The 144,179-nt window shown below is 39.9% G+C and overlaps 1 protein-coding gene across 1 annotated transcript; it reads right to left on the reverse strand.

Annotated features, from left to right (window-relative positions):
- Positions 1 to 5,852: 5,852 nt before the first annotated feature.
- On the reverse strand, positions 5,853 to 109,528 carry Sdc2 (syndecan 2). The gene is made up of 5 exons (XM_047554954.1): positions 108,935 to 109,528; positions 22,675 to 22,786; positions 14,286 to 14,419; positions 8,556 to 8,691; positions 5,853 to 7,103 (listed from the first exon to the last, which is right to left on the reverse strand). Exons 1-5 carry the CDS (start codon positions 108,992 to 108,994, stop codon positions 6,940 to 6,942), a joined length of 606 nt encoding a protein of 201 aa, XP_047410910.1. The 5' UTR covers positions 108,995 to 109,528; the 3' UTR covers positions 5,853 to 6,939.
- Positions 109,529 to 144,179: the final 34,651 nt, after the last annotated feature.

A 144,179-nucleotide genomic window follows, 5' to 3' on the forward strand; every position in this document is an offset into this window, starting at 1 on the left:
CTACCACCCTCGATCAGCCTGTTCTCAACATTGTAATCAAAGCCAACCCTGTGAAGTAGTGGTTCTTCAAGTTGGGTCTCTGGATCAGCAGCAGCAGTTGTACCTGAGAAATTTGTTGAAAATGCAGGTTCCACCACCTGCAGAATTAAAACCTCCAGGGGTGGGCCCCCAAATCTGTTTTAACTAGTCCTCCGGGTGCTTTTCATACCTGCTGCGGTTTGAAAACCCATTTTAAGCCTAAGTTGAATCACACCACTCCTTGCCTCAAAATCCTGCAATGGCTTTCAGAAGTCATTGCAATGGTTACAAGGCCAGGGATTCATAATTTGGCCTCTGGATACTTCACTGAATACCCACTACTCTACTCTCTGGTGCATTTGCCACTCACCACACTCAAGGTTTTGACTTTCACTACTCCTTCTGCCTGGAATGTTCCCCAGATCCCTAAATCCCCAAGCTCCCCACCCCCACCCACCATGGCACAATGCCTGGCCAGCTCGGACTCCATTCAAGTGTCCCTTTCTTGCTTAATTATGCTACGTAATTGTTTTTTGTCTGTCTGTCTCTTCCTGGGGTCTAAAATCAACTCTGGCAAATAATCAGTGCCCAGGAAGCATTTGCAGATGAATGAATACACCATTTTTTACTGAGGATCTACCAGATGCCAGATACCATCACCCACCTTGCCTCATTGAATTCCCACAAACCAATATGGTACATATTTACTTTTCACCCAAGAAAATGAGCTAAGTGAAAAAAGATGGGCAAACACTTGAAAAATAAAGGACTAAGATATGGAGTTATTAGGGGAAAAAAAAAAACTTTGCATGATCCTCAAGTTCTGGGTCTGATAGAACCAAATCATCTCTATTTTTTACCATCTTCACACTTTTTCCCTATCATTGGTCTCACAGAGGAAACACAAGCTTATGCTGGTAATTACGTAAGCAAATTTAATTAAGGAGGCAGAGAAAAAAAAAATTCTTACTTTCAGTGACCCCTGGACAAAGTTACAAGTAGAAGGAATTACTTGCTGCTTTGTTTGCTGATATGTTCCCACTGTAAACACAGATAATAAAGACATTTCCTGACTAAAAATCTCACTTCTCTGCCCAAATACTCTGTTCTATTTTAAAATCAGTTCTTAATTTGTTATTAATGACCGGAAGTGGCTACCCTTACTAATTTACTTACCCTTATTAATTTGCTCAACAATGTGTTCTCTATTATGCATTACAGTGATTCCCCCCACCCCACCCTTTGAAATGAAAGATCCTGGTCTTTCCTAAGCATCTGTCAAAATGGCAAATGACTGCTAGAGAGTGAGTCTGGAGATGGTTCTTCTAAAAAGATAGTCAGATGTTGCTAGAAGGCAGTCCCAAGGCCATCTTCCTCCTCTATCTTACCTCTCCAAATAATCTCATTTAGTCCCATGGCTTTTAATACCATCTACAGGCTGTTCACTCCTGTGACATCTGTTGGAGGTCCAGGAAGGAAAACAGAACTCATGCTGGGTAATGCAGTAGAGAATTTAGTACTGCAGTCAGTTTCAAAGATGTTGGAAAAGCTGTAAGGGCAAACTGGGGTAGGTGAGGATACCCAGAGAATGGCAACATCAGGAAGCTGCTACCCTCCCGAGAGCTAGAGAGACAGTGGGAAAGTGGGGTTATGAGAGTTTAGGAGTATTGGGAACTGGAACCATGGAGGAAGGCCTGCCTCGTGGACATTCAAACCACAGAAAAAAAATATATTTGTGCTAGAGATGCTGCACACAGCCCAGAGAAGTGAAATGTACTCTGGCTTTTCCCTGCTTCCTGAAAGTTTGATCTTCCATTAGCCAAATTTTCCCAGGGGCTCGATGGCAAGGAAGCCTGGAAAATATAGTTTTCTTGGGTCAGACTTGAACACTCCACTCGCTTCCTCTGTCTCCTGCCCCATCCCCTCAATCCATACAGAGCAGTGCTGAAATAAATGGAACAAATGATGGACAGTACCCCTTAATTTACATCTCCAACTCTGACCTCTTCTCTGAACTCAACCTTCCATTTTTGTTTACCTTGCACCTCCACCTGAGTGTCTAATAGTCTTAACGTAGCCTAGAAAGAACTCTTGATCACCATCAGCCAGCTCTCCTTGGAGAATATGGATTCTCACTACTCAGCCACGAATATGGATATCATCTTTGATTCCTTTCTTTGCTTGCTCCCTACTCCCACCAACCTTTCAGCAAGAACTTTTGGTTCCACCTCTCCAAACAGGTCCTCTCCATCTCCATGTTGACCACCTTAGGCCAGGCCACCAACTTTCCTCCCTTAGGTGTCTATAATTACCTCCAAACTGGCCTTGCCACTCCCCCTCACTGCATTCTCTTATAAAGCATGTACAGGAACTGCTCCTGTAGATCCTGAGGCAAGTGTGAGCAGCAGGGACTGTAAGTCACTGAAGGGAGTGACATAAACCAATTTAGATCTTAATGAGAATGTTCAACTTTCTGGTGGGGAATGAAATACAGGGTAACCAAAATGGAAGAAAGAAGGTCGATTAGGTGATTTTACTTCTCAATCCACTTCTTCCACCTCTTCTGTCACTGTCCCCTCCCTCCCAGCCATTGGTCTACTCCCTGTTCCTCTAACATGCCAAACTTGTTCCCTCCTTAGGGCTTTCCCATCGCCTGGAAGACTTGTCCTGATGTTAGTACAAATGGCCCCACAGCACTCAGGTCTGAGACCATTCCAGACCAGGCCATGGTGGTCTGGATGGCTGTTCTCATCTCTCTCCTTATGGGCACAAAGCAGGATTGCACTTTTTTATGCCCTGGACCTTTGGTGGGGCCATATAACTTGCTTTGGTCAATGAAATTGAGGCGGAAGTGACAAATCACTACTGGAGAAAAGCTTTAAGATTTACTGTGTGTGTCCACTCTTCCTTTTGCCTCAGGAACTTGAAGTGTTTCAGATAAGGGCTACTCCAAAGGGCAAAGCCCTGGAGCAAGGATGACAATCACCCAGAGCACACCTCTCCACCAGTCCATGGATGCATAGCTCGAAGGAGAATGAAATCTTTGCTGTCTGAGATTGTTACCACAGCATACCTCGCCCATCCAGACTGTCAGTCCTTCAGTCTCGTTCCTCAGCCTATATTATGTCCATTGTGGAAATTACAACCAACTGATAATGTCCACTTGTTAGTCTCATTTATTGATTTTATTTCCACTATATATCCTCCTCAGGAAAAGTCCAGGAAAGTTCCTTGTGAGCAGGGTCTGACTACATAGTTCATCACTATACCCTCAACTTCTTCAATGTGTCCTATATAGTCAGTAGGCAAATTCTGTTGGTTGGACTATAGAAACATTTGTTACTTGAGCCCTATTTTTACAACAAAACTGGAACGAATGTACCTTGTGCTCAGCATATCTGAAGCACCAAAGTCTAAAGCTTCACTATTATTTGTGGGCTGGACTGGTGGCTAGGGTTACACCCTTCCAGCTAATTCATAGGAAACCAAGTTGCTCCCAAGGCTGCCAGAGTTCCTTGGTCAGAAAGGGTTCTGCTAAAGACCATATATAGCAGATAAAAGAAATGGAACCTTATAATCCTGAGTAAAGTTACCCAGGGTTAGGAGACAGTGGGACAAAATTCATTTTCATACTGTTCTACAACTAAAAGGCACATAGATCTTCTGTCCCTCTTACAGGTTTCTATGCTGGCTGAACCTAATACCCCAGAAATGGCCATGTATCACATTTCACTACTGGCATAAAATATTAGTGCTTTTTAAAAGAGCCTTAGTGATCACTCAATGCAGACCACTCCATTTATTATCTGGCTTGATTCACTTAGATTGGGATCCTACTCCTGACTTAGGACTTAGAACCTCATGGTGGAGATGGTGTTGCTTAAAGTCATCGACTTTTTAAACCAAATGTTTTAAAACATACTTTTTCTACTACCCCATTATGTAACTGTAATAATTGTATAAGAAAAACCTTATAAAATTAACCCTGCAATATTTTTAAATTTTATAATTTTGCTCCTCACTTAAAAATGTTCCTTGAAGTTTCAAAATGTCTAAGATTTTGAATAAGCTTCTAAAAACTATGGAATTATTGTTCTTGTTCTTAAAGGAATCAATACCCTTTGTAGAAATACTAGTTTCTTTAGGACCATCTGAGTGAGGTAATTACATTCTACTCATTTAGCTTTTAGACCATATATTAAATTAGACTGTTTCCCAACAAACAGACATTTCATCTAATCTGTAAAACAAATACATTACCAAATATCAATTCACTAAACATTCGATGTAAAACTATTGACTTTTAACATTAATAGATGGCAATTCCATAATCTTGTTCTACCTAAAGTCAATGATATTAATCAGATTTTAATCCTAAAGTTCATTTACTACACACGTGAAGCTAAAATTCTGGGGGGAAAAAGACCTTCTCTCCCTCACTCACCCACCTATTCCCTACATGCTAAAAATGGACAGTTGAAATATAAGTCTCTCAAACACAAAGTCATATTCACACAAGGGAATAATTTGCATGTGGTTAAGGAAACAGGAATTTTTCACACTGGTTTTAATATTTATATTTTACCAAAATTTTCCTGAACTCAATAATGATTGCTAATGCTTTTTATAGTATTATTTTCTGCATCCAAAAAATTAGAGAAAAAAAAAAAAACTAAGCAGAAAACAGTACAGTTGAAGAAAACTGGATGTCAGTCTATACGATTTACTTTCGCCATGACAGACTTTATTTTGGCACTTTAACAAATATTTTGCTTTACAGCAGTGACAAAATATTTGCCAGAAAATTTCTTTTCCTGGCACGGATATTCCAAGCAAGTTTTCTGTGAATAGAATTTCACTGTTTTGCACATTTAGAGGTATACCCACTACATCCTTAATCTCTGTGATTGAGGGACACTGCGTGGTTTTAGAAGGGCCTATCATTTCCTTTTATTAACCATTCTAAGCAAAGTGAACTGAGTCTGGAAGTGATGGGGCAGGAATTTGAGAATTAAGGCCATTAAGATTTAAGCAAACACTGTTCTAAGTGTTGCTTTAAATTTTTTTAAAAGTAGTTCTGTAGCAATTCCAGGGAATGTTCTTGAAATGAAGCATTCGAACTCTATTAAATTATATGTTGGAAAAAGATGACTGTTTTTGCTGTCTTCTTCCCACTTCCGCAGCTCACAGTTTAAAACAAAATGAATGATAAAATAGGAAAAGGAAATGTTCAATATGGTAAGTACCCAGTCAGAGCACCCTCAGACCTTCACATCCTCGGGGGTCACGCCATCAACTTCAATCCTGAGCAGCAGGGTCCTCACTGTAACGCACAAAGCCTCTCTGCCCTTCCCTCCTTCCATATTAAGTGACCTGTAGTGTTCCCATACTGGCTCTTCCATTAAGTTTCAGGAAAACAGTTTCAAAGGTAAGTCAATCTATAGGACTAAACCTGAGATACCTACTTCCAGAAAGCCCCCTTTGGTTCTTTGGAATTTACTGTTTTAAAAGTTATCTTCAAAAGCAGGCATCTGTCTCAATACTGCCATCAGCTATCCTCTAAAGATCGCAAACTCCGAAATTCGCTGGCAGCCTTCCAATATCAGTACCCAGACACACACGGGAGGATACATTCAGATTTCCTCTGGCCAATTCAGAAGTAAATTTGGTAATAAATAGCTCATTGACAGGCTCTTTGGTCTTGATTTACAGACACTGTGGAAACACTTAGAAATCAAACCCATGTCATCCTTGAGAGCAGATAGTCGTTAGCAAAGGGGGGATGTACATTTGATCGAAAATGTACAAAATTTATAACAGTGACATTTTCAATATTAGGCCACATGATTTATTCAGTAGTTTTATGTTCCCAAATTACAATTTATGTCTATTCATAAGACTACAAAAGTTACCATTAGAATTGTCTGTGCTTATAAAATACCAACTTTTTTAAACTGTTATATATATTCATTAACACCAGTCTGCAACGAGTTACATAGAATCATAGGCACTTCAAAGGCTTAAAAAGATGTTTACAACTTAAATGCATTTTTAAGAACAAAAACTTTTTTTTTTCCTTTAAATCCCTCCTCGTACCTTCAAATTGCAAGAAATTAACAAATACAGTGGCCAAAGGAATTTGCAGCAACTTTTCAAAATACTGTAAGCATCTTTGGATTTGCTGAGCTTGTCAGTAACTCACATCAAATCCTCCCAAAAGAAGATCTGATTAGACAGATAGGACTAAACAGTTTTGTAGTAATAATCCAATTTTACACATTAATTTGCTGTTGCAAATCTGCCTGAAGCTACAGGTAATGAAAAATAAAGCAAGTGTAAAATGGATAGTCTGACATTTAAAGATTTACACAAAGTGGAGGTTAAAGTTTACATTATTTTGAAAATCACATGTACACTAAATTACCATTATCTGAATCATTCGAAGACAAATTGCACCATGACAGCTACAAAAGGGTTAGGGTTTGGTTTGTAAGGGGACAAGAGGGGAGGGCAGAGAAGAGGGGACGACAGATAAATTAACAAAAGTAAGACCAACTTGGTAAGGTTCATCTGAGACATGCTGACACAAACGACACGGCTTTTATCTTTGAACCATAGGTTTAAAACAATCATTTCGCGTTTGCACATAAAAGTTTAAACCAATTCCGTGAACATCCAGGGTTTTCATCACATAATATTTTGCCACTGCTATTCACAGAACACTGCAGATGTTAAATTTTAATTTTACGTTGTTCTAAAGAAATACATGAAAAGTTTTAAATACAATGGGATTTTATCATTAAAGTGCCAGAATGGCTCTTCAATGAAAAAAACAAAAAACAAAGATCTTCATTATTCTATGCAAAAGCTTTATTTTGAAAAGTTCAGTGATCTCATAAATAGAGACACTAAGTGTGAGTTTTATGCGTAAAACTCCTTAGTAGGTGCCTTCTGATAAGCAGCACTGGATGGTTTGCGTTCCCCAAGGTCATAGCTCCCTTCGTCCTTCTTTCTCATGCGGTACACCAACAGCAGGATAAGGAAAATCGCAAAGAGAAAGCCAATAACTCCACCAGCGATGACAGCTGAAAGCCACCAAAAGGGAGATTATATTTAGATGAGATTCAAGGGTTGCAGAAATTAGCTTTGTCAAACCCAATCTATTTACATTTTTGTAAAAGGCTCAATTTGAAAACCCATTAAAAAAAAAAAAAACTTGGATTCAATAAAAGTAATTATGCAAATCTACTATTCCTTAAGAAGGCACAATACTTTCTTTGATTAGTATTAATAACACCCAAAAACCTCAGTAAGAAAAATCTGGTTGTGACCTCAACTAATTCCATACTTTCAAATGCCTCTGTCTTTTCAATACTTATATTTTATATTCTAATCTTCTAATTGCTTTTCAAAGAAAACACAAAACATGACATAATTGACTTAACATTTTTTAAGAGTAAATATGAAGAAAAGCATGCCAATTTCTTTCTAGTCTTGAATGTAAGACTATTCTTTAAAGGATTAGCTGTGCTTAAATCCTGCAAATCTTCATCTTTAAAACAAATGTTAGCCGAGTGCTGTGGAGCACACCTGTAATCCCAGCTACTCAGGAGGCTGAGGCAGGAGGATCACAAGTTCAAGACCAGTCTCAGTAATTTAGCAAAATAAAAAATAAAGGGGGTGGGGGTTGAGGTTGTAGTTCAGTGGTGGAGTACCCCTGGGTTCAATTGCCAGTAATGGGAAAAAAAGAAAAAAGAAAAGAAAAAGAAAGAAAGAAAAGAAAAGAAAAACAAATGTTAGAATAGGTTGAGTCTCTTATTGGAAATTCTTGAGTCTGGAAGTGTTTTGGTGTGCAAATTTTTTTTGGATTTTGCAATATTTGCATACATAGGAGATATCATGAGGATGGGATCCAAGTCTAAACATGGAATGCATTTATGTTTCATTGATACCTTATATACATAGCTTAAAGGAAATTTTATACAATATTTTAAATAATTTTATGCATGGAACAAAGTTCACGATGTGTGCCTAGATTTTGACTGAAGCCCATCATATGAGGTCAGGTGGTATCATGTTGGTATTCAAAAGCTTTTGGATCTTGGAGCATCTCAGATTTCAGATTCCCAGATTAGGGATGTTCAAACTGTATTTCCATCAGGTAAATTATAATCAGAGAACATAATTAAACCATTTGTCAACCATCCTCTCTGCAAAGACCATTTCCTTCTCCTAAGTTTGTTTTGAAATCAGGGATGGCCTGGAGCAAGGCTGACTGAACTTCAAACCCTGACACCCCCAATTCTAAACTGTTCTGGTCCTATTTAGACCTTTACTCTTCCAGGCTACTTCCCACCCTTGGCCTCTACCCAATTACCAGTTGGGTTGAGGGAGCTGGCAGAAAACAAAGTGTGTGCCTAGCCTCTTGCTTCTCACTGGAATGCAGAGGAAGCAAGCTTTTCTTCATCTCTGAATACTACTTAGAAAAAAGAGCCCTATTTAAGCAACCTCCAGTCTGACCCATACACACCACTCACCTGCTAGGACTTCTGTCCGTTTAAACAGATTGTCTGAGTGCTTCTCAGTGTACACATTTGTATTCTCTTCAGCAGGGTTCATTTTCCTTTCTGAGTCAGAGCTACGATCTTCTTCCTTATCAATTTCTTCAGGTGACTGGTATGGGAAAAATTAAAACATTACTGTTAATAAACAAGTAAATATGTGTGTATACTTACACATGTGATATGTATATACATATGTCTGCACATATGTATATGCTTATTTATAAGTGAATATACATACTAAATATAAATATATATAACATATAATGTGTATTTTTTATATATATTATATATTTTCTTATTTATTTATTTTAGTGTTGGGGATTGAATCTTGACCCCTGGGGCTCTTAACCACTAAGCTACATTCCCAGTCCTCTTTTTAAGTTTAAAAGTTTTGAGGTAGGGTCTTACTAAGTTGTTAAGGGCTCACTAAATTGCTAAGACTGGCCTTGACTGGCCTCTGTAGTTGCTGGGATGACAGGCATGCACTATCATGCTGGCATTGTCAATTTTTTAAAAAAACAATGTTCCAGGAACCAGGGATATAGCTCAGTGTACAGTGCTTACCTAGCACACACATGGCCCTAGGTTTAACCCCCAACACTGCAAAAAAAATTTTTTAAAGTGTTAAAAGTGGTGGAAAGATGGAATAATGGATGAGTATATTGCAATATTCCTTTTTGTTCCAGTTTAGGAAATAATTGGCACTACCATTTTGTATGATGTTTGTTTCAATGGGTGAGGTCCATGATGGACCATGTAATTCATGGTTTTGCAGAGTTCATAATAATGCTAATACTATAGTACACAGACATTTTGTAAGAGTTCTACTTTTTCACCACTCTTTGACTTTAGGTCACCATCTTCCTTCTGCTGCCCTAGTTCTACTTACTCCGCCATCTCTTTGCTATCCAGGACACTGTGATGACAGCTCCTTTTCAGGCATTCCCTTGTGTCTGACTGTATTCTCTCTGCTCCATGTGGGGAGAAGCCTCCAGACTTACTCAGCAATGCTTCCCTCTACTTAGTCAAGTATTTCAGCGAACCCTGGACTAGGACTTCAGAAGACCTAGGTTCTCCACGTAGTTCCTATGGGACTGACCAAGTCATGCCACTTTTCTCAGTTTCCCCATCTAATGAAGGACATTCCAAGGTCCCTAGATACTCCACAGTGCTAAAGAGTAAATCTATGGTAATTACCCTCACTACTTCATTTCCATTCAGCAATATTTCTGCCTTGCCAGAAGACTACAGGACACTGACCCTGGGCTGTGACACCATCAACCCTACTTGTCAAGTCTAGAAAGAAATGTACCACGGGACCAGATCAGCCCACTTTTCTATTTCCATGAATGATAACATATTTGGCGGGGAGAGGACATACCATTTTAATACATTTCATATGGTGTCTTCCTATATCATGGTGCAGTCAATTTGCCTCTTACCAATCTCTCAAATTAAGTTTTTCCCTTGGATTCTCATTTCTGCAGTTTCATTCAGGTCTTCAACACCTCACATCCCAAGTTCCTACAACATCCTGAGAACTGTATGTGTTGGGTAGCTTCTAGTTTCCCCCCAGCCTACCACTTACTACCCAGAAGAAAAATTCTGAAGGCCATTTCCACCACCTCTTATTTAGTCAAACTGATTCTTAACATCTGTGCTCTGGCTTATGCAATTCTCCTATTCTCAATCCAGATTTGTCCCCTCTTTTCTTCTGATCATTCACCTTTCTAAAACCAGAGAGCACTTTACATTCTATGGAATGTAGGTACAGAAATTCCTGTGCTGGCCTTCTAACACTGAACACCGTCACTGGCCACCTCAGGAGACTTCACACAGATTATACTGAAATAAGAAAATCTGAATTACTTGAAAATCATTAGAAAAAAAAAAAGACCCTACAACTACATATTCTGCTTTAATTGATCTGGGATTAGGGAGGTGGCACTGATTATTATGGTTGTTTATTTAAAGCTACCCAGATGATTCTATGGTTTGAGAGCCCCCAGTATGAGAAGGTCAGTTCAAATAAGTTATCTATTCTCTGTTGGGCTGAGTTCTCATTGGTCTACACTATTGTTGGTCCACACTATTGTCAACTCTATTGGGCTATAAAGATAATAAGTCTTTTTTTGCTCTTTAATTCTTCCTGAAAACTTCAACAGTCTTCATTAGGACTCCATGGTCCAACATGCAAGTGCCTGGTCAAACAATGAGTGCGTCTTCAAAGCTGGGTTCATTCAAAATGGCAGCCTGCTGCTTAAGTCTAGCAGGTTAAAAAAATGTAAGAAGAAATGACATGACCTCCTTGGGCTGCTTTAGACCTTCATTTCTAGGAAGGACCACAAGTTAGACAAGGTGAATCAACTGAATTCTAGGGTGTGCAAGATGAGTGGATCCCGGTCTCAGTCATCAGAACACACTAGGCTTCTGCTGAAGATGGTATGTAATGAAGTGTGATAGAGGGACTGTCTTTCCATTTCAAGCTACAAGAAATCCTGTACTGCCCAAATCTCAACCAGCCATGACTTACAAACTACAGACGTTATATAGAATATATCATTTCACTGTTGTACATGTACTCAGATTTCATTGTTTTCTACGTTATCATCATAGAAAATCTGAGACCTTCATGACCATGGTAAAGCTGAAGAGAGCAGCTCATTGGCAGTATTTTCCCAGAGTTTTCTCCATTTTCTTCTCATGGAAAGCCCATCACTAACTGGTTGCCTGACAGAAGAAGAGATAACTCAACAGAGAGAGAACAGATTATCTGAGTTCTAATCAAGGAAGCTTCTCACTGCCCATGAGCACGGCTTTGCTATTAGAGGTTAGGAAAGGGAAGAGAAAATGCAAGTGACAAGACACTTAGGTCCATTTCTTTGCCTACCAGAGTCTCTCCCTAGACAAAACCTAATAGCTACTGCAACATTAGACACCAAGTTTAACTTCTCCACATCATCTTTACCCTATGATCATGCCAAAACACATGGCTTCACCTCAGGTTTCTTGAGTTCCTAAAGTAATGTAAGAGTTGACTTGTCCAGTTCCCTTTGACTCAGCTTCTGCTTCGATAAGAGTCAAAACAAAAAACCAACCACACAAATCAAAAAAACATTCTAGGGATCTAAGGGTGTGGGGACAGAAGGTGTCCACAGAATTGGGAGTCACACCTACACTTACAGGAATCGTCCGTCAGTGCACAAGCCTAAAGGTATTTAGGAACATTTATTTTTAAATTGAAAAGTTCTATTGTATAGAAACACAGGCTAAGAAGCCGCCATTCTACAGTATTCAGCTACTCCAAAAGACCTTAACTCTTGAATCTCTATGTGCAAAATGAAATTATGAAAATGTAGCATCAATGATTAAATTAAGCCAATTAAAGATCTGTCACATCCAAGTCTGACTGTTTGGATGTCATGGGAATGGCATGGAGTAAAAGATTACAAGGGATGCTCAGGATAAACAAGTGACTGTTCTTTTCAATTTTTAGGCACATAAATTTACCACCAACTAGATAGAATATCTATAACAGTGACATTAATGCCACTGTGAGACCCATTCAAAAGCAAAATCCACACTAATGGCATCCTAGAGGCAATGTTTAATTCAGCTGTACCATATAACTACAAAATGGAAAATTAAATCATCATTATTATTGTTATTCTTGATCAATATTATCACTACCAGTACCTAAGCCATGTTTGACACATAATGAATAGATCTCCCATGAATGGAATTAATTTTTGTTACTACACTGAATGTGAATAATAGAAGGAATATAAAGATATTAAAATGTCCTCATATCTTTCATTTCTAAACTCATTTGCCAAATGTCTATATTCTTTGTCTCAATGTGAAACAATTACTTCCTTAAGACAATTTTCAGAAGCTTAAATCAATTTTCAACCCACTGCTGTCAAAAGGTCAGAAATCTATGTCGAATTTTGTTTTGCTTAGGTTAGAAGTCTTCTTCATGGAAGGCTAAAACTGACATGGGAGAGTTTCTTGCTTCAAGTAGTGAGTCTTCATGGTTGCTGACTTGAGAAGATTCAGCCTTGAGAAGAGGTCAAATAAAAGTGTGGTAAAGGCCAGATGCAACTTTCCGCAGCTGTCCTGGATACCTGTGCCACAGACCATGAGATGCTCAGTCACCCCAGCCTCCCTGCACCTGCTACTTTTCATTTCTCTCCCTTGCCCTGCTTCCATTTGTTCAACTTAGACACCAATGGAGCAGCTTCCACACTCGAGTCAGAACCTACTAGGTATGTTTGCCTCAGTCCTTAAGGAGCTTTTCCTTACCTTCCCATAGTCTGGCTTGCAACGTCAGTCTTCTAGAAATAAGAACTGACCTTTCTAAGTCTACTGACAGTAGGCTCATCTGGAGAGGGCTGACCTCCCAACTCTTCTACACCTGCCAAACCCACCCAGCTGTGCCATCCCTCATACTATGCATTAGGATGGTGGAGGAAGAGGAGGAAATACAAAGGTAAGGATAGGAAAAGTCCAGCGATGTTCCTACCTGCAGAGGGGTGCTTTCTACTGCAGAGAAGGCACATCACTACCTTCATGAACAGCCTTCCATATCTTGTCTTCTGTGAAGCTTGGTAACATCAACAGATGGGTGAACTCCAAAGGAGGACACTCGTGTTCCTAAGTTTTCACAAGTAGCATGCTACCCGACTAAAGTGCCTGCAGAGTCTACCACTGCAGTCACTGTGAGTGCTCATTTGGTGGACTGGCTTGGTCTCTTCTGCTCCACCAAATTCAATTAATGTTTAGAGAAGTGCATGCTATGGGGACTCACACTTCATCTTCTTAATGATCCAAGAAATTTGACTGGATCCAGGATTTGAAACCTAGGCCTTCTCCAGACTTTGATATGCATTTTTCAACTTAAATAGCTTTCCTATTAGTGGATGGTCAATTAATTGTGATATAAGGTTAAGAAGGCCCCAAATCATGAACTCAGTTTTCATTAGCTACTTTGCTCTTTCTAAGGTCAACAATCTCATTTTTAATAAGTCAGAGGTACCCACACTCATCATGATCACTGGAAGAGTCCCAAGTTTACATACCATCAATGGCGGGCCTGAGGAGACTTAAAGAATGACTCACTGAGACTTGTACCATCTTAAGACATGACCCAGAGTCTCATTTAATAACCTGCTTTAGCATATGTAAAGTTACTAGTAAGTCTAGCTCAGAACATTTTCTATGAAATTAAAAATTCTTGTCTTAAGTCAGATAAATAAGATTTTACTTCTTAACTGGACTTAAGATGTTCCTTAAGAAATAGAGCCATGTAAAAATAAGAGATGCCCTCAGAAACTTAGACCCTGTCTCAAAATAAAAAGGACTGGGGATGTAGCTCAGTGGTAAGGTGCCTCTGGGTTAAATCCCTAGTACCAAAATCAAAACCAAAACAAAAAAACAAACAAACAAAAAACCCTAAAAACCCAAAACAGATGAAACAAAATAAAAACATTTGTATGTAAGAGCGGCCTGGATGTTAAAAGTAACACGTGAATGGATGCCAAAATGATCCTGAAGTGTAAGAAAGAGCCACTTACAATAATAGAGTGAAAAGACTGTTTGTCCCTATCTAATCATAAGTGGGGCTCTTAAAAGGACTGTTTCATACAATGAATCGAGAAGAGCATTTACAGTAACACGAATGTGATGCAAAGCTAAACACACCTTTGTCTGCGCGGGCATCTTTTTCTGCATCTTTGTTGTCGTGGTTTCCACTTTGGGAGCAGTGCTCGTGAACGGCATCTTTGGAAGAGGTCGAGATGTCGTCAGCTCTGGACTCTCTACGTCCTCATCACCTCCTAGAAGATAAGCAAATGTGAGCTGAGCACGTGAGTGACGACAGAGATGAGTGCACCGTCAGGCACATCACCCAACATCGGCACTAGCAGAGGCGAGTTCTTTCAAAACACTGATCCTTAAGAATTTAGCACAAACCCTCCGGGTCTAGACTGTGGAGAAGTGATTTCAAAGGGGATCTATGGGTAGCCTGGAATTTTTTTTTTCTATATTATCATCCTGAAAACTCTTGAGTAGCTCTTTTTCCTGCTCTCCTGCTCAGTAAGGTTTCTTCCCCTCCTCTACGTGAAAACATGATCCTTTCCTCATATTTAAAAACATGCAAAATAGAAAAAGGAAGGAAGGAAGGGAGGAAAGAAAGGGAAGGGAAGGAAAAGGAAGAGGAAGAAGAAAAGGAAAAGGAAAGAAAAGAAAAAGAAAGCCAGTCAGTCTCCCACAGACGCCACCTCATCCCCGTGACCCCGCTTGCTCCTTCTTCTTACAGCACTTTCTCAGTGGTGGTGTGGACACTCAACAGTCCATCTGCACCATCTCCTCCACTCTACTTGGCTCCTCCCAGTTGGATTTTCCCTATCATCACACTGTTTATGCTTTTGGTTAAGGTCACTCATGTCCTCTGTGTTGCCATATCCAATGGCATTTTTCTGAGTGGTCCTTATCAAATTTTGTTGCAATTATTTGGAAAAGTGTCTCCCAAAGGTCCATGTATTAAAGGCTTGGTTCCCAGCTCATGGTGCTATTGGGAACTAGTAGAAAACTGAAGAGGTGGGGCCAAATGGAAGTCCAGTGATTGGGGGAATGCCCTTGAAGGGGATATTGGGAACCCTAGACCCTTCGTATCTCTTTTGCTTCTTAGCCACCACAAGGTGAGCAGCTTCCTCTGCCGTGTTCTCCCACCATGATATACTGGTTTACCACAGGCCCCAGAGCAATGAGGCAACTAAGACCTTCAAAACTATAAGCCAAAATAAACCTTTCCTCTTTAATTGATTACCTCAAATATTTTGTTATAGCACCAGAAAGCTGACTAACATGCACCTAGCACGACTGGACAATGTCAACTGCCATCTCCTTGACATACCCTGTTTTTTAGGGTGTCTATGACTTGTTGGCTTTCCCCTATTTCTCTATCCAAAGTTTCCTTTGCAGGCTTACTTCCTCTGCCAGAATACCAAATGTCAAGAGTTCCTTGAGGTTAAACAGTAGGCCTCTTCCTAGTCTTTACTTTCTCTCTCACCTATACCTATGGCTTTGATTCATCATCTAAATATGGATGATACTTAACTTTTATATCACTGGTTTTACCGCCCCTCTCAAACTCAGACACAAACATCCAATGGCCCATTAGATCTTTTAAGTGACTCAAAAGATACCACAGACTTCTAACATGTCCAAAACAGAGCTCACCATCTCTTCTGTCACCCCTAAAGCCCAATCTTCTCCTCATGTTGCCCACAGTGACTAGGACCCCCATCTCTACATACCAGAACTGTGATGTCTTCTTTCTTACTTCCATATGGAATCTGTCACCTAGTCCTTTCCACTTTACCTTCTTAATGTCTCTCTACTCTGATACCTTTTCTACAGTTCCAGAATACCACCCTAATCCAAGCCACTGTGAGCTTCTCAGGAACCCCTACATCTGCCTTTTCCAACAGGCTAGGCTGCCTATCAGTTGGCTGAAGTTCACAGTTCACAAAATGGCTGTGACCTCCCTTTCCCACCCCACTGCGCCTGAGATAAAGGCTCTGATCCAGCCTACCCTCTCAGCCTCTCAAGCATCACTGTCCCTGTTGTCCCCTGTGTTCCATCCACAATGCCTCTCCTTACCCTTCTGCCAGAAGTTCTCACCTAGTTAACTTCTAATTCACCCCCAGGCCCCAGAGAGGACATTCCTTCCATATGGGGTCAGTGTTCTTTGTTAAATCATGTTTAGCACTTTCTTTATTACCCTGATTGTATTTCTAAAAATTTGCAATTATACGTTTATTTGTGTAACTATTGATTAAAGTCTCCCCCATCAGACTGGAAAGTTCATTAGGCCAAGGGGTTGCATCTGTTTTGCTCCCTGAGTGTCTAGTAGTGTTGGGGGTATTACAGACTCTGATCTGGTCACTACCATCAAAGGAAACTTTGTTTTGCCTTCTTTGTTTTTTTTTTGCTTTTCACCCAGAACAGCATTTTTGAAAATTTCTGACCTTCAAATATAATATTGTTCTTAAGTTAATCATTTGTCAAATTTGTAACAACTCAAACTCTGTAACTTGCACTAACTAACCTGCTTCCTCAGATGAGAATGAATGATGAATACCTCTGAGTTACTCAAACCAAAGAATATGAGTTAATATTCTCCACAGTCATGCCCATGTAATAAGCAGCCCTGAAAGCAGGAGGTAACAGGCTGGCAATTGTGCAGAGGTTATCACTCTCAATGTCTCAATTACCTCCTTTACCATCAGAGCATACACACTCATTATAGAGAAGAACTCACACGGTGTGTTGGAATAAATACATCAAAACAATGTATTAAAACAAACCAACCTACTACTGGGTCTAGAATATTTTAGCTCTGTAATCTTGATCAAGTAATATTTGTGTCTTAATTTCTTTACCTATAAAATGGGGATAATAATAACTTACTTTCAGAGGTGCCTATACAATCATATGTCACTTAACAACAGGGTTCTGAGGAAACATCATTAAGTTATTTCATCCCAGTGCTAATGTCATGGAGTATGCTTATGTAAACCTAGATGGTATCACCTACTACGCATCTGGGTTATATGGTGTGTGTGTGTGTGTGTGTGTGTGTGTGTGTGTATGCGTAACATGCTTCATATATATATATATATATATATATAAATATAAATATATATTTGATATAACCTATTGTTCCTAGGGCTACAATCAACAAAACAACATAAAGTAAAATCAAAATCAACACAAGAGAAAATGATGGAATCAAGAGAGGCACTAAACAGAAGATGTATGAGGCTGCCTTTGGCATAACAGTAGACTACCGTAAACATTTTTCTTTTATAGATAGAAGCACCCTTTAAAATAATGATAAAGAGTAGAGTACAGTCAATACAGAAGCCAGTAACACAGCTGTTCATTATCCTTGTGGAGTACCACAAACTGTAAACAATTATACATTCCATATTTTTACACAACTGCCAGCACAGTAGGTTTGTTTACGCCAGCATCGCTACAGACATGTGAGTAGCGCATGGTGGCATCTACAATGCCACCAGGCAACAGGATTTTTTTAGCTCCTTCTAATTTTATGGGACCATCAGTATATATATATGCAGTCCATCACTGACCAAAATGTCATTCTGGGGTGCAAGAGTATATATTAATCACAGCTATGATACACATTGGGAAGCAGCCTGTACATACAAAGTGTTATTGAAAAATAAGTCATTAATAATGATAGTTCCGGAAATACACTGCACTTTTATATCAGCCTACCTGATTATTCATCAAAGTTTTACATCTAATACGATGGATTTCCTACTGCAATGAATCATTTTCTTACAAAGAATAGAATTTGATGAGAAATGAAAAGTTTCAATTAAAGGGCTTTCAAGACCCCCGTGTTTCATAAGAGTTCCAAATATGAGTCCCCAAAAGTAGGAGTGGGGAGAAGCTGTGTGAGAGAAGAGATCTGCAAAGCAGAGAATCCCCCCAAGCCCGTACTTCTGAAGTTAGAGACAGTGAGGAACCGCCTCAGCTATAGTATTCATTATCTTCAATGAAAAGACTAACTCTCTTGACCAAACAGAAACCAGGGAGCCCCTTTGATGACCTCCCTGATTTTTAGTTCTTGCTATTCTCTCAGTGTGGAATACCCCACCCCAGAGTCTTTTTCCACCTGACAAACTCCTGCCTATATTACCTCACCCAGCAATGATATCAGCTCCTCCCTCAAGTTCTCTGTGACCTCTCCATTATGGAGTTCTATCAATATGTTCCCACTCTTCACTGTATCTCCTCCTCCTCTTTTTAAATATTTTTTTTCTACTATGATATGGTCTGAATGTTTATGCCCTCTCAAAATGCACATATTGAAACCTAATCTCCAAAATGCAATAGTATTAAGAGGCTGGGCCTTAAGGAGGTAATGAAGTCATGAGGGCTCTCTCTGTCCTCGTGAATGGGATTAGCACCTTATTAAAGAAACCCAGGGAAGTTGGTTTTCCTCTCATACTATTTGAGATTGCAGTAAGAAGGCATCATCTATGAAGGAAAGCAAGCCTTCACAAATTCCAAACTCGGTAGCGCTTGATCTTTACTTCCTGGTTTCCTTAACTGCAACCCCAAAATTTATGATATTTATCAATTACTCCATCTAAAGTATTTTGTTATAGCTATCTAAATGGACTAAGACAACTTATAAAAAAATTTTTAAAAATAATATATTTTTCACAGATGAACTACACACGGGAATAGAGAGAATTTATCCACCCAGCAGAGAAAGTTTTGTTAAATTTTACATTCTGGAGTGTTCCTAGAATGGCTCCTGTTCCCTCATGTTGTAGATGGTTAATAAATGCTCGCTGGATGAATGAATGAATGAATAGCCTCTGTGTCTTCTTATCTTCTAATGAGTTTTCCCACTTGGACATGAGAGCTCCACTCACCAAGAACTCTAAGACTTTCAGCATGTTCCTGTTTTATAGTGTCCTGTTCTTGCTTCATAGTTATAAGATCTTATCTCTTTGAAGTTAACAAGTTTTTTTTTTTTTTTTTTTCCTGTAAATTCTCTTTGTTCTGTTGTTTTCTTTCCTCTCCCAATTTGGGGTTTGGGAGAAATCTCCATCTTTCATGTTACAAGTTTTTCATAAATGCCCGGGAGCTTTTCATATTTGCACTCAGAAAATCTGCCTGGAAGTTCTGATAATATAGGAGAGGTCTGTCAGTATGTCAGCAATACCAGTTAAGAGCTATGTGTTCCCAACGATGCCATCTTTGAGTTGTTTCTTTTGAGTTGGTTCAATTTCCTAAAAAGGAACCTCCCAGTCCCCTACCCAAGAGGTAAAGGACAGATAGCCAGTGTTCTGGGAACTGACTGGGAGAAGACCACTGGGAATATCTCAGCATTAAACAACTCTTCATCAAAGAACTTATTACTAATTTAAATAACATCTGTCCAGTCCAAAGACTCTATGTTTTATTCCAAACAACACCCCTCCAGTTTTCCTCCAAGGTTGGAGATCATTTTTGCTGCGTGGTAGAGGAAAGAAATCAAGGGAACTACTTGCTTCTTTAAGAGATCCTCAAAAGAATGCCCCAAATTTATTACCACTTTCACTTTCCATTTAGTGCCACTGATTCTGGACCCCCAGGGGATTCTGCTGCACTGACTGGGTTGCATCTTGGCTCTATCCACTGCTGACTAACTCAGCCTTCTCATGTCTTCCTAGACTGTTCCTATCAGTCCATCTGCTTCCCAGGTTTCAAAACCTTGTGGCTTTTGTCTCCTTTACTATCTTATTTGTCCTTTATGTCTAATTCCTTTATTATTAGTTTGCCTGGGTCCTGGAAGGTATTTGTACTCAATCTGTTATGTTTAACCAAAAGTCTATTATTTAATTCTGAAATTTTTGTCAGATAACACTTTCCTACATTATGTCACCTATCACATGGTGTTACAAATATTTTTTTTTTTCTCATTCAACATTTCTCTCATTAGATTCTTGGTTGGTCTCTTGGGGATGGGAACCAAGTCCTTCCCATCTGTGTTCCAAGAATACAGAACCATGTATGGTACACAGTAAATAATATTTGAAGGTGCTTGTGTTTGCTAATGCCTATCCTGAGTCTAGTACATAATGTGAACCCATCTCCTTGTCTGAGAAGTACGCTCTGGGCCATTAGACATTCTCTTCCAAGTCATTTGCTTTTCCACCAGATAGCCTGATAGGATTTCAGCCAGATGGTACATTGGCCAAAAGCTGGGGGGACCCCAGTATTTCCAGCTGGGACTGGGCATCAGGAAGGCAATGCTTCTTAATTCTAGAATAGGATTTTACAACACAAGGAAGCAGTATGGCAAAGGACTGGAACAGAATATTCTCTAGCCCCACTCCCCAGTCCTTGTCCCTCAGCTCCATTACTTTCTGACAGCATGACTTGAGGCAGGTTCCTTAATCTCTCTATACCTCCAGTTTTCACCTCATGTGAAAAATGGAAATGATAATAGACTCTATCTTTACAGGGATGTTATAAGGATTGAAGTGCCTCACCCCACAGCAAATGCTTCACAAGGGTTAGTTATGACTAACAGTATCCACAGCACAGTCCAAGGTGGTTTCCAAGGTCAAGAATGGTGCTCTTTTCTCACAGCAATGATCTGCCTAAAGGTAGAACTGTAGCTGAGGCAACTTGGGCCACATTCATCCATCTGATCTATCTTGATCTATCTGATTAGTGGGTTCAGGCTATCAAATGACCCACTCCAACTGCCTGTCACCTGGGTGAGGGTGGAGTGAAGATGAGCAGGAATGTGCACCTGTTTTCTCTAAACTTAATCTTGGTAGGAGTCAGCAAAATGACTTGGACAACCTCTACCCATCCCTAACAACTGTTGTATCCCAAGATCTGTGAAATGGGGGCAAAAGAGTGTCCATATTTATTATATCCTGAGACATTTTGAAAATGACAGTTATAGAACACTTTTGAGAGAGAGACACACACACACATGCACAGAAAAAAGAGGTGCCATGAGTGAAAGATATTAATAGAGCTGTGGACTATGGAGAACAACTCTTTTCACACTCATTCTGCGTGTGTGATATATATCACTCTTCCAAGAATAACTGGGACTATTTTTGCATTTGGATTGCAAGGTAAGCGCACTGTTATTAGGTCAGTCACACCTCTCTTGTCTTTCTCAGACTTGCTATTTTCCAATTTAAAACACTCTTATATGGACAGATCTTTACTAAAGACACAATTGATTTGAATTTGTTTTGGGTCATTCTGAAGCCTAGATCAATTTGATCATCTCACATCTATATTCAGCATAACTTTTAACATCTGTTGAATGGACAATAAACCCTAAGCAAGAAAGGTATGGCTAAGACTTTTCTTACCTGTTGCTGGCCACAAATTTCTAACTTGTCCACTAAATATAAGATCTTTTTCTCCGTTTCCTGGGGGACATTCCTGAACCATTTACCAGATAAGGTAGATTAGAAAGATGGTAGGTTCCTTTATTCCTCCTTGGACCTATGTCCTCTACAATGTGACTGTAGCTCCTTCCATCAAGAGACAGAGTTGGGCTGGGAGTATAGCTTGGTGGTAAAGCATTTGCCTAGCATGCAAGAGAACCTAAGTTCAGTCCACAGTGCTGCTCCCACCCCCCAAAAAAGTGGAGTCTGAGCTAGCCCTCTGACTTGCTTTGTCCAATGAAATGTGGTATAAGAAACACAGTGCCAAGTTCTAAGCCTAGCTTGCAAGGGGCTCTGTATATGTCTATATGCTGCCTTGGTTGGGACCTCTGCCTCCTCCCTGTGAACAAATGACTGGATTCCTGTAGGATGACAGATTGAGTGAACCAGAGCCAAGTCTGCTCAGCTGCCCCAGAGATATGACGGAGCCCAGTCCAGATCAGCCAAGCTGATCCAAGTGAGGGAACAACCCTAACTTGCCCACCGGCTGAGCAATAAGGTAAATGAATGCTAGTTGCCCTCTTCCACTGAGTGTTGGGGTGGTATGTCACACAGCATCATGGAGAAGATAGATAACTAATATACCAAGGAAGCTGAGGAGATCACCCTACCCTTGTTTTACTTGGTTGCTCGTTTTTCCTCCTACTTTTAAGCAATACACTAGGAAAAAAAAAAAAAAAAGATACAACTTCTTGGTCTCATCTATAATCTTTAACATGGGGCAGGCAGTTTTATGAGACTTGGGCTTGAGGGATTTCTTTAAGGTTGGTTTCCATGACATCACCTTGAAAAGTCTTAATAAATTTTAAACTTATGTGTCAACTCCTTTAATCCCCACAATAGCTCTATGTGGTAAAGATGATTATGACTTTCTATTTTATAGACGAGGAAACTGAGGCTCAGCGTAGTTAAATAAATCCCCAAGCTCTCACAGTGTTAAGTGGTGGAGAGCTGAAACTCACACACATACACTTCACGTGCACAGACCATGCCCTGAACTGCCCTGCACGCTGCCTGTCTAGCACAGTGAAATGTGTGTGTGCTCATGCACAGAGAAAGGCCTCCAGCAGCAGCCTTACCCGAGCCAGATGCAGAAGCATAGTCGTCATCATCAATAGGATACACTCCTGAAGCTTCTTCAATGGAGCTGTTGTCAAGATACATGTCTTTATCAGATGTCAGCTCTGCTCTCTGAGAAAGGAAAGACAAGGGATTCAGGATGGGGAGAGATTTTAAAATGTGCTTATTTATCTTACTGTTTGAATTTACGCAGTCGTGACTAGTCCTCCCCCTCCTCTGGTCTTCTGAATCCACATGCCTAGCCATCTCTTTACTCAGGACACTCTGGCAATCTGTATTAAATCTAATATCCCCACGGGAAGCCAGTGTAGCCTAACCAGGTAGAACGAAGACAGTGCAGAGACCCCAGCACCTACCATGGGCTCATTTTGTTCCATTCCATTAAACTTGTCTGAATTTTGGTCATCCCAATGCTAGTTATAAGCTGTCTCAAGCATTTCTTTTGGTCACAAATGGGCTGCCTTTACTGCAAACACTACGAAAACACCAAAGTCACTTAAGTCTTTCTTGGGTTGTACTTAAAGGTATTATAGTGCTTAGGATAAATAATCACCTAGGGATTCACGAAGGCACACCAAATGCTTACAGGCCTGGCCATGCCCAGCTTTATCACTACAGATGAGAGCTCCCCAGCCACCCGGGCAATCCAGAGCTTTCTGCCGCAGTTCAGATCCACGATGACGCCAGGCAGGGCCCCATGTGGAGCAGGGGGCCTGTGAGGCTCATCTGCCAAGGGCAAGATCTCACCATGAGCCCACTTCCAGGGCTTACTGGCTTAGCAGAGCCTTAATGACAAACACAGATAAACCCACAAGAGCACTTTTTAAAATATATATTACTGGCACTTGGTAATAGCAAACTACAGGCTTAATACACAGAGGGATCAGTCACAAAGTATACCAGTTCTACAGCTTCTGAGCTCTTCAATAAGAGTTGAGTATTAAAATTCAACCTAATCCTGCCAAACGAGTCACTTACATGAACTGGAGACACGTCAGAGGTAGAATATTTTTTAAAAAAAGCTTTCAGTAAATTGATATTTTACCACCAGTATCTCGGACTGGCAACTTCTAAGCAAAGTTTGTATTTGGAATAGTCAACACTCATAATTATTCTATTTTTAAAGATGGAACTGAATGTTTGTTCCTAACAGGAATTATAAAAAATGTTCCTTTACAATGTTGACTTTCATTGGATTTCTCCTTAAAATAAAATGTTTTTTAGCAGTCACTACAGACAGGACCTCCTTGGAGGGCAGACAGGCCCAGTCTCTCTAACAGCACTGCTTTATTCTCTCAAGTTTCAGTGCTGGCTAGAGAGGCCTAAGTATTTTAAATCCGAGCTACATTCCCTGCAGGCCTGGGTGCCAACTGACAAAAAAGTGTGGCAATCATTTTGTTTGAGTATCACACTGGCAGATTCTGAGGGCTGAAACCTTAGGGATTGATGTTCCAGTGGCCTGGCTTGCAGGCTTTGAAGTGACCACCCTGAGCCAAGAGTGTGCTGGAACTTTTCTGCCAAAGCCGTCAGAGCTTAACCCTGCAATCTGAGGCTGTCCTACACGACACGGTTTCCGAGGCTATCACCCTTCCAGGCTGCAATTCCTAAAACTTGTGAAATGAACAGGGAGTCCTGCCTTCCACAGCTCTACACACAGCCAACGTGACCCCTATTAGACACACAGCTCCCTTGAGGGAGTCAGCCCTCTGCATCTGTGGGTTCTGCATCCATGGATTCAAACAACTGTGGACTGAAAATATATTTTAAAACATGGTCTGTACTGAGCATGTACAAAGGTTTTTTTCTCTTGTCATTCCCTACGCAATATGGCATCACAACTAATTACACAGCATTTTTACTGTATTAGGTATTAGAAGTAATCTGGAGATGATTTAAAGTATACAGGAAGGTGTGTATAGCTTACATGAAAATACTATGCTGTTTTACATAAGGAACTTGAGCGTCTATGGATTTTGATGTCCTAGGCAGGTACTAGACCAGACCGTCTGTGGATTCTGAGTTCTGATGAACCTCATTTGTTTTTAACCTCCCGGCTCCCCATCAAATCAGAGAGCCTGGCATACAGTAGGTGCTCAGTAAACACTGCTTGACTTGAGCCAGTACTCCCACCTAAAAACCACTCTCATTCTTACCTGTATTAAACCTTATCCTTTTAACTTCATTTGGGGACACTCTTATTCTGTCAAACCCTGTCTACTTTTTTTTTTTGCGGTGCTGGGGATTGAACCCAGGGCCTTGTGCTTGCAAGGCAGGCACTCTACCAACTGAGCTATATCCCCAGCTCCCCTGTCTACTTTTCAAATCAGGTTCTGACTTCTCCAGCCCTTTGTTGTAGACATACATTCTCACATTATTTCTAATTACTGCATATGTATTTGTCTTGCCCCTTTGGAGAACCATTTGTTGATGCAGGCCTTGAATCCCCCGTGAGATTGTTCTCTGTCCCTCTCCAAGTGCATGGGTACTCAATAAATATTTGTCAACTGAGATTACTTAAACTAAATTGACTTAAGTAACCTTTGACTCAGGTTTCAGAGTTAACACATGTCCCAAGACCTCCAGAATTCTTACTGTTAAAATCTCTTGGTCTGAAGGCTAAAAGATCATTTGCCCCCAACTTCCCATAACTTGCACTACCATCTACTTTTGTAACCCAGAGTCTTAAAAGTGAGAAAAAGATTCTCTTTACATTTTAGAAACTGGTTTCACATTCCTTAAAATTGAATGGCTCTCATGTTCTTCTTGGCTCTGTCGAAGAAATTTGATGTGGCAAAGCTTAACACTGAGATACTTAATCCCCATGTGTAAATTGAATTTCTATTCATTAGATGATCTAGTTGTTGGGACTAGCACATGTGTCACCTAATAGCCAGATGGGCTAAAACCTTCTCCCAGAAAATTTGATCACCTCACACTTCACTCACACCAGGCAACCTGACAGGCCAACTGGCTTCTTAAGACATAACCATGAGGACTGTATTACTGCAAGACTTGGGGTGGAGACCAGAATGAGTCTGAGAAGCAAGTTGTCCTCAGCCACTTGGGGCATGCAGGGCTCCAGGGTGGTCCCAGGACTGATGGTTTGCTTACTATATTTGAGGGCAGCCAAAAGTATTCATTTTTCTCTGGTGTGAATGATTTTGACACCAAACTGCAAAAAGTTCTCTCCCACTCTGATTTCAGGGACATCAAGAACATAGGGAGAATTAGAAATATCCTTCTGTAGAGTCCAATTGAATTGTAAGCAGGGCTCTTTTCACTTTGTAGCATATGCTCCAGAAATTATCTCTATTCTCACCACCTCTCCAAAAAAAAAAAAAAAGTTTTCAAGAAACAAGTCAAATTCCTTAATAAGACTCCACACTCTTGTGTTGGTAAGGATTTCACTGTTCCCTGCTTGGAAAGGGAAATAAATTATGCAGCAACATTCCTTTGAGACAGTAAGACGTGCATCTCTTGAAGGCTATAAAAAGAGAGACTTAAAAATATTGATTTTTACACCTGGTCAAATGTGGTCAGTCTTGCTGCACGGAAAACCCCAGGATGGTATATATTCTGCACATCCTCACTTGCATAATGGGACAGAGCAAGTAGATGGAAGCAACTGGAAAGAAATGCACAGAGGCACATAGCTGCAGCCTGACTGTAGGATTTCGTAATGAGGTCATTTAATTTGGGACTGACCGTGGCCGTGAGGTGGTGCCAATAGTGTTGGCTAACAGTGTTCAGAATACAGGCTGGAAGAAAAACAAAGCTGGTCCTTCAGACCTCTCCCCCTAGGCTGATGCAAGTATGAATACAGGAGACCAAGGGTTAGCCATGGATAGGATGGAGTACCACGAGGAGGAAAACCTGCTACGGACAGAGAGAGAAATTCGCTTCATGCCATGTTCCCCCAGGAAAACCAAAGCACCACAATGCCTCCAGGAGACTGAACTTCTGGAGAAGAATGCTCATCTGCTGCTCTTTTCATAACCCACAATGACTAGAAAAAAGGCAAGACACAGATTTGTATCTTTTTAAAAATATTTTTTAATCATAGATGGTCTTTTATTAATTTATTTTTATGTGGTGTTGAGGATCGAACCCAGTACCTCTCACATTCTAGGCAAGTGCTCTACCACTGAGCTACAGCCCCAGCCCCTGGATTTGTCTCTTAACTCCATCCCTCCTCCTCTGGTCCCGTGATTTCAGCAACCTCATCGCATTGGGCCTGGACCATTCCTAAGGCACCTGAGTTGGCCACAGACCAAGTCTTTTTGTCTTTACAGCCATTCTTTGCAGAGGGACCATTCTTAAGCTCAAATGTAATCACACCACCTCCCCTGAGAAACACTCTGTCTTGGTTCCCTGTCACTAGGATGACATAAAACCTCCCTGGCCTGTAAGGAAGCTCTCTTGCCACATGGACTCACCTGCATTTCTAGTGTCAGCTGCTCCTACTTCCTCCACCCAAACCCAGGGCTCCAAGACAAAAAGCTCCATGAAGCAGCCTGGTGACATAGATTTCTTTCATGTAAATCCCAAAGGAAAAATAAACTCCTTTATGGATGAAAAATTGGTGAAAGCCAACAGTGAGCTCCGTTTCCATACCTTATGATAAAAATGAGATTTGAACAAAATAATTGAGCTCAATATAGTGTCTGTGATAAAAATGAAAAGAGAAACTCTTGAGTCAATGCACACTTGGCATAACCGTGCACTTTCTCAGTAAAGACAATTTGTGGGATAGCAACTGAACAAATCTGTTAGATTTTTCTCATGTACATAAAGCCTACATTGAACAAAATACATGTTTTGAATCACCAGCGTGAAAATCTGTTATTTAGAAATTGGTGGCCTTCCCTGAAGGATACAGTGCCTTACCTACTTCTAAATGTCCTTCAAATGCTTTGAAACTAGGGCAACCCATACAGTGGAACAAAAAATTAAAGCTCAAAGCAGTTTACTTTATCATTTAAACTGGGTTAACTACACATCAGAAGGTAGAACCAGTCCCTACCATCAGAAAATTAATCTTCCAACATAAAAATAAAATGTCCATATGGCTTAGTGATACATTTCTGTATCTCATTAGACAAAACAAACACCTAGATGATAACCCTTAATTTTATGATAAAGAAATGTCTAGTCCTGATTTAGGCTCAAATGTATATTAACTTTTATGGTGATTACAAGGTGCCAACAGGCTATAACTTCAGCTTATCTTACCATGGTTGACTTAGTAGACTATTTTGTTCCTGGCTAACATACATTGTAAAGGGAATAATAATCAGCTAAAATTCTCTCTCTCACACAAAGCCAATCAGAGATGACTTACTTGTCCTGAAGCTGAACTTGTCAATTTTGGTTTAGGTATAGCCCAAAGGAACACATACTTTTAGAGTCTGACTGGACTTACAGGCATCAAGATCCTCTATTATTTTGAAACTGAATAAAGAGAACACCATGGTGACAAAGTAGCTCAAAATCACCTGATCCAGTTGGTGGTCAAAGTGGAGGCCAAAGCTCTTGACACCTAATTCTAGTTTTTTTCTGCTGTACCACAATATCCTACAACATGAATGACATCAGACCATTCAGCCTCAGGTTCAAAAGGATTAGTTGCAGCTCACTGTTAAGTGTTTATTATGTGCTGGGCATTTGTGCTAAGTGTTTTATAAGCATTGGCTCACCTAATCCTCTCAACAACCTCCAATGCAGACCAAGGAGCTGAGCCTGCCTAAAGTCATGCAGTTCAGAGCATGGAGGTGACCTCAGAGTGTGTGTCACTGAGTGTTAACATGTTGTGTTTACCTCCTGCCTCCTTTTCTCATGATTCACACATAATCATAATAAAGGCCCTGAGAACAACTACAATAATGAGACATGCTGAACTCTGCTTAATGTGGCAGCATTTTCAAGTCTTGGTCGTAGAAATTCTCTGCACCAGAACATGTATTTAACATCTTTCAGAACTAGCATTCTTGGCATCACAGATGGGAAAAAAAAAATTCATTAAGAGTCTAAAGTTCCAGCTCAACAGCCTTTTCTCTCCCTAACATCCTGTAAATTCCCTACACAGAGGATGCCTGGAGCCATGGGCATGGACTGCAGTTAGTTAATTTTTAGTAACACCTTTATCTGTAACAAACAGGTGCCCCATCCAAGCTGCAAATATAACAGAAGGAAAGAACTCTATGCTTATTATTAGAAAAAGATAACATTTTCCCTGAAAATGTTAGATATGACTGAAGTATAGGCACATAAGTGTTGTATTTACAAAAACTTTTTTAAGGGTTTGTATATATTCAAATCATCCATGGGGTGATAGGTGGTAGGTGAGGTCCCATGTGAAATAAAATTCTTAAATCCCCATTAAAAAACTCTTAAGAACAGTCTTTAGTTCAGAACTGCTTCAAATATCTTTAATAGTCCTTAGTTAATTACATAGAAAGCTAATAAAAAGTCTCTTTAAGAAACTCTTCAAAATACCTTGTACAAAGTGGGGAATGACTTTAAAATATTTATTCATGCACATTAGGAAAATAAACTCAATTCTGGAAAAGAAAAAAAAGAGCAGGTTATATAAAGGTAGAATCCTGTTTGAGTGTGAAGTAAGAGGTTCAAAGATGAACAAACTGGTCATAAAAATGTCACATTCTAGGCAATTCTGGAAAAAAAATTCCCCTAGTTCTATGAAGGTTTTGAACAAACCAAAGCTTGGGAGATGACAGAATTTCTAACAGCATTTATTTATAGTCCTTTGAGTCTGAACTATTCATTTGGAACTTACCACTGACGCTGGATTTTCCTGTTGGAAGTCTCACACAGAGAGGGAAGTCTTATCTCACCGCTTAGAATGAGTACTCCTTAAAGAAGTCCAAGCAGCAGGGCCAGTTCTGATGTCCTCTCAGTCCCCTCTACTGCCTATCAACATACTCCAGGTACCAGCACGTGGAAAAGGATCAGCAGACAGCAGAAGTCAGATATTTCTGAAGGACTGATGTTGAATAGAATCATATTCCCTTACCTGATGTCTCTACCAAAGGGCCAGCTAGAATTCAACCTTGCACTGTGAGACGCATGGCCAGGGAAGGTTAAGTGTGACCTTGGAAGAAATTCCAATACATTAAAGAAGGCCTGCAACAAGACTGGGTCTTGGGAGAACATGGAATCAGCTGAAAAGTGTTACAAAAAGTAACACTGAGTTAGTGTACAGTATTAACTGTGGATATTTTCCTCTGTTTAAAAAGAATTGTATTTGGTTCAAAGTTCTTAGACTTCCTAAACCAACAAAGTTCAAGTAATATCTTTCTTTAATAAGATGCTCATTGCAATAATCAGCACTTTAACCCCTCTCAATACCCCCCTTAAAAAATCTTGCTAGAGGATTATATGGCTCATCTAAAAATGATGTGAAATAATCAATATCGTTTGCAGAAAAGGTGCCTCACTCTATGTATGCGGCTAAATCTGGTGCTACAGGCAAAACTATTTTTCTTTCTACAGTGTTTATTGATTCTACAGAACAGTACCTGGTTCAATAAATGAGTTGTTGATTGTATTTAAAATAGCATCTCAGATTTGGTGAGCCACAAAGACCTTGTATGCTTATTTAACTGATGAACCCTTCCCCTGGTCCCAAGTATTATGACACAAACAGAATAGGATGCCTGTCTCCCACTGTCACTTCCTAATCCAGAATGTGGTAACTATAAACAGCCCTGATCACACACATTCTCTGAGAATATGCTCATCTGCCAACAGTCATATCAGTCTTCAAACCTTGTGATTCAAATCCCTCCGTTTTTACAAGCCACCATCTCATGATAAAGAACCCTTAACTGAAGAAACCAAGCGGAAAGAATCGAAACTGTGCCCAAATTCTTGACATATCTCATACTTGGGAACCTAGAATAATTAAAGACAACCAATTAAAAGCAAAATATCCCAACTGGAGAGAATTTTCACTTGATGCCCCTTTGTAACTTCTAGATTGTGAAAACACTGCATTACAAAATTCAATTAATACTTTAAAAAAAGAAAGCCTTCATGAAATTAATTGGTTTATTGCTCCTATTAAACAAAAAAAGTCTTCCTTCTCAGCAACAAGCAAAAAAGGTGAGCAGGGGGAAAAACAAAAACATAAGCAGAATGCACTGGCAATCCACACCTCTGCTTGTGGTAATGGGTTCAGATTCCTGATCCAGAGAGGGAAGGGAAGTAACTTTTGGGTTGCATTAAGTTTGCTGGCAACAAAAACAGGGATCTACCAGGCATGTATATTAGAACGACGCCTGAGACTTTGAGTGGGATTACGCTGAATATGCATGACACACAAAAGGAAAATGTTCATTACTTACAGATGTGCTCCACACGGTGCTTTCTTCCTTTTTTGGAATATCAAACAGGGGGAAGCAAGAATTTGCAGCTATGTTATTATAAGCATTGCTGCCTCTCCCCCTCCCAACTTAGAATATTCCTGTATTTATTTTGCTATCCATATGACCACAGTTTAGACTAGAGTAAAAATAGAAGCCGTGTGAGCCCAACCTGAAAAGTTCCAAGGGCTGGAGAGGGTCAGGATTAATAAATTCTAACTCAAGTAATGAGATGCTGTTTCCTGGTGGAGTTTGGCAGGAGAGGGGGGAAAAAGATATTTGGAATTTATTTCTTATTCAAAAGTGTTTTGTAAAAACTACCATCAGAGAACAGACTCCAAGTCAGGCACAGGAAGCCAACAGGCTCTGGTTTAGATTTAATAATTCACTCTAAGGGTTTTCAACTGCTACAATTCTAGGCCCTACGTATATTCTTCACCCTACTAGAGGGTTGACAGAATGCCACAGAAAGCCTATGGGACAGGAAAATGGGAACAACCTTGATTCCTATGGGCAGACCACACCTTTCCAGGCTACAACCAATGCTGGGGAAGAAGCAGGGTTCTGGGGCTTGCAGCAGTGATGGATGGATTGCCAACTGAGCTATTCTAGAGAGCTGAGCTAGAACTGAATCTGAATTCCAATAGGAATACGCAACACCCCACTGCTGGCCCATAGAAAGATGTCTGGACTATTTTTAAAAGATGCCAACTTACAGAAAGGGCACAGACCCTTTGGAAAGCACCTCAGCAATGTGTTTTAAGCAGCTATGAAAATGTTTACGCCATTGGAACAGATATTTCCTCTTTCAGGAATTACCCTAAGTAAATATTTTAAAAAGAAGAAAAGCTGGAGTGTTTACTACTATACTGCAGCAAAATCACTGAGATAACCCAAATACCAACTATGGGGGTGACATGTTAGTATACATAACACATTAATTTCCTCAGCATAGCCATTAAAAATCATATACCATAGATAATAAGGAAAAATGTTTATGACCACATTATATTTAAGAATCATGTGGTAAAAATATTTTCTAATATCACAACTAAATTAAAATTTTACATACATCTGGCCAAACACTGAAAGGGGAATGAAGAAAGAAAGGTAACTGGTTAGGGTGGGAGGGTTCATGGTGATTTCTCTAATTGGTATTACTGTTGTATCTTTGCTATAGATACATTTCAATCACACACACACACACACACACACACACACACACACACACACATACACACACACTGAAAGCACTTGACAAAGTTTGAGTCAGTCACAAATGACTATGGATCAGCTTCCAGATGTTGACAATACAAATGAACTTCTGAAAATGAATTTAATACTTATTTACCCCTTAATATGTTCAAGCATAGACGTGCATATACACACATAGATTATATATATATAGAGACATATATACATGTTGTATATTATATTATATATACTAAAGATAGCATCATAGAAGTATATAAGTATCTAGGTGGTAAATATTTACTAAAAAAAAAAAAAAAAGCTTTGCACTTGAGAAGAGTGCCATAGAATCACAGAATAGTACTTGGATCTCTCTTGATCATTTCAAGAGGCTAAGGTTACAAAGGCAAAAGTCCTGATAAAATGGATATTTGATGACAAGATTCCAAGTTCTAAAGCTTCCTGGTCTAATTATCCATCTCACTAAGCCGCTCCTTGCTCCTAGGTTACTTGGAGCAGAGGACACCACTCCGTTGAGGTGAGCCTGCTCAGTTTCAGGAACAAGTTCCCTGCCAGCTTAGCCCCAGTGAGCAGAGACCAGGGACTGCCCCTGAGCACTGTACCCTGACACACACCTGCAGGGCTGACCTGCAGATGTTCTGCACTGCTTCTGGCTTTCAGCATCCCTTCTATTGCACAGACTCTATCTACTTGCAGTGGAAGCCACTCCTGCTGATTCCAAGAGAGCCCTTAAGTTGACTGTGACTACAGATCTAGGAGGACCATTTGCCTGAACCAGGAGGACAGTTCAAATGAACAAGATGACATTTGCATCAGGTTTCGCATAACTAGAAGACTGAAAGTATGTTAACGCTTTCAAAAAAAAATTTAAAAAACAACCTAAAATTAAAACCTAAAAAACTACAAAGCAACAGAAGGGATAAATATACAGGTGATGAACTTTGATTTCAAAGCTAGAGTTAAAAAAAAAAATAGTTCTGAATGGTGACAGTTAATAACTAGTGCCAAGTCACCGTGGCGGCTGCACTGTGTGCCCAAAGGATTATTCACATTCCTGACAATCTAGTGGAAAAACCCCCTGTTTTCTGCCCAAGATTCATAGCCCCAACCCTTATATTTCTTTTTGTTTATAAAGGAACTGTTCTTGACCAAACTTCTTAACCACGTAAAATAAACAAGGGTCCAGAAGCTTTTAAAGAAATGGTTTTCTTGATAGAGGAACCAGGAAGAGATTTAAAGCTATTAGAGTCTATTATGAAATCCATCACAGACCTGCATGAAATTCCCCAGGAAATGGAGTCTCCCCCAGCTGTACCATGATGCCTCAGGCAGGCCTGAGTTCCCAGCCAGATGAACCCACTTCAAGTGGAGGATATCTATAGCAACATGGGCTGGGTCATCTCAAGGCAAACACATTTTGGAAAGCGGTCCTGTTGGTGTAATAAAGTGTTGTATGTGAGTACTTTATCTGAAGATAACATTTATGGTCTTGTCAAAGAGGAGGACAGGAAAACTGTGGACAGTAATATTTTTTTGAAACTGTGGCAGTAATTTTTTTTATATAAACAATGAAAGCTATCAGCTGTGCAAACTGATGTATGGAAAAGCCTTCAAAAATTCAAAATGTAACCTAATTCATTCCAGGGCCACCTTGCGTCTTTCTTCACCATTGGAATCTATGTATGAATCATAAGACTCTCATTCATAGGACATGAAGGTTGTAGAAGATGAAGGGAAAAAGAATTGCAAAACAACATGCTCAATTTAAAAAAAATATTTAAGAAGCACTTTTGAGAAAGTGTTAAAAGAAAAAGCACATTTCATTGTTTGCTCTCAAAGAAGGCTGACTTAACACTAATTCACTTGTGATAATTGAAAGTCTCCATTGGAACACGTATTCATAAGCACCATTTCATAACAGAGAAACATTTCATTTTCTAAAAACAATGGGGAAACTTTTTTTTTAAAAGCAAATTATTATGAATCAAAAAGCAGATCATCTCCAGAAATATTTTTTTCCCCAAATAAGTTTAGTCCAAAAGAAGTTTATGAACTGATTCCACCAGTTTTGTAGTGAGCCACACCAAAGGTCTCTGCAGGTATTCAGTACTTGGTGCTGAATAAAACTAATGATACACAACTCAACAACATTTTCTAAAAACTCCCATCTTCCAGGATTTACAGCCTTCCCTAAGAGACAACCCTTTCCACAAATGCACTTGCATTTTGGAATGAAAGCCATCTGGTCTACCTGTTACATCTTAATTTCCCAGAGAGCACAGAGAGTTACTGAGGATTAAACTCTAGGAGTCAGTCCACATTACCAGTCTCTGTCACATGCCTTGTGAGGACGGGTCTAGTTTCTAAAAGATTTAACTGCTACAGGCACACTTGACTTCACAGTGTCTCGGCTCAGAGTGGAGTTTATTAATCGGTACAGATCAGCATGAAGCCTGGGACTAGGGAGGTCGGGTGCTCATGTGTAAGATATCAAATGAAGACATGTCCACTACCCATTGGCCTCAGGGTAACAGCTGAGGACACGGAGGCTGGGAGCAATCTGTTACTATTATTATCCCTAACATGACTGCACTTACCTGGCTCTGGCCAGGGCTGGGGAACAAAGACATCTGTCTGATTGTTCCTTCCTGCAGCTTAACCTTGGGGTCCACATACAGAAAACTGACGTGCTTCTGGCCCCTCCTGCTTTGGAGGCTGAAGGTTGCAGCTGAATGTCTGCAGCTGCCAGGGCAACCTCTCCGGCATGCATGCCAGCAACTCCTCACCTAAGCGCCTCTCCCCTGCCTTGCTGCCCTGGCCCACTGGTGATGGCCGCAATCCTCTCCAGTGGTCACATTGCAGGGCAGCCCCCATGGAAACCCATTTGGAACTGCTCAAGCTCATACCAAAGAATGATGTTTTTAATACAGATTGTTCTTTTTAAATCCTTTACAAAAGCAGCTGTAATCAATCGTGCTGGGGGGCTCTGTAAAAAGCTGCCATTCGGAAAGCCTTAATATTGATTCTTTCCCCTTTCATAGCTTTTAAGAAAACAATCCCATGCTAAGAAACTGTAATCAATTTTCCTAGACTTTGCTAACATGAAACAGTATCTAAATTAAAATGTGTTTTTTAGAATTACATAAGAACCATAGAGGACATAAGAAACCCATCTGTTATTCCGCTTTTCAAATCCAAGGGACAAAAATGTGTGTGTGTGTGTGTGTGTGTGTGTGTGTGTAGTCAGTTCAGCATATTCAATGATTATTAAATACTGATTAAACCTCAGCAACTCTTGTAAGAGTTGTTTAGCAGGTGACACTGGCTTAAAGAATGACAGGAAATCTGTCTTCATTTGAGATTTAGCATTTCCAATTCTTAATTTGCAAGATAATATACTATTTTCTCCGGGCCTATTCTTAGAGAAAACTATCAATTCTAAGCCTGTGTTTATAGACATTTATGACTCCAAGTGGTCACATCCTGACTGAACTCCAAATACCAGAATATGCAAAGTCTTTTCACAGGAATTATAGCAGATATATTGTTCTGTCAGGTTCTCCTTTTCACACCAGGCCTCTTAAAAATGAAAGCATTTCAAAAGGCAAAAAGTCAATATTTAAAGCTGCAATGTGCAGACAGAGCAATTTGGCATTTTCACTTAAAAATCATATTAAAAACCCTCAACAATGTCAACAGCCAATTTCCAGATTAGACACTATGGCAAAGCACAATTTAATGTAATGTTTGTTATCAGTATTTCTGTTTCGAAGGAAAAAAAATGGAAGACTTTATTAAAATGCCATACATAAAATGAACACAGAAATGAAATCAAAGTTAACTGACAGCCCATAATACTTTCCGTCAGCGTGGTATGTACCACGTGAACAAAATTAGATCTGACCAAATCCAGAGTTGGCAAGAGAAAAAAAAAAAAAGAAAGAAAACTGCTATTTGCTTTGCTCCCAAATAACAGTAATTTCAATTTCAAGGGAGTGAGCTACAATTTCTGTGGCAAATATCTGATATTCATTCAGGTTTCACATTCCTGGTATGCAACAACCACAGGAGTTTACTGACGGATGGGTGTACAATTTGCAAATTTTTTAGTTGAGAAGTTTAACTCTCTCTCCACACCTACCTCATCCCCCAAATTAGAGAAAGCCTTTGACTTTTTTTTTTTTTTTTTTTTTAACCAAACCAAATTAGCAAGAGCTCAGAGTTCTGTAAAACTCTTTAACACTAGTGATCAAGGGCCTCAACTGTTGTCAAGCCATACCTCCTGGGGTAGTCACACAGGGGGAATTTCACAGCTTCACTGGCTCCTGGCAGCCTTTTTTTTATCCCCAGCAAGTCATTTTAAGCAACATTTTTTTCCAGCAAACAAATCTCTGGGCTTCATCTCTTCTATTGTAAAATTGTTGTGGTACAAAAGAGCTAAAGCATTAAAGAAAAACCAGAATCAGCCTGGTCAACTAATTTCAATCCCATCCCTCTACTGGAATGCTTTTATTTGAATCAGGGCTGTCCAGTGAAAGTCATGTTTCTACATCGGTGTTGTCCAAAATGGTAGTCCACAGATGGCTAAGGAGCGGTTGAAATGTAGCTAGTACGACTGAGGCACTAGATCTTTCATTTTGTTTACTTTTAATTGTTCAAATAGTCACGTGTGACTAGTGGCTACTGAACGATGCATTTCTAGAGAGATTTCTTAAACTGTAGTTCAAAGCCTGAATACATCAAAGCCGTCTACTCCTGCTGGGCTAAGCCTCTCCTGGTTAAGATACTCTCTGCTTAAATAACTGCACATTAGCAGAAGTCAGTGCCTAACAATCTAATTGCCTTCTCCATCACAACTTCCCCTTGGCACTACATTCCTGGAAGAAAAATTAAGGAGTTTATGGAACTTGGTCATTTAGTGGCTATGTATTCATCAATGGGTATATGCTGAAACGTTCTATTATTTGTTTAAAAATAAAAGTAAGTTTTGTGAATGGGTAGACAACAGTGTGGTACAGAGAATGGAATATTATTCAGTGACAAAAGGAAAGGAGTAGGAAGCCACCAAGAGACATGGAGGAAGAATGACTGTATCTTGATAAACCAAGGAAGTCAATCTGAACAGGCTACTCTATGATTCCTAGTTTAGGGCATTTTGAAAAAGGCGAACTCTTAGAGACACTGAAGAGATCAGTAATTGCCAGGGGTTTAAGAAAAAAGAGTGAGGATAAATAAGTGAAGCACGGAAGATTCCAGAGCACTGAAACTTTTCTATAGAATACTATCGAGGTGGACACATGGCATTATGAATTTGTAAAACCCCATAGAACCCTACAACACAAAGTATGAACCTTAAATTACAGACCGTAGCCTAGAACATATTAATATTGGTTCATTAATTGCAACAAAGGTACCACCCTAATACAAGATGTATTTGTATGCAGTGATACAGAAAAGGAGGGGTTCTATGGAACATTTTATAGCACCTGCTCAATTATTCTGTCAATATAAAGCTGCACAAAATTGTCTATTAATTATCATGAACCTAAATCCCTAGAGAGCTCCTTAGGCCCACCCACATATTCTACCCTGAGAAATGGTCCCTTCTACCCTGACAATAGATTTTAGGCAAAGCAGCACAGAAGAGATGGTTCCTGGTTGCTAAGAGTGTGTACCCTGTTGCCTCATCTTGGTGGCACTATACACAATTAGCATCAGCAAATAAATGACACACGCCCAGACTTCCATTTACAGTTGTGATGGGTGAGATGCACGCACCATCATTCATTCATTCTTGCCTGTGCTGCTACATCACACGGAAGAAGGCCACAGACAGCAAAGTGCAGACTGCTCTTGGAAAATGGCCCACTTGTCTATGTTTTAAATAACGGGTTGCACCACTGTCCCCTCCACTCAGCCATCACAATTGCTGGGATGTTCTCTTATGCATCACTAAACCGCAGGGAATAAAAGCACTATTAGATACTGTTTAAAAAAAAAACAAAAAAAAACCTAGAAAAAAATATTCTCTGGGGCAACTGGGAAATCTGAACATGGGCTGGATATGAGAAAATATGATGGCATTACTAACTTTATTAGGTGAGACTGTATTTGTCCTTAATTATAGGGAATGGATGCCCAAGTCTTCAGGGGTGAAACACCCTTATAACCACATTAACAACTTTTTTTTTGGGGGGGGGGCAGGGTCTTGCTCTGCTCCCCAAGATGACCTTGGGCTTGTGATCCTTCTACCTCAGTCTCCTTAGTAGCAGGTGTACAATGTTGCACTCAGCTCAACATTAACTGTACAACCATAAACTAAGAAAAATCAAGGAAACATGGAAAAATTCTACTGATGATTGCATTTAGGTGATGGATACAGTCCTATTTGAGAATTTTTCATTAAAAGTGGGAAGTGGGGGAGAATTCTAATTTAAAAATAATTTCAGGTGACGACAAAGCTGATCATAAGGCAAACAGCTCAACCCTGATGGGACCAAAAAGCACTATTTCCATACCAGGCAGAAGAGTGAGCTGAACTTGCAAAATTGTTGTGACACAAAAGACCGAAAGCATTGAAGAGAAACCGGAAGAAGAGTAAGTGGAACTTCACTAAAATCGATGCCAGCCGGTGTTTAATTAGGCTGAAACAAATGGGGCCCACGGAAGACTGCATGGCATGCGTGGGAGGCCATCAGATAATGGTCTAGAATGAAAGGTGGCTATGAACTTGACAAACTACAGCACTAAAGGGAAAGGGTTTCTCTGAAGACAGACAGGGGGACGCTATGGTTTGGATACATATTCATGGGCTACAGGGTTGGTCCCCAGTGTGGTGACGTGACACAAGAAGTGATGGAACCTTTAAGAAAAGGGGCTTACTGGGAGATTCTTAGGTTACTGGGGGAGCTGCCCTCCAAAAGTTTTACAGTAGCTTTTGTGGAACCCCTGAGTTCCTGAGTAGAGCAAGGTCTTTATAAGAGCAAGCACGACCCCTGGATTGCTCTCCAGCTTTCTGTTTGGAGAAAGATCACCCTACACTCCTTTCCCAGACCAGAAACATTCCATCACCACCACGAGGTTCTCACCAGAGACAAACTGCTGCTGGCACTATGCTTTTGAACTGCCACAACCATGAATTAAAGAAATCTTTTTATTTATAAAGTCAGCCTGCCTCAGGTATTTCACTATAGTAACAAAACAGACTAACAGAAAAACACATGGTAACAAAAGCATCTGCAAAAAGTGAGAAAATAAATCCAATTGAGGTAAGGTACCTCTTTATCAGAAATATATGTGGAACAAACACTCGGGACCCTTTCAATGAACAAACAAGAATCTGACGCACAGAACAGGAACAATTTGTCTATGTGTGGTGTATACATGAAACTTGTACATATGTTCAAAGACTGAAGAAAGGAAATTGGAGGCAAAAATTACAGGCTGTGAGTGGCTTAGATATTAACACCAAGAAAAGAAATCTGTGCCTCCCTGACCAAGTAAGGGGAAGTTATTAAACACTTGTGTCAAAAGAACAGAAATCAAGAGCTGAGGGTATAGCTCAGTGCTCAGTGATTGAGGGTGTGCTTGGTGTGCTTAAGGCTCTGGCTTCCGTTGCCAGTACAAAAAAAAAAAAAAAAGAAAAGAAAAATTTAAAAAAGAAAAAAGAAAAAGAAAGGAAAAGAAAGGGAGAATAGTGGAATTCAGAATTTCACTCCTAACTCCACCCTCAACCATTTAATTTAATTCAGAAAGAAAATGATGATAGCATCAATATCTAAATTATTCAAGTATTAAATATTAACATATTAAAAGGACAATTTGAAAATTCAATCTGTACACTTAGGATTTATTTTTCTGCTGTTATACTTCAATAAAAAGCGATTAAAACAACAAACATACTGAGTAACGTCAGTCTTAGAAAACAAAACCCTTTTCCCTGGTCCGAAAGCATTCTCTTTAACACAGGTGTGCAATGACATATATTTACCACACATGGATCTGGTGGTGCCTTTTCAAACATACCTGTATATTTAAGCAAAGAGACATCAATAGCCACTCAGGAAATATTTAGAAGACTTTGCAAATCCCCAGAGTTTCCATAAAGGAGCAAGGCTTAGATTTCTAGTTGTTTAGAATGTGCATGTAATGCAGTATAATTTCCATAGTTATTGGGTTTCCCAAGAAACACAGCACAAAATAAGAAGGGAGGTGTTAAATGTCTCTCTCACAGAACAGTGACACTGGACTGGAGCCTCAAAACCTTCAGTAGAAAGCTGTCAGATGACAGGCGAGATTCTGTCACAAGAGAATAAGATCCTACAGACAGGACAGACAACAGACCTAGCCTGGGTACTTTTCAGCTGGTGGATTTTGCACCTGGGAACCACAGATAATCCACTCTTATCTGGCTATTGCTTGGGGGAAAGAGCAGTTGCTTTTGCAGGACATCTTTACGAGGCAATTTTGGTTTAAATTTGGAACAGTCAAATGTAGCTCTAGATAAAGTCCTGATAGGACAGCTGCTGCTGCAAACACCTGAATTTGGAAAAAAACCACAGGTAGGCATTCTTGCTGCTAATAAAGCAGAGGGCTTTCTGTGACAGGATCTCCTTTCTCAAGTCTCCTAGTGGCTCTGCCATTAATTAACCAGAGTCTTCCTGGTGGCTCTCCTCTCAAGATCTAGGCTGTGTCCAACCTTGCCAACTCCCCCTGTTTTAGACAGCTTTTTTGCTGCTGTGACTAAAGGACCCAACCAGAACAATGTAGAGGAGAAAAATTTAATTGGGGACAAGTTTCAAGGGTCTCAATCCATACATAGGAGGCACCATTCCTTGGGGTTTGAGGTGAGGCAGAACATCATGGTGGAAGAGTGTGCCAAGGGAAGCAGCGAGAGAGAGACTCTGCTCTCCAGATACAAAATATATACCCCATAGCCACACCCCAATTAACCACTTCCTCCAGCCACATCCCATCAATTAATCCCATTAGGGATTAATTAACTGATTATATTAAGGCTATGACCCAATCATTTCTTCTCTAAACCTTTCTTCATTGTCTTATACATGAGCTTTTGGGGGACACCTCATATCCAAACCATAACTAGGTAATCAGAGGCCAGAGACCAGAGACCTGCTAGGCTAAAGATGTTTTCCACTCAGTATTCACATAGGCCAAGAGTTAATTTGTTTATGCACTGAGCACCTACTATGTGCCGCTGGAAAAATGAGGATGTAGGATATGCCAGAAGGGGTAACTAAAGTAAGAATGGGAAAGGATACGTGGTGGACAATTGTTTCCTCCACTTGAAATGACTGGGATTCCTGTAGCCTTTTCAGTCACTTGCCCAAAGTTAGGGAACACAGCAGTTGAGAGGTGCAGAGAAAAAAAAAAAAAAAAAATCCAAGCTGAAGTCAATTCACCTGGACTCAAACTCTGACACTGAGTTTTTCTAAACGAGAAAATAATACCAATCCCCCAGATTTCGTGTGAAGGTTAAAAGAGATGAAATGTGTGAAAGTTAATGTAAGTCGCAAAAGAAAAACAACACAATTATTTGTATTTGTGAGGATGCATTTGCTCTTATGCAGGTAAGCCCTCTGTTAAGAAAGTGACTGTTCCTTGAATTCAAGCCACCTGAGGGGAGTCATCCAGACTTTTCAGTTTTTCATAAATAAGCAGAGTGGTCACCATGACGACCTGACATGAATAAAACAAAACTAACTAAAGAAGCTGATCAGAACTGAAAGTAAAGGAGAAAGGCTCTGGGGTCGAACTCAAACCCGACCCCACCTTCAGATAAACTGAATGAGGGAGGAGTTCCTTGAGGCTGGAAAATGTCCAATTAATGTTGTTAATGGCTTATTGGAGTTGACCATTTGGCTGTGAACACAGAAGACAAAGCAGCAATCCTAAAGAAATGGACCACAGTGTGTGCACAGGCGAGGAATCTTCCAGCAACTGTGACATGGTTTCTGGGTGCCAAGTTCTGGGTTGAGGCTCAGATATCAACAATTACATGACATGAGCAGAAGAAATCTCTGCTGTTTTTAGCAAATTAGCACCTTGACTAAGAGGAAATATCTATTTGTCCCAGGGAAGCACAAAACACTCAATTGACTTGAAAACTCAAGGCAACTTGGGGGACTCAGTCACCTCTCCCCTCCCAGCATCTGAGGTGCCCGCAGAACCCTATGATGGGGGTTCCAATATGACACAGAACACCTCCACAAAAGACATGAGGCAGGGAGCATTGTCACTGGCTGGCCTCAGTGATCCCCACAGGTGGCCAGAGCTGTTTCAAAACCCAGAAAATATTTTCATGAAATGAAAGATTTTAGGTATTAACCACCTTCCCCTTTAATACACACCACTATTTTCCACCAGGGGCTTTGGAGTCAAACACCATTAAGAAAAAGATTTTTTCTGCAGCACCTCCCATGGGGTCACCTTTCACTGTCCTAGGAAAAGTAGTAATAACATAAAACGAGGCCACCAAGGCGGACTTGGAAACTGAGAAGGGTGGCCTCCACCACCAGGAGACTGCCTGAGCCAGCACGGAGTCCCTTTAATAGAAGGATAAACAAACCCCAATTTACCTTCCTAACAACCCTCCCCTACTGTGAAAGCCAACCCTTCAATTTACTTGTCCTCAGCCAAGACCTTTCCAGAAGGAAAAGGCTACCTGTGCAGTAATAATAACCGCCCCAGTGACTTAACAGAGCCAAGATCCAAAGGTGCTAATGATAATATTAACTCTCCCTCTGAGTTCCAAAAGCCACCAAAATGACAAAGATGGAGCTTTGTGACATTGGAAGTGTTTAAGGTACTGCTTTCAGGAGTTTTTATTACTTGTGACAGTTTTAGTTGGTGACAGCAAGGTTTTCTTCCATTCAACACCAATTTGTTGTCCGGTCCCAGGCTAGCAAGCCAACAAGATGGGGTGCCCACCAACGAACAAATAATTAGAAAGCAATGAAGTGTGTTCTTCGCTAGTAGACTAGGCACATTCCTGGGAAAACGGTCAACCAAGCTCCAAAACCACAAACACAGTACTGGTGGAATCGTATGACATCGCCATTTTAAAAGTCAGAAATGTCAGCATTTGTGTTATGATTTAGTGTGTACGGAAATTTTCATTTGTATTGCTTTATTTTCACTGCAAGCTTAATGCAGAGCACTAGTATAGAAACAGTTCACCATGGCCCTGCCCCTTCCATCCTTAACTTCATCCCAACTCCCCAAACACACAAACTTGATTCCATCCCAGGGCTTTACCCCAGCTCTTCCCCTGGCTGCAACTCTCCCCTCAAGCCTCTTAAGTGGTCAGTGCCTTCTTAATGCATAGGACACAAACGTGACCCCCCTCAATGAGGCCTCTCCTGACCATCTTACCCATCACTCTATCCCAGGCGTAATTGAACAGAAACACAATTAGAGCCACATAGGTAATTTTTAAAAAATCAGTATTAATTTTACAGACTATTAGGTTCATTGTGACGTACATGTACATGCATATGACATCATTAGAACAACCTCACTCCCCAGTACCACCCTGTCCCTGCCTCTTCCTCCTCTAAGCTCCACTTCCTCCATCCTACTGGTCTCCTTTCTATCTCTTTATTTCTCTTTTTCCTCTCTAGCTTCTACATATGAGAGAAAATTCTTGACTTACAGTCTGGTTTATTTTGCTTAAGTCTCTAGTACCATCCGTTTTCCTGCAAATGACATAATTTCATTCTTCATTATGGTTCTATGAAACTCCATTGTGTGTATATAACACATTCTCTTTATCCATTCAGCTGCTGACAGACAACTAGGCTGCTTCCATAACTTGGCTACTGTGAATCGTGTCACAATAAACATGGGAATGTAGGTATCTCTGAAGTATGCTGACTTTATTTCTTTTGGATAAATACCAAGGAGTGGTACAGTTAGATCATACGGTAACACCGTTTTTAGTTTTTAGGACCCTCCATATTGATTTCCACAACAGCTGTACTAATTTATATTCCCATCAACGGTGTGTAAGAGTTCATTTTCATTTTGCATCCTTGCCAGCAATATTATTTGTATTTTTGATGACTGCCACTCTGATCAGAGATAGAATCTCAGTGTAGTTTTGATGTGCAGTTCCTTGATGGGTTGAGATGCTGAACATTTTTTCACATAACTGTTGGTGACTTGTATTTCTTTGGAGATGTGTCTATTTAATTCACTTGCCCAAAACAGCTGTTTTTTTTTTTTGTGTGTGTTCAGTTTCTTGTATTCTTTACTTTTTCTAGATACTAATCCTGTTTCAGAAGAGTAGCCAGCAAGACTTTCTCTTGCTCTGTAAGTTTTCTCTTCATGTGTTAGTTGTTTGCTGTGCAGAACCTATTTAATTTGATTCCATCTCATTTACTAATTCTTGGCATTATTTCCTGAGCCTACTGAGGAGCCCTATTGAGGAAGTCACTTACTACACATATGTTGGATTATTAATCCTTGGTTTTTTTCTAACAGTTGCAAACTTTCTGGTCTTATTCCTAGGTCTTTGATCCATTTGGAGTTGACTTTTGTGCAGACAGAGAGAGAGGGATCTAGTTTCATTTTTCTACATAGGGATATCCAATTTACCAGCACCACTTGTTAAAGAAGCTATCTTTTCTCCCAGGTTAAGTTTTGGCACCTTTGTCCAGAATTAGATGAGGGTAGCTATGTGGGTTTGTGTTTGTCTTCCATTCTGTTCCATTGGTCTATATGTCTATTGTTTATGCCGGTATGGAGTTGTTACTGTTGCTACTGCTCTGTGGTGTAGTTTGAAGTTGGGTATTGTGATGTCTCCCACTTTACTTTTTTTGCTTAGAACTGCTTTTTCAGTAATGGGTCTTTGGTTCTTCCATATGAATTTTTGGATTGTTTTTTCTAATCCTGAGAATATCACTGGTATTTTGATGGGGTCTGCACTGAATCTGTAGATCACTTTTGGTAGTACGGCTATTTTAACAATATGAATTCTGCCGATCCATGAACATGAGAGGCCTTTCCATTTTCTGGGGTCTTCTTTGATTTCTTTTTTCAGCGTTCTATAATTTTCCTTGTGGTAAAATACAAATGGCAAAGTTCACCATTTTAATCAATTTTAAGTGCACGGTTCAGTGGCATTAAGGCCATTTACCCGCTGTGCAACCACTACCACTTTTTTTAATCTCTTAGACCGTTTTTGTCATCTTAAACTGAACTCTGACCCATTAAACAATCCATATTACTTTTCCCCAGTCCCTGGCATCCATCATTCTATTTTCTGCCTCTTATGAATTTGACTATTCCAGTTACCTTATATAAATACAATGATACAATATCTCTTCTTTCCTTTTGTGTCTAATTTATTTCACTTAGCAGCCATTTTTAACACAGATTAAGTTTCTCTTATTCAAAATGCTGGGGTCAGAAGTGTTTAGAATTTTTTGTGGATTTTGGAATATCTGCATATACATAATAACACAGCTAACCTGGGGTGGGACCCAAATCTAAAACAAAATTCATTTATGTCTTAAATGCACCTTAAATACATAGCCTGGAGGTCATTTTATACAATATTTTTAATAACTTTGGGCATGACACTAAGTTTCATGATGTGGAATTTTCCACTTATGGTATCATAACCAGATTTTGGAGTATTTCAAATTTTTGGATTAGGAATGCACAATGTATAACATATTCTATTTAATCCAATATATAAAATTTTACTTTAAATGTAACCACTGTAAAAAGTAATGAGTTATTTTATATTCTCTTTTCATACTAAGTCTTTGAATTGCAGTATGTATTTTATACTTATTGCATTCTGCAATGTGGCCTGGCCACATTTCAAGTGCTCAATGAACACATGTGGCCAGTGGGCTACCACAGTGAACAGCATAGGTCTGACATGGTACTGTTTTATTTCTTCCTTTTCCTTTCTCTACCTGAAATTGTTTTCTTCTTTACAAATCTGCTTACTTTTTGATCTCAGCATAATACAAATTCTCAAGGGCAGGACCTGTCTCTGTTTTATTATTTATAATCATATAAATATTTCTAGACAAATATTTTAAAGCAAATACTTTGGGAAATGGAAAGATCTATCTCCAAAATACCACAGTGATCCTGTACTATCTGGAAAGAAATATCACTGGAGACATTAGTAATCTTTCCCCTTGTACAGGAAGACCAAGTGGAAGTTTGGGGTAGCAGTTAAAAGCTTGTATCAGAAATACTTTGCCACCTACTAGCTGTGGGATGTCTCTGAAGCTCAGGATCCTCAACTATAAAATAGGGTTGACAGTAATAGTGGCTACCTCATAGAGCTGCCAGAAATATCAATTAACATTCATAAAGCACTTTGAAGAGTGCCTGGCACTTAGTAAGTGCCCTACACAGTTACTGGATTAATAGACCACACTATGTTCTCCTGTTGCCCTTTCTGGAGCAACTTTGTACAGTTCCAAGTGACTCTTCCCTTTGCATGGTCCATCTGTACAAGGGTGTTGAGATTCCAACTCCTGTGAGGGCACACTTGCTCACACACACCCCTGCTCACAGAACTCAGCCCCACTGCCTCCAGGAGCCATCTAAACTCCTCAGCAGGGTGAACTTGAAGCAGAAGGCAAAGTGGGTGGCCTCTGAGAAGACACTCAGCTTCCCAAGCAGGTCTTCATCCATAAAATGGGATAACAGTACAAACCACTGTCTGGGTTGCTAAAAAATTAAATGAGTTAATACATGTCAGGCTCGTTTTATGATACCCACCATATGGTAAGCACTCAATAAATATCATCTAGTGTTACTACAAGGCTCTCCTCAACTGGACTCCAACTTTTATAGCTTCATTTTAATTCATTAAGTAATTTTTTTTAAGTGCCAACTATGCACTAGGCACTGTGTCTGCATGGCTCTTGCTCTTTCAGGAGCTCATAGTCAGGTCAAGAGACAAGTCAGTTACAATCCAAGAGAAGATGCTCTGTAATACCCAAGAACCCCACAGCAAGGGAACCTAACTTAGTTTCAGGCATGGCTGGGGGTTGCATTTAGGAAAGAGTTTCAGGGAGGAAAAGTGTATTTGAGCTGAAAGTGTACAAAGAAGGAAGGCCAAGTACCCTTCTTGTCCAAGCACCAACCACAGAACTTCTCACCCTTCCCCAAAACCCAGTGACTTCTCATCACTTTTCATACCTCTGGCTTGCATTGGTCTGATTTACGTCTGCCTACCCCCAAATAGTTGGAGAGTTCCCCAATCACCCATTTCCCTACCACAAAGCAGGAAGGGGGAAAAAAAGCTTTTAAATGAATCCACTTTTCCCCTGGTTTCTCTTAGTAGTAAAGATCCCCATTTTCAAAATGGTGGCTTAGACCTGTACGTAATAACCAGCTCCTGCATGGCCTTCAGCAGACCCAAGCTCCTTTATAGTATCTTATCAGTTCACATTCCACAGACCTGCAGATACAGGAAAGGATGGCACTACTAATCCTGTCTCTGGTATTTATTTCTCCCTACCATCCAAGCACTCCAAGCAAAAGCTTCACCTCCGGATTTTCCCTTTAGCAGGTGACTGCCTCTCTGACCCATATACATCACCCTCTCCACCAGCTACCCTGCCTATCTAGCTAGCACAGACAGAACTTTGGGGCTCCAACACTAGGCTTCAATATGACTTTAGTGACTAGAAAATCATTTAGCATCTCTGCATGGTTATATCTTAAAGGCCCATATTGAAGAACAATTTCATTCAAACAATTTCCCCCTTTTGCTCAAGCCAACTATTTGTGTTGGTCGACAATTTTATTCATTATAGTTCACATTTCACTTTCAACCCCCTTTGAGATGAGTTTTTTCACCACCAGATGTGCCAAGAGTGATTAAGAACCTCTGAGGGACAGAGGAACAACTTGCAAGCTTTGCCAGAGACAGAGGGTTTACCTGGCCCACAGCTTATAAAACTTTTTAACACAAAGCAACAAAAATCGAGACAATTTTTTAAGTTTATTGACATTAAAACATAAGGACAAGCTTTACTGCCATATACTTGGTATAGAGCCAGTAATTAAGTCTCTCTAAGTAAGTGTGAGAAAAAAACATGGACCATCTAGTGTATGGCAGACCTGGGTTCAAATGATAGCAAAGCCACACTTGTGGCACACACCTGTAAATCCCAGTGGCTTGGGAGGCTGAGACAGGAGGATTGCGAGTTCAAAGCCAGCCTTGGCAATGGCGGGGTGCTAAGCAACTCAGTGCAACCCTGTCTCTAAATAAAATACAAAATAGGGCTGAGGATGTGGCTCAGTGGTTGAGTGCCCTGAGTTCAATCCCTGCTACCCACTCCCACCCCCGCAAAATATGATAGCAGCATTTCATACAAGCTCTCTCTTCTAAAAAGTGTGAATAATATCACTATCCTGTATAGTGGTTATAAAGGCCACCTGTACCTAGGGTGGCTAACAGTGCCTAGCACCTAACAGTTACTCTATTGATGTCATTTCTACTCCACTTCTCCGAATATGGGTAATGAGGCTTTAATGGTACAAGTAAGTTCAAAAAATTAATCTATGACAACTAAATTGTTCTTATGAATTTTTACTCAGATTAAAGGTGGCAGAACATGCCAATATTTAAAACTTTTATAATAAGATGTCACTTTCTCTTCAAATTGCAATTGTGAGTTCAGAATTCTTCCCTATCTTTTTGCTACCAGAATTCTTAAAGTTGGGTTTTGGTTGCATTTGAATAGAAACTATCAGAAATCAATTCATGAAAGTTTACTAATAAATTATCACAACGAACTTTAGAAAATAGAGATATACTTGAACACACCCACACACACAAATACACTCCTCCCTAAATATAAATGCTTAAAATGAGAGTAAAAAAATAAAAAGAGGACCCAGGCTTCTCAAATATCATTCAGAAAGATTAATAATAAAAAACCCCACCAATCTCAAAAAACATATATTTGGGGTATATATACTTAATAGTTACATTTTACACAAAACTAGTAATTACAATAGTTTGAACTTCTTTAGATATGTAAAATATGCCCCATTAACATCTATGGTGGTTCACATTTCATTATTTTCCCCAACTTCGACTGAGTACAATGTTTGAAAAGCCTCGCACAATATTACTTACCATTCTAATGAATTAGTTGCAGTGTTTGCTTCCAGAGCTATCATACCATTAATGGTTTTATAGCTCCATAGCATTAAGATGAATTAAACACTCATAAATAATCAAGAAATATTTAAAGGCTGTGAGAAGTTTAAGTATTTAAGTTCATAAATTTACCAAAGTCAACTTCAGGGTTCTTATATGAAATGCATTTTGAAGTTACAAATTTCCTACTTTTTTTTTAAGAGACACATCTAAGAAGCCCAGAATAAAGTCAGCCAACAAGCATGCTCATGCAAAATCACCAGACAGTTCAGTGAGCCAGGCGATGCATACCAGGCAGGGGTCATCACCACCAAGTTTACAGGCGGGAAGAGGATTGCAAGTAGGTCCTGCCCACGATCACACAGCTGAGAGGAAGTGTGCGTGGCAGAGGAGGAAGACTGGAGCCCACTCTTCTGGGAGCATGTGCCCACTGCATTTTTCAAGAACAGGATGAATCTCCTGTGGGGTACCAATGTCAGCTGTTGGAGTTGCAGAACTCCAACTTCAGGACTTCCTGGTCACTGACCACTGCCTGTCCCTGGGTCCCTCATTTCCCACCCCCAAGGGGAAACACCATTACATTGAAAGTGTATTCACAATGGAATATTATTCAGCCATAAAGAAGAATAATATTATGGCATTTGCAGATAAATGGATGGAATCAGAGAATATCATGCTAAGTGAGATAAGTCAATCCCAAAAAACCAAAGGCTGGATGTTTTCCCTGATAAGTGGATGATGATATATAATAGCGGTGGGGGTGAGAGAAGAATGGAGGAACTTTAGATTATGTAGAGGGAAATGAGAGGGAGGGGGGTGTGAAAAATGGTGGAGTGAGACAGACACTATTACCCTATGTACATGTATGATTACATGAATGGTATGAATCTACATGGTGTACAATCATAGAAATGAAATCATGTACCCCATTTGTGTACAATGAATCAAAATGCAGTCTGTAAAAATTTTTTTAAAAAAAGAAAATGTATTCAATCTGTTCACTGCAGTTAACTATGTTGGCTTTCTAATCAGACATTCTAGAGTTTCTGGAGGGAAAGCAGTTCTTCTCAGCCTAAGTGTGAGCGACGCATGACTGGTGTTAGGGAACACCGAGACTTAGCTACAAAACAACAGGCTCAGCACAACAGTTACTGAAACAACTGCTGCAGGGTCCCAGATTTTCAATTCTCTGTCCTCTAACCTTGTCTCTGCCCTAATCCAAGACCATATATACATATAGTATTAGGATTTATGGATGTTTAACACTTCTTATCCAAAGCCCTATTAAGCTAAGGCTCAACCTGAATTCATTGCTACAGCACAGGGAAACAAAGAAGATTCTTTTCAGTATGTGATCCTGTAAGACCTGTAGATACCTTCTAAATCAAAAATGAAGTCAGATTCAGGATGGTTTCAGGGACCACCTCTGATAAAACTTTCACCTCTAGAAAAAAAAAAAAAATTCTGAGGCATTTGGCAAATATGGAGTGTCTCATTCAGACTAAACCCAGAGACGTTCCCTTTCTAAAACAAGCCTCAGAAACAACAGCTTAGTGTATTCACTTATTTTCATTTGAAGATAATTAACTACTGTACTTGATATACTTCATGCCTTTAATTCACATACTGCAATTTTCCCCCCAAATGACTTTCCTTTCCTCGGTGTACAATTTTTTTTCAAGAAAAACACTTGTGGCAGAAAGGGATATCCCGCTGCTGACTTATCAGTTTATGGAGCAGAGTGAAGAAGGTACAGAGACCGACCACACACAACAGTGGAATATGTAGTTTTCTGAACCAGGCCGAAGTCCAGCTCCCCAAACAATGGGGCATGGAGCTCTGCTTTGGCACAGCCAGGGCAGAGTCCATCACTTCCCTATGACAGGTAGTAAAACTTGGAGGGCGAACCACAGAAAAATACCTGGAATCTCAAGGCATTTCCTTGGAAAGTTTTATTTTAGGTCAGATACTGAAAGTCCAGGGCATATAAGGAAATATCTTAGGTCCATTCACCAATCACAGAGCTCTCTTCACACTTCACTTCAGAAACCCTCACAAAAGAAGTTCCATTAAATTAGCGGTCCTTTACCTCTCTGTGTGAGGCTGCGCCACATGCAACCAACACAGCGCTATGCTCAGGGGGCTGCAGTCTAGACAAGCAAAATGCTTGCAAAAAATCTTTTAGGTACTGATTACCTTCTAAAAAAAAGTTCCAAATGCCCTAGTGAAATTGCAATCACCTTCAGACATCTCCTTGCAAAGTTAAATGGACTAAAACGCCTCTGATAGCTTCTTCCCAGGAGCAGAACCTCTGTGCCCACAGCCACGACACCTCCCTGACCCTCCCCCACCACTGAAGGTACAGGTGGTGCACACATCCATTTTGATTCAGACAAAGAAATGGCCTCTATCATTTAACAATAAAACTCAAATGTAACCTTCTCACCAATACAACTAGGGACATCTGTCTTTTTCCAAGGGTGTAATTACCAAGCCACCAAAATACAAGACTATGCCTGAGCCTGGGAACAGAAGGAATAACCAAGATGTGGGCACAGTCTGGCAAAAGTGCCTCCAGAATCTAGGCCTGTAGCTTGGTAATTGGCAGTTAACTGGCTGTAGGGCCTGTTGGTCTGTAATGACAGAGGGTAGCTATCAGAGGCTCAGAGCTAAATATGGCAAATGCCCTCACCCAACATGTAGGGAGGACACAGAAGTATAACCCTCAATTCAACAGTGCCTTTATGGACAAAGGGCCTGTCTGCTGGCACAGAGCAGGAGTCAACATGTACTTAAGTTCACAACACAATTTTAGCACTGTTGCACACCAAAGCTAATGCAAAGAGCTAAACAGCTGATGGCTTCCAAGTCAGCTTTCCATGACTGTAACACACGCCTCAGATAAATCAACTTAAAAAGAGGAGAGGATTATTTTGGCTCTCACTTTGGGAAGTTTCAGTCCATGATCAGTTAACCCCATTATCTTTGGGCCTGTGGAGAGGAAGCATATCACAGGAGGGTGCACATGATGGAGCAAGCCACTCACCTCAGGGTGTCCAGGAAGTAAAGAAAGCAGAAGATGAAGAGCCAGGGTTCCAATATCCCCTTCAAGGCCACGCTCCCATGACCTAACTTGTTCCCACTAGGGCCCACTTCCTAGTTCCATTATCTTCCATGAAGCCCAAGCTGGAGACCAAAATGTAACACTTGGACCTTTGGGAGACATTTCAGATCCACACTCTAGCAGTCTCCTTATGAATGAGATCTTTTAACCAAAATGTATTAAGTATGGTTTCTGTACCTCCACCCCAGCTTTGAGAGCTATCCATAAGAGAGGTTCTCAAATGGGGTTCCTGGGCTAGCAGCATCAGCCTCAACTGGACACTTACTTAGGAATATAAATTCTTAGCTCCTATTTCAAACACACTGAATCAAAAACTAGGGATTGGTCTTGAGGCATCCTAAAATTAAAGGATCACTAGCTTAGAGGTCTGAGAAAAAAGACATAAAAGTGGAATAGTGCAATCTACCTAAAGAAAATAGGGGGACATGGAGAACACTCAGCTTCAGCAGCAAAGGGCAGGAGGGGATATTTAAAAAATAAAGATGAGGTGCGGGAGCGGGGATCTCATGAAAATCAAAGGGAGATCAGTTGAGGAAAGGGCCAGAGGTTGGGAGGAGAGAGGGAGGGGAAAGTTCTGGGTCGTGATATGGGCCCAATGATATTGTTACACTGTGTTGATATACAACTATGAAACAACAAATCCCATCATTATGTGCAACTATAAGGTACCCAAAAAAAAACGTGGAAAGAAAAAAAAAAAGAAGAAGAATTAGAAATGGAAGGTGGACAGATGTCAGGAAATTCAAGGTAACTCAGGCCAGCCTAGAAGATCCAGACTAGAAATTAGAAATTCTTAAAACGTTTTGGAGGAGATCCTTAGAAGAGTGTGTTAGAAGAGCTAGGGAAACTAGATGGAAAGCTCTCAGGAAAGTCGACCTGGAGCACATGGTGGAACACAGACAAGGGAGAGGGTTTTAAGGCTTTAGGACTGTAACCTGCGACACGTCTAGGCACCAGAGACACTGCCCTGATGTCTTTCACAGGGACATTCACAGAAAAGGCAAACTGACAGAGCTGCAGTCGGTGTCTGGATAACAACAGGTATCAAGGGACAATGTAGGTCAGGTGGTCGGGACAGTAACTGGAGAGAAAGGAGCACAGAGCCACACAAACAAGCAAATTTAGGGTTACGCGTGTGTGAGAATGTGTTAGAAGCCACCGAAGAAGTGAGGTGATATTGCCACAGGGAAATATTGAGGAAAAAATAAAGAGAAGAGAGCATCACTGTGAACATGTCACCTCTCATAGTCACTAATGTTTCACCAAATGAAATGTAACCTCCACAGGAGAATCATCCAACTCTCCAAACTGGATATGGAATTTAGGTTTATCCTGTAGATACTGATGCGGAAATGTGATAACTTATGCACCAAAGCCTTGCTTCAGAACAAACTTACTTTTATTTTAGTTTTTTCTGGATGGATGGAAGGTAAAAATTAACAGCTGTAACTGTCTCATCAGAATTACTGATTCTGGCAGGTATGACATAGTTTTGATCTCGTTGTCTCATTGATTAGAAGGAATGTGTTAAGAATGAGGAGTCTACAGAAGAGGAGAAAATGCAAAAGGACCCAGGTATTCCAGTGGTGTGGAGCCTCTCCCTGTGCTGACACTCCTAGATTGACCATGACCCTTGGGGAGTGCCATTCATGCCAGCTCTCTGCTGTTCTCACTCCCAAGCTGATCACAGCCTACAGAAATCCTGCCACAGGCAAATAGGGGAGACAGGCCTGAAAAAGATGCCACCTCTTTCCATTGTAAGTCATTAAAAGGTGTGCACAGAAATAGACCCACATACATATAGTCAACTGATTTTGAAAAAGAGGCCAAGGCAATATGATAGAGAAAAAAGTCCTTTCAAGAAATGGTGCCGGGGCTGGGGAGATAGCTCAGTCAGTAGAGTGCTTGCCTTGCATGCACCAGGTCCTGGGTTCAATCCCCAGCACCACAAAAAAAAAAAAAGGAAAAAAAAGAAATGGTGCCAAGTCACTGGACTTCTACATGCAAAAACATGAAACAGAAGCCTCTAAATGCAGGCCTTAAATCCTTTATAAAAATTAACTCAAGATGGATCATGGACTTGCATGCAAAAGGCAAAGCTATAAAACTTTTAGAAGATGAAAGTAAGAGAAAATCGAAATGTACAGCAATGACTTCCGATATACGACACCAAAAGTGTGATTCTGGAAATAATTGATAAGCTAGACTTCATTAAAATTAAAAACTACTCTATAAAAGACAGTGTCAAGAAAATGAGGAGATATGACAGACTAAGGGAAAAAAGTTGCAAAAGTCAGAGCTCTTAAAGGACTGTAATCCAAAGGCTGTGTAGCAAGGGCCCTGTCCTGCTACCTGATGGGCTCACCCACCCCTCTGGTGCTAACTGGTATTTATCGGCCTCCACCTCATCTGTTCTCCCTTTCCCAACCTCTGAGCTTTCTTCTCAGATAGATTCTTTCACTACTGGAACCCAAATATTTCTCACAATGATGCACCTCCAATTGAGGGAAGTAACAGGGGAATAGGTTTGGTAAGGAAGAAATTTGTTTTTTCAAAATGGTAAGGACATCTTCATTAAATTTATCAAGGGATATCACACTGTTGGGCCATCTAACAACCATGAAATAAACAACAGCAGTATCAAGTGGCCTGTGCGTGAGAGCTATCTGTAGGATGAACTCAGTCAAGGCCTCCCCACACACCCTGTACAATAGGGCTGCAGTGAGTTCCCCCTCCCCGGGGCCCTTTGGGAATCCAATGCTTATTTATACAAAGGTTCCAAACTGCATAGGCCCCAGGGATGTTGCTACATTAGGAAAGGCACTCTGGTTGCTTGTTTTTCCTTTCACCAGCTCTGTCTTTCAGGAGTACAGTCTTCATGTCTTCTCTGTGTAATTAGTCATACGTACAATTTTGTACCTAGACAAAAATCCCCCAAGCTAGAGCCAAACCATACTGGGCACACTTACATGGACAACAAAACATACTGCAAGCTGGAGGTAAGAAATGCTCCTCTGCTGACTGGCTGTGTTTTTCTGCCAATGTGTAGGACCACTTTGGTTCAGCCTGAAAAGACAATTTCTCCTTCTTTAGATCAATGGGCTGCTCTCCTGGCATGTAGAGATAGTTTTAAGGGATCCATGAATCTCACAATACACACACACACACACACACACACACACACACACACAATTATATACACGTGTGTGTGTGTGTATATATATATATATATATGTATGTATACATATATGTGTGTTTGTATATATATAATTTTATTTTTTTTTAAATCCAGGGTATATACATAGCTTTCCTCATATTCCCAAAAGGGGTTTATGATTCAAAAGTCACATAAATATTTCTATACTAAGTTCTACTGGGAAAATTCAGAAAAACTCTTCTCTTTCTCTTAAAAGTCAAGCCCTAAAATCACATTAATAGTAAAACCACACAGCCTTAGAAACATAAAATCCATCCCTTCCTAACCAAACATTTATTATGCATTTTATTATGCTCCACCAACTATCATAAAGGATTAATATAAGATGATTTAATAAAATAATTCAGTTACCCACCTCATATGGAACAATTAACTCAGAACTTAATGAAACACTTTCTATTTAAAAAGCTGTGAAGTAGATATGATTATCCATGTTTTACAAAACAGACTTTACATAGTTAAAAGAATTTTTTTTTCTCAAGGTCATAGATCTACAAACCTGGTCTTCTGATGGGAAAACTCACAGCAACGTTCTATAAAATACTGGTTTTTAAAGATGCCATTGGAAGATAGAGTCAGACATTAGATTACATGGGAAGAGGGGGCAGGTGGCAGGAGGTGGGAACTTGGGGGTGCTGTGGACACAGGTTTGTTAGGGAGGTTATGAGGAAGTTCTAAATTAGATTGTGATGATGATTGTACAATTCCAAATATACTGCAATCCATTGAATTATATACTTTAGATGGATGAATCTTATGTTGTATTAATTACATCTCCATACAGCTGTTAAAAAAACCAATTGAACATTGGGGGATAATGAACTTTTGTTATTTTGTTGAAAATATTGAAAGAATATATGAATATCAACTCAAAAACTAACTTTTAGTCTAGATGTTTTGTCTCTCCAAGTATTTATGGTATGTTTCACATTAGGAATGGCCAGTGGTACCTGGAAGACAAAAGTCAGATTACTATTCCTGGATTGATTCTGACTTGGTTGGAATTCTGCTGAAGAACTCTTGGGCTTCATTTAGTTCCCTGTCTACAGAGTGGGGATTATAATACTTTCCTATATGTTACAACTCAAAGAGGTACAAAGAAAATCAAGATAAAAACTTAAAACTCAGGTTTAGTGAATAAAATCATTACTGGTCATTCCATTTAGTCCCAAAATGGAGGGAGGAAAAACTGACTGGAGGCCAAATCTGGAATGTGGCTACCTAAACAGCATGCTGTAGACTCATCATGAGAAGTACTCGTGAACAAAGCAAATCAAACTTCTTTAAATCATGGTTTCATTCTTCTTCTATCTTCAGAAATCTTTAATGGCTTCCTGTGACTTATTTTATTAAACCCCAATAACTCTGCCTGGCCCCACAATCCAACCTCATTCCCCACCTTTTACCAACTGATGTCCTCCATAAGGTGGGTCACTCCCTCACTGTCCCACATTCCGTTCCATCTCCAGTGTGTGGAAATTCTCTGGCACTCCTTCCTTTCTCCCTCTGGCTAACTCTTCCAAGTTCCACCTCCAGTTTCCCCTCCTTTTTGGCCTTTCAGCCTTGACTTTCCTCTCTCATATTATCATATCTGCCTAGTCCCTGTTGATCCTTGTGTCCAATATGGCAACCTCAGTTCCACCATGACTTCTTGTGGAGATTCTACCTGGACAAGCCCCCAAACGAGAACTGATCCTAAGTGGATTACTTAGTCATTAAGTTACTATGGAGAGATTTACTTTCTCATTCAAGTAAGTTAAGCAAAACAGTTAAAAAATGAGCTAGTTTCATCAGGTGTCATCTGTGAAATAATCTGGAAATTATATGTGACTTTTAAGATGATGTCTAACATAAGGGATGTTCACTGAAGTGCCTTACTAATGTAAGCCACTTAGTTCACTGTCACACAGTCACAATGAAAAGAACTGGGCCTCCAACATTTGATTCATTAAAATGTTTTCAAAGTGGATACTGATTTGGATGAACTTTTTAAAAATCACATTTATTCATTCAATAAAGTATTTCTTAGTACTTACTAGATGTCAGGAATTTAGTCACAAAACCCTAAGCCATGATTGGCAGGTGAGGCTCAGAAACTCTTCATTGTTATCTTAAACGTGCAAGGATTTCCTCCATACATGTCAAAGTGTAACTGAGGACAACCACCAACTAACCCGCCTACGCAGGTAATATACCTGTCATTGAAGGTCTGTTGGCTGCTTACCATGAACCCACCGACAGCCACTTCCTCTGCTTAAGCATCCATACTCGTTGCCCCAATCTTGAACAGAATCACAAATCCCTTTCTTCTTTTCCAAGAACCAAGGCAAATCCAGTTCCTTTCTCCTCACCCCATCTCCACCCACCAGAAAAGCATGTCCGAACCCTAGCAAACTATCTTTAAATGACACAGAGCTCTGCCATACACTTGTAATCTTCTCAACTACCAAGAATAGAATGGCTTCTTCTCTCAAACAGGTTCATGCAATTAGAGCCACTCTAACTACTCATGTGGGCCAATTACAGGCTTTCTTCACAAAGTACACTGAATGGAGACATGGTTTTAGCACACCCTAACATCAGTCCTCAGGAGCAGCTCAATGTCCTTGTGCTCCTCCTGTACTTATGTACTTTCTTCAAAAACACCCTCAGCTTGGCATTCTAGGCCCTTCCTGCTGTGCAGCAGATTTATGATGTTCTTGGGCCTAGGACAAGCCATCGAAGAAAAAAAAAATATTGCTCAGCAAGAAATAGCACCATTCTTATATAAAGACACATGGCAAAATATTTAATCAATAAAATTCTAAAATCGGGGCTGGGGATACAGCTCAGTTGGTAGAGTGCTCGCCTAGCATGCATAAAGCCCTGGGTTCAATCCCCAGCACCAACAAAAACAAAACAAAAATCCTGAAATTATATGGTGGGGTCAAAGAAGCAAAGAGACGGAATCATTTCCACGTTCGTTTTCTTTTTCTTAAACATAATAAAATATCTTATTAAAAGCTCAGATGTAGATAATGAAGGTTGGGAAATAGGCAATAACAGTACAAAAAACAATCCAAACCATAAACATTCTAGTCAAGCCAGTATCTTGAATAGATCAGTGAATCACATGTGAATACATGTATGTGCATAGTATTCTGAGTATTTACTCCAAACAAACCATATTTTAATGTCAGGCTTAGAAGAAGTTGAGAGGTGTGGCTTTCAGTAAATTTAACAATTTATTAAAATTCAGGCTGGAAACAGACTCTGAACCTAAGAAAAAAATTTACATTATCTCAAATCTTCCCTGCAGCAGGCAAAGAAGTTTTTAAATATGTGGATTTGTACACGTGCTTCAACTTGCAGGGTCAATAAAAGGAGTTTGAAAGATGAACAAAGGAAAGACACCAGAGTAGAAAATACTATATTTGAAAAGTAGGTTTTATCTGGAGTAATTGAGAAGGGGCTCCATTTTCGAAAATCTTTCAAAATCATGATGTATCACACACTGAATGGAAAAAATTTAAATCTAGCTCAGCTTATTATTCCACCAATGACATATAGTTTGCGTTTAAATGCCTGTCTACTTCCCCTTGATGGGTAATTATTATCTATGCATTTCTACCGGGTAGCTTCCAGCAGCTACTGGAATCATTCTTGTTGCTCCGTAAACATGATCAAATGCTGAGAGAAATAAAGAAGACAACAGAGTTATAGCACTTCACACTCTTGTCTCTCACTCAATAACTATTGGTTAATTGATTAGAGTAGGAACTAAACAAAACAAAGGATTCCTAATTTGCCCAAATCTAGCCAACTGCCATACCAGCTAACTGAATGTCACAGGCTCCCATAATCCTAATAGTCCAAGAAAGGAGACAAAACAAAGTCTGCAGAGCTGATCAGCTTTGCATCATTCATTCAACTGTCCGTCCAAATATGTGGGTACCTCTCATGTGTCAGGTGAAAATACAATGAATGGAAAATTGGAGAAAGACCCTATTAAACCAGAGCTTGGTTTAATGAGACAATCAAGTGACACAAAAATAAACTGCAGAAAAAAAAAAAGTGCTTACAAGAAGAGGGGAGTGGGATAGTGAGTCGGCAGGTAGGGTGGGTCAGAAAGACCATGACTTTGACTGGAAGGATAATTTGGCCTTATCGGGAAGAAGAATGGGAAGGAAGAGGAGCAAGAGAAGGGAAGGGTTCTGTGCAGAAATAGTGTAGCTTATGCAAAGGTTCCTAGAGGGAGGAAGCTGGGCCCACAGGGAAGAGGTAAAGCATCCTGTGCCATGAGGGCAGTGGGTCATGGGTAAGAGGACAGAGCAGGCAGTAGCCCTGTCTGAGGGTTTGTCCTTATCTTAATCTAAAAAAGAAGAAACAAACAAACAGACAAACAAACAAACAAAGGTTTCTCTGGCATAGAAGAAAATGGACTGGATCCCAGATCAGAAATCCTGAACCTGAGTCCCAAGTACCAGGCCAGCCCCGGGCAGTGGCATCCCTGGGCTGATCTCTGTCCCACCAGGGGAGCAGTACATGGTGACAGGACCTATCTCAGACGTGGATGTGAGGAATGAACTTAATACAGGAGTGAAATTGTTTTGTGAAAATAAAGTGTTCAGCAAAGAAACAGCATTGTAAGATTAGAGGTTGTTTTTTTTTTTTTAAACTAAAAGCTGAAACATAAACCATGACCTGCTTAAAACCTTTTTACCTTTTAAAAATCAAAGACAAATTAAGAAACATGCCAAAAGATATAACAGTTTTAAAAGTATATCCTAATACTCTAGCCCTTGACAATCACTGAAGGAAATGATATTCACAAAACTCAGGACTTTATTGAAGTTCTGTAGTTAACCTGTATTAGAACTTTACAGGAGCAGGATGTAAAATTATTTATACATATATATGTATATTTCAGTGCACCAGAATCTTACATTTCAAGTAATATTTATGGAAACTTTCCTAGAAAAAAATATCCCTGGCATAAATCCAAAGTTGCATGTTATTAATCAATTACCTTATTATAAAGAGAGTTTAGAGCCAAACCAGACAGAGAAAGAATCTTTGAATAAAATTAAATATAAATAAGTTGAAGTACAAGTGGATTTCAGGGTCTGAGGCAGTATCCTGAAGTCAAGTTATTAAAGCATAAAGAAAAGAATAACACTTGTGGTTTTTAAAGATAGATTCATGGTTGTATACGTAGAATGCAACCTCATGGGTAGAATACATATTTATGGATCAGATAGCAAAAGTGAATAACTATAATTAAAAATTCCTGAAATTAGTACCAACAGAAATACTGGTTTATTGGGGTTGAATCTATTTCAAAAGTTACACTTCACAAACAGATTTCTCCTTCAATACTTATTAAATGAAACATTTTTTGCCTTCCAGTAGTTTTTCCCTCAATGTAAAGGAACATTTTGTAAAATAAGGGTGTCAGATTTTTGCACCATTTTTAAAATTCGAAACTTGCAGTACATATAACCCCATGCCTTAGGGCTTTCTTTTCATGGGTCTGATTATAAAACAGCTATTCAAGAATTCCTGAAATACCTACAATTCTTCTTCATTCAATATCAGAAAACTCTTAGAAGCTTAATAAATTGGAAGAACATTGCTCTCTTAACAAGATGGTTCCAGACACCAGAAGAATTTCATCATTCAGAATGCACTAACAGGGGTCCCCTCCATGTGAAAAGTTAACTAAGTACACCGAACAACTGCACGCCTCTAAAGAATAAGGCTACCAAGAAACTGAATCAAGCCTTCAAAATTGCATAAAACTATATTAATGATATGCTATAAATCAGTGACCGAGACTTACAAACTCCTTTGTCCCCTTTAGTCTTGAAGCAGAGAAGATAGTGGAACTATTAAAATTTTTTGTTGAAGCAAAATTTAGGACTGTAGCACAATACTGAATCAGACTAAAAACTCTTAAATATGGGACACACCGAATGTATTGAACTGATCAATTTTTTTTTCTTAAAAAGGCAAAGTGCAAACTCATTTTATGTGAAAACACTGCAGTGTGATATACTTCCTTTCCTTTATATGTTGGACAGAATTCAATCAAATGCATGGTAACAACATGGCACCATTTACTTCTCTCAATTTTGTGACCCACACTTGTCAAGATCAATAATCTGGCACAGAATTCAAGAAATTTAATATATCAAAAGAAAGGAGAGAAAGAAATTCCTCAGGGCCTCTGGATGGAATATGATCCCAAGATACAGCTCACAGTAAAGACAAGTTATGCTTCTATAGTAGTTGCTAGAATTCTTGTTTCATTCCTTATTTCACCTGGAGGCTGAGATGCTAACTTGAACAAAATTTGGGTAAAGCAGGGATTCTGGTGAAGCCTAGGGAGAGAAGAGCAAGATTAAATCAGAGGCAGCCAATATACATCAATGTGCCCCTGCTTCTGGTGCAGAACAACAGGATTTGTTATTTTGCCCAAATCAGGAGACAGTCAAGCCAGTTACCAGAGAGGAGCTGGGACTAGCACCTCTCCCTGCTAATCAAGTCCCTGACTTCTGGGGACATATACCCTGCCCCCAAGAGAAAACAGGCTGATCTTGTTTAAGAAAAAGGAAGGAGGAAGAGAAAATTGGAAGATAGAGCTATCAGAAAACACATTCCAAGAAAACGGAAATGGACACAAGAGAACTTGGCAGCCCCATTGAGAAGGGTTGGAAGCAGGGGGAAGTGGAGAAGTTCCAGAATACCGAGACCTGCCCAGCACACCAAGCTAGTGAGATCTCCTTGGTGTATCTCCAGAATTCAGAAAATGACCTGCCTGCTCTCTCAGAAGATTAAACTCAATCACCTGACAAGTTCACCAGAATTCAAATTAACTGCCTTGAAATTACCTTGTACCTGGTGATGAGTGGTTTAGAGCAAAGCCTTGCAGCTACATAGATGGGTGATTCCTGGTTCCTCCAGCTCTGCAACAAAGCAAGTTACTGCACTGCAGTGTGTCTGTGGTTTCCTTGCCCGTAAACTGCAGCTAATAACAGTGCACCTGCCTCGTGAGATCACCATGAGCATCTGAGGTCTTGAGAGACACAGAATTCTAAGAGGTGCTTGGCACACAGTAGACATGCAATACAGAAGTTTAGTTACTGATCATTATTCCTGGAGGAAGGGGTCTGCTTTATGCTGTCCTATTGAAGAAGAGTTGGGCTTTGACCAGGGTAAATTACAACCATGGGCAGATTGTTTCTCAAGTCCATTTAGTAGTGAGAAGTGAACCACCTTCTTGAGGCTTGGAGGAGGAATGTGATGCAACTCACACCAAGTGTGTATGTCTGCACTTAAGCCACTTGCCTAGGTCATCAGAGAAATTCTCCCCAAGGACATGGTGCTTGAGCCAGTCAGAGCTCCCCAGGGAGAGCCACCTACTATTCTGGCAGCCAGCTTCTCTGACTTACATGAACATGCTAACCAATGGCTGAGCAGGAAGCAAGTTCCAATTCCTCCTCAAGTCTATGATGAGTTCTAGAAACCTGCAGACCCCACCAGAGCCAGAGAGATGATCACATAGACTGTGAGAAGAAACCAGAGCCAATAATACTAACCCTAGAGGAAAGACCAGGGCACCCAGTAGTGGGAATCAATTTGGCTTTTGTCATCTCAGGAGTGGAATCTACCCAGAAGGCTCCTAGGGGCTCCTGATACTGATAAAAAACAATCACAGAAGGGCATGAACTATCCATAAACTGTACCAGTTTTCTAAGACTCACTGAAGTAGCCTTCAAATAGAACACTTTCATTTTCTAATACAATGTGTGTAGAGAATAGAGGCTGGGTCTTGCTTTGGGCTATCTTACTGAGTTACCTCTCCAGGGTTCTGAGGATTCGTGTGTTGGTGGGAACCAGCCCAATCAATGGACATGCGATACATGCTGCTGGAGAGTATTGAAATTTCTGTTTCATGAGCATCTTTGACAAGTATAGAGTCAACAATGGTGGTAATACTGTCCACCATTAAGTTTCCCAATGGAATGGCTGCTTTTGGGAATGACTGAGCGTTCTCTGTCAAGTGCCTGGATTAGAAATAACGTTCTCAAAAATCTTAGAGACTAGACAACCACCTGTTTTATTCTAACATTTTGATTTTAATGTTTGCATTTTACATTACACGTACTTATAATTATGAGATCTTTGACAAACTTTATGAGTTTCTATTTGCAGATAAGCAGAGACATCCCCAGCCAGCCTGTGCCATGTCTGTTTATCTAGAAGTATTACATACTACCACAGGACCCAAAAATGCCAAGTGGAAGATTTCACACCTAGGAGAGGAAGCAGTCCCCAAAGTAAGCTGAATTTCATGTTCAGCACTCAGAACTGAGGAATTTGAAAGGTCAGCTCACATGGGGTGCACTACAGTACGACCATTTCTAGGCCAACTGAAATAAGGAAATCATTTTTGTTTTAAGAATGATCAGAAGAGAAACAGATATGAAGACTTTTAAAACCACCATTTTCTTGATGGTAGGTACCCTAACAACCCTCAAGAAAGAGAAATGAAGGGCCAATTAACAAACATCCCCCAAATTACTGGCTCCCATTAGCCTATTTCACGAAGGGCAATGGAGCAGTTCTACCCACCAGCTGTACTGCTTTCCCAAGTTGATTTTGCTAGGAATAAACTTTTCCCTGGCCCAGCAGCTCAGAGGCCACTTATTTCTGAAAAAGCTGTTCCACTGACAGTAGTCTCATCACAGTTCTCAGAGAAAAAGAAGTCAGGCCCATTTTCAGGGTTATCTGCATGAAAAGGCTCTTCACCCTTAACGTGTCCCATAGCTTGTAGGAAAGTTTAAAGCCACCAGGCTACTCAGGGGGGTTATCACTCAAGAGTAGGAAACAAAAGCGGGGGAAAATCTACTGTTTTTTCTAAGCTAAGACCTGTGGCTAGGGGAAAATGTAAAGGAAGAAAAATAGGAGGAGACTTGAGAAATATTAAAACATACACATTTGTATTTTTAAATACACTTCCGTTTCCTTAAGAAACAAGGTATTTCAATTCAAGAGGATCCTGTTGAACACAGTTTTTAGATTCTATACTCAGACTACTCAAGAAATGTTTCTGACAAATACAATTGCCACACAAGAGATAAAAGGTACATGGACACATTTGAGTTCAATTTGCTGCACACACTGGTAAGAGGGAATTTTACACAATACAATATTATGTCTCAAAAACCCATTGAATATGACACCTATTCCACTTGTACACTGTTTGCTAGGATGCGCCAGGAAGTTCTGTTTCACACACAGAATTGGGGTCAAAGCGTTGTTTTATTGCCGCGATCCTACTTAGCATCAAAATTCACATCAAGTCAGTGAAATGCACAACCCTCAGTTCTGCAAATTCCTTGTTTCATATGCATTGCAAAGGAGATTCTCAATATTAAAAATGAAAGCTTAAACAGTAGGCTCAGACCAGGAATTCACCGATCCATTTCCAGTCATAGCTATTTCCAGTACCTCCTGACCCTTCACTAAGATTCATGCCACTTCAACAGAGAAAGAGGCACTACAGTAATGAGGTAAAATATAGGTTAAAAACAAGTTTAAAAAGTGGCATCTGCTCACTGCAGTCTGAAGATTGCCTGCAGATGAGAAGAACCCCTCTGTCAAGATAAATCATATGGCATGTCTACAGCTTAAATGCATCTGTGATGCTTAGAACTTTCTTTTTCCTAGACACTTTCTGTTTAGGGAGACACAAATAGAGGATATTTCAAATACCTTTACTATGTATTGTTGTTATTATTGGAAGTCATAAACATCTACAAAAGTTGCTTCAAATAGTTAAAAAAAAATCCAACCAAGATCTGGTCATACCAAGTCAGCTCAGTATGAAGACAAGGATAGTACCCTTTAAATACAGCCCCACATTTCTGTGTAGGAGCCACCCAGATCTCCTATATCAACAGGCAAAACCACCTGCTACCTGGGCAGAATGGGACCTGGTTTATTACCATCTGGAGCCCTTATGAAGAGTTCAGAGTAGCTTCAAGATTAAAGACTATAATGAGGCACATGAATACAGGTCCTGTTGGCCTGGCACATAAAGTCACCTAACAATTCCTGGTGGCTTCTTCCATAAATAACCCGGTGGAGAGCGTTGGTGGGGAGGTGGTCCCCAAGTTTATGGATGAGCCTGAGTCATAATTAGACCTTCTAGATCCATACACACAGCCTGTGACTCACACTGTAAGCAGAGCTGCAGAAGTCTCTTATAATGAGCCAGGGCTTTACATGCATAACCAAGGCATGAGATGCAAGCAGACCTTTCAACAGGAGGCAAGCAGCACCACGGAAATGTTGTCAACTTAAACCTTTAAGAACACAATCAATCATATATTGAAAATAGCCTACATCTTTCCCCCCAACTCAGATATGAGACCATTCAAGTGACACAAAAAGGTTTTGCAAATCAATAGGCCATTTAGAAATGGCCTGGTTTTCATTCTGGCACTGTGGCTTTTTAAAAATTGTCACACCCAATACAGCAGCCTACAGGCTGCGTGGAAAGTGCCAGTTCACAAACGCTGTGCTCATTGTGAAGGCTACCATCAGCAGAGGGAATTCACAGCACGGTGCTCTACAGGGTCCATTAATCAATATACGGAAATCCCAACAAAAGGCTTATTTAGCTCCTCTTCCTAAAAGCATTTTTAATTCCACAAAGGAATCAGAAGCCAGAGACGGTAGCATGGTTAGAGGGCTAACCATTCTGACGAATCTTTAATGAAACACTTGAGAAATCCATTCACACATGGCCCCGTTTCACACACGCCTTTTTTTCCTTTTTCCTCAGCTCCAAACTTGATAGTAATTCGCCTCCTTGCTGTTAAAATAGCCCTCTCTTTGAACTTAAGCAGAGATCATGAAATGGCTCCATGAGGAACAGAAAAATTCGCACATTCTACAGAAGGCTTTCCAGTCCCCCTTCCTCTGTTACTAAGGGTGATGTGCCCACCCACACAGAAACAGGCGGAGGGTCTCAGGTAGGAGAATCTGTGGTTCCTCCATGACTACCCCACCCCACCCCACTAACAGGAATTTGCTCTGGGTTTTCAAAAAGGAAGGAGGGAGAAAGCCAGCTATCACACACAAACTACATTATCTTACCCTAAAGCCGAATCTCAAGGAGTTGGTTCTCTGTTCTTAATTTTTTTTTTTTTTTTTTTGGGTGTTGGGGATCGAACTCACAGCCTTGTGCTTGTAAGGCACTCTACCGACTGAGCTATCTCCCCAGCCCAGTTCTCTAGTCTTCACATTCATTCAAGGGTTCATGGGTCCCAGGTCAAATCCTTCAACTAGACCAATCTCTGATCTTAGGCAGTTCTGGATATCTGAGGGACCATGGTCAGACTCTTGGAGGAGTAAATTCAAAAGTTTATCTATCTTTCTAAAACTTTTTAAATGGAAATTTTCTCTGCAATTTCTTAGCCAGTTACAGAAGAACAAACTTTCCCCGCCACTCCCAGCTGTCCATAAGTTTTTCTGAGAAAAAGATCACTTTTGGTTTCTGACTGCCACCCTTTACTGTGTGAATCACCTGTTAGAATTACTCAGCAGCCCCAGAACCGATCTCCCAGCTAGAGCTCTAGTCTTACCACTTTAAATCCAAAGATCTTATTCAAAACTATAAGGACTGTCAAAATATAGGCCCTGAAAACTTATCAGCATATCCTCACTGATTCCATAAAGCAATGGCTCCATCGCCCCAGGTTCAGCTGGAGGCCTGTTAGAAATGCAGATGCCCAGACCACGTGGTAATACCATAGAATATTCCAACTGACAGAATTTCAGGGTAGGGTGAAACTCAGGAATCTGAATGATTGACAAGACCACTGGATAGCCCTAATACACTCAGTCTGAGGACACTGCTCTGACCAACCTTTCACTGAAACCTGGTTAGAATCCTGTTGTCCACCCTTGCTCCTAATATTTTCTACATGCTCCTTCTCACCTTGGACTTTGTTTGATTTCTCACCTCTACAACAAAACAGTCTCTTTCATGAGGAGACTGATGCATTTTGAAAAGTCTACATCAAAGTCCTTCATTTCCCAATACTGATCTATTCTGAAGTCTCTTATGGCTTATTTTTCTGACTCCTGACATCACAATTACTTTACTGGAGGCGGCAAAGTGGAGAGGTGATTAAAATTGCCAGTTCTGAAGACCAGCGCAAGATCTACAGAATTAGAAAGGGGAGGGAAATGTAAATATGGCAACATTTTAAAAACAGAGTTTACATAAAACAGAACGCTCAAAAGCCACCAGTCTTATTTACTTTTTTATTTTTATTTTTTTAATAATTTATTTATTTTGATTGATTATACACAATGGGGTAAAACGTATTCTCTGGTTGTTCATGAAGTAGAGTCACACCATTTGTGTAATCATACATGTACATAGGGAAATGATGTTTGTCTCAATCTGTTATTTTTCTTTCCCCCAACCCCTCCCACCCCTCATTCCTCTATACAATCCATCCTTCCTCCATTCTTGCCTCCCTCCCACCCCCCCATTATGTATCCTCATTCGCTTATCAGAGAGATCATTCATCCTTTGTTTTTGGGATTGGCTTATTTACTTTTATAATTTCGACTTTGCAAAAATCTTCTAAAACATTTCTAGACCCACATGCTAGGCAGAGAGGGGTCAAAATCTTAAAACCCCTTCTCTCAGCTAATGCTCTTCAAGAGCTACAGGAGCAAAGCGAGTCAGATGGAGACAACTGGTCCAGCTTAGCCCAACAATATAGAGACAACACAAGGAGTCAGCTCACTGAGCTCTGGAAGGGCCCTCGCCTCTGCGTCTCTTCACAGCAAGCAGACTTCCCACAGTGCCTATACAACATCGTTATGTGGTAGGCCCATAAAAAGTAGGGCATCCTTTAAACAGTACATGATAACCTGTATAAAAAATATACAATTATGTTTCTTAATTATGCACAAACCAGGTGACAATTATACCAATACAAGGTTTCCTGCAAAATCCACGTGCCTTTAAAATCTGCTGTGGCCTCATCTCTTATGAGCAGGTATGACCCTATCTAAACCCATTCATTGAGCGAAAAGAGAAAAATCAAAGGGGTGGGAGAAGAACCACAAATTTCCCAGGAATGTGCCACCGTGCTAAGTGCTGCAGGCACCTCAGGATAAAAGAGAAACGGCCACTACTGCCCTTGAGGAGCTCACCACAATGTTGTAGGGAGGAATATAATAAAGACAAATAGCTACAGTGGAAGGCAGTGTGTGATAAGGGCCGGAAGAGAAATTCGAGGTACTACTGAAATGTAGGAAGAGAAAGGGAAATTACTAGGATAAATAGAGACATCACTGAGGGGGCAGCACTACAGCTTGTTCTTGGGGGGTAAGCTTAAGCTTTTCGGTGGAGATTAGAACAGAGAAGACAGCAAGAAGGATGGGTAAGAGCTAAGGAGCACAGACAGAAAATAGCCTTGCCTACAAATGTATGAGCTGGCAACTGAGGCAGAACTGACAAAAGGATGGGAGTCCTCAGCCTCTCTCAGGTACACCTGGAGGATGGTGATAATTCGGAATCAGTAAGTGCACCTGGCCAATCAGCCCCAAGGCACCTACCTAGGTTCTTCCTTTCCTAACAAGGAATAGTGTGCACAACCTCAAATTAAGCCCAGATAAAAAGGACCTTGGGGAAAAAAATTCTTTCTGAAATATGTTGGGAAAGAAGCAGCTTACAGAAGCAATCTCAGAGCTAGAACAATGGACAAAGTCCAAAGATCTGGGTTTGGGTCTCACTTTCTCCTGCCAGCTACCACACCTTCAGTACATTACTCACACTTCTGTTTCGTCGTATGCAAGATACAAACAATAATTTTGCACCCTGTAAAACCATTAGTTGATCCAACAAGATGGACTGAATGGAAGGACACAGGCCCATGATGGGACTGTTGGGTCACTAGGTGGATCAACCTTAAAAAGACCCAACATCTAGCCTCTCCATTTACTTACACTGACACATCTCCTTCACAGAAAAGCAACTCAAACTGGCTTAAACTGAAACTTAGAACACAAAAATTCCTAAATGATATCAGATTTAAAAAAAAATATTTTTATTAGTTGTTGATGAACCTTTACTTATGTATTTGTATGCGGTGCTGAGAAACAAACCCAGTGCTTCACACATGCCCAGCAAGTGCACCACCAACAAGCCACAATCCCAGCCCGATATTAGATTTTTAAACATTTATCTTGTTCAGATTGTATGATGTTCCCTTAACAAATATGAAGAAATTACTATGGTCCTTACTAATGTTCTTCATTACCAACTTGGCTTTCCCTAATAGCTAGCAAGTGTGATCAGTTGCATCCAGTTGCATACCTACTATATAATTATCTAGTTAAATACATACACATGTAAAGCAGAATTTGAACAGACCAAATTCATGTTCCTACAGAAAGAAATGCAAGATATATATATACCTGTACCTTCCCATGAACTCACACCATTTGCCATAAAAATGTTTGAAGCTCTAAGTAAACATATTAACCTGTAAACCTACACTAAAAGATCCTATACAAGGACTAATTAAAATAAGTCTTCCTTTGATCCCATGCAGCCCTCAAGTCTTCCAAACTGTTCACATATTAAACTAGTATACTTACCATTCAAAAAGTCAAATAATTTTTTCCATCCAACGACTGAGCATGTCAGATTATGCAGCTATTTCTCAAATTTTTACCTCTTGAATCTGGCAGTTCTTTCTCCCCACGACCCCTTCCACTTCTAAATGTTCCCCCTATAACTGAGGCAGCAATAAAACTTACCATCCAAGCTAGGGTACTTTTTTTAGAGTGATGGAAGGAACTATTAATTAAGCCAGGGAAACATAGATGAAAAATTGGATACATGGGCACCCTACTTACAACTATTATTTTAGACAGAAGGAAAAGTCACTGAGGAAGAGAAAGAAAAACTCACATTTAACACACCAGTCCTGAAATCCCACCCGGGAACCATGTCTAAGGAAGAGGAGACTCTTGTCTCCTTAATGGAAGCTGCCCCAATAGTTTCATGTCCCGGTCAATATGTACTGGGATGACGCCCAACTGAGAATTCTTTAGGACCACTGGAAAGAGCTCAAGGGCTCCTTCGTTCTCTGCTGTAAACAGTAGACTATCCTTCACAGCTAAAGAGGCATTAATAACCTTCAATTAAATAGGCATTAGCCATGTCAGTTTCCAACTCCAGAGCCACACCCTCATCCAAAACATTCATTAAGTATGGTTTACTGTGCTGGCTGCTACAAAGGTCAAGGTGCACAGCCTACATCCTCTTTAAATTCACAATCCAAGATGGAAAATGACCTGGGTTATAAAATGAGAGCTATTTACACACCTCAAATAAAGGATTTAGAAGTGCTGGCCACAGAGGAAGAACAGAAATGGACCTGGGGAAAGGGTAAAAGGGAAACTGGTTAAAGGAGAAACTGGTTCAAATGATCCAAAGGCACTGGCTTTGGGATACAGCGATGAAGCAGCACTGCATATTGGGAGGGGAAGGAGGGAAGAAGTGAACATTAGAGAGAGAACCAACCACTTCTGGTCCTTTTTAACAGGTTCAAGTCCACCTGCACTGAGGACCAAAGTACCCTTAACCACGAACTGCCCTGGTGCCCCCCATTCCAGCAGCATCATGCTCTTACCCATCACTGACCTCCAAACCCTCTCAGGACCGGGGGCTCTGATGGCAATCACTATAGTACAACTAGAACCAAAAAGGTGATGTTCAATCAACACCTTATTTCTTTAATTGTGGTAAAATGCACACGAGACTGAATGCATCATTTAACGATGTTAAGGTTAGTGCAGCAGCATTAAGTACTGCTTAACCACACTGCTGTGCAACCATCACCATGTCCGTCTCCTGAGCCATTTTATCTTGTAACACAATCTCTGCACCCATGAAACACTACCTCCCCATGCCCCTTCCTCAGCCCCTGGAGGCCACCATTTTGCTTTCCCTGTCTCTCAAGTTGACTACTCTCAGTATCTCTTGTAGATGGAAACATACCGTATTTGTCATTTGGGGTCTGGCTTCCTTTGCTTAGCATAACGTCCTCAAGGTTCACCTGTATTGTAGCATACATCAGGATCCCCCAAGCCCTGCCTTTTTAAGGCTGAAATATGTTCCACTCTATGTATATACCACATTATGTTTATCTATAATAAATACCCCTTTTCAAACAATGAAGTAATTAAACTTCAGAGACTGGGATGCAGTCTCCTCCAATCTGAGAGAATTTCAAGTCTCTGTATTGAGCTTGAAAATTTGAAATTGCATAGAGATAAAACTGGGGAAAAAATCTGGTAAGAAAATGCTTCCACAAGGCTCTCTTCTACTTCCTGCCACTCAAGGAAAAGGCATGACTCTACAGCCTACGTGGCCTGCTGAACCAAGACTCTTCTGGTAAACTGCCTTGCTTTTACCAGCTTATACTTTAATGCTTCTGTGTCCATGCTGAAGTAAAACCTATTCCACGAAGGCTGAGAGGATAGCCTCTTCTTTTGGAAAGAGAAAGTCACTATGGAAATAAACACTGCTAAATCTTTTTAAGTCCTGACTTCCATAAGCCACAGAAGTTTGATAAAGAAGTGTGCATGGGGACAAAGGGGTGGCTCTACATAGCCACTGTCTCACCAGAATGATGGTGAGTCCAATGCAGGATGACCCCAGCTAAAGTCACCATGGCCTCCTCATAGTTTTCAAGGAACTTGAAAACAGGGCCATTCTGATAGAGGAAATATGGGAACTTTCTTTTTCCTTTCTTTCCCCTTCTTGGGATTCTGAACAGACCCCAGAAAGGCACAATCACAAACGAGTTTCACGATGAACACTACCTTTTCTTCCTACTCCTCGGAACTTCTTACAGGGGTGATCTAATCATGTCAATAAGGCGAAATATAATGACTTGCTTTAAAAATATTTCCTCTATCAGAATGGTCCTGTTTTCCCACCCAAGCTAGTTGGGCAGACTGATTCTGTTTGTTTCTAGCATGTGAAGTCCTAAGGGGAGAATAGGGTTATATTATACGTTACTCCAGAAATAACACCTTAGAAAACTGGAAAGCCCAGGCACAGCAGTGCTCAAAGACTACAAACACTGAAAATGTTATGCCACACAAGCAACCAATGAATGAAATAAACATGAGTAGAGAGCACTGTGGTGAACACCTAATTAAATTCAAGTCATATTGCTTTTAAACCACTAAGTGGTCAGGAAATCAGACCAGGCAATTTAAAGGAAGTAGGGGTCATTTCTTACCTTGCCTTGATTCCCTGTGACATACTCCTAGGCAGGCATCTATTATACTTAATATATGTTGATTTATAAATTGGTATTAGCAGTAATGCAAGTTGTTGTTGCTCTTCTTTCCTTAATTTTTGAAAGCACAAATTTAACCAGATAATGACTCACTGTATCATGAATGCACACATACTTAATACTTTACCATGTGTGCAGCCCTACAGAGCACAAAATCAGTTGCGATCAGTAAGAAAAAATAAGTGCTCAAAAATGTTTGAAGAAAATACTTTTATATCATCTCATCCACACTCAGATGTGTTTCATCTTTGAAAACATGGGAGATAAAAGATCTTCCTTTAATGTCATTCCTACAGGAACTCCAGCATTTCATGTAGCATAGACCCATTAAATTATATGCTCAGAACTGGTTAATGCGAGATAATGCCAGGTCCTGTTTTGTCCTCTTAAATGTTAAAGAAAAATCAGAAAATGACTACAACATAAATGTGATATTTTAGCCAAAGTTCATATTTTGCTTTCTTGAGACACACTAACAAATCATTTCCAAACATACATAAGTTAAAGGTATACATCCTAATGCTGTTCAGGCATCAGTTCAACCAAAGACGGCACCCTGTGACTGCCTCTTGTAAGATCTTCACATTGATGACAAAAACTGGATGGTGATCAGACTCACTGAGACCCATGTCCACAGGGAATGCTGCTCAGGGGCTGGCAGGGCAGGCTATATGGGGACAGTATAGACCCAGGTAGTTGTTTGCTCTGTGCTTGGAGTAAATCAGTTTCTTTAAAAATTGCTCTTCACACTGCAAAGATTTGACTGAATTCTTAACGCTGCATACGCAGCTCAGCAGTTAAGCTCTTTCTGAAATACAAGAGCATGGGTAGCTGAAGAAGTTGCCATAGAAACTACCCCTCCTTCAACTTTCAGCAATTAACAAACTACCATTTCATACACCATAGAATTTGAGGCAGGTAACCTTGTTTTTTTAAACACAATTTGAAGGTCCTTAAACAATGGGGGAAAAAATACCTTTATTTGCTTTAGGGAGATTTAACACTGGACTCTGAAAAGCTTCAGTCAATTCAGCCTAAGCAAAAAAAAAAAAAAAATTTTCCCCAAATGTAACATTTAGAATAAAACATGTTTTAACTTTAGGCTCTTTGATTTGAAATGTTTAATAAACAGTTTTTTAAAAGTATATTCATATGTTTAATACATTTTCAAATGCATTTTGTTACTGTGTTATAGAACAGATTTTCAGGAATAGAAGCCCAACATGTAAAACTTTACATGTAACAGTCTACAGGAAATAAGAGTTTGTGTTATAGCCATGCCTCAAGACTAAACGTTCAGGAACCAATTAGGCCTGAAGTCAGGGGTCACTTGTAAATAAAAAGATTTTAAAGACAAAGCTGACAGATATTTTTATACTTTAGAGCTTAAGGAATGGGGAAAAAATCTTTTTTATTTTATCCTTTATCCTTTCTCCTTAAAAATCAATGGCACCTAAACAAAATGCAGGGTTCATTAAAATAGCATTTGAAAACAATACCCAAAATATCCCAAAGTAAAAATCTTTCAGAAGGAAAGTTATTAATTTATTTTAACATTTCTGTATACCTAAAGGTACTGATATCCATGGAGTCTTTTGGATATGCTGATAACATCTTGTTACTGCCTGATTAGCCATTTCCCCAGATGGAGGCCCATGCTACCCCTAAAGAATACTGCATGCATTTGTTCCTTAAATATTGTTTCTAGAGTTTTCTGAGAACTCTGTGACAGCACTCAGATTCCTGGACTCTGAGATTCTACAAACAGGCTGAGGATCCCAGAGCATCTCATGAAGCTCTTATGCAGACAAGAGTTCAAATTCTACAGCTCAGGAGGCTGAGACAGGAGCGTCACAAGTTCAAAGACAGCCTCAGCAATTTAGAAAGGCCTTAAGCAACTTAGTGAGAATTTGTCTCAAGATAAAAAATAAAAAGGTCTGAGGATGTAGCTCAGTGGTTAAGCATCTTGGGTTCAATCCCTGGTTCAAAAAAAAAAAAAAAAAAAAATTCAAGGGTTTTGACAGTGAGTTTTAAAAAAATTTTCTCCAAAAAAAAAAAATAATGAGAGCTACCAAAAACCTTAGGTTTCTTTTCGTATACCATTTACAAATTCTTTTGGAAAGCAGAAGACAACATTCTTATTGCAATACAATCTTTTTTGCTCCCTAAAATGGATCAAAATGTCGTTAGAATCAGTAGGGTTCTACCACTCAGTATAGCCCTGCAAAGGTACTGACAATGCACCAAACTAAGGAGGTATTCTGTCTGACATGTGATAGACTGTGCCTTCATTATTTTATAAAGAGAAAGAAATAGATTGATGGCTGGTCGATTAGTTATTTTCCTCAATTTTGCCACTGTCAGTTTGGACTATCTACTGAAGATGCTGATATAAAATCTCCTCAGTGAGGGACCCCAGGTCCGAGAGCTTTCTAAACAACAATGCACGGATATCTGCCAGGTATCCAGTATTCCCACCAACATCAGACTGTGGGAAAGAGCCCGGGTGATCAATCCTCAGTCAGCTCCTGCAGGCTGCAATTTCCTCCTACCCAGTCAATCTCTCCATTTCTCAACCCACGATGACAGAGTACTATACGAGCTCCTCAGAGCCAGGACTGTGCCTGTCTTGTTCAATGCCATGTCCCTAGCACATCCAGGCCTCAAATATGATGATGACCACATCTAGTAGGTTCTGAAGAAATCTTCCCACACTACACCCATGCAACCTTGACTTAGGAGGAGTCATGTCATTAACAACCTTCACTTGATTATTCCCCTCCTTTGCTGCAGTTGACCTCTTCTGGGGCGGGGCAGCAGGGGTTAGAGAAGAAACAAAAGGAAGAAAAAGAAAAGCTGAGATAAACTACTCTTTTCAAATTTCTCACCCATAAATTAAATTCCTTGAGGAGCAAGTCTGTGTCATCTGATTACTTCAGTATTCCCCATGGACATTTTAATCAATGTTTGTGGGTTGACAAACACAAATCACTCCTCTTTGGTTTCTCCCCCTTCCACATCATGCCTTTGAGCTGCATGAAAAAGCCATTTCTACGTTTCATAAAACTGCCTAATGTAAACCTTAACTGGTATGACTATCCTTTTATATTGTCTCTCAAGTCTGGAGCCCAAAACTCATTCACAGCATCCTCCAAGGCAGACTCTCTGCTCTGTTCAGTCAAAGTCAGATTATTAGGGTTGTGAATTATGTAAGGAAGACAAGACTTTTCCAGGTTTTGAACTGAGGTGGAATGGCATCTGAATACAAAACTGTTAACTTTCACCTACTTCCAGGCCCGACACTCAACCTAAAATTTACTCCCTACATTTACCATGTGATTTCCCAAATCCAAGTTGATACATATCTCAAACCCTGAAATCACAGAAAACCCTCTTGGGTTGGCAGAATCTCCTTCAGGCTTTTTTTTTAAAGTCACTCAAAACAGGGCCTTAGTACATACCTAGGAACCTCTCTTGTTCCTTTTGGCATTTGTAACACCAAACTACGCTGCTTTGGGGGTGAAAGTTTTCAAACTGTAACTGGGACAGATATCTGTAGGATTGCTTTATAAAAATATAAGGTGCCCAGTTCAATTTGAATTTCAGATTCAGTATGTCCCAAATAGTACATGAGGTGTACTTTAAAAATATTTATATTGATATCTCCTGTGCTCATCCACCATGGGCCACCATAGGATATTGCTTAAAATAAGTGATTTAGAAAAAAAAAAATCACCTTAGGAAATATGAACTCAGAAAAGGGAGGACCCAAGCATGGCACATAGCCTGAGCTCCGGGCCCCCTGCTAGTCACACCACGTCCCTGGTAGCTTACAGATCCTCTAGAAGATGCTACCAACCTAAAACTGTCAAAGAGAGGAAAGGCACAGCCCGACACACTCAACCAACAGTGTGCTCAGGAGCCAGACCCAGGCTGTCTGAATTCACAGTTCCTGTCTCCTGCAGAAGTGGCAGAGGCTTGACTGGAAAAGTGTCAGGCTGCTGCTAGGTACTCATGCATGCGTCTTAGGGGAGCCAAAAGTTAAGATCATCATTCCTCCTTCCTGTTCCCCAACATTTCTGCAAAAGAATGACTGGAATTCAAAGTCAACTAAGAGAAAAAAAATATTTTACTCATGTTCCAGGCAGAAGGTTTCTTTCTTTCTACTTAAAGAAAAAGTCCAACAAGAAACCCTCAAAAAGCTAAGACATGAGGGCATCTGGTAACACTCACACTCCCTGGTGCCCCAAGAACTTAGTTAGATGATTACTGCTTTATAAAAGTACAACTGGCAAAACAGGGTAAGTCCCATATATACCTGCTGGCCCCCTATGCAATGACAATCCATGGTGGCTCTTAATAATAATGGTGATGAGACTAGTTCACATTCATTTATTGATTGCTCTTACTTCCATGTTCCAGATGTTATCCTTAAAACTGTGTATTTATTAATTTATTTAATCTGCACAACATCCCTAACAGATGGGTACTATCATCCCTCACTTTCCAGATGAAAGGCAAGGAAAGATTAAGGAACTTCTCTAAGGACACACAGCTACAAATGACAGGTAATGCTAGTCTAGACATACATCTGGAGGTAATGGTAAAAAAGTCAATCTAATGTCACAGCCCTAGCACACTAAATGGTCCTGAACTGTTAAACAGAGTTTAATAGTTCAGACAAGGAACTGAGATGAGACTCCATGTTCCTGTGTTGTGCATCTCAGCTGGCACACACATGAACCTATATAAGGGTGAACCAAGCCATGATTATATTAGAATCAGTGAATCATTATGGGGTTGAAAGAGAGTTTAAAGGTTACCAGAACTAAATTATAAAACCATGCCAGCTAACCATGGCTTTGTAGTATTCTTAAAGGACTTAAATAGTTAATGGTTAATAAATCTAAGGGTGAGAAGAGTGTTGGTTCATCATGAGAGTTAAAACTTTAATCAACTTTTTCTCCTTTTCTTACTTTTTTATCTCTTGAGTTTAAAAGTGAGGCAACTGCCAGCATACAGGTTTTATACATTGTGTACATTCTTGGTTTATGTAAATAAAACATTTTACAGAGATTTGATTGTTTTTACATACCCTGGACTATCTGCAGTTTCATAACCTGAAATCGAACCTGATTTTTTTAAGACAACTGTTTAATCTTTGGGTTGTCCCTAAGAGAGATAATTTACTACATTTCTCCATAAAATATGGCAACGAGATGAATTTTGGGGGGAGATGTGCCCTATAAAAGGATTTTATGGTCCTTAATATCCTGGAAGAATGGCATAATGGGGGTATCTCATATAAAAGAAAAGTAATATTAGACCAGTTTCTGAAGTGCTCAGATTGTTTGCCATAACATCACTCACTCCCTGTGAGACCTTGAACAAGCTGCTTTACCTCTCCAGGTCTCAATGTGCAAACGCCACTGTGCTTCATTAGTCAAATGGGAGAGTTGGAAAGGATCACAGATTTCCAACTGCAAGGCCCTAGCCCAGCTGTGCTACATTCTGAAGCCTCTCGGCCCTCAGGGCAGCTGGGCAGAGTCCACAACGGAGGCCCCAGATCCCTCACCTCCAGATGAAAGCAGTGCACTGTAAGATCCTTTCCAATGTGTGCCACGATTTCAAAATGGTAAGGAGGCATCGGAGTAGGTGACCTTTTAGCACTAACTTACTGTCGCTCTATGATTGAGTCCTCCTGAGATAGTACCCACTGCCAACTACTACAAGGTTTTATCATCTGCAAAGGAGAACATGGTGCTTTATAAGCACTAAGCACTCAAAACTTTGTTCCAATAGCTCAAGTTGCAATGGCATCCTATAAGAAACCAACAATACTTTAACAGTTAAATTTTGTTTTTACTAATACTCTACCAACTGAAATTTTTAATTACATATTTTTATTATCTATGCTCAGAATTTCATGACAAGCTGTAAGATCCCAAAATGTTACGTAAATAAAAAAAGTAAGCTATACAGTAGTTTGAATAACAAAATATATTCTGATATTTATAAGTAATCACAACATGTTGACCTAGCTATGAATCATTCTAAAATTCTGCTGAAGTATAATTTCCTTTCACCTAATCCCCAGCTCTTCCATCACCACCATTTAGACAAAACACACTTCAGAGAATTAAAATGTTAACAGTCAATGAAATAAAACTTTTTTAGAAGTTAGAGAAATTAGGGTGTAAACATCTTTAATGTGTACAGCATTTATCTCAAAGCAAAGCAAAAACCAACAAAGGGCAGAAAAAGAGTCCTTTTTTTTTTTTTTTTTTTTTAATAAATCTGGTTTAAACGAATAGGTTAGAAAGTTCTGGGCATCTCCTTAACAGAAATATGTAAGTGAGTGGGAGGATGGAATCAGAAGAGGAAAACTATAATGATGAAGGAACTAGATAGGTTGGTGTATGAGGGACAAGTTAAAAACAGAACCTCCATCACTTAGCAAAGCAGGCACAAGGGATTTTAACTCTACACACACGGGACACAGGAAAGAAAAAAGAACGAAAAGAATTATTCAGCAAATCCAGGGGTCATAAGGAAGGGAAAAGAGAAGAAGACATTTAAGGGAGAAAAATGCGAAGAAGACTTCTGAGACAAGCTAACCCACGGAAGAAGGGTTCTAAGTCACTGTACCCACAGGCCTTCTGCTCACAGGTTATTTCTCATACCCTGAATCAGCCTTGACAATGAGCGCTGAGCAAGGCACCTGGGGAAGGAAATGCCCAGGATACTTACATAATTAGAAATGGATTCGCCTTTGGTGTTTTATGTTTGTTAGATTCTTAACCCTGACAGTCACCAGGGTCACTTGTTCTCATGGAATTTTGAAATGTAAGAATAGTTACCAGTGAGGGCTTATTTGTTTTTAATCATTCTTCCTTAGTTTATACTTAGCACATTAACAGGAAATTTTAAAGACATGGAATATTATAAATAAGAACACAAAAATCACCTATAAGTCAAGCACCAGAGGTAATTACCGACAATATCTTGAGGTATTTTCTTCCATTTGTTTTTTAACATGCTACTAATTATTGAGTGGGAAAGAAACATATCTGAAATGATGTCCTTTCCCACTTAGTTTTTGCCTCTTGAATTTAAAACAACTTGCTGCATATGTGTTTTATGCATTGAGTGTGATCTGTGGCAGTATTTTCAAAGCCCATTGGGAGAAACAAATGGATGTTCTTGGCTGGAGGTGACTGGCCTGGGGCATCCACTGTGGGCACAGGCCAGTTCTTTGAGGGACATCAGAATATCCAACACTTCCCAGCTGGGAAACTGGTATTCAGGCACCAATCAGTCGGGAGACTCTTGCAGTATCTGTTCTACAACAGCATTGATGAAGACCCTAGTGATGGAGAATAAAGAACAATAAAACAATCGTAGTGGTATTTATGATATGGCAGCATTGCCCCGATTGCTACAGAGGGTGCATTTAAACACTCCAGAGGCAGAAATAATGAAGCTCAGACCTGTCCCTGAGTATGGTCTTTCTCCCTATTACCCATCAGCGTGGGACTCCTTGGCTCAATTCAGGATAGAAATCACAGAGGCAAAGTACAGCTCTTTTTGATGTTGCCTGCTCATTTTGGTGTCACCGGCTCTCAGTGTTGCCATCTCATCTGAAGTTTCTTTTGCTCCATTTGAGACAGAAATCACATAGAGGCAAGCAATACCATCCGAATGAGGTGTTATTGGCACTTGTGCTGGAGCACAAGAGGGGCAGCACAGAGGGTGGAGGGTTCCTGGACTGCTCACTAAGGATCCAAGAAGTAAAGCTTACATAGACACTAAAGGGTGGGCTAGTACAGGCTCACCATCAGCAGTTAAAATCTTGGGATTTCTTTACACATTTCACCAGTTCTTTGCTCTCAGCACCAGGGTTTGCACTTGACACTAGGATCTGCACATGCACACTGTGTCTGTATGTGCTAGGCTCCCAAAAGATGAGAGAGGAGCTCATCACTGCGAACCCAGGAAGGTCATATACCAGTCAAGTTCAGGCCTATTGCTCATCTATGGGGTACTGTAAAGCTTGGGGGAGGAGTCAGCAGTTCCTGAACCTGGTCATTGGTGGAATCAATTCTTCAAAAGCAGTTTGTTAGGCAGGAAACCTTGGTGGGGGAAATCACCACCCTCCATATAAGAGGTAAACAGGGCCTCCCCTTTTCCCTTGTGGGAAAGTCCATACTAGTATTTATGGAGCACCTACCAAGGGTCAGGCACCATGCTACCTGCTGAAATAAATCTTAGAGGAACTGATCAGCAACAAATTAGGAGAAGGAAGAATATCATTCTGACTTCCAAAAACAGAACCAAGTATTGGGAATGGGGATCACCCAGACATCAAGAAAAGATTATTGTGTGAAGCCACCTCCTCCCCAGGAAACACTTGCCAATTTTTTGAAGGCCAATGGCCAGGGCCCCTGCCTCCCTCAGGATGGAGCTTCCCTTGCACCAGAAAGTGAATCACTGTCCTCGTTTCACAAATGGCTCATCAGACAGAGTGAAATCAGAGCCTGGCCACTGCTATATGGGTGGCCAATACCGAATCCAGTTTGTGATTCCCTGTCTTGACCCTTCATGCCTGTTATCTATGAGGTACACCAAGTATTTATGAAGAGCCTTAGAAGTTCTCAAAAAGGAAAGGGAAAGACCTTCTCCTGCTTTTTACTCACCATTTAATTCCTTCCCCCTTCAACAGGGGTGTCCAGAGCACAATCAACATTGGCACTCTTGGAATCTAGAAATATCTAACTTTATTTTCCCTAACTGGTTTAAAACATCTGGTCTACCTTTAAAGGAATGAAGAGAAGAAATTTCTGTGACTACAACGTATTTGGTCATGCCTTTTACCTGTAATATGCTATAGGATAAGAAACAAACACTGCTATACAGGATTGAGTGATTTCATAACTGCTTGAAAGAAACCAGATTTGTATAACAAGCATGTAAGAACAACAAATATATATACAACATATAACAACACACACACACACACACACACACACACACACATATATTTTTTTCCCCCCAGAAGGAAAATTCCTCAGAGTTGCGAATCCAGTTTGCCAGTAAGGTCCAGTCTTAGACAAGTCCTCCAACACTTCCAAACACCCAATTTCTGGTTTATCGGAGTTCCATTAACCTGCTTAGAAGGTGACCAGTTTGAAAGAAGTTTTTGTCAGAGAATTTTATAGCAGAAGACAAAGACTGGAGAAATTGAGCCTGATTTCTGGTCCCCATGGAAAGAACCTTCTCCCTGTCCCCTAAGCAGATCACAATCAATGGTAGTCGAAAAAAGGTAGTCAAAAAAGGACAGAAGGACAGGATGGGTACAGCCTCACTCCAATGAGAAAGGGACTCTGATCAGGAACTTGTCCACAGACCTACGCATACCCCATTCCTGTGCTATAGAAAACAAGGTCCACAAGAGTGACTGAACACAGGAGAGAAGCTGGCTGTTACAGGAAGCATGGAAAGAAGCCCAGCAAACCTCAGGAGGGTGGTTTCCAAGGTGCAGATAGAAGCTTTTCTAGGATGACCAGGATCAAGCCATCTCCTGCCCAAAGTGATATCACACACTGGCCAGAAGCTCACCGTTGCTTGCTTCTAAACCAGTCAAAGATAAAACAGAGAATATCATGGGGAGGGAGAATAGGCAGCTGTGAACATTACAGAACACTTGGACAGAGGCTGAAATCACAACTGGGATTTGCATAGAGGAGGGAGGGACAGCAGGAGTTCCCATCATCTCCCTGGACTGAGCCGGAGTGCAGAATGCAATTTTATATTAATGTGACCCAATTCCTCCAATATCCTCAAAGCTCCTAGGGAAATCCAGGTTACTTGTTAAATAAGGGCCAACATCACCACTCAGATTCTGGTTCTATAGAAGTCTGTAAATGATAAGTCCTCAAATCTCACATCTTTCCAGGATTGAGCAAGAAACCACAGAAAAATAAGAACTACCCACTGAAGTGCACAAATGACACTATGTTAGGTCCCATTAAACAGCCCAATGAAGCCTGCAGTATTTATTAGGTGTAACCACAGCCATGCCGACTCCTATTGGAAAAGGGAAAGAGGGAGGAGGAATGGTATTTAAATATTACTTGAGTTTGTAGATAACAAGCTTTGCAGCTTTGGTTCATTATTCCCAGCCACCCTGCAATCATTAACCTCGGCCATGAGCTGAGACAAAAACTCAGTGCCCTGTCCAATGCTGCCTTCCAAAAATGGACTTTCAGGAAGCCCTAATTTCTACCTCTAAACCACCCTAAAACTGGAATATCTAAAAAATTAGTTCTGATTGGTTTTCATTAAATCTTTTTAACTAGTTGTCAGTGTACTTCAGAGGGGAGGGATGAATACACACACACACACACACACACACACACACACACATATACACACTCACATATTTTCACATGCTTAACAGATGTGGGTGGGAATCAAAGACGAGCTGAGCAGAGCTACGTAGCGTGCAGCAGTTTCCCCAAACAAAAGGTCAGCCGTTTATAATGACATCCGTAGAGTGATATATGTGCACATTAGAAAGTTAAATCTCATGAAAAGAATGTCCAATAAAGCCGTCAATTTTATTTTGGGTTCATCTGGCTGCAATTTCTGCCTGCAGTCATTTCACTGTAGGAAAACTTAACACCAAGCAGGCACCTGGATTCACTTCTGGGTCTCCGGTCCATGAACTATGACATTCCACACATAGTTTCCCAATGCAAAGACTGAAATGCCTGCTCACTACTTCTTAGCTCACTGTCTGTAGAACATTCCCTGCCCTTTGATGTGAAAGAAAAATATTCTACTTTACAACATTACCGGGAACTGAGTTTTCTTTTTCTTTTTTTTGAAAGAAGCCAAAACACCACCATTGTGGCCACCCTGATTGTAGTAACAACTTTGGAAAAGACTATCCTCAAGTTCCAAACACTGAGTTTACTTCTTCCTAAAGCTGGCTCCCTGTCTGGTATTCTAAGGGAAAAGAAATCATTAGCAGAATTTCCTATTATTATCCTTAAAAGAAAGGTCACCTCTTTTTTCTTTTTTAGGGAGAGATTGATTATTATATCAAATAATTAAGAATTTCTCTGTCCTTAAAGTGCCAGTGTAATTTGTCATTAAATGCGTGTTTAAACCAACGTTTTATAATGTTGCTGCTGTTTTCAATGAGTCTCTCCTCCCCTTCCTACCAGGTATTTGGAGCTATAATAGCAGTCCTAGTCACCTCCTACTGAATAATTATAACAGTGGGCCAATTAAACTAATCACCTTTCCACATATTTTTATCCGGCTTACAGACGTAAATCTCTCCCAGAATGCTGGGAATGAAAGGCTCCTCTCCGGTGGCACCTAGAACTCCCCTGGAAAAGTCCAGCCCATCATGGGCAAGTTCAACTCCCAGCCAAAATTCATATGTAACACTTCCAAACATGTGATATTCATATACAGTCACTGTACATTCTCCTTCAAGGAAATCTAAGGGGTCCCCATTATTATTCCTGAACTATTTTCATTTAATTCCAAAGTCTTACCTTCACATTTGGTTTAAACTAAACCATTAATGTGGTTTAGCTCAAACAGCCAAACGACACCAAATCCTCTAAAAAGAGATTCCAAAGAATGATGCTGCTATAGAGCATGGGATTTTAGCTACTTGGCAATCCATCATATTCATTTTTGGGTGGGGGGAAAAAAGATTTTTTTTTTTTAAGGAGATTTCAGATTCAGAGGTTTATCACTGTAGTGTGAGGCATTTGCTATGGAGGAACTGAATTAATAACTCCTTGGAGAAACTGTACTTGATGATTCACACAGAATCTGCTGGCTCTGAAAGAGAGGACACATTCCCAACCAAAGGCCAAATGACAAGCAGTGAAAAGGAAAAATTCCAACCCCAGGCAAAAACAGCAGGTGGGAAACACACTTCATCTGTGTAAAGCTAACCCAGACACAGACACATGCCCTCCCCAGATGAAACTGTCACCTGAGGAGCCCTGCTTCTGGCCCAGGTGAGCATTTGGAAGCAGTTCACAGAACTCAGCTGACACCTTCCATCCTGAGATGGCTCCTCTTGCTCTAAAAATCCAATTAGATGGCTTAGTACTATTTCAAATACAGATCACAGCTCCTTATACTACTTCGCTTACTTTACTAGTACAAACAAGGATTTTCCCCAAAGTGGCAGAGAGTGCATCCCAGGAACTGGAATGACTGCCTGCAGAAAAGATCACATCAGTTGCCACTTCCGATATCATTAAGAGCATAATAAGGGCATTGAGAAAGAGCTTCTCAATGGGGTGGAGGGACACTGCTACCAATTAAGGAAACAAAGGAGGAAGGGATTAAGGACCTTTTGTTACTTTCTCTTTCCAAAGTACCCTAAACTATGTCTTTAGGGAAGAACAACAAAACCACACAAAGCTGCTCTAACTTTTCTTCAGCCAGAGAGGAGAAAAAAAAATCAGGTAATCACTTGAAAAATTCACTTTCAGGCAACAGGTACTTCAAAACTTCAATCAATCAACAGACAATCAATGTTCTGATGAGGCTACTAATAAAAACACTTCCCAAGCGGCAATTCTAGGAGAAGACTCTTTCTTCCTATTTTGGGATATCCTAGAAAAAGGACAAATACAAGAATAAATGCATCCGGATTTTTTTTTCCTCTCTTGCTTAATCAAAACTCTTTTAGTCAACAATGTTCAATAAATTCCATTATATCAAACGAAACCCATACTGGCTAAATCCTTTAAATGTGCAAAATGAGAAAGCACACATGTTTTAGTGAGATCCTTGGATTTAATGTGTTATTTCCTATGAGAAATTAGCTCCCCAACTTTTAAAAGGAAGCAAGCTAGGGATCTTGTTACAACCACAGAGCAGGGAAAATTCTCAATACTCAACACAGATGTGAAATAAACAGCAACATATTACTCTCAAAGAACTGGAGATAGCCATCTTCTTTGAGAAGCCTTTTGTTACCTGGACAGCCTTAGGCTCAAAGACCCCACACATATTCAACAGCAAGGATCATGTGAGCCCACCTACCTCTCCAGACTGGAAGCCATAAATCCTGAGCTGCACCCTGCTGCTCACACCACAGGGGCTGAACACCACCAGTCCATTCCCTCACTTGTCCTGCCCAGCGCCCAGATCAGTGTTTCTACATTCAAGCTTTCCCTCCCACCACTGTTCCAGGATGCCACCTCTGCCTTTCAGAACTTAGCAGAATAATCCATTCACTGGTCACTTGTTTCAATTTACACACATAACATGCTGCCTGAAAGAAAACTCTAAATATTCCTGGACAATCTATAAAATGTGATTAACACACAATCTACAGTCCTTTTCTTGGCTCAATTTTAAAAATACACAACATATTATTTACGCTGATGTGGGAATCATATCTTTGTGGATATGGTCCTACAGGTGGCGTCAGGAATATGGTACCTGAGCTCCAACCAAGAAATGAGGAGACCTGGGTTTCAGATGTGACTGCTTCTCTTTGGGTAAGTCATTGCACTTCTCTTGAGCCTCTGCTTTCTCATCTAGAAAATTCAAGGGTCTTAGAGGCACTTGCAATTCCAAAATGCTGCATCACCTTCCTTCTTAGATTGTTCTCTCAAATCTAGTCTCAGGAGGCTCCTCCTTCTTTTAACCTCCACATTGTTTTGGCTTTTGCCCTTGGGTGTCCCAGTGAAGAATCTTTTGTTTAAAAGACAGCGCACTGAGGTTCCCCAGGGGCTGGAGGGTTAATGCAGGTCTCCTGGAGCAGGATGTGCATAATCAAACTCAGACAGCAGCTGCTGAGTTGGAGCTAATCCTTAGAGGACTGCTCAGCCCTCTTCTTTCTCTGGAAGTGAAATTGCCTGGCACCAGGCCTGTTCCGGCTGCTGGGACCTTATGTTTTCAGCACACTGCAAACAACATCTTCTGTAGATTCAACTCTCAAAATACCAATGGATTTTTCTGTTTTGCTTTTTCAAGCTGGCTCTCCAGATGCAAGTACTTCAAACAGAAGCACACACAGTGTCCACACACCCAACACCATATACAAACCCTGTGGAATGGGAAAAGGCGCTCTAAGGGACAAGGCTGTAAGACTCCCTATGAATGGAATTGTTACTGCTCCTGTGTTCTCTGTGACAGGCAATATTTCACGAAACAGCAGAAATGAGTACAAGAGTAAAGATGACCAATTGAGAAATGGCTAAATGTAGAGACCTCACACTAACTCCTAATTCTGATCTGGTGTGTCCCTATAGTCACAAGCTACTCTTACTTCAGTTCCAATGCCCTCCGAAGTGAAAACGATTATGCTTTGTTTTCTTGGAAATAAAATGCTTTCTGTTTAGAGATTCAAGAGAATGTTTTACAAATGTGTACTTTTAAAAGTAAAAAAGGTTGTCACTGCAGTTTTCTTGGCTGGATTCTTCTGTCCACGATAGCTAGCAAAAGACATCTAACACTGAAATTCAAGTGAGAAAAGAGAATCACTTAGTTCTTTTTTTTTTTTTTTTAATCACTTAGTTCTGGGTAACAACTATTTACTAAATTAAGTAAGTGCCGGTATAAATTGTGAGAGACCACCAACTTGTTCATAAGACTCATTTTATATTACTATGTCTAAAAAATAATATAAAATCCACTGGGATTTTAAAATTTTTTTCTCTTCTTCCAAGGCCAGCCTGCTCCCCCTACAAGCTGGATATGCACTTAGGGCACTGGTTGCTTCCTCCTGAGGGCTCTTGCAGGGAGGATGTTTGGATGAATTTTGTTCAGTATAGGTTGCTTTTGTGTTTTCCGGTGGAAACATCACAATCAAACCATCGAAATAATTGTTACAAATCGGCAGGACAAGACAGACTCGGATCACTTCCTGACACAGAACTAGGATGGGTCTCATCCAAATGGTTCCACTTGAAGACTCTGCCAGACTTCAGATCAAAAACATTTAGTGGATTAAAATTAACAGCTTAAGAGGTGAACCATATTACTCCTAATTATTATTACCGCTCTGTTCATGCACCAGCTGTGAACAATTAAAAGCCTATGCTATATTTCAAAAATCCCACAGACCCAAAAATTAAATTAAGACATTTCTGTAAGAACTTTCATATTTGTCCATAGTTAAACAGCTCTCAAAGTAAAGTTGTCACGTCTTTCCAAATTCCACAAAGCAGAAGCATGCAGTCTCACTTTGGGGTTTTCTTGTTATTTTCCTCCTTTGTCAGGCATTTTCACAACTAGAGTTCTTTACACAATGAAATTAAATATTTAGGTGAACTGGCAACTAATGGGTGGTGGATACTCAGAACTCCAAGTCCTTACTGATAGGGCTAGGCAAAGGATCAGACAAATCTAAAAAACATGCTCTACTCCAGAAGGTCCCATAATGCCTTCCACGTCAAGGAGGAAGAGACAAAGAATAAAAACTAACAGTAAACCAACCACTCTGCTACTTTCTCTTCCTACCCCTAACAAGTGGACTCCACGGAAGCAGGAGGACCTCATGGCCAAGTCCTCTAATGTAGTTAATGTCTGTCTTATATTTAAACTTTTAAACCTTTTAAACTTGCCCCATTTTCCCTAGTCACCAAAGTTAAGGTCAATGGAAAAAAGGACATCGATCACAATTGAATCTGTTTTTAAGATTTACATAAACACAGAGGGAAATATGTACATATAGTACTGCATATAAATCATTCAGATAAATTGACTAAAACTGGGAGTCCAGAAATAAACCCTTGCATTTATGGTCAACTGATTTTCAGCATGGATGCCAAAACAATTCAGTGAGGAAAGAACTGTCTTTTTAACAAAAGATACGCGGGCAACTGGATACCACATGTGGGGAAAAAAAAAAAAAATGAAGCTGCATTCCTACCCCACAACATGTGCAAAAGTCAATTCAAAATGGATTATAGACCTAAATGTAAGATCTAAAACTATAAAACTCTTCAAACATAGAAATAGACCTTAGCAACCCAAGCAACAAAGGAAGAGTCATAAACAGGACCTCATAAAAATTAAAAACTTTGGTACTTCAAAGGAGACTAACAGGAGACCTAAAAGAGGAGCCACAGAACCAGATAAAATATTTATAAGTTGTATATCTGATAAGGGACTTGGATTCAGAATATAAAAAAAACTCTTAAAACTCAGAAATAAAAAAAAGTCCAATTTTAAAGTAGGCAAAGGATGTGAATAGACATTTCTTCAAAGAAAAAAACACAAATGGCTAATAGGAAAAAAAGATGACTTGCTCATCATTAGTCAGTAGGCAAATGAATATTATGATTAGAATGAGATCCCACTTTACACCCACTAGAAAGGCTATAATCAAAAGGACAGACATTTACAAACCTGGATGAGGGTGCAGAGAAATCAGAACGCTTGTGCACTGCTGGTGGGCATGTAAAATGGTACAGTCACTTTGGAAAACAGCATGGTAATTCCCCCAAAAGTTAGAGTTACCATATGACCTAGAAATTGCACTCCTAGGAATATACCCAGGAGAAATGAAAATGTGAACATATGTCCCCACAAAAACTTGTATGTGAATGCTTACAGAATATCATTAGCCAAAAAGTTTAAACAACCCAAATACTATTTGGCAATAAAGAGAAATGAAGTCCTGACACATTCTACTACAAGAATAAACCTCAAAAACTTACTAAATGAAAGCAGTTAATCACAAAAGACTATATATGTACCATATAACTCCACTTACATGAAATGTCCAGAATAGGAAAACCTACAGACATTAAAAAGCAGATTAGTGGTTGCCTAGGACTTGGTTGGGGATGGAAAGAGAACAATGGAGTATGGGGCTTGCGGGGGGAAAGATAAAAATGTTCTCACATTTTATTACAGTGACTATTGCACAACCCTGAATACACCAAAACCCACTGAACTTTACACTTTAAATAGGTGAATTTTTTTTATCAACAAAGATGTTAAATACTCTATATGTATATACACACACATATACATGAACTGTGAGTATAAAATATTATTTGGCAATTACACCCACTGCATTGCTAAACTATTTTTTAAAGGAATAAATAATTTCCAGATAAAGCTAGGTAAATTTTTTGTCGTGAGCTCATTGTTCAATTTTGCATTTTGTAGAAGACCTCAGACCTGGACTTTAAAACACCAAAAATGTTACCACAGAGGTGAGGTCTGCAGAAAGTCATTCCAAGCTTTTTAGTTTCTCATTCTAAAGCAGTGATTCTCCAACTTCAGGATGTTTGGACCACATTTAAATGCGGGGTCTAGGACAGGAATCAAGATCGTCCATTTTTAACAAATCATGCCCACCTTTGAGATGATTCTAATTCAGCAGTGGGGGGGCAAGGAGACCGACTCTTCCAGCACCACTCTGGGTTCTCCAGGCAGTCATGAGGCTAATGGGCCACAGGTTGGTGGGTGTGTCAAGATCAACCTGGAGTAGCATTTCCCACCTGTCTATGATAATTCTGCCAATTCCACAGACATTTTGGAGATTTTCAAATTTAAAGATTCTGATAAATACTGCTCCATGAAATGTTTGCCATTAAAAGAGGAGATTCATCAACAAGACAGCCAAATTGCAATACTCGCAGCCTCACGATCCTTTCTGGAGCACATTCACATGCCCACTTTTAAGACAACTCTTAGATACCAGGACAAGACCATATCCATCTGGATAATACTCAGAGCCTAAAATGCAGGAAAAACTCAGCTGGGAATTTTCATCTATGGAACACAGACAGCTGGCCTTCACACCCCAGTTGTTTCCTGTCTCTAACAGATGGACAGCATTTTTCCTTTCCAGTAAGAACTTTACCTCCTACTCCAACTTCTATTTCCCATATCATAAGCAACCTCTGTCCTATCTGGGAGGAAGAAATCTGAGCTGGGGCAGCTAGATGAAGTGGCATCTTCACTAGAGGAAATGGTTAGTCATTAAAGATCACTGCATTCTAAATGACAACTGTAACCAATTTACTTGGCTGGCAGAGAAGAGGGGAGAAGAGAATACGATGTTAAACTCCAGGCTGGAATTTTAGAATATTTACTTCAAGACATAGGTAGAAAGAGGGGGGGATGACTTCCTTAAGAAAAGGTGCTTCCATTACAGAACCGTCAAATATTTGGCTGCAGAGATCAGCAGTTTTCACAAACAGGGAAGTGGAGGTAAAAGAGGTTGAGTAATTGGGCCAGCAGTCACAGCTGATGACTGGTAGGGACAGGCCAGCCTCCATGCCTCTGAGCTAGCTACTTGTCCAGCATTCTCTTAATTCACCAAGAATAAGGAAGGAAACATGGAAACCAATACTAACTGGGGCAAAGAACAGAAGAGAGGCTTACAATCTAAGGTCTTTCTGGCCCTCACTTGTTTCTGTGGTGCTTGTCAACTGATCGCATAAGGTACATAAGGAAAGCTTTGCATAAGACATGGATGTAGATGGCCCCATGTGAACACCCTCATTCAGTTTAAGAAGCACTACCTGCGACAGAGGGTGGAGGAATGAATGCTTGGGAAACAGTACCTCCAGAAGCCCAGACGGGCTGCACTGGGACCCTTCCCTCTGCATTCCTCACACAAGCAGAGCCCTTGCTCCTGCCTCTCCCCTTGGAGGCTCTCTCCCCCCCCAAGGCCACTCACTGTGTCTCAGAGACACACCTCTCTGGCTCCCACCAGAAGTCAAGTTGATTATTTTTCCTGAATAAGTACCTGTGGGGGTCACTTGAAGGTTATGGCTACACAGTCTCTAAATTCAGCAAATAAGAGCTTTTGCCATCAGTTTAACAGAAAGTCGGTCCTAAACTGCCCTCCTTCATCTGAGAACAATGAAAGATTTCTAGACCCCATCAGAACAAGTTATCAGGAAAGTAAATGCATTTTAAGTTGCTCAGCAGGCAACTTCAAAATATTGCAAGAATTATAGAATCTTCTAAGATTAGAAGGAAGCTGGCCAGTTCACCTAATCCCCCCCAGTCAGAGGATGGTCTGAGTCTCCTCTAAAGAACCCAACTAAAGGGCTCTGTATGTGTTTGCTTAACTGCAGGCATGGGCCCTCACTGCTGCCCAAGTGGCCTGTCCCATCTCAGCCAGCCTTTCAGAGAGCTCTTCCCTTTCAGCCAATCAAAACCAATCTCCTGGGCAGTCTCCACCCCTTTCAGTCCTGATAGTCCAAAAGAGAGATTCAAGACCAAGGGTAGATGCCAGTCACTTCATTATATCTCCCTAATTCTTGTTAGATGATGATACTTTCAGAACATGTTTTTATTACTGCTTTTAAAATTTCCAATAAAATAAAAACCAAACCCTTTGCACATATAGAGTGCTAAAAGAAAATACTTTTATATTCAATAAACTAAAAGGTTTTATTCAATGAATTCTAAACACATTTGCATAAATAGTTCATGGCATGGAGTTTGTTTGAATCCTCCGGGTTCTCCGTCTCTATTTATACCTCAAAGCACTGAACAACAAGAGCAGCCTGGTAAAGACTCACAAGAGTAGTTAATGCTCAGAGGAGAGAAACAGCGAACGCCAGGAGGCATATCACAAATGCTCTTAATATTTATTAAGCCAACAATAGTGTTTGGGTAAATCTTATTAACAGAATACACAAAGTTCTGGCAAATGGAATTTTAGTTCATTTACATCAGCTGTGCCAACCGTCCACTTTTTTTTATTAAAAAGACAATAAGCATTCAGTTGCAAGGCGTGGAAATGGCATGCTATTTGAATATTATGTATTATTTTCCCATCATTATAAGACATCAAAACTTTTTTTTTGAAAAGTATTACATACTATGCTCTTAAAATGTTTCAGTCGCCTCTAACTGAACTATTTTCATCATGTCTTGTGGAAAAGATCTTCGATCTTGGAAATCACTTCAAATCCTTTGTGCGATAAGTATAACAAAGCCCTGAGAAGGAGATGATAAATACAAGTTCAAGTCATTTCTATACCACTCTTTGTTTGTTGGGCTATAGGCCTCTATTCACATGATCTTTAGCAATTAAATATTCAAATCATTTAAGTTATACCATTTTTAAAAAGCATTTGTCAAAGATGGACAAATTTATTTTTCCCTTTGTTCAAATTTACCAAATATTAAAATAAAGAGGACATTACTATAGTCTATGTTTATTGAACTTCACAAATAAATTTGTTCCTAAATGCCTTATCTAATGTGCTAATAATCTCCAAATATTCCAGAGTTGACACAGTAAATACCTGCTCCTCCACTTTAAGTCCCCCAAGTTTTCTACTTCCCTTTCTTGCCAGTTAACAAAAGAGTGAGGTCAAACTCTGTACTATACCCGCTATCTAATGGATGACCTCAGAGAAGTAGATGTAGACTAAGGGCCATGCCTAAATCCATATCAACGATCTCTCCTCAGGCAGGCCCTTAGTCTACACCTACCTTTCTGAGGCATCCCCAAGCGGGATGGCTGTATGTGCCAAAATTATCTTAGAAAATCAGATAAGGTTAAGATTGGACTTGAAAGAAAACAAGAAATTACAATGGGATAGCCAGAGCACAGTTGATGGAAGGAGGCCTAGGAGATGGTATCCCATCCCAATCTCTCAGGTAACAAGTCCTTCCATTTCTCTTTGGGAACCATTTCTTTCCTGTCATGGTCCATGGGATTCAAGTGTCACTTGGTTCACATGAGGCTCCGGGGATGATGCATATGATCAGACCAGGCCAGACTGAAAACCAAGAGTCAATGTGAAGCTATTCCAGGATTCACACTGCAATGCCTGGGGAAGAGCAGCTCTTGCTATTGCAGCTGCCAAGAGGTCAGAGGTCAGGCTGTTCACCTAGAGCTGCCAGGCTCCATCTTGCCACCACCCACCATCCATCTCTAAAACCCTCCCTTCTTTAGTAACATCACCTCTCCAGGCTTTAGCTGGGCACAAGGCTGCCCATAGAGACTACATTTCCCAGCATACACTGCACCTGGTGTGGCCATGTGTCCACGTTCCAGCCAATGGGACAAACGTGGAATGATGTGTTGCACTTCTAAGCTGTATCCCTGAAGGGAATGGGTATGTCTACCCTTGACTCTTTGTCTGACCGAGAGACAGGAAGGGTGGAACCTACACCTTGGACTCACAGGTACAAGCTGTATGTGAGCATGGCAGAGCTATCCCACCAGCCTTGTCTATGAACCATTAAATCAAAGAGAAATAAATCTACTTGAAGCCACTATGTTTGAGAATCTCTTCTTAGCAGCTCAGCTATTATGTTAATTCTGTAAGGCCAGAGAATGACTAACACAGGGAAACCGAGTAGAGATAGATAGAACCCGAGGTCTGATGAGCACATGTATGCCTCTTGATTCAGCCACACCTGATGACAGCACTTCTCCTGGACCTTTGCATTATCTGAGCCACAAAGTTCTGAGCCATCAATCACCTGATGATGGCTTATGGGCTGTTGCTATACCTAATGGTCCCTGGTTCTTCTAAGCAGCAACTACTGAAGCTGTCCCCCCAACCAACTGGTTGCCTCAAAGTCACTGCCCAGCAAAACCAAAAGCAGCCGTCCTATCTCCTAAAAAAAAAAAAAAACAAATTGTACATTTGTAAGGGCATTCTAGGGACTAGCTTCTACAAAGGAAACTCACTATTTCTATAAAGCAGTGTTTCACAAACTCTGATGTGCTTATGAGTCACTAGGATCTTGTTAAAATGCAAACTACAATTCAGTAAATCTCAGTGGAATTCAAGATTCTGGACTTCTAATAAGCTCCCCTGGGTGATACCCTTGGTAGCTAGTCTAGGCCACTTTTTTGGATAGCAAGATCCAAAAGCAGTGGCAAGTCAAACTGCACAGTAGGATCATCAAGGCAGTTTCAAAAATAAATACCACTATCCGGGTTCCACAAACAGGAACTCTCATTTAATACTGCCCCTGCTGTCAGGGTGATAACCACTGCTCCCTCAGGATTTCTGACTCCACTGGTCAGAAGTGAGGGCCACGATCTGCACTTTGCACAAGCTCCTAAGTGATGCAGATGCTGCTAACACTTCCACACTTTGAGAACCACTGGCCTAAAGCTAGGGCCACTCCTTGTCACTGACCTCAATGTCCACTGCAGAAGCCACTTTTATCTACTAATTCTGTCAATGCTTCAGGACATTCATCAGAGATACACCCTTGCCTGAGAAAGAGGAGAGGAGAATTCCCATTTCCATTCCTTTATTAATTTCTAAGATTAGTCTCTGCGTGCTTAATAAAAACTAATGTAAAGGCACATTTAACGCTACCATAGCCAAAATAATAAACAGTAATGTTGAATTTCATTCTAGATATTACAGACTTATTGGGTTTAAAAGCCTGTGAACCATAGTGAATGGCTCATCTTTATAGCTTTCTCAGAATAATCCCTATCCTAACTCCACTGTAGGACAGATACATGTTGAGTAGCAGTTTCTAAAGGGTCAGCATTTTAATGTTATCCTGCTGAGCAATTTTGAAAAGCTTTGAGAAATCCAGAATTCTTAAGCAAGGTCTTTTTTTTTTTTTTTCCTTTGGAGTCAATTAAAGATATCCCCTCTTTTATTCAACAGATGGAAAAATGTGTTTTTTAGAGTTGAGTGAGGGCAAACATGCTCCCAAATTAGATACGTGAACAAAGTAAACTATGAATAGATTAGATAATGGGCTGCTGCTTTTTTCTGAAGCAAGAACTAAAGACAACTCAGATGCCTTTTCCCAGGGCCGCCTGAAGCGTGCTCTCTTCCTACTTCAACCGGAAACAATCGAGCTGCACGGAATGAAAGCAACTTGAACTGGTTCCAAGGAGGGGAACTTAAGTGCAGTGACCACAGGAGGCCATCATTAAGACACATGTGTAGGCCTTACACATGGGCAGCAAATTCAGACGAGTCCTAGAATACATTTCCAATCAGTAAAACACAATTTCTCTGTTCAGAGCAGGAACTCAAGCAAATCTAATAAGCTGACCAAACACACTTTTCTACAACCAGACCCAGAGGACAAGTGTCCTTTGTTCTGCCCAGGAAAGCTCTCCTTCAGCAAGGGAAATGTTTACATTTTTTTTTAAGACATCCTCAGATAAATTTAATTTCTAGGTATATAATCTTTTTTCTGAAGAGCTCTTGAATGTATCACCACCCACCAAAATAATTATCAAAAAAGTACATGCCAGGAGATAAAGATGTTGACCCAGAACGGTAGGAAAGGAAGGAGGTGGAAGGGAGCAGGCACTTCCACAGAAGCCCTGCAAAGCCATCCCTAGCACCAAGGGTCTTGGTGGCAAGCAGCAGAGTGCGAGCTTTAGGAATAGGGTTGTGCTTTCCAGACTGCCGGGTAAGCTGGACACCAAGAAGTCGCCCTGAGCGGTGGTTCTAAACCTTCTAGAAGTTAGACTCGCCTGAGCTTTTTAAAGCCACCCATCTAGATTCTGATTTTATTAGTGAAGGTGAACTTATTGTGTAGCAGGGCTGAGAACACCAATCTAGAATATGCTCTTCACTAAACAGATGAAGAGGTTAGAGAGGCTGAAACCCTCTTCCTTCCTCAAAAACCCAACAGCCACAAAGAGAGAAGAAAACACAGAGGAGAGGAGAAAATAATTCATCCTTTCCCTCTGACTTTCCCTCCTGGTCAGTGGCACCGTTCTCTCAGGTTGGAAATCTCATGTGACAGTCACATCTCTGATCAGCCCATCAAATGAGCCGTCTGTTTCCATCACCCTCAGCACTGAGACACCACAGACTCCATGCTGCACACTCTGCTAAGCACAGGACAAGCTGATATTAACTCATTAACCCTCCTAGCATCTCTGCAAGGTGGCTACTATGACCAATCTCCTTTTCACGGATTCAAACAAACATGGAGGCCTAGACAGATTATGTAACTTGCCCAAGTCACACTGCCAGGAACTGGCAGAGCTGAGATTTAAAAAGAGCTTCCCACTGGAGCTGGGGTACAGCATGACAGTAGAGATGTTTGCCTCCCACACAGAAGGCCCTGGATATGACCCTCTGTACTGCAAAAATAAATAATAAAGAGATTCCCATTAACTTCACCCCTCAGCTTTCCCATTACCCAACTGAAGCTTGTAGACAGAAGCCATCAAAGAAAACTGTTGAATGTGTGTAAAGAAATCAGAATATCAGTGGCCTAGAGTGTTAGGCCGAACAATACAAATGAAGAGCCTGACACTTCATTATTCCAGGCTGAAGTTCTTAGACCACATTAAAAAGTGTAAGACGTTTAAATATTTTCACTGCTCTCTCCAACGATTATAGTATCGTGCCAGGACTACCAAAAGCTAGAAAAACTGAACACCTAACTTCTGTTAAGCCACATAAAAATACGCTCTTGGCAGTTGTGAGACAATCACAGATAATGAATGGAATTGCCTATCATAGTTCTAACTACAGAGCAGGAGATCAGAGTAGTAATTTTTCACATTATTGCCTTTCAATAATATTCTCTCCTTAAAAAAAAAATCTTCCCACAGACTTTATTTTCTGAAAAATGTTGGCGCAAATGTATTTATGTTATACGAAGATTTATAAAAATAGTATTCAAGAAGAAACCATGGAAAGAAAGAATGGATCTACCCCCAAAATGGAACTGGCCACAAAAAGTGTTTCTACCTGGGCCATATGGGCCCCAAACTCTCCTCCTGGGCAACATGGACTTATTATTAGTATAAAAATCCAAGGAATGTTCTTTACCCCTCAACCTACACTAACAGTCTTGCCCCTACTCTCATTAATTCATGAAGACTTTGCTTTGAGTCCTGACTCTTATCTCCGGGAAGCTTTTATTGCCTCTTCTGCTTACAAGTCTCCATAATCTTCCTAAGATTTACAAATCAACTTTATTTCAGTCTCTGGTCTCTCTGGGTCTTCCAAATTTTCAGGGCTCTCAGTTCGCTCTCTCTCCCATAATTAACCAGAAGGCTCATGAACAAGTAAAGGAATTAGCTGGAGTACAGAAATTGAGAAATTAAACATCGCCTTATTCATTCTGCACAAAACACATTAACTACATTGATGTCAAGTGTGTTGCATATGATGCTGCTGCATTTGGTGCTTCATTTCTTCATCACACATGTGCCAGAAGCAAATGTATTAGGTGCTCGTCACTAACATGAGGGTAAGGGAGAAGAAGCCAGGAAAGGAAAGTTCTATGGAAATAAAAAATACTAGTAAGTCAGCTAGCCTAGGCTCAACATAAAACTCTGGCATTAACTAGGTGTGTCATCTTGGACAAACTGCTTAACATTTCTGGATGTTTTTCCTTTTTGAAAGTTAATTCCAGCTCTAAGATCCATTGTTACAAGGATCCAAAAAGCAGAATCCAGAATACTACAATGAGAATTATCCCGACTCTGCCGAAAACATTTGATCTTAACTGAATACATAAAATATGATATATAGCTCTCACCTTCTGGATCCCAGAAATTAGAGCACAAAAATTAGAATGGATAAGATATGAGGTTTATTTCTCCCTAATACAAACATCAATAGACTGTTCAGGTTCTAAACAATTTCTTATTCTTTGTACCTTTTACACTTTTTACTATTTGGAAGTCTTTCCTTAGAAAACCAATGGGAAAAAAGAAAAATATGAAAATCGAGTGCATTGAGGTCAATAATAGAATTCTGATTTTTCTCTAACACACTATGCCATTTCAGAGAAGGTTTACTTTGTTTTTTTTGGAAAGCAGTGACTTTTCTTCTAAAGGGGGTCTTCTTAGCCTTCTACATTGGAACTTTTGGGCAGTTTTAACTGCTAGTATGTACACCTAGATTCAGCTAAAAATATATTCATATTCTACAAACAATTCATATTATTGATGAGTCCTACTTATCTTTGATTACCCAAAATGATCAAAATGTAGATAATAGTCTGAAAATAAGCAAATAGCATAATTTCTTTTAATTTTCAAGACCAGTCACAAGCTTGCACAGTACAGTATTACTATAGTAATAGTTAACAATAACTGATTGACTTACCAAATAAATCATTAGGATAGTCACAAAATCTAATATAATCAAACTGAAGCCTCATGCTAAATGCATTCAGAAATGGGGCCTAAGGTTAATATTTTAAATTATTAGTAAACTTAATCAGTGTTAACCTTCTTTAAGTGCTTTACAATTATAACACCAAGTAAGACCCTAGATTTTTTAGGAAATTTCCAATTTGAATAGAAGTCAAATGTCATTCAGGAAACATAAGGAATGGAGGAAGAAAAAATTTAATTCAGTATTGCACCCTGTCCATTAAAAAATAAAGTTGACCTAAATTTGTGAAACTATGTCTCTTCATGTTAGGGGTCAGAATGCAAGTGAGAAACAGAAAACATACGCCTTCATATTCACACATATAACATATTCCCAGAATCACAATATGAAAAGCTAGGAGAGAAACAAACATATTTCAAACACCCATAGCAATAGGTCAGGTTTTCTGTTAGAAATTTTCAGTCATTACTGAGGTTGATCTTCAAAACAACCCAAAAGCAAAATATTATGAGCTCCAGGTTTACATTAAAGAAACAAACTCAGAAATAAGAAAATTCCCTGAGCCACATGGCTTTTAAGTGGTAATATCAGAAACTGAACCCTAATTTATCAAATTCCAAAGTCTTAAATATCATCTTTTGCTTAATCCTAATTCAGAAGAATTAACCCTGGCAATGCTATACATTTACTACAACTCCACATAAATTAAAATCTGCATGTGTTATGATCCATCCTTTGAAGGGCCATCACACACCTGTCACCCTTGCAACTACAGACTGTTGCCTAACAACTCAGTAAACAATGGCCTTTTGGTTCCTAAACATGTCAAGTGAATTAAGCCATCAGCAGATGTACTAACCTAATATAGCAAACTTTCAGTTACCCAGAATGTAGGGGCCTTTATAGTAACATTTTAATGTATTACCATGAAGTGCTTTTTCTGCCTCCGTTGAGATGATCACCTCAGTATCCCCATTAAATTGTTGTTGTTTTGTTTTGTTTTGATACTGGGAATTGAACCCAGGGACACTTAATCAATGAGTCACATCCCCAGCCCTTTTACATTTTATCTAGAGATAAGGTCTTGCTGAATTGCTTGGGGCCTCACTAAGTTGATGAGGCTGGCTTTGAACTTGTGATCCTCCTGCCTCAGCCTTTTCTGAGCCACTTACAGGATTACAGGCATGTACCATCATGACCCCCACCCCTTAAACTGTTAATGTAAATGCACTGTTTTTCTTATGTCAAAGCATTCATTGATAAATTCTATTCTGGCTCATCATTATTCTTTTAATAAGTGGCTGTATTCAATTTGATAATATCCTATACAAAATTCTGCCATCTGTGATCAGTGAAATTGGTGTACAAATTTGTTTTTGTGTGTAAGAATTGTCTGGTTCTGAAACAGATTAATGCTAATCTCTCAATGAAAAGGAATGACCTTCTATTGTTCTCTAAGCTCTGGAACAAGAAGTAATGTTCCTTAAAGGACTGACAGAACTTGCCAGTAAAACCATCGAGGTCTGGTGCCATTTTTTAATAATTGAATTTTATTTATTTATTTATTTAGGTACAGGGAATTGAACCCCAGGGGCACTTAACCACTGAGCCACATCCTCAGACATCTGTTTTTTGCTTTTTGCTTTTTTTTTTTTAATTTTGAGACAGGGTCTTGCTAAGTTGCTTAGGGCCTTACTTAGTTGCTGAGGCTGGCCTTGAACTTGTGATCCTCTGCCTCAGCCTCCCCAGCTACTGGGTATAACCAAAATTTTTGTTATACCATTTAGTTAATGTCCCCCAATGGCAACACTTTCATAAAAACCATAGTAAATATCAGAACAAGGATATTAACCTTAATGTAATCCATCAATCTTATTCCGATTTCCCCAGCTTTACTTGTGTTCACGTATCTAGGTGTGTGTGGGTGCACATTTGTGTCATTTAGGTCTACACAACTCATCACTTTTGTATAGGTTTCTGTGTGTTTATATAAATATACGCATATGCATATTCGTATATATAAACTGACTTAATATCACCAAGATCTTATAAAACAGTTTCATATCCTTTTTCTCTTATAAAGTCCCCAAGTTACACACATCCTTCAAACACACTTTTAATGGTATATGACACTGAGTGTGAATCAGAATCTTTTATTTAACCATTACTCTGTCACTGCACACTTAGGTTGTTTCCATCTTTCAAACTATGATAAGTAAGGCTTCAATAAACACATCTGTAAACACTCTTTGCCCAACTATGATTATTTCCTTTGGACAGATTTGCAGAGGTAAAATTACTGTACAAGATGGGCTTTTCACATCTAACACTTATGGATTCATCCAGTCCCTGTAAGAAACCTTTCATCAGCCAGAAATAATAACTAGCATATTTTCTCACATCACCCACTTTTAGAGAAAAGTTGAGTATAAAACACCGGCCCAATATCTCAACATAGAACTAGCCCACCCCAAGACAGGGAGAAGGTTCTAGCTATAAAAAAGAAAGTTCAATCAGGCACATCCTGAGCCACTGGACTGGTACTTATCAGATGAGTCCATGTAGTATACAAGTAAGCCGAGCCCGTATTCTCCAGGAAAGCAGAAAACCAGGAACTATAACCAGCATGTGGCATAGTACATGGATATGCCATTTGCTAAAAGCTCCTAAGAACATATTTTATGATATTCCATTTTACAGTTGAGAAAAATGAGCAAAGAGAAGTTAAAAAACTGGCCCAATATTACACAGTAAGTATATTCTAATCCAGGCCAGTTTTGACTCCAAAGCTCAGGCTCTGCGTCACCCTACCTTGAGCATGCTCATTTAGATTCTTGCTTGTGCTCTCTACAGCATTCAGACCAGGCTCTGGTCTGCACTGGGAGCCACATGGAAGGCACCAGTTAAAGGACCCACTATGGAAGTGGAGATCCAAGCCAGAAACCAAAAAGGAGCCTGAGACAGTTCATGGAACTTATGCCTTTAAAAGCCCCCCAAATAACATCAAGTCATGTTGTCTTAAATCCCACCACATCAACCAGTCTTGATGCTACACTGGTTTATATTATCAAGCATATGGGAAAACATGTAGGCATTAGTCCATGAATATTCAGACCAATTAGAGAGTCCTAATACACAAATACTCAGTTCAAGCTAATGCACTACCATCAGCTATTAGATACAACTTACCTTTCTGTAATGTGACTGAATTCCTCACTTCAATAATATAATCTGAATTATTTCACTCTAAAACAATGTTACACATTATTATACAATCTTCATTTGTCAATTAAAAATAAATAAAAATAAACTTTAAAAAAACGTATTGGGGAGGGCTTTAATAATTATTTATTGATTAGGTTACTCTTAGCCTTTCCCCAATCACACCCTGAAGAACAGAAAAAAATAAATATTAAAGGCAAGAAAAGTTCTTCTAGTTCAACTCTGTCATTTTTATAGATGGTCCCACAGGGGATAAGAGTTAATTACATGTGTGCAAAGCCTTACTTTTTCCCTGCCTTAAAATGCTACACCTTTACTTTACTTTTCTGGTATTTAATAATAAATCATACAAAAACACAAGTTTAACTTTTCCCCTCTGTTGTAAGAGCTTGAAAAAAAAAAAAAACATTTTCCTTTAATAATTACATATCTTGCTCCATGTGTCATGTTACCATGAGACTAAACTCTGTTAATAGCACATACTCTTTCTCTATCAGTATTATTTCTATTTATTGTACCTGTATAATCAAAAGAAAGAAAAATAAACATCATGATGCTTTGTCAAGGGTACATTTACTGCATCTTTATGACGCTTTTCACAAAATAAATTCAACAGAAGAAAGAAATGTAGAAATGTGTCTTGTCTTCAATAACATCATCCTTCATTAGCAAGTCTGTACCTCACCAACTGATAAGAAATTGAAATGGGAAATCTCCAACAATGACAAGGCTTTTCCCTGTCTCCCCATCCTACCGATTCTTTGATACCAGAGAAAGACAGATATTCACCATTCTGCTTCAGCAATGTCCTTTCCTATTCAAAAGCAGATGCCCCTCTAGTCTTGATGCTAAAGCTAATGCTGCCCTAGAAACAGACTTGTCAAAACGTGATCAAGATTTTTTAACACTAGAACCTGAAGCTTAAATAGCTAAAAGGAGACATTCCATGTATGTTTACCCTGAAAAATAAAAATGTTCCCTTTCCCAGCTTCCAGGCCCCCCACATTCATTCACTACCTCCGCCCCCTCATGCTCCATGCCCAGAGGAACAGTAGCACGTGAGACAGACCCAGCTCTCTCCCTCCAACCTGCAGGAATCTCCACCCAGCCGAGGCAAGCCAGAGGAAGTATGAGTGCCCACTGCTGATATGCCAGGGCTTCTCATCAGTGTCTCGTCCCACTTCACAACAGCCCTATGGTGTTAATGAGACTGAGTTCAGGAGGAGTCCATAGGGGCTGGTGGGTTCAGCCAATCCCATGGCTTGCTGCCTTTGATGGCCAGAGTGAAAATGCATTCAGCAGGAGTACCCCACTGCCAGGCCCTGGAGTACCTGCACTGCAAGGCTCAGCAACCACAGGGGTTCACCCAGCTCCTGATCTGAGCTCAGCACTGAGCAGAGCAGAGAAGTGTGGAGACAAGGCCCCTCCCCTCAGATGACACCAACCTCCTTGGAGAAATGTTAGACGGGTCAGAGACCTTAAAGAGCAACTTCTATCACTCCCTTATTTCACAGCCAAGAAAGCAGGCCAGGAGAAGGAAGAAAGAAAACCACTCAGCACCTTCTGTGCCTCAAGCACCAGTCATATGCTCCCTCCATCAGTTATAAAGGCATTCTCAGATCCAATTCTGTCTTTTCAGTCTCTCTCTCTCTCTCTCTCTCTCTCTCTCTCTCTCTCTCTCTCTTTCACACACACATACACTTTTTTAAGTGGCTCAAAGCTTTGGTATCTTGACTGAGTGCTGACACATTGAATAAGTGGCTAAGTACCAGCACTACAATCTGAACTCATCCACCTCTAAGCCCAAGCCCTTGTGCTCTAACCCCAGCTGCTGCTGAGAGCCCCAGAAGTGACACAGAGCAGCACATAATTAAGGGGTGACCTGTGTGATCTAGACCAGTGATTCCCAAGTGTGGCTGATTCACTGGAATCATCTGAGACACTTTATAAAAACACAGACTCTTCCATCCTCCACCCCCATTCAGGCTTCTGATGAAGTGGGTCTGAAATCTGTACTTCTACCTCGTTCCAGTGATTTTGATCATCAGTCTGCCTTTCTATTTACAGAAGCATTAAAAAGAGGCATGGGGTGGATCAGTCATGAAAAGCTATTTGGAGCTTGGATCTAATCAACACAATTTCAAAGGAGAAATGCTGAAGAGGTGGCCACATCCAACGAGTGTTCGTGACAGTGAAACCCGTGGGCCAGAGCCAGGAGACGTGATGGAGAGAGATCCAGGGGGTAACCAGGAAGAAGCCATATTACAGAGTGGCTCATAAAGCTGGCCAGGGCACACCGACTCCACACCACAATAACAAGGACAAATAGATGTTTCTGGACCACAGACAACGTGCTCAAAGTGATAGGGGACAAACTAAAGAGCAGGCAGGCATCTGGGTCAGGAGTGGCAATGACACAACTACTGACATAGATGTACCAACTGCCAAGTCTGGAGGAAGAAAAAGAAATAATTAAAAAAAAAAAAAAAACTGAAAGAAAAGCTACCTTGCTCACTAGAATGGAAGCTCCAAGAAGATAGGGGATTTGCCTGACTACTTTATTCCCTGGCAGGAACATTCACCTGTTTAATAAGCAAACAGATGCATTTAGAGGCACAGGGACATGGATGAATGAGTCAAGATTTCTTTAAGACTCAAATCCAAAAGACTAGAATTAAAATAACATGGTTGACTGAAAGGGTTAAATAGAAGGATCTTATCTTCAGCAAAGGCGCTTCTTCCTTACTTCTGGCTTTTCTCTAAGACTATTTTGGCTACTAGTTCATGAAAGAATTAGGCGAGTTTGAGATACTGGAATGTTCTGTTGACAGTGGCATTAATGGTAGATATTCTTTCTGTCTTGAGAAGAAAATGATGGGCGAGATCTAATTCAGTTTTTGGCAATGGAAGGACAAACTAGTGAGAATCTAAACTCAGAGGCATTCCTCCCAGGACTTACTGGGCCATGGCCAACAGACACGCCAACAGCACAGTGGCTTGACTGGACTCCCTATAAACTTTAATGACAGAGCTGGTCAGGCTGCATGAGGCTGGGTCAGCCTTAGAGGCCTTATCAACTTAAGGAGACTCCAAGCTACCTCTGGATGGTCAGTCAGGTCTCTGGGGCATCTGGAGACTTAAAAACTAGTTCTTCTCTGGGAAAAACTAGCTGACCTTTTGAAATTCTTTTCCAAACTAATGATTCCCCAAGGTGCCTCTTTGAATGAGGCACACCATCAAAACTATATATACCATTCTGATTTGAATATTACACAATATATACACACATCAAAACATCATAGGATATAAGTACTATTACTATTTGTCAATTAATATTAAAACAACTATATATACCAGAAGCAAGAGTTGAAAGGCATGCTCAAATTCCTTCTTGGATATCCAACCATCTTCTGCAAGCCTGATCGTATAAGAGATTTTCTTCTTAAGTGACATCTATTTACAGCTAATAGCCAACTAAAACATAAAGAGCCTTATGTTTCTATCAAACTCTCCAACAAAAATAATTTCTCATTGCTAGAACAGTCAACACATTTTAAAAGAACTGCAAAAGGTTATATGATTTCAATTTTATTTTCCCTTCTCTTACAAACTCCAGAGCCTGCCTTTCATAATGCTCCGGGAGGTAATATATGGCTCCAAATGACTTGACAGTTTCTTTTAATTTACAGACATCTAAGCATGTTTATAAAATTCCCCTAGTTCAAAACGCTTCCTTTGCTTAAACATATTTCCAGTTCAAATTATGTGTTTATAGCAGTCTGCAATATATTATTTCTAAAGATAAACAGTCATGTAAAAAACAGGCAGAAAAACAGCAGCATATCACTACTGCCACACTCAGTCTGTCTTTCCCTTCCCTGGTGTTCCTGCAGAGAAAGGCCAAACCTGCCAGGGGAGAGAAAGCATGAATGGATCACTAGTAACAGGCTTTCCAGCTATCTCAGCATCTGCAAGGGAAGGACCACCAATTCTTTTCCCCAGACAGCTTTGAGCCTCAGCCTGAGAACCTTTTCTCTCCCTGAGCGAAGTATAAAACTCAACAATTCACTAACTGCAGATGATTTTTCTTCCTTCCTTTTAAAGAGTCTTTAAGCTCAGAGGATCACTACTTTTAAATCCCAGGACACAGTTGTAGTTTTCAAATGAAAATGCAAAGTACTGGAAATAATGTTCGATAACAGTTAAACTTCTAAAAATTTAGTCTTTCAAGTCTGTGCCTTTTATGCTGTTATATGTGAAACAAATAGAGACCCAAAAGTAATTTAAATGGACAATTAGCTATTCCGGGCCTCAAAACAGCTTCTAGTGAGAAAGACTGACTCACTGCCTAACAAAGAGTCTATGCTAGAGTCTCCAAGTTGACATTTTAAAAATATCTGATCGGCCTTTGGGAGGATATTCCAATGCCTAAAAACAGTGTCTATCACAATGAAACCGTTCACTCAGAAAACATCCAATTCTGGTTCACCCTGAGAAATATTACAACCCCAAAGATACTGATTTCAGGGGGAAGCAGTCCTTGAAGAGGACAGGTGTAGTTCATACAAAAAACTTCCTTAAGAACACTGTCAAAAGTATGCAAAAACCCCAGAAGTCTATTCTTTCTCCAGAATCCTCAAACAGTAACATTTCCTAGTAAATCCCTAAACAGGACTCAGCAGGGAGGGAGGGGCGGTGTGGAGGAGTCCTCCTAACCCTGTACAGTTTTTTTAGGCAAGCTTCTCTTGAAAATCATTAGATGAAGTTGTCCCTTTGCCCCGTTTTGCAATCAAATGAGCAATAATGTTTTTCTGAAATAAACAGAGAATTGCTCCCTTTTTGTGTATAAGGAGCTAAAGTTCATAACTGACTGGGAGGTAACTAATTCTAAGGATTAAGCCATCATTTGTCAATGAGAAATATTAGTAAGGAGAGAAAATTTTTCACAACATGAGCACCCAAACAAATACTCATTTATTCTGTATAGTTTCCAGTTCTACATGCTCCAACCTCGAGAAAGGTATGGGGACCTGCTAGCACACATAAATGCTCCCACGCTGACCACAAACGCCAAGCCAAATAAGTTTCTCAATCTGAAACTGCCTCAACTCACAGAAAAAAAAGGGGGGGTTCCTTAAAAACAAAAGATTACATACAGTAATTTGTCTTGGAAGAGATAGTTCAATTAATTAGAAGTGGAAAAGTTATTAGGTGGCAAAAGGAAGGGACGTGGGGACTAGAAGCGGCAGAAACTGCCACTGCCACATTCCATAAACCGCGTAGCTGCACTGGGGCTACAGGCGGAATCCTAGCTGCTTGTGCTTCCACCTGGCTGGACAGAGTCCTTGGTGCCCAGGTAGGGGCAGCCTTGGACACCGAGAGCCTCGGGAGGCAGTTCCCATTAGAGGGCGCTCATTGGGCAACATAGAGGAACTAGCTCCAGCCCCAGAAACGCGAACCAAAGGAGAAATCAAGTTCCCACTGCCAGGGCAGGGAAGAGATGCTGGGTGCCCGCAGCTGGCCCCGCCCGGATAGGGATTCCTCCTGGCCCGGGAAGCCCCCGCCAGGACCCGAGAAGGCAAGTATGACAGGAGGGAAGCCTCTGCCCCCGAGGGGACGAGGTGACCTGAGGCCGAGCGCAGTGTCACACGCATCCCGCCTCCCTCAGCTTGCCGCACTCCAGTGCAACTCTGATTAAAATGTCGTCCTGCCCTTAAGGCCCCGGGCTGCCTTCCAACCCTCAACTAGGGGGGATCACCAAATACAGATTCCAGCAGCCCGGCGTCCAGGCATTTTCGAGCTCTTTCCACGTAACCCCGAGTCCCCTGCGGAACTGCCGACTGCTGTTACCACGTAGTATCTGTACCTCGCGCCAGCCACAGAGCTCATCAAACAAAAGAACTTTTACAAACTTTCCTCTGCGGACACTCGTAGGTTTCTTAAACCTGGTCCCCATTTCCCCAGAACTTGCATTCAGTCGAGTTGGAAAGCTGGAATGCGAAGATGGTACGCGGAAAAGGGGACCCAGAAGTTTCCAGGTTAGCCCTTGAAGCTCTTGGACAGCACCCGATCCCTCGCGGGCCCTAGTTGGGCTCGCATAGCAGGCCACTCTTTTTCTCTCCGCCCTTCCTGGACCATGCAACCAGATCCCCGGAGGGCGAAGAAGTTCTGAGTGACTTCAGGGGCCTCTGCGGCGAAACAAAACTGCATTTCTTATGTTTCCATCCCTGGGTACAACAGGGCAACTCCAGCGATTAGTGCTTTTTTTGGTAAGGAAAGAGACAGGGGAGAAAGGGGTAGAGGAATGAACGAATCTGTCCCAGCAGGTCCCCAAGGGCCAAGCGCGACATCGAGGATGGGGGCTCCCCCAGGTGGCGCTCCCCGATTTCGCGAAGGCTCCTCTCAGCCGGCTTCTCTCATAGCCCGGAGCACCCTAAAGAGCGCGCGTCCCCCGCCTGGCCCACTCACCGAGTCCGCAGACACGCAGGCCACCAAGCCCAAGGTGAGCAGGATCCACGCACGCTGCATATTCCCCTGGGACCGGCTGCTCCCAGCCGCAGCTTGCAACCAGGGCGAAACGAAGCCTTCAGTCCAGCTCTAGGCGCAGCCCGCGCAGAGGCAGCCGAGCAGCCGCAGCGACCGCGGCTCGGGCTGGGGGGCTGAGGCTCGGGGCTCGGAGGCGCTCGCTCTCTCCTCCTGCGCCTGCTCCGGCCGCCCGCGCTGCGCCCCGGGAACGCGGCGCCTTCTCACTTGTTGGTTTCTGCACTCCCGACACGGAGTTGGTGCTCCGGGAAGGCGGCTCTCAGGAGCTCTTCTCGATCGGCTGTGGTTTCACTCCTCCGTGGACTCCTCCCGCGTCGCGGTTCAGTTTCTGATTTGAAGGAATAAATTCGATGGCTTGAAATAAAGCTGCAGCCGAAGTTTGGGGGCAGAGCGGCGGGGGCGCGCTATCCGCGCGGCCGGAGCTCCGGGAGTATCTGGAGAGGAGCGCGTTGGAGCGGGGCTAGTGGCTCGCTGCTGCGCCCCTCCTCCTCCTCCCGCGCCGCCACCTCCTCCCGGGTCCTCCTCCTCCTCCCGGGTCCTCCTCCTCCTCCTCCTCCTCCTCTTTTGCTCCCGCTCCCTCCCTCCCTCCCTCCCGAGCCTGCCTCTCCGGGCTCCTCCGGGCGACTGGGGGAGAGGAGGCGGCAGTGTGGCTCCCAGATAAAGCCGGGAGAAATTCCTACAGGATTACACCCCGATTGGCAGCTCTGAGCACCAGTGGGCGCCGGCGGCTCCGCGCTGTGGCTGCTCTGGGAACGCTCGTCCACAAACCAGAGCTCCTTCATTTTCTCGCTCCCCTTTTCCCCTTTGCTCCCCTTTTCCTTTCTCCTTTGCATTATTTTCTTCCCTATCCCTCCCCCCACACACACACTGCCTTTCTCTTTTTCTTCACTTTCATAATTCTGAAGAAAGATCAGTGAAGAAACGACATATGTAGCTTTTGTGCTCATATTCGACCAGTAGAAAGAAACAGCTTTGAGACTTTGAAAAAAAGAAAGTTCATGCATATGAACCTTCAAGCAATGTGAAATGTTCATAAATTACTAGTTCACAAAAATTGCATCTTAGAAGACAATAAATGTAACAAATGTGCATGAAGATTGTTTCCCATCTTCCTGAACCCCCGCACCTCCCCCAGAACAGGGAAGTGGAGGAATGATCCTATAAACCCAATATGCAACAGTTCCAAAGCTCATAATTTCATTAAGGGCTTAAATACAATTTCTGCCTCACACGCAGTTTATGCCCCTAAGGCATTTTATAGGCTCGGTTTCCGCATAGTGGTGTTAGTGTTTGGAAGCTACAAATAGGGCAATTTGATGAGAAATTGGATAGAGACTCTGAATAATAACAGATTTATGAGAATTTCAAAGAGGACGGATAAAGTTATTTCTGGCTTGAAGAAAATGATGAACATGTATTTCCTGAGTGGAGGTAACAGATTCAAAATATTTTGCTTTGAATTTTTTTCCTTTAGATTCATTTTCTGTGGTATGCTATAGAACATGGCAAATGCTATTCCCTTCCAGTTTCAACCATCCTTTCTTTCTCTTCAAGTTATGGAGTAATGAATTATGGAACCATTCTGCTCCATAATACCCAAGAGGCCAGAGACTTTCTGTCTTTAACACCCCTGTATTCTCATTTTTGATACATAAAAACACATTAAATATAGGTCAAATAATTTTGCTCTAAAGCTCAATTCATACAACACAAGAATTGGGAGATTTAAAGGTACTCAGATGTAGACATACAGATGTGAGGTCATGATAATTTTTAAACTGTATTAGAATAAAATAAAAGTATATTGTAAGTGAGAATTGCAATGTCTTGGTGACCTATCACTGTCACAAATCTCAAAGAAAGAAATTTAACTGGAAAGTTATTACTCAAAGCTGAAGACATTCAACTCTTTGGTTTAGTGTGCCAACTCCCAAACTGCAAATGCTCCCGGGAAAATATAAGGCATTGGCAACCAAAAAGGTAACACAGAGAAGCAGAGAAGTAGGCAAAGCAGAAAGAGCAGAAGAGAAAGAGCAGGAAGCTGGAAGTTGTAACATCAGTGTTTTCTACTCCATAGACACTGAGCTAGCATCTGGCCCAACATGGATCCAGGTTGGTTTTTGAAAGATGGAAATACGGCCATATTTCCAAATGGACTTGTTATGGGTTGAAGAAGCTCATGGAATGGGGAAACTGTTGAAAGAAGGTTCCAAAAGAAAATGAACAACGTGGAAGAAATGCATCAAACCCTAACTGACCACCTCTATCCCCAACAGCCAGGTACTCTATGCATTCGTTTGCTCCTTATCAGTTATTGCTGTTTGGGGGGCCATCCACCTTGCAAGAAGCATGTTGACTGATTCAACTCAGGCAGACACTGAGGGAATATCTGTCAGCTCTCCCAAAGACATCCTCCAACATTCTCAGCAACTTATTCTTTAAAGATTATAATGCAACATTGAGACTATTGTAATAAGGGAATTGGGACTTTTTTATAGTATAAACTATTTTAGTGGTTTACACTCTAAAATAAATGAAAACAATAGATTTCAAGGACTTGTGTTAAAATGATGAACAGGTATGGCAGGTGGGAATCATCTGACAGCATAAAAAGCACTTACCCAAGAGTTGTTACAAATAGGTCATCTATACTGAGTGGAGAATAAGGGTAGGGGACAACTGTTGTCCACTGGCATTAGTCAAGAATATGTCTAAATTTGGAAATAATGGAGGCATCTTTGTATGTTTTGCTAACTGGACTTTGTTTAAGAAAATTAATGGGGACTGAATTTTAGTCAAATTTTGCACAGTATACACTCAGTATAGCTTGTTATACACTATAGCTCAGTATACACTCAGTATAGCTTGTGATACACTCAGTATAGCTTGTTATAAATCCTAGGTCCTCCAGTTTAAGGACTGTACTCTAAAGAGCATGGCAGGTGAAATAGCTTAACCAAATTGCTTTCTAAATAGCTTTACTGACTGCCAAAAGAAAATTCACTTCAAAAATCTAAGAAGAAAAATATATAAAATGAACAGTATATAGTAATTAAGACATAGATATGCAAAAGGTAGGGATTAAAGAAAAATAAATGAAAAAATAGAAATGAAAGCAACTAAAGACATAGTTTGTAACCTAAGCTGACACCTTGGTATCATATTATAACCACGGACAAGCAGGTGCTTGGTCCCAGGGTGAGCTGTTAGAGTAGGGGAAGCTACAAAAAGAACAAGATGCCACTCTGCTGTCCTCGGTTGTTCTTCCACTTTCCACTCCCTGGAACGTTCCCAGGCATGGAGGCTAGTAATCAGTTTGGTAGGATCAGCCCTGACAAAATTTACTTGAAAGATGATAAAACCTGAAAGTAAGAGGAAATACAGTCAGCCAACTATTAATTACCCATTGCTAATAATGGCAAGTGAGCTGAGGCCATGACAAAAATCTACAACAATTCCAAAAAGAATATTTTTAGCCTCAAACTTTCCTCTGTTCTCTTCATTCACCTCCATCAACCCTTTGCCAGGGAAGTTATCTGATATGAGTTTTATAAACTGATATAGTGCTAATGTTGAACAAAACTGTCACATTTTGGACAGCAGGACACAGATGGGAAAGTCAAAGAACTGTATAATACATAAATTATCCCCTGAATAGGCAGGAAACAAACAGTCATGTTGGTTTCTCTAACCCTGTGATACTGTTCCTAAAAGCCTGGCAAAACTCAACCTTCAACCAAGAAACATACGACTCCCTTGCCAGGTGCTCACTGGGTAGATAGGTGAACCTTCTCCAACTGTGTTAGTGTTAATTCATGTTTAAACTAAGAATTGTTCTTATATCAGAATTCTGTGATTAAGGTACATGAGAAATTTCATTCTAAAATCAATTGAAAGAAAAACATTATCATTCTTAGGAAGAAGTTACTACAGTTATCTTTAAGTTATTTGGGCTGCGTTTATACATATCCAGTTGGGTGGAGAAATCTCATCATTGATGATTTTTATTTAAAATGATACTTTTTAAAAACAGGGAAAATGCATATATTTATGTTGTACAGCATGTTGTTTTGAAATATGGATACATTATGGAATGGCTGAATCAGGTTAATCAGCATATGCATTACCTCACAAAGTCACTTTTTGTGTGTATGTGTGGTGAGAACACTTAAAATCTCCCCTCTTGCAGTTTTCAAGGATCCAGATATGTTATTAGATATAGTCAACAGTATGTACAATAAACCTTCAAACTTCCTGCCTTCCTTTACAAACCTTCCTTTGTAACTGGAATTTTGTATCATTTGACTGACATCTTAATTTCTCTTCCCACCCCAAGCCTCAGATAACCACTATTCCACACTCTGCTTTTATGAGTTCAACATTTTTAGATTCCACATATAAGTGACATCAAGCTTATTTCCCTTAACAGAAGTTCCTCCAGATTCACACATATCAAAAATAACAGGATTTCCTTTTTTTTTTTAAAACAGGCAGTATTCCAGTGTGTGTGTGTGTGTGTGTGTGTGTGTGTGTGTGTGTGCGTGTGTTTATTTACTCACCTATTGATGGACAGTACTAATTTTATAATTACTTCCAGTGAACTATTATTTTAATGGCAGCTAACCTTAGCTTAGCCATTTGCTATTTTTAAAGATCCATCCTCTCTCTCTCAGACCCTGGAGGGAAGTCCTACGTACTACATACTAAATAGTCCCAAACCTCCTTATTCACAGTTATGTAGACCTGTGCTGGAAGTAGGGGAAGGCAATGGATTAGTGGGCCAACAACCAATTGGATTCCTTCTTCAGATTATTTCAACAAAGGCGCTCAGGAGTTTAACTTGACCATCCAGTGACCTGGGGAGTCATCCAAAATCCATCAGGAGTTCTGGTGCCCCGAAACAGAAAGGTTGATCTACAATGGAAAGAGCAAAGTAGGTAAAAGCAAAGAGAGGCAAGCATGGAGGTTGTGTGACTCCAGAATAAATTAGATTTCTGGTTTTTACTTTTCCAGTTCCTTTTCCAGACTCTTTTAAGATCTGGATCAATTTTCTGCTTTTAGGATCTACACAATAGTCTGATAGCCTTAAGATGAGTCCCTCCTCTTTCTTTAGCTAGTTTAAGAGCAGTTCTGTTCCTGGTAAGCAAATAATCTCAGACAAAGACTCTATGAAAACCAGGCAGAGTTATGGCTACCTTATCTTCACTCCAAATAGAATGGACTCTTGCCATGTCGTGCTTTATGAGGCATGTACAGGTAAAGAACAATCTTAATGAAGACGAAATACTATTAAAGGATTTAGATTTTTGGAGAAAACACCAAACTTTTAAAGAAGAATATGCCTTATCAAATTATCCTGTTTTCCATGTAGCATTAGATATCTTTAAAACTGTAAAAGAAGGGGTTGGGGATATAGCTCAGTTGCTAAAGTGCTTGCCTCCCATGCACATAGGCCCTGGGTTCAAGTCCCAACACCACAAAAAAAAAAAAAAAAAAAAAACAACTCTAAAAGAAGAATAGAATAGATACTTCTATGAATGATATTGTGTTAATACTGGGATCACCCACTTGGAAATTGTTCACTGAACATTTTTCTAAAGACCTTGAAGGAAAGTGCACAAATGTCCCGGTGTGAAAATGTCACTACCTCCCTTCAACTAATGAAATGAGAAACAGGTAGGATGATTATGCCTGGGAGAATTGTTAGGTAACGCAGTATGTTAAGGATACTGAATGCAGGCTCAGCCACCTGCTGTTAGGACAGGCTGGCAGGTTGTGCCCTACAGTGGTTAAAATCTTAGACTTTAGCAACAGATAGGTGTGGGGTGGGAGGTTTGAATCCCACTTCTACCTTGTGTTGTGTCCTTAGGGGCCTTGACACCTGAAAATGTTGCTAAACCTCAGTTTCCTCATCTGTAGATTAGATATATTAGGGTTAATGTGTGCCGGCAATGAGCTAATAACACAAACTATTTAGCAAGTTACTTTGTACGTAGTGAACTTTCCATAAATGCCAGTTGTTATAAATGCCAGTTGTGGTTATGAGTATTTCCTCTTAATAAATGCCAATTGTTGAAGGCAATCTGGTTAGTGTTTTCTCTGCCTGGAGTAACCCATCTCAACTTCTCTTTTCCTGCCTGATTCCTACTTGTTCCTGAGTGTCAGTTTGCCCATTAGCAAATGCTTGAGGGCCTAGTATGTGTCACACACCTCCAGGAAGCAGCCCACCAGGATCCCCTAGAATGGATAACAGACCTTTCAGATAATTATTTCTCCCCTATTAGAAATCCTGCTGATTTTCTAGAATAGAATAGAATAGAATAGAATAGAATATTTGAGTCATTGTAAAACTTGCTCTCAGAAATGTGTTTTGTTTGGCCAAAAGCATAGACAATAGCATTAGGAAGGGCATGAGAAATTATAGTGTTTTTGTTTAGAAACAAAATCTCTAAGGAGTTTAAACTAAATAAAAAAAAAAAAGCAGAGAAATACTATACAATTCCAAAAGTGCAAGTTTTGAAATAGAAGTATAGATAATTGAATTTTCTTTTTAAAATCACCTCTTTGACTTTAGATATAAGGAAGATGCTTCTGAGAAGAAAAAAAAATTATCTTTCATGGAGTCAGAACTCAAATGACTATACTTTGTTATTTTTCCCATAGCTATTAGTAATAAGTGACAAAGGATGGGTGGTTCTCTACAGATTTCATTCCCACCTCTCCTGACCCCCAAGCCCAGGTCCCCACAGGGACACCCAGCACCCCGAGGTAACAGATTTACAGGCCCAGAATGAATCAGCTCCCTTTCCAGCCACTTAGGTAATCTCGCATGGATAGGCACACACATGCAAAACACACAAGAGATCTTTGTTTTTTTTTTTTCTCTCCTAGTTTCACAAAAATGGGATCCATTAAAACACCTTCATGGTGTAGAAATCCCTCTAAGTCACCTGTAGAATTTTCATTCGTGTTCTTAGTGGTATCTAGCACTCCTTGGCACTGGTGTTTCATGCTTGACCCAGCCATTTCTCTATAATAAGCATCCTTTCTGCTTCTAATTGAGCACCCTCCCCCAGTACAAACAGTATCACAGGAAATACCTTTTGCATAGTTCCTTAAGTACTGCTGATTTTCTTTCTGTGGGCTAGATTCCCCAGAGTGGGATTATTGGGTTGAAAGGTATAAATATTTTAAAATTCTGAGATGCTGCTTGACAGTTTTACAACAACAACAAAAAGTTCTCACACTCCCACCAGTGATGTGAAAGTACCCTTTTCCTTTCCCCACATCCCAGCCAGCAATAAATGTTAGCTTTCCTCTCTGCCTGTCTGGAAAGGATGAAGTGATAGCTCCTTGTTCTTGTTATGCACAGTTTTCTGACTACTCATGCTTTACAGTCTCTTTTCATGGGTTTGTTGTGTTTGGAACTATGATTTGTCTGTTCAAATCCTTTCTCCGTCTTTCTACATGGGAACATGCCTTTTTCTTGGAAAAACTTTTATATGGTTTCTATTAAGATTACGATGCTATTAATCCATCTTATATCATTCCTGTATAAACCAGGATCATTTCCAATTCTGTGTTCTTCCCACTGATCTTTGTCTATTCCCATGTCATAGCTTATTCACTTGATTACCACAATTGCATCGTACCCCTAACCACACTCTCCCTAACCACACACTGATGGTGGGTTGTTGTTCTGCTTTTTTTTCCTTGCCTTTCTTAGATATTTTTGGACTTTCTTTCATTCATGTAAATTCTAAAGATGTTTTAGATAATTAAAGTAACCCATTTTGGGATTCCATTTGGAATTGAACTAAATTTATGTATTGGTTTTGGAGCAATTAACATTCTTTATGATACTAACTCATCTCAAACCTGAAAATGTTATGTTCACTTCTAAATATCTGTTCATGAGATCGTTTAGTTTTCCTATAGATCCTGTGAACTTCTTGTTAAATAAATTCCCATTATATATATATATATATTTGTCACTATTATAAATAGCATTTTCCCCCATTTTCATTTAGTAACAGTGCCTGACTAGAGAAAAACTATCTTTTAATATTTATTTTGTATACTGCCATCCTACTAGATTCCTTAATGAAGTACATTTTTTTACTAGAGTCTCATAGATTTCTAGGTATGCAACATCAGCAAAAAAAAAATGTGATTTTAATATGTTTTCTAATGTCTATAGAAATTTTAATAACTAGTTTCTGGTTTTAATGGAACTGGTTTTAGAGTATTGTGTTTTCTAATTTAGAATGACAGTTGTGGTTGGTTTGAACATTGTGTTAAGTAAATCAAAAAATTTCATTATGGGCTGGGGAGATAGCTCAGCTGGTAGAGTGCTCGCCTTGCAAGCACAAGGCCCTGAGTTCGATCCCCAGTACTGCAAAAAAAAAAAAAAAAAAAAAAAAGAAAGTTTCATTATATATTTTGAGTATTTATTAAAATTTGTTGTTGAATTTTACCAAAACACTTTTGGGATCTTTTGATAGAACCCTACAGACTTTAGCTTTTAGTTTTTTGATGTAATAGATTGTGTTGATGTTCCCTAAGGATTTTCTGATAGCAATTCAGTTCCATGTGTCATAAATAAAACGTGTTACCCCTTAGCACACCATTTACTGAAAACTTGTTAATGTTTGCTTGCTAATACTTCTTTGAGAAGTCCTTGCATCTTTGTTGAAAGTGATAGGGACCTTAAAGTTTTTTTAATTCTGATTTCTACTAGGTTGTGGCCTTAATGTTGTGCTGGCTATGGAAAATGAATTGGGGAGTTTTCTCTATTTCCTCCTGTCGTAGGCTAATTTGAGTAGCTTTGAAAGATTCGGTTCTTTAAAAATAAGACAACTCTCCACCTAGGATGGTGTTGGTGCCTATTGAAATGATAGTACTCTTTCTTCTGTCACAATGGTCTATCCAACTTTATTATTTCTTCTTGGGTCAATTTTAGTCATTTATGTTTTGCCACAAAATCATTATTATAGCGTAGGTTTCAAATGTTGCTGTAATAGATTTGCTTTTAGAGAGATAAGCATTCTCTTATGATTTAAAAATTTCTCCCACATCTTTTTCTCATTCTTTAGCTTGTCTCTTTAGCTTTCTCTTTTATATTTTTTATTTTTTCTCTCTCATCAGGTCCCTGAAGGATGATTTTCATCTATTATTAATCTTGTTTTTAAAGGTTTTACATTTACCTATCCTTACTTTTGTTTCTTTCTTTTACCTTTGTAAATTCTTCTTCCTTTTGTCTGTATTTAAATTGATCTCTTCCCAATTTCTTAAATAATTCCCTTTATTTATTTTTTTTCTTTCTTTAATAAGAAGAAGCACTGGCGGCAATGCAATTCCCTCTTTCTGCTGAGGAGCTCAAAAGATTTCCCAGCTACCCTGAGAATTTAGGAGTTTTACTGCAATAGATCTATGCGCTTGTGATTTCTCTTCAATGAATCTGTCAGTTTGCAGACTCAGGTCTTTCTCAAGTAAAATGTTGTTTGTTTAGTTTTTTTTTTTTTATTGCTTTCTTTCTCTAGTTTCCCTCTTTTTTTAATACATTTATTTTTATTTGATGTTTTTAGATATACATGACAGTAGGGTGTATTTTGACATATTATACATACATGGGGTGCAATCCATTATTATTTTGATCCCATTCTTGTGGTTGAGCATGATGTGAAGTTACACAGGTCCTATATTCATATATGAGTTTAGGAAAGTTATGTCTGATTCATTCTGTCTTTCCAATTCCCATCCCCTCTCCTTCCCCTTCAATTCCCTTTGTCTAATTCAATGAACTTCTATACTTTCCCTCTTTTCCCTCCCTTGTTATGGGTTAGCATTTACATATCAGAGAGAACATTTGACCTTTGGTTTTGGGGAACTAGCTTATTTCACTTAGCATGATATTCTCCAGTTCTCTCCGATTACTGGCAAATGCCGTAATTTCATTCTTCTTTATGGCTGAGTAATATTTCACTGTGTATCCATATGACATTTTGTTTATCCATTCATCTGTTAAAGGGCATCTAGGTTGGTTCCAAAGCTTGGTTATTGTGAATTGAGTTGCTATAAACATTGATGTGGCTGCGTCACTGTAGTATGCTGATTTTAAGTCCTTTGGGTATAAGCCAAGGAATGGAATAACTGGGTCAAATGGTGGTTCGATTCCAAGTTTTCTAGGGAATCTCTGCTTTTCAGAGTGGTTGCACTAGTTTGCAGTTCCACCAGCAATGTATGAATAAACTTTTTCTCCCACATCCTCATCAACATTTATTGTTACTTGTACTCTTGATAATTGCCATTCTGACAGGGGTAAGATGGAATCTCAGTGTAGTTTTGATTTGCATTTCTTTCACTGCTAGAGGTGTTGAACATCTCTTCATATATTTTTTGACCATTTGTATTTCTTCCTCTGTGAAGTGCCTTTTCAGTTCCTTTGTCCATTTATTGACTGGTTGTTTTATTGGTGTTAAGTGTTTTGAGTTATTTGTGTATACTGGAGATGAATGCTGTATCTGAAGTGCAGATGATAAAGATTTTCTCCCATTCTGTAGGCTCTCTGTTAATGTTCTTGATTGTTTCCTTTGCTGTGAGAAGCGTTTTAGTTTAATGCCATCCCATTTATTGATTCTTGATTTTACTTCTTGTGCTTTAGGAATCTTATTGAGGAAGTTATTTCCTGAGCCAATATGATGGACAATTGGGCCTACTTTTTCTTCCAGTATGTGCAAGGTCTCTGGTCTAATGCCAACGTCCTTGATCCACTTTGCATTGAATTTTGTGCAGGGTGAGATATAAGTGTTCAATTTCAATCTGCTACATATGGATTTCCAGTTTTCCCAGCACCATTTATTGAAGAGGATATCTTTTCTCCAATGTATGTTTATGGTGCCTTTGTCTAGTATGAAATAACTATTTATGTGGGTATGTCTCTATGTCTTCTGTTCCATTGGTTTTCAATTCTATTTTGTGCCAATACCATTCCATTCTTATTACTATAGCTCTGTAGTATAATTTAAGGTCTGGTATTATGATGCTTCCTGCTTCACTTTTCTCACTGAGGATTGCTTTGGCTATTCTGGGACACTTATTTTTCCAAATGAATTTCATGATGACTTTTTCTATTTCTATGAAGAACATCATTGGAATTTTAATGGGAATTGCATTAAATTTGTATAGCATTTTTGGTAGTACGGCCATTTTGGCAATATTAGTTCTGCCTGTCCAAGAACATGGGAGCTCTTTCCATTTTCTAAGGTCTTCATCAATTTCTTTAGTGTTCTGTAGTTTTCATAAAAAGTCTACCAACAAAGAAAAGCCCAGGACCAGATGGATTCTCAGCTGGAGAATACAAGAACTTCAAAGAAGAGCTTATACCAATATTCCTCAAATACTCCATAAAATAGAAAAGGAGGGAACCCTTCCAAACTCATTCTATGAAGCTAATATCACCCTGATACCAAAACTAGGCAAAGACACATCAAGGAAAGAAAACTTCAATCAGTATCCCTCATGAAAATAGATGCAAAAATTCTTAATAAAATCTTGGCAAATTGCATACAGAAACACATTAAAAAGATAGTGTACCATGATCAAGTGGAGTTCATTCCAGGGATGGAAGGTTGTTTCAACATACAGAAGTCAATAAATGTAATTCGTCACATCAACAGACTTAAAGACAAGAACCACATGATTATCTCAATAGATGCAAAAAAAGCATTTGATGAAATTCAGCATCCATTCATGTTCAAAATACTAGAAAAACTACAGATAGTAGGAACATTCCTCAACATTTAAAAGCTATACAAGCTAAACCCAAGGCCAACATCATTCTAAACAAAGAAAAACTGAAAGCACGCCCTGTATAAACTGGAACAAGACAGGGATGCCCTCTTTCACCACTTCTATTCAACATCATCCTTGAAACCCTACTCAGAGCAATTAGACAAAAGAAAATTTAAAGGGATACAAATAGGAAAAAAAAGAGCTCAAACTATCCCTATTTGCTGAGGACTTGATTCTATACTTAGAAATCCCTCCCCTCCCAAAAAAAAAAAAAAAAAAAAAAAAAAAAACCCACCAAAAAGCTTCTTGAACTCATAAATGAATTCAGTAAAGTAGCAGGATATAAAATCAACACCCATAAATCAATTGTGCTCCTATACACCAATGATAAATCAGCAGAGAGAGAAATCAAGAAAAACATTCCATACAGTAGCCTTAAAAAAATTTAAAATACTTGGGAATCAATCTAGCAGAAGAGGTGAAAGACCTCTACAATGAAAACTGATTCCATCTTTCTTGAACTGTTGTTTGTTAAATGTCCTGAATAGATATCCTCCAAATCTTCTCTATCATCATTTCGAATTCCTCATTTTTACTTGATCATGTTCATGGACTTTCAGACCACTCATTCAGATCTCAAGAGGTAGCTATTCTCTCCTTTAATTCACCTTCAGAAATTTTTATTGGGAAATATATTTCGTTATTTTATTTTGAAATATTATTATCATTACTATTTTACAGGTGAATTTGGGCTCTTTTATATATTTTTTAAATGTACATGTTTATCTGTCTCCACTAGCAGTTTTAATTCCTTTTGTGTGTGTGTTCTAATTTTTCTCCATGTTTTTCTCTGACTGCTATTATCAGATGTGTGTTATTGTTGGCTGGTTGGAATAATATTCCATTGTCTGGATGTACCACAGTTTATTTATCTGTTCATCAACTGAAGAACATCTTGGTGTTTCCAAGGTTTGGCAATTATGAATAAAGCTGATACATGCATGCATGTGCAGGTTTTTGTGCAGAAATAGGGTTTCAACTCCTTGGGAAATACCAAGGAATATGATTTTCAGATCTCATAATAAGAGTATATTCAGTTTTTAAAAAACAATCCACAGTCGCTGTTCCTTTTTGTATTAATACCATCAATGAATGAGAGTTCCTATTGCTTCACATTCTCCATTCTTACCAGCATTTGGTATTGTCATTGTTTTAAATGTAGGGCATTCTAATAGAGTCATAGTGATGTTTTAGTGTTTTTTGCAATTGTATTTCCCTGATGACATATGATGTAGAACATCTCTACATGTTTTTTTTTTTTTTGTACCAGAGATTGAACGACATCCCCTGCCCTTTTTTATGCTTATTTAAAGACATGATCTCCCTAAGTTACTTAGGGCCTCGCTAAGCTGCTGAGGCTGGCTTTGAACTCATGATTCTCCTGCCTTAGCCTCACGATTCTCCTGCCTTAGCCGCCTGAGCTGCTGGGATTACAGGCATGCGCCACTATGCTGATCGCTTTGACCCATTTTTCATCTGGGTTGTTTGTTTTCTCGTTGGTGATTTTTAAGACTTCTTCATATATTTTGAATAATAGTCCTTTGTCAGTATAAGTCTATGGGAATGGAGCTTTAGACTGAGTGTGTATATCCTGCTCAAAATTCATATGTTGAAACCCAATCCACAATGTGATGGCATTTTGTGGTAGTGCCTTTGGGAAATGGTTGGGTCATAAGGGCAGAGCCCTCACGAATGGGATTAGTGCTCTTATAAAAGGTGCCCTGCCCCTTCTGACATGGAAGGATCCAGAGTGAAGACACCTGTCTATGAACCAGAAAGTAAACCCTCATCAGACACCAAATCTGCTAGCACCTAGATCTTGGGCTTCTCAGCATGCAGAACTCTAAGAAATAAGTTTCCATTATTTATAAGCCCACCAGTCTCTGGTATTTTGTTACAGCAGCCCAAACAGATGCAGACAACCAGGAATATGGCAACAAGGTTCAATTTCATCAGTAATTGGGGAAATGCAAAGTAAAACCACAATGAGATTCCTTCATGTTCACCAACATGGCTACAATCAAAAAGGCAGACAATACCAAGTGCTGACGAGGATGCAGACATTGGAACTCTTCTTGTACATGGCTGAATGGAATGCTGTGATACTAAATAAATGATGGCAGTAAATTAGCTTTTACTGCCCTTTGATTCTGAGGATCTATTTTCCTAATAAAAAATAAGGTATATGTCACAAAGTGGTTCTTGACAACATAATATTTAGAACAACTGTTGGCATGAACCTGCATGGTATTTTCTGGCTTCTTGTTGTTCCCTAACTAGCCTACTTCCATCTTGTTCTCTTCCCGTCCCTTTTAATATATAATAGGCTTTGCTCAGAAGTATTTAAAGAAGGTGCAAAACTAGCCGATCAAGGTCTGCACCATGTTGGCAGGCATTCATGGGAGAGAGAAGGAGAAGAACGCACTTAAAACAGTAGGGGTTTTCTTAATATCAGCCTCAATTCTGTGCCTTTAATCTAAGCTGACTCATTCTTATATTTTGGGATATTTCAGTCTTTTTCCTTGATTGTTCAGGATTCTAATTTTATTATCAACCTGGGAGCCACTGTGTTCTAGTTTTACTTGCTTTCTGACCTAGTGGTTTTTCCCCTTCTCTTCCACCTCCTTGCCCATGTCCCCTTCTTATTCCTTTTCTCTTTCTTCTTCTCTTCTTCTTTTGGCTACATTTACCACTTGGATTTGGTGACTGAACTCAGGTTTGCCAATTTTGATTGCCTCTAAAACTTGGCTCCCTCTCACCTCTTGTTCCACCTACTTCAGATTCTTTCCGGTAAAATACTCACCTGCCTTGGGAGTCAGAGTCTGGTGCCATGCTGGGAGGGACTGGATCACATGCTGGGGTTCAAAAGATACCATTTTGCCTTGTCTAAACTCTCTTGTCTCAGCCATGACCTGTTGAAGTCCCAATAGCTCCTTGGTTACCAACAACATTCAAAGACCTTTTTTATTTGAAGTGGTAATGTAAATGTTAGAGATTAGAGAAATAAGCTAAAATTCAAATAGCCCCATAGGCAAAAATTAAAAACTAAATAAAGAGGGGGGAAAAAAAACCCCACAGAACTTCTGCATGTCCTTTTCCGCTAGATAGTAGCACCAGGGAATTTTGATGTTTAGAGGTCAAAGTCTAGGAAGTTATTTTTCTAGGTTCACCCCTGATTTTTGAGAAATGAATTTAAGCTTTTTTTTTTTTCTTCTCTCTCAAATTAGAAGCCCAAAAGAAAGAACTGAAAGCAGACAAACTGTGTCTGAGGGAGACTTTTAAGTACCATAGGCTCTAGGAATTGAAACTTTATAATCCTTGAAATATCATAAAAGCACAAATAAACCAATTATAAATTGACCAGTTTTATTTTTATTATCTTTTTGAGATATAAGAGAACCTCACATATACAAAATTGGATTAACTACAATCCAATCCAATCCATTATCATCTTTGGTTCATGTAAACTATCTTTTTTTATTTATATAATTTTTAAATTAAGTGTAAACCTATGAACCTGCCATACAATCTTAAAACTAAAATTCTCCCCCAACTTAAATCTACCTGCATGCTATCTTCCTCAACCTCAAAACCACCATGCTGAGTTTTGTGTTGATCAATTTTTATATACACTTAACCAACAAGCTGTTTAGTTTTGCTTACTTTGCACCTCAGACTTGCTGTTCTCACTCCCTGTTGTGTTATAAGTCACCCGTGTTGAAGCGGGTACAGCAGTGCTGTAGTTCATGTTGTCTATTGGATAAATATGCCACAGGCTAATTGATCTGTTCAGTGGTGTGAGCATCCAGCAGAGGAATGTTAGGTGATGCGGAGGGGGTGTCTAGGAGTGGAATCATTGGGTCATGAGAGATAGGGAAGCTCATTTTACAAGATAATGTCAAAACATTTCCCAAAAATCCATGTGGTGATTCACATTCTCAATTCTGTTGATTCTCATCCTTTCTAGTATTTGATGTCAGATTTCTTAATTTTTGCCAATTGAAAGAGCAAAAATGGGTATCTCATTATGATCTTGAATTGCATTTCCTTTGTATCAATAAACTTGAGCATCTCCACAAGTGGTTTTTGGATGTTTATGTTGCCTCTTCTGTGAAATGCCTGTGTTTGTTTCTTCTGCCTGTTTTTCTATTAGGTTGTCTTTTTTCTTATTGACTTGAAGGTGTTCTTCATATATGCTAATAGTATCATTGTCTATTACATATGTTACAAATATTTTCTCTTGTATGGCATATCTCTTCACTGATATATTTCTTGATGAGCACCAATTTTTTTTAACGTACTCACATTTATTAGTCTTTTATTCTATGGGCAGTACATTTTGACGTATTTTTTTTTAAATCCATGATTAAAATGATAGTCACTTACAGAACTCTAAATCTTTTGCATTTGACATCTAAATCCTTAACCCATTTAGAACTGATTTTCAAGTGTGATTTGAGGTAGGGAATCTAATTCATTTATTGTTGTTGTTTTAAAATACTTGTATCTTACTTCATTGCCTTCATGTAGGAAGAAGGACAGTCTAAGAAGAAAACCTCTTGGTGTCTATTTTTCTCAGTAGAGTCAAAGGGGAGAGAAGGTCACGTCACCCATTTGTGAGAACACAAATCTAAAGTACTGCCCAAAGATTAATCATCAGATTGTAGGAATAGCAGGAGCCTCCAGAGTCACAGAATCCATCACTCAGCCTACAGAGAAGCCTCAACTAAATCACCCAGGACAAATAAGTGTCTGACTCATTTTAAGGTAGCTCTTGGAAAAGACTTCTCATTCTAACCCTTGATTGTTTTTCTTAGAAAGTTTCCCCTCTGCCTAGTCATAGAGTCATGTTCATTTCCTTCATCTTGACCTTTATAGGAAAATAATTTTTATACTGTAATAATAATTTGCATGTGTATCACAAATGTCCCCCAAAACCATCAGTCCAAATTAGTTTAAATTAGCATTGCAGATAAAGGTTTTGAACCTGACTCCATAAAAACTTTTAGTGGCCTATTAACATTTGCCCCTCCTTTGGAATATGTCATAGTGTCAATGTGCAGACTGCAGGGTCATTACTAGGGGAGAGAATACTGGTGGTGCTTTTTTTTTTTTTTTTCAATTGTAAAATATTACATTCAGTTCAATTTTATTTAAGGCTAACATAATTTACTTTTAGCCCTAATGAACCTACAGGAGGGAATAAATGTACTGATAGAAACTAATTGTTTTAAACACCAACAGCAAGAACAATAAAAAACTAAATTGCAAACTGTGAATATAAATCTTATTCTCAGATTTTTAGAAAACAAGAGAAAAAGAGGCATAAATATCCAAATAGGCCTTGGTTCCAGTTTAGCCCATTACACACCGAAAATAGAACAGTGAGAAAGTCCTTCTTATAATTCAAATATGAGAACACACTCTTGGCTAGATATTTTATCTGGTAATAAAAGTGGCAAGTGTCTCCTTATTTATAAAGTATTAAGATAAAAATAAGCCAGAAAAGTCTACCCAAGGTTGATAACTTTTTAAAAAGCCATAAATTATTTCATTCCTTCCTACTGTATTCTGATGCTCTTCCCTGGTAGAATGTTCCTGGACTTCTCAGTGTCTTGCCTTAAAGATTCTCATTGAAGATCCCCTGTCACAAACTAGAGGATACTTTTTTAAAGAGCAGAATTCGAGTCCCAGTCTTCTGAACCTCTTCAGTAGTCTTAGGTAGGTATTCAAGAGGTAAGTCATAAAAGAACCAGCAGGTAGGTGGGTGCTGTCTATGATGCCTTTATTGCTTCTATGTACAATAGGATCTGGCAATACACATTTAGGGGTAGGAGAGACAGATGATAAGTAAAATTTGATTTCTGTTGTTAACAAATCTATGATGTAGTAATATTGCTAACAGCGATCTAAATAAAGGCTTAACTGAAGCTTACAAATGTTGAAATAGACCTTAAAACTGATGACTGACTGCATTCTCTGAATATTAGTCAATGGACTAGAAGATGTTTCATTTTATGTCCAAGATGTGTACTCACAACTTATTTCCTCCATGAACTTGGAAGCTAGACAAGCTCTTTGGGGTTCCAATTAAAGAGTTCTTAGACTTCTGTCTTGCCTGAACAATGAATGTGATGAGTTTTGAACAAATAATTCTATTTTTCATCTGTTTTGGTTAATATATTAAATGGTGATCACCAACACATTTTACAAGACTTTGTTAGAAATAGAAATAGTTCCTTATGATTAAGTACTGTGTGCTGTGTTTACTAGCATGATTCCTCATTTCCCCTTGAAGTAATTATAAGGCATCTGAGTTCTGGTCTGTTGCCATTCTTAGTTTAGACTTAACAAAGAATTACAGGAAAAAAAAAAAAAAAAAAACTCAGCAAATGAAAATCCCAAAGCATATCTTACTACACATTTTTAAGAGAGAAATGAAAGGGGGAAAAAAATATCTTATCTGTCTTCTTTCCAAGTATCAACTTCAAAAGGCAAAAATCAAAGAATTACATTGCAGATGATCAACATGAAAATATAAAAACACGTGTGCCTGTGTGTTCCAAGAGGGCAGGTGTCAGCGGTAAGAAATAGATTCTTTCTCCTTCCTTCTTTGTCCCACTTTTTTTTTTCTTTTTCTTTTCCCTAGGGCTGGGATGGAAATGAGGGGAGGCAAGTGCACTATTGCTGAGCTGCATCCCCAGCCCCTCTGTTCAGCTTTGATGCATGAGCACCTCTTGTTCACTCTGCAGACTCTCAGTTGGCCATGGTTGCAGCAACTTCTCCAGCAGAACTGTCACCCCTGGTCCCCTCACTGAGTCAGTTCAGGGGCAGTTCCTAAACATTCAGTTTGGTTTGTTTGGTTCCCAGCAACTGTTCAGAAAACTCAGGAAGGCGGTGGGTAAAAAGAAAGGGGATAAAGAAGCAAATGGGTGGTGGAGAGTCACTAAGGACCATTTTTCTTGTTTTCTTCAGGGGCAAGTGATTGGTCATTGTTGGCTGCTCCTTTCATTGAACACTTTTATGTCCTGGGGAGGACGTTGTCCTTTAGATTTATTATCTGGAGCCCAATGGAACATATAGTCAGAGTCTTTTTCAGTGAATCTGTCCAATTTTTCAGGGAATCTAAGAAATGATGTTCTTACAGCCCCCAGAGTTGCTTTCGAATGGCTATAGTTCTTTGTTTTTTAAAGGTATATGGGGGTGGAGAAAAGCAGCATTTGTATGGATCATGGGAGAGAAGAGAGTTTAAAAGGGGGGTAGGAGTTGTCTTGGATATTGGGCAAAGTCAGAAGCAATGTAAGCATGTAAATTACAGAAAACACAATGAAGTAAAATCATATAGTACTGAGATACTACAGCCAATAAATGCTTATGTATTAAGCAGTATATCACCTAAAGGGAAAATAAAACAGCACGATAGCAGTATGAATTGCTGAGTGCCTCAAAATTTATTGATTTACTTTCTTTCTCTCCTGTTTTTTTTTTTTCTCTCCCTCCCAATCTCTTCAGGAAAAACTACAAATATAATTTTACTTTCTTAGAAAGTTTTTAAGTTTCTATGTGTGCCAAAAATATGAGCTTTTAAGTTTTACTTTTAAGATCTAGGACATAAGGAAGCCTTAAGGGGTAGAAATGTTATTGCTTCATTTTTTTTTTAAAGGAAAAATGGACTTTGTGACAACCAGGTTTGGGTTGAAAGCAGCATTACATACTGTGTGTGCACAGAACACAATGACATCTGAAGGTGACCGAGGAACAAAGCTTGGTAGAAACTTATGTTCTTCAGCTATGTAGGTACAGGCCAGATGTCAGCTCATCCCATCCTGTGAGACCCTCCCTGCTGTCAGTCCTGTCTCTCCTTCCTCTGCAATCCACAGTTTAGCTTGGCTCCTAGGCTACCACCCTTGTGCTCTAAGCAGCTCACACTATGTCTTAAGGTCATAGACAACATTTGGGGTCATGTTCCCTAGAAATAGAACCTAGGACAGGACTTTTTCATGCACACATGATGCTTGGAGATCTCAGGAAGCGCTATGGGGTAGTGAGGGCAACAGGGGACAAAAGGGGAAGGAGGTGGCTTCCACCAGATGCCCTCAGCTCTGGAGCATAAATCATTCAGTGGAGTCTGTCCTGCCCCAAGACAACAGGCAGAACTTTTCTAACCTCTCTCAGGGTCTCCTGATCCTGGAAGAGGGCATCTCAACTCTGGACCAGGTGGCTTCCACTGCCAAAAAACACTCCTCTGGACACCATTGCAAGGGTTAGCCTTCAGTCACAGAATAGGATGGGGACTGGGAGAGTAGGGAAAGCAGACCAACCAACAGGTAAAAGAATGTTCAGGGTTCTGGGTGGGGCACCAACATTTTCTGCCTCAGATGGGCATGAGAATTGGCATCATGTTTCTAGAATGGGAGGAGAGTTCTGGTGCAGAACTAACTGAAATACAGCAGACCTGGGACAGCCTGTGCTCTGGAGTGAGGGCCCACTTGCCATAACCTGTTATGGGTGGATGCATGGAAGCTGAGGAATAGAATTTGCCAGCATGGGCTAATCAAGGAATAGGATAAGACAATAACACTAGGAATAATCACATACTTACAAAAACTAATACTTACACAGAATACTGTTTACTGTATTTATGCACTGTTCAAAGTGCTTTACTTAAAGAAATTTATTTAATCCTCACAATAATCTGATGCAGTAGATTATTATTCTTATTCTGTTCTTATTCTTAGTTTATAGATGAGGAAATTAATGCACAGAAAAGTTATACAACTGCACTATGGTTACACACCAAGAAGGTGACTGGGCTGAGATCCGAATCCAGGCACTCTCTGTTTTGAGTCCTTGTAGACAATAGTCTCCTGAGTCCCCATTGCCCCCCATTGAATTTAGCTACCACTGCCAAGAGAGTCAGGGATACATATGGTTTCCTATGGCTCCTGTAACCAAGTACCACAAACTTCAAGGCTTAAAGCAATATAGATTATCATCCTACAATTTAATGGGCTCCACCAGATTAATCTCAGGGTGTTGTCAGGGCAGCATCCTTCTAGAAGCTGTATTTTCTTGCTTTTCCAGTTTCTAGAAGCTTCCTGCATTCCTTGGCTCATGGCCCTTTCCTTCTCCATTAAGACCAGCAATGTAGCCTCCTCAAATCTCTGACTTCACCCCTATTTATGTTTTCACATTTTATTTTTTTTTCCTTCCTCCACTTATGAGGACACTTGTGATTTATGTTTGGGGTCACTGGGATTACCCAGGATCATCTTCCCATCTCGAAAATCTTTATTGCACCTGAGAGTCCTTTTTGCCTTGTAAGATAATATATTCACAGGTTCTAGGAATTAGGATACAGGCCTCTTTAGGGAGCCATTTCTATGCCCACCATTGTGTGGCAAGGAACTGTCTTGGATTTAATTGTGGTGACATAATCCTGCAGAAGGAAGGTTCAAAATAGGTTATAAATCCAATTGTGGAAGAACAAAGTTGCATTTCCTTCACATCTGAGTTGTTAACCTGAGACTCCCATCTGATTCTATGACTTGTCTACATGTCTAACATGCCATATTTATTTAGTTGATTATTCATTTAACAAATGTTTATGTGCTGCATGACTACTGCATGAGAGAGAAATTATCTTCTATTTTCTTTGAGACATTTTGCATCTTGGGGTCAACTTGCTACTAGGACTAAGCCACCTCAACCAATAGAACTAAGTTTGAGATATAATTTGCAATGTGAGCACACAGAGGTCAGGTCCTCAGAGTGGAGGTGTTTCCTGTCCAGAGGCTCCTTTCTTGTTTAGGTTAGATCATCTGTAGTTTAAAAAATTTTAGTTAAACACAAATCAAAGTTTACCTTCTTTATCATTTTAAGTGTACAGTTAAGCAGTGTTAAGTATATACATATCTATGTGCAACCAATTTCAAGGATATTTTCATCTTGCAAAACTGAAATTCTATACCCATTAAAAAACAACCTCCTATTTCCCCCTCCTGGTAGCCCCTGGAAGCCACCCTTTTACTCTCTGCCTTTATGAATTGAACTACTCCAGCTACCTCATATAAATGGAATTGCACAGTGTACGTCTTTTTATGACTGGCTTGTATCACTTAGCGTAATGTCCTCCAGGTTCATCCAGGCTGCAGCATGTGCCAGAATTTCCTTCCTTTGTGCGGCTGAACACTACTCCATACATACATGCCATTTCCTGTTTATCTAGCCATCAATGGGTGGACCTTTGGTCTATTTTTCCATATTTATTTCAGAGTCTAGAAGCCCTCTCTACAAAAGGAGTGCCCAAAGGCATGGAATCTTTATTTCTCCCCCTTTTATTTACTCTGCCCATCAATTGCATTCTATTAAAAAATGACACATCCAGGTGCTTAGAGGATAGTCGGATCAAAGGATAAACAGATGCAAAGTAAGGTTTCAAAAAGCACTTGAAGATTCACAAGAACATTTCCCCCAAGGTTTGTGTGCCATGTAAAAAAACTAAATCTCCAATGTAAAAATCCAGCTGAAAATATGAGTAATGAAGGGCATTACTGCAAGACACAAAGCCTGCCGGGCACAGTGGCACACGCCTGTAATGCCAGCAGCTCGGGAAGCCGAGGCAGGAGGACAGTAAGTTCAAAGCCAGCCTCAGCAAAAGTAAGGCGCTAAGCAACTCAGTGAGACCCTGTCTCTAAATAAAATACAAAATAGGGTTGGGGATGTGGCTCAGGGGTCAAGTGCCCCTGAGTTCAATCCCTGGTACCCCCCACCCAAGAAAAAGATAAAGCCTGAAGTTGACATCAAAATGCCCAAAATTATATTCATTAGTCTGAAAATTTTTATTTGCCTCATGCTGAAGAGCAGAATAGAATTTTATAGCTGTGTTATGATAACACATATCTTTTTGGTCTATTATCTCAGAGAAGGCCTATAATTTATACCTCCTATCTTTTTTTAAGAGGGTTTTTTCTAAGCCTTATATTAGAAAAGAAAAATGATCTTTCAAAAGTCAATTTAGGCCAGAAGTTAGAGTTTGTTTTATCCACTTAGTAATTAAGAAAACTTGGATTTGTTTTTTTTTTTTTAAGAACTATGACACTTAACTTTTGATATCTATCCTGCAGAAATGTTGGCCAATGTACACAAGGTTATATGAACAAAGATGTTCACTGGATTGTTTGAATAAAGAAAATAGAAATTCCCTGAACACTTAACAGTAGGGAAATGGTTATATAAATCATCGTATACAATATTACAGGATAACATGTGTCCATTTAAGAGAATGTGGCACGTCACTATATCCTCACCTGGAAATAGCTCCAAACACACTGTTATGTTAAATAAATAAAAAGCAAGTCACAACTAAAACATACAGCATTCATTTGTTCAACTCACATTTGTTGAGAACTAAAAGGTAGTGGTGAGGATTGAATCAGGTATAATTCATGTGGAGTTTACTTAGAACACATCCTTGCATATATATTAAGTGCTCCAAAAACGTTTGCTTTTTTAAAAATGATCTTCTGCTCATCAAATAAGCAAAATAACCTCCAAGAACAAGTGTGTCCAAGACCCGTTCCTTTAAGCAGAGCCAGCACTGGTGAAATCGTTGGCTTGGTCTCCATCATTCCCTTATCCAGTTTGAAGATAGCCTTCTAGAGTCCTGGGCAAGAGTGCCCCAGTCTTATGTCCCATCACTTCATCTACTCGGGCTGCCTCATGTGGTCCTTGTATGGACCTACCATCTTTGACAGAAGACAATATTTATCAGTCCTTTGTCCCATCCCTGCAAGATTCTGGCTGAATTACTAGCTAATCTGAAAAAGCTAGTCTAACCAGATCTACCAGTCTCTGGCACAGATCCTCATTCTTCATAGAGATGTCACCACTGAGCAGTATGTTTTGGAGACACCCTCCTCTTAGGGTATCATCTCCAGAGCTCTTCCAGGCCTTCTGTTTCAGAGTGCAGGGAGGATAGTATAAGGTCCAGGTTCTGCAATCATGTGACCTGGCATGGGAGCCCAAAGGCACCACTTGTTCTCAGCTGTGTGATCCAAGGAAGTCGCTCATTGTTTCCAATTCCAATTTCTTCATTTGTAAATTGAGAATAATATGTACTGTGCTTTTTAGAGTCCATTGGAAAGATTATTATAATAGCTATAAAGCACTTAGCAGAGTGTGGGTACATAAGGTACACTCACCAACTGGTAGAGGCGTGGCTATTTAATTAACAAGTGGATATCTAGACAGTGAAGTTCATGTTCATTCTCATTAATGTGTGTGCTGGTCTCCTTTCCTCATTACAGCTATGAGCTCCTGGAACTTGGCTCTCTGCCTCCTACTTAAACAATTTCCCCCATAGCTGAAGCGACTTGGTTCCAAGATTTCCCAGGGTGTGTTAAGCTAATTCATAGAGTGGTGGAGAGGAGGTAGAGGGGAATCAGTAAATTTTCTGAATAAATTCAACAGGCATAGATGTGCTCTTCCAACTCATAAGAGTATATTTTGCCCAGGACTAGGGAAAGCACTCTACTGTCCCACTCTTAGCAGAGACTTCCTGGCCCAGGGTGTTGAGGGCAAGTAGGAGGGATGTGACATTGTGATGCATAAGGAAGTGTCCTGGAACTGCCCCCTGTGGCTATGCTCTGAGCCCCTATGCTGCCCATGACTGCTCTCTCCAAGTTGGGTACAGCTCCTCATTCATTCATCCGTCTCTTAGAATGAACTGCCTCTCGGTCACTCTCTAGAGTGACCTTAGAGTGGGTGGTTGGGCTCCTACATAAACACATCTAAGCCTAGCATGTTCCATGTTCACAGACACTCAAAACCTTCTGTCAACTACTTCCTTTTTCAAAGGTTTGTGACTCTCCTGTGTTTACACGTGATGATGATATATATGGGCGTTCATGTGCAGAGATGAGAGCACATGCTTCGAGTCATCACTGCTCTGCTTGGATGTCCCTGTAACATTTGGGGCCAGATTTTTCTCATCTGTAAAAAGAGAGGTGATGAACCTGGCCTTTCCTCCCTCCCAGGTGCATTTCAGGGTAAAAAGAAGGAAGCATATTCCAAAATAAAGAGAACTATATACATTTGGGTCAACGATACCTTTACCACTAAAAAGAATACTTTTAAATGCTGTTTCTTTTCTTAAAGAATAGAAAGATCAGTTCTTAGTTTTGCTGCTTGTCACTACACATGTTGAGAATACACGGACAACATCTTGCAGATTGAGATGCCCTACAATGTTCCGTGGGGGCTGCACTTAGAATACGAGAGTGCACTGAAACACCAGCCAGTGACAGACCCTGCAGAGGCCTCATCTGTGCAATGATGTAGTGCTTTATTACAAGTGCTAAATGGGAACATCCATTAAAGAGATTTCAAATGTGGTATTTTCATAAAACAGAAGACAGCTGGTCTCTGCTAACGAGACAGGAGGACACAAGTGGTTGGCGACATTGATCTTTGAAGAAACTTAGAGAGGGAAAAGAAAAGAAGAACTGGAAGGAGCAACAATATTTTTTAAAAATATTCTTTAGATGTTGATAGAGCTTTATTTTATTCATTTATTTCTATGTGATGCTGAGAATGAAACCCAGTGCCTCACACATGCCAGGCAAGTGCTCTATCACTGAGCCACAACCTCAACCCAAGGAGCAACAATATTAAGGAAAAAAACATCAATTAACAGGAGCCATGGCCAAACTGGATTCCATGTCTCTCTCTGGGGAAATGGATCTAAACACCATCACAAACACCCTGAATTCTACTATATTAACGTTTGGTTTTTTAATCAGGGCAGAAGACAATAAAACTTGCAACTCTATCAACCTTGATATATTCAGTTTGGAGAAGGGGGGGATTCCAATTATTTTACATGTTTGTAATATTATACTTAAAATCTAATCATGAGATAAAATTCAAATTTGGGGAAATTAGAATAGTCAGACTCATAAAGCTCTGGATTTTAATTCCTCTGCAGCTTTCACATCCAGGTCATTCTTTCTGCAGGCTGCTCCTCTCCAATGAGGGTTGAGTACAAGACCCTGGCGATTCCTACTCAATACAGGACCCTTCTAGAGGGAAACTTGCTAGGAGGTTCCCCGTCGACAGCCTCAGCTGAGCCACTGTCAGGGTTGCTTCACACTCTGAGTCTCTACTGAAGTCTTTCCCACTTCCTTTGGCTTGTGTCAGACCAGCTTCACAATCTGGAGGCTTTTCCCTCTTAGCTCAACTCCCTCTCTCCTTTATCCTCTACAGTTACTTCCCCAATAAATCCATTACACTTCTAAATCCATCTGGACATCTGCTTGCTGGTGGACCTGAACAGAAAAACTTCAAGGACTTATTAGGAAGATCAAGTGAGATCCTTCACATAAAGTGCTTGGAATGGTGTTGGATTCATAGCAAAAGCTCTTGGAAAACTTGATGAAATTTTGAGAAAGAAGAATATATTTGGAGGAATCATACTACTGGATTTTAAGATTTGTTTTTAAGCTACAGTAATCAAGACAAGGTGGATATCAGCAAAGGGATATAGACATCTAGATGAACAGAACAAAACAGTCCAGAAATAGGCCCACACAAATACAATCAATTGATGTTTGACAAAAGTGCAAAAGTAACTCAATGGAGAAAGGATGGTCTTATGAACAAGTGGTGTTAGAACAACTAGACATCCATAGGCAAAAGAATAAAAAAGAAACTTGACCTAACATTATACTTTATTCAAGTGTCTACTCATGTCTTCCAGTCTGGTTAGCAGAGGCCAACTCTCTTCTGCTCCATTAAAATACCAAAGTCAGAGGCTGGGATTGTGGCTTAGTGGTAGAGTGCTCACCTAGCATGTGAGAGGCACTGGGTTTGAACCTCAGCCCTGCATAAAATAAAATAAAATAAAGGTTTTGTGTCCATCTACAACTAAAAAAAATTTTTTTAAATGCCAATGTCAGAATCTCTCTAATCAATGTCCCTGTTTACATCATTGCACAGATGAGGCCACTTTGCAATGCCTATTACTGTCTGGCAGACATTTCAGCACTTGACCTAACTTTACACTTCATACAAAACTTAACATAGATCATGGATCGGTATGTAAAACCTAAAACTATAAAACTTTTAAAAGGAAACACGGGGGGAAATATTTGCAACATGGTATTAATTTTTAAAGACATGACACAAAACTATGATTCATAAAAGACCTCTACAAAACTTTTTGCCTGTGAAATACACTAAGAGAATAAAAAGATAAGCTAAAGACTAGGAGAAAATAATGCCCAATTAAATATTCCACAAATGACTTGCATCCAGAATATAAAAAGTTCTCAAAAGTCAATAGTAAGAAAACAAACCAACCATCTAAAAATGGGCAAAAGACTAGAGCAAATACTTCACTAAAGAGCATACAATGATGACAGATAAGCACATGGAAAGATGCTCATCACTGACCATTAGGGAAATGCAAATTTAAATCACAAGAAGATAGTCCTATAGTAGAATGGTCAAAATGAAAAATACTGATAATATGAGCTGCTAGTAAAGAGGTACAGCAACTGTAACTCTCATACATAGCGGATGGAAATAAAAACTATAGCCACTGTGGCACTTTGATATAAAGTTAAATATAGACTTGCCATATGACCTGGAAATCCTGCTTCTGAGTATTTACCCAACAGAAGCATGTATTTATACAAAACTCTGTACACATATTTGTAGCAGATCTATTATCAATTGCCAAAACCTGAAAACAACCCAAACATCTTTAATGGAGTGAATGTATAAACTGTGGCACATGTGAGAGCAAGAGTCAGAAAGACTAGGCAATTAGGGTGGGGACCTCCATTCCAACAATTCCATATCTCCTATCCTGGCATGCCCAGCTTCACCTATGAAGTATCTGATGAGCCAGACAGCATGTGATCAGTACTGTGATCAACATCCTGACTGCACAGGGGGCAAATGAACACACAGTGCTCACTTTAATTAGATGTAGAAACTGCACCCACCATCCCCCAAAGTCATTAGCCAGTAGCTCTAAACGTCCCCTCAGCAACATCACATAAACCCTAGATAGTAGCAACCCAGTGGCAACCCTCTCTTAGGGCCCCTCCCTTCTGTGAGCTCTGCTTCCTTTCTGTCTCAAAAAATAGTTAACTTTACTCTGACCCTTTTATTGTCCCTTCTTATCTCCCACACTACACCTGGTTGGTTCTGATTCTCATGTGATTACAATGGAACACTACTCAGTAACTAAAAGGAACAAAGTGACATGCAACAGCATGGATAAATCTCAAAGTCATGCTGAATGACAAGTCAGCCTCAAAACGTGATATATTGTATGCTCCATTTATATTGCACTCTCTAAAAGATAAAGCTAGTGTTATAGAGAACTGTGGCCAGGTAATGAGATGAGGGGAGGGTGGGACTACAAATGGGTAGCATGAAGGAGTGTTCTGGAGTGATGGAATCAATCTGTATTCTAACTGGTGGTTGTTGCATGAATCCATACATGTTAAATTCATAGCACTGGGCACCAAAAAGGTTGGTTTTACTATAAGATAATTTAAAAATAAAGTTAATAAAAACCAGTCACTGATATATCAATATTATGCTTAATTATATAAATAATGGTCTTCAATGACTGTAATTATTTTATGTATTCCCAGTTTTCACTCTTACCCTGTTAAAACTCCCAACAAACTCAGTCTCACCCTTTTTTGCTATTGGCATGCTAAAATCTCACTCAATCCTATAGACAGCCTAGCAAGATTTTGTTCAGAAAATTGGCTCAGCAGAGGATAGCTGTAAAGTGCTATGAAGATTGCAGTCAATTTACTTGAAGTTGGTAATGATGATGATGATGCCGATTATGATAACAGCATTCTGAAACTCTGAAGCATTTTCTCAATGGCTCATCTGTGTAGGATAAGCCTAACAGATATTAACAGTAATCCTCTCATTAGCATGAAAGTCAGCAAGTCGTGGTTCAAAATGTGGTGAGGACATCCTGGGGGATACCCCGAGTGATGCACTAGTGTGACTTTAAAGGATTCTGTTTCGCCTCCTGGGAAGACTCTCAATGGGTTGCACAGTAGAGGGGAGTCACAGAAATAACTGTGGGGCATGATTCATCTCCGGTGCACTTGGCCCTTTCTCAACAAGCCCTGACTCTTCGGAAGTGGCTGACTACTTCTGAAAGCCAGGCAATCTTGTCCACCAGAATCTGCTGGAAGGCAGGTGGCTTGCCCTGGGTGAGCAGTGGAACAAAAAGCTTGGTGTGGAGGTACTGGGAGTACCAGTTACAGGTGGCAGGTGCACCCATTGACTATCTTCCTTCCTGTGCCACCCAAGGACTGCTCTGAGTGTGTGGCTCCTACATCAGGCTAATGATTGATTCTCTGTTGGAATGCAGAAGTCCGCAAACCTTATTCATGTGCTCATTGGAAGTCTGTCCACAGTCTATGAAAACTTCACCAAGGATAAAAAGTGTGACTTTGGGGTATAAAGAGGACATTGTGGGCCTCCCACTTGATGATTATGTTCTACAGAAGACGCCTGAAGTGCTTTCTCAGTTTTTTAAAGAGAAATGTCCAACAACATTGCTATTCAAATTAATAAGAATTAACACTGAATTATCTTTTTAAATATACTTCTAATTGTTGATGGACCTTTGTTTGATTCATTTATTTATATGCAGTGCTGAGAATTGAATCCAGTGCCTCACACTTGCTAGGCAAATGCTCAACCACTGAGCCACAACCCCAGTCCCTATTATCTTTTTTTAGCTGTTAAATTGGCAAAGAAATGACCTTTCCCACATTCTTACTCTGCACATTCACAGTTTAACTGGGACCCAGGTCTCCAGGGGCAGCCAGTACCATCTCCCTGAACACAGAGCCTCATGCTTTTCTATCATGAAAGTCATGTGTACTTTTCATATAGAAAATGTATTAGATACCAAAAACATGGAAGCTAGTAAACTATTACCTGTAGCCACAGCTGACCACTACTAAAAAGTGGATGCTATTCCTCACAAGTTTTTTTTTTGGAAGCATTTGCTCCTGTATTGAAATAGAATTAGGATGGTATTACATATGGCAATATTGTTACACTTTTGCTTAGCATCTGTTTTAGTCAGCTTTTTCCCTGCGGTGACTAAATGATCTGACCAGCACAAGTATAGAGGAGGAAAGGTTTATTTGAGGGTTCACGGTTTCAGAGGTTTTAGTCCATAGAAAGCCCACCCCATTCCTTGGGCTCTAGGTGAGACAGAACATCATGGCGGAAGAGTGTGGCAGAGGGAAGCAGCTCACATCAGGCAGCAGAAAGTTTCCACACTCCAGATACAAAATATGTACCCCAAAGCCACGCTCCAATTCCAATCTCCTCCACCCACACCCTACCACTTCAGTTAATCCCATCAGGATTAATTCACTAATTAAGACTCTTACCACCCAATCATTTCTCCTCTGAAACTTCCTGCATTGTCTCATATGAGAGTTTTTGGGGGACACCTCACATCCAAACCATAACAGCATCTTACTAAGCACAGCTTCCTATTTGTTCCTTCACTTCCTTGCAGCAGGGCAGCGCTCCCTTCAACAGTTCTTGTCCCAAATGACAGTTATAGTGCCCCATCATAAAAAAATTCACACTACCTGTGGCTGCCCGATAGCCAGGTCAAATTCCTTACTCGTTAGAACTTTAGTGTTCTCTGTCTTCTGCCACTGAGGACTCCAGGGAGAAAGAGAATCAATGTTTATGAGGGTTTTTCACTTATGGTTAAGAGCTAGATGGCTAACAAACCTCTCTCCCCCTTAAAGGGACTCTTGGGATCCAATTCTGTGTTTCTTGTGAGTCTAGGATGTGTCCATGCAACAGCCTGGAATCCTTCCAGCAACTTCACCACCTAGAGAGGAGATTCACATCTGATTCTAGTGTTACCATCCTGATTAATGCCTAATTTCTTCTCTGGAATAACACCACCTGCTACAGCCAAGAGTGTTGTTTTATAAAGCCCTCCTCAATGTTTCCTGGAGTCCCAAGAAAAACAAACACCCATTTGCTGCAATCTTTCAAATCTGCTTCCTACAAAATAAGGACAACAGAGGATTCCAGCTGTTCCACAGTCTCTGAAATGACATAAACAGTTTGAATCTCATTTAGACCTGTGCTACAGAATTAGGAAGAAATAAAACTGTAAAAATTTTGCTGCATACCCAAAAAAGAAAGAAGAATCAAACATCCTGACTTTACAGAGTAAAGGATCTTTAAGACCCAACCCAAGGTTTTGCCTTCAGGGAAGGCTTCCTGGAAGAGGGGTATCTGAGCCAAGGTGCTAAGAACAAGTCAGAACTAACCATGGTGGGGTGGAGGCAAAGCATGGAGCCATCTTAGCAGAGGATGAAATAAGCCAGAAGCCAGAAGCCAGAAGCAGGATGGTGGATCTGCTTGGTTTCTGCTAAAGTAGTAGGGAGGCAGGCACAGAGGGAGAACTGTAAGCAACTGGGCTGAAAGCTGGGGAGGGAATAATCTCCTGAAAAACCCAATCAGCTCAGGCTGCATGTAAAATGTTACATCCTGGTGGGGCTCACTGATGAGTGATTGTGCTTGCCACAATTTTGTACAATATTAAAATCCCTCTAGGTAAACAGATATGTAAGCAAATGCTTTCAGAACAATTTTCACTCTTGACTCTTCCTTCATCTCATTTTCTTTGCCAATAAAAACCTATCTCCGAGTAGTTTCCATCCTTTCTTGCTTTTAATTTTTAATTTTGTTTTGAATGCATAATACATATCTGACACACAAAAATTGTGCATATTTATGGGGTGCAGTGTGATGTTTTGATACATGAATTCATTGTGTAATGATCAAATCAGGGTCATTAGCATATCCATCATCTCAAACATTTGTCATTTTTTGTGGTGTGGACATTGAAAATTCTTTGTTTTGAAATATGCATTATTTTTAATAATCACCCTACTATGCAAGAGAATACCAGAACTTACTCTTTGCAACTTACTCTTTGTAATTTTGTAGCCATTGACCAATAGACATTACCAAGTCTTACCCCAAAAGGAGATAAGCTGTGTATGTTTGAATTATGTTTTTTCATAGGTGTGCATGTGTGTGCGTGTGTGTGTGTGTGTGTGTGTGTGTGCAAGTGTCTGTGGCACGATATGCTTTATCAAATTTCATTCCCTAAACAACTTTTCATGAATCTGCGGCTTATCCATGCTGTTCCCCATACCGGGAATGCCATTCCTCTTCTGTTTTCCCCACATGCTGACCCACGTGCTATATTGCCTACATGCCCACTTAAGTTCTTACTTATCTTTCACATTCAAGATCCTCTCCTTGAAGTCATTTGTAATGACCCAGGCAGTGTTAGTTGCTCCCTCTGTTCTCCCAGAGCATTCTCTTTCCATTTTGAGCTCATAAGATGCTCCTTCTGAGTCATGGCTATATATTAAAATCACTGGATTGCTTTGCAAAGATACCTTTGCTGTGGCTTCACCCTAGACCCTGACACTATTGTTCTGGGGTGGTGTCTAGGAATCAGTATTTTTAAAAAATCCCTCCAGATGATTCTAAGATGAATCACGATGGAGCACTACTTATACTAAAAAGGTATCTGTTGACCTTTCTTCCTCCCGTTGGATTTTGTGTTGGTTAATTTTGTGTCAATTTGAGGAGGCCATAATACCCAGGTATTTGGCAAGACACTAGCCTGGAGTTTGTTGATGTTTAGATGGGATTAAAGCTCAACTCAGTAGTCTTAGAGTAAAGCAGATCACCTTCCATAAAGTGGGTGGGCCTCAACTAATGCATTGAAAACGTAAGAGACTGATCTTCCTTGAGGAAGAGTGAATTCTGACTCCAGGTCATCTTCCGGCTCCAGCTGCAACATCAACTCTTCCTTGACTTTCCAGCTTTCAGTCCTAACCCCGAGGATTTTGGACTTGCCAACCTCCCCATGGGAGGCCAATTCCTTAAAATAAATCAATCTCGCCATCTCTGACATGTGTGTATTTAAATATATATAAGCACAAGCAGAATGGCCCTGTTGGAACCCTGACTCCTACAAACTGAGCTACTCCAGGAGCAGAGTGGTGGCTTGTTCCTCCCTACTTTCCCAAGGGCCTGCACAGTGACTGCACATGTAGACAATATAGCACGTGGGTCAGTAAGAGCCCTTGGGCTTATGTAATGGAAATCAATCTGATTAGGTTGAGTAAAAGGGGAGACTGTTATAAGGATAGCATGATCAGAGGACAAGGCTGATCTCAGATCATGTTGAAGGGCTCAATGTTCATTAGGACTCTGGCCCCATCGCGAGTCTTTGCTTCTCTTTGTGTTTCAACTTTATCCCTCTCTTACTCTGCTTTTGTAGTCTTCCCCCATCTTCCAGTTGCTCAGGCTGAAAATTTCGGCATTTTTTTTTTTTTGGTACCAGGGATTGAACCCAGAGGCACTTAACCACTGAGCCATATCCCCAGCCCTTTCTATTTTTTATTTTGAGATGGAATCTCCCTAAGTTGCTTAGGGCCTCACTAAGTTGCTGAGGCTGGTCTTGAACTTGTGATCCTCCTGCCTCAGTCTCCCAGTTTCTGGGATTACAAGCATGTGCCATCATACCTGGCTTGGCATCTTTCTTGATTCTTCTCTCTCATTCACCATCAGTCAACAAATGCTGTCAGTCCTACCTTCAACATATCTCGAGTCCAAATACTTTTTTTAAAATTTATATTTATTGTAAATAAATGGAATACATGTTGTTTGTTTGTGCATGGAGTAATGGCATACCATTTGCGTAATCATACCTTTACATAGGGTAATGATGTTTGAATCATTCTGTTATTTTTTCCTTTCCCCCCACCCCTCCAACCTCTCTTTTCCCACTATACAGTCCCTCCTTCCTCAATTCTTGCACCCCTCCCACTCCCCATTATGTGTCATCATCCGCTTATCAGTGAGATCATTCGTCCTTTGGATTTTTGAGATTACCTTATCTCACTTAGCATGATGTTCTCCAATTTCATCCATTTACCTGCAAATGCCATAATTTTATTATTCTTTATAGCTGAGTAATATTCCATTGTATGTATATATATATATATACACATATATACATATATATATATATATATATATATATATATATATCACAGTTTCTTTATCCATTCATCAATTGAAGGACATCTAGGTTGGTTCCACAGTTTGGCTATTGTGAATTGAGTAGCTATGAACATTGATGTGGCTTTATCTCTGAAGTATGCTGATTTTAAGTCCTTTGGGTAAAGGCCAAGGAGTGGGATAGCTGGGTCAAACGGTGGGTCCATTCCAAGTTTTCTAAGGAATCTCCACACTGCTTTCCAGAGTGGCTGCACTAATTGCAGCCCCACCAGCAATGTATGAGTGTACCTTCTTCCCCGCGTCCTCACCAACACCTATTGTTGCTTGTATTCTTGATAATCGCCATTCTAATTGGGGTGAGATGGAATCTTAGGGTAGTTTTGATTTGCATTTCTCTCATTACTAGGGATGTTGAACATTTTTTCATATGTTTGTTGATTGCTTGTAGATCTTCTTCTGTGAAGTGTCTGTTCATATCCTTAGCCCATTTGTTGATTGGGTTATTTGTATTCTTGGTGTAGAGTTTTTTGAGTTCTTTATATATTCTGGAAATTAGTGTTCTATCTGAAGTATGAGTGGCAAAGATATTCTCCCACTCTCTAGGCTCTTTCTTCGCATTGCTGATAGTTTCCTTTGCTGAGAGAAAGCTTTTTAGTTTGAAAATATCCCAGTTATTGATTCTTGCTATTATTTCTTGTGCTATGGGAGTCCTGTTAAGGAAGTCTAACCCTAAGCCAACAAGTTGAAGATTTGGACCTACTTTTTCTTCTATAAGGTGCAGGGTCTCTGGTCTGATTTCAAGGTCCTTGATCCATTTTGAGTTGAGTTTTGTGCAGGGTGAGAGATAGGGGTTTAGTTTCATTCTGTTGCATATGGATTTCCAGTTTTCCCAGCACCATTTGTTGAAGAGGCTATCTTTTCTCCATTGCATATTTTTGGCCCCTTTGTCTAGTATGAGAAAATTGTATTTATTTGGGTTTGTGTCCATGTCCTCTATTCTGTACCATTGATCTACCTGTCTATTTTGGTACCAATACCATGCCGTTTTGTTACTATTGCTTTGTAGTATAGTTGAAGTTCTGGAATTGTGATACCCCCTGTTTCATTCTTCCTGCTAAGGATTGCTTTAGCTATTCTGGGTTTCTTATTCTTCCAGATGAATTTCATGATTGCT

This window comes from Sciurus carolinensis, chromosome 1 (genome assembly GCF_902686445.1).
Source record: "Sciurus carolinensis chromosome 1, mSciCar1.2, whole genome shotgun sequence".
NCBI lineage: Eukaryota > Metazoa > Chordata > Mammalia > Rodentia > Sciuridae > Sciurus > Sciurus carolinensis.

Coding starts and splice junctions, on each gene's coding strand:
- Sdc2 (XM_047554954.1), bottom strand. CDS start 108,994: ATGCAGCGTGCGTGGATCCTGCTCACCTTGGGCTTGGTGGCCTGCGTG. Junction 14,420..22,674: donor TGCTTCTGCATCTGGCTCGG/GTAAGGCTGCTG, acceptor CTTATCTTCTAG/GAGGTGATGAGGACGTAGAG. Junction 7,104..8,555: donor ACGGACAGAAGTCCTAGCAG/GTGAGTGGTGTG, acceptor GGTGGCTTTCAG/CTGTCATCGCTGGTGGAGTT.